Raw genomic sequence first — 144,179 nt, forward strand, 5'->3', positions numbered from 1 at the left:
GCGAGCGCAAGCGACAAGAGGCGAGCGAGTGCGACGAGAGCGAGCGAGCGCGAACGACGAGGAGGGAGCGAGCTATAAGGAAAAAGCTACAAAGAAAAAGCTTGCTCGCTCCTCGTCGCGCGCGATCGCCTCTTGTCGCTTACGTTGCCCCTCGCCGCGCGCGCTTGTCTATCGCCACTCGCTGACTCCGCCTGTATCAAATGTCTACGTGCTTACTGCGGCCGCCCTCCGCTGTCTACGCGCTCGTTGGCTCACATGTTTTAATTAATAATTCGGTAACTATTGCCAATTTGACATTATGGTACATGACTTTTCTTCTCGGCTACATCCAATCTATCTCCAACTTTCGTCTGCATGATCAGCTATCAAACACCCTGTATACAGGATGCTAAGTTTTAAAAATAACAAATATCTTGAAAACTATATGATATCTAGGTTCTTTTTCTTTTAAGTTGTATTTTGAAATAGATACACATATACACATATATGCACACAAAGTGGTCCATTTAAAAAAAAAAATCCATCCAACCGAATATTTTGAATACTGAAACCGACAAACAAACATGTTTCAGACAAAAGTTGCATGGTTTGAAAGGAAACGTAAGACGGTGGCAATGATTTAACCTTGAATAGTCGCTTGAAAGTGATGTAAAGATCACCTTCAATTTCTTAAATGGAACCCAGTATTTTTTTATTGCTTATTCTTGTAGCTTACGTCGAGAATTTTTCAAAACATTATAATAAAGTATTTTTCATTAACAATTCTTTCAGCTAATTTATATTTTGTCAAAATTTTTAACGTGATCCCCTTGCCTCTCACGATTCGGGGTGCTTGATTAACGTAGATTGGACGGTGTGAACCCGTCGCATGGCCCCCACGATTTCCTGATCTAACTTCACTCGACTTCTATTTATGGAAGTATGTAAAAAATGTGGTCTATGTGCATACGCCTACAACTGAGATGGCTAGAGACTAGAGAATGATGAAAAGAATACGAGTAGTTTGCAGGTGTATACTGCGAGTTATCTTACTCAAAACGGTTAATCATTTCGAAAATAAGTTGAAGTTATGTGTTCAAGTCAATGGAGATAATTTCGAACAGTTTCTTCGATAGAGAAGTCTATGAATTTCTGATAGGAGATGCGAGAGGAGTCCTGTCAATGAAGCACCCCGAATTATAAGAGGCAAAGGGACTCACATTAGAAATGCCATGACAAAACATAAAATATCTTAGAAAATTGTTAATGAAAAATTATTTTATTAACCTTTTGAAGCATACATTTTCTCTTTTCAACAGTTTTTCATGAAAATTTGCATATAATGATTTTTGGTGTCGCTGATTTTGAATCCGCTGTCGGAATTTCGAAATTCAAGATAGCGGATTCAATATGGCGGACTAAATTTCAAAAGATTTCCGATTTCCATGAAAATTCATACATAAGGGTTTTTGGGGTTGCTGATTACGGATTCGCTACCGAAATGTCGATATTCAAAATGGCGGATCCAATATGACGGATTAAATTTTAAAAGATTTTCGATTTCCATGAAAAGTTGTACATAGGGGTTTTTGGGGTCGCTGATTACGGATTCGCTGTCGGAATGTCGATATTCAAAATGGCGGATCCAATATGGCGGACCAAATTTTAAAAGATTTTCGATTTCCATGAAAATTCATACATAGAGGTTTTTTGGGTCATTGATTACGGATTCGCTGTCGTCTGTGCATAAAAAGAAGAAGCTTTGTGGCCGCTCAAAACAAAAATAAAGAGTCCAAAGAAATGAAATAAGAAAACAAAAAATTATGAAAGCATTAAAATCAAAAAAATAATAAAGAAACTAAAGGACAACGACAAAAAACAAAACAAATAGCAAAAGGAAAAAAAAGATAACAGAAACTAAAAAACAACAAATGGAGACAGAAACAAAATAAAAAATTAGACCAAAATAAAAATTTTCAAAAATAAAGACTTTTTTTAGATTTCTCATGAGATTTTCGGCATTGGATACTGTTATTTATCGGATTTCATAGTTTGGTAAAACTGCTCCAATTCTAACAGCGGATTGATAACAGCGATCCTAAATTTCTATATATAAATTTTCATGAAAATATAAAATTTTTTAAATTTTTGGTCTGCCATCTTGGATCCGCAAACTTGAATTTCGAAATTCCGACAGCGGATTCATTAGCAGCGGCCCTAAAAATTTCTATATATTAATTTTCACGGAAATCAAACATTTTTTAAATTTTGATCCGCCATAATGGATCCGCCATTATGAATTTCAAAATTCCGTCACCAGATTCACAATCAGCGACCCTAAAAACGCATAAATACAAAGAACCCCGCACAAACCTTATGGAAATTGGGTCCCGGTGAATTTGTCTGAAACTTTGGGAAATGGTAGCTTCCGTCACGCTGATAAAAAGTTATCATTGCACCAAATTGATTTATAGCGTCGTTTAGGCGCTAATGTTGTTTGAAAGTCAGGAATTGTACGGTATTCTATGGGTAGCATGGATAGCATATCAGCTGCATATACATATATACATGTATACATGTGTGTATGCATGTATGTATGTGTGTATGTGTCATATATATGTATAGAGGGTGGGGGGTTATAAGTTTACAACCCGAAGTGTGAAGGTAGATTAGGTTAAGACAAACATAAAAGTCCCATACCGTTTTGCGAGATTCGCAATAATTATCGAGTTATTAATGATAGAAATCTGAGGAATGGGAGCGCGTCGACATAGATGATTGGAGAAGCGTTGCAGCTACTTAGGCCACAGCGCGGCCCACTCGACCCAGCAACTGTTGGCAGCGTGCGGCAAGACGTAGGTCTGGCGAGATAAAACAACGAATAGCGGCGCATTGTCTTTCCCTTCGCCACGCACCGGCAACAGTTGCTGGATCGACTGGGCCGTGCTGCGGCCTAAGTAGCTGCAACGCTTCTCCAATCATCTATGCCGGCGCGCTCCCACTCCTCAGATTTCTGTCATTAATAACTCGATAATTATTGTGAATCTCGCAAAACGGTATGGGACTTTTATGTTTATCTTAACCCAATCTACTTTCACACTTCGGATTGTAAACTTATAACCCCCTACCCTGTATGTGTTCATGTATGTGTGTATGTACGGATGGGTGCTGCATGTGCACTCCATATATACCTTCATTATACATTGGTATTCGCTCTATACACAATATTAGTGGCAAGACATTTAATTTTAAAAATGAATATTTTGAATGAATAGTTAAAATGAATACAAATAAAACCGGCCCTTTTCAGGGCCACAATAAAACCGGCTATTTTCAGAGCTACAATAAAACCGGCTCTTTTCAAAGCCACAAGATGTACAAATTTCGATTGGGCAACCTCCACGTGGTGTACATTGGGTAATGCTAATATCGACGGTGAAACTTCTTAAAAAATATATTATAATTATTGTTCTATTTCTATGAAAACACATACATGCATACATACATATACACAAACATACATACACACACACACACACACACACACACACACACACACACACACACACACACACACACACACACACACACACACACATATACATGTATATATGTATATGCAGCTGATATACTACCCATGCTACCCATAGAATACCGTACAATTCCTGACTTTCAAACAACATTAGCGCCTAAACGACGCTATAAATCAATTTGGTGCAATGATAACTTTTTATCAGCGTGACGGAAGCTACCATTTCCCAAAGTTTCAGACAAATTCACCGGGACCCAATTTCGATAAGATTTATGCGGGGTCCTTTCCATAAAAAACTTTTGAATAGAAAAATGAATCTTCAAAGTTTTAAAAGGTGTTATAGGTGCATATATGTAACACTATGCCGCAAAGGGTTAAAATGTTTTGGAAATCTTTCAATGTAAGCTACAAGAATATGCAGTAAAAAATAGAGGGTTCCATTTAAGAAATTGAAGATGACCTTCACGTCACCTTCAAGCGACTGTTCAAAGTCAAATCATTGCCATCGTCTTACGTACCTCTTAAAACCGCGCAACTTTTGTCTGAAACATTTTTGTCTACCGGCCTCAATTTTCAAAATATTCGGCTAGATAGATTAAAAAATGAGCTACTCTGTATAATTAATTGAGACATCAAGGTAAAATATAGGCCAAATTATTTTTTTAAATAGAATTCTAACTGTTTGAATACCTACGTTTATATCTCTTATTACGACGAATTTATCTATCATGATCTTTCTGTATTATTAAAGCTTGCTGTAAGTATATATGGAATGGATATTAGCGTTGACGATGTAAAAATTGTAAACACTCTTCAAGAAGTAAATACGTAATAGATAGATTAGGCATACGTAAAAAGATGTGGAGATTCGTAGTTTTAAATCAAGTTAGTTATTGATATTAAACACAAGTGTGACTAGTGTAATGATTAGAATAAGTTGTTTCTATTCCTTTTTTTCTATATTCACGTTACAGTGCGCTATACCAACAAAAAATACCGTGACATGTTCTTAACTTATGGTTAATGCTGACAAAATGCCAGAAAAGTAGTACTTTTTCATCATTTGACCTCTAATCATCTTAAATATGTAATTATTAAATTCGTTGTGACAAAAACTATAAACGTAGATATCAAAAGAATTAAAGTTACATTTAAAATAATAATTTGACCTTTCTTTTACTTTGACGTCTCCATGTAAAATCAAATTTTATATCAAAATGTGTCCCCTTCGAAACAATACAACCTAAAAAAAACGGACATGGATATCATTTAGTTTTCGAAATATTTGATCTGTTACGTACCGGTGTAAATCAGACAAACAAATTAATAAAAGAAAATCATCTCAATACGATTGTACTTCATTTGTATATGTTTGTACCACTTTCTGTTTGGTTTGTACCTCGAAAGATAAAAATATAGGACAAGGGGGAAAATAGTTAGCAAATATGAGATACCCAAAAACGGTCAATGTCATCTGAAAGAGCATCGTTTATACCCGTTTGTACCTCCATTTAAATCATTTATATCTCAAAGGAACCGGAAGTACAGGATTCTCAAAATTCGTCCAAGCGATACTTTTGCCAACTTTTTAGGTATCGCAAAACGCCTAGTGTCATTCGAACATCGTTTGTACCTACCTTTAAATCATTTATATTTCAAAGGGACCGGAAATACAAGATCTCTAAAATACGTCTTTAAAAATCCATCCGGTTGCTTTAAAGTATAAACGATTTGAAGGGAGATAAAAACAAATCTTTCGAATGGCGTTGGCCGTTTCGCGATATCTTATACTTACTTGCTAGTTATTTTGTTTCTTCTTCCTATTTTTTATTCTTTGAGATATAAACGACAGAAAGTGATATAAACAAATACAAATGAAGTACAATCGAATCGTATTGCAAATTTTTTTTTGTTAAGTTGCCAAGTTCACATCTGTCTGTTAGATATGCAGTTTACCACTCTGTATAACTCTCTTAAACAACTGTATAACTCTCTTAAACAAATGTTTTAATATATATGTAACTTAACAATCTTAAGTATAAGATCAAACTATGAATACTTTTCTATGTAAAAATAAAAAAATCACTTGAAATCGAATGACTTAGCTGTCACTTTACTTTGCAAGTGGAACTTCGCTTGAAGATATTTAAAGAGCCAAATCTCACTCAAAACAAATAAAAATGTAGTAATAAAACTATTGCGTTACAAAAATAAATATTTAATTGGAATTCAGAGTAAATTTAATTTTAGAGTAAACTTTAATTCGTATGAATAAATGTTCCAACCGATCAAAATAAATTTATAACAGCAGTTTTTTTACATTTATCCTCGAATTTTGACCGACAACTTTCACTGACAATTTAGAGTACAAGAATATATTCTGTACTAGGAATTACCACTAGACCAGTAAGAAGTTATTCGATTTCGAATGAACTCAGCTATCAATCTACTTTTCGAATGGAATTTTGCTCGGAGAAATTTAGAAAACTTTCGTCCGCTTCCTCTCCCTCTCATACGCAAATTTCATGAGCAGATACGCTTTCCAATAAACAGTTATTGTCTCAACAGATATGTACATGTAATTACACAAAATATAATTATTACTTTTGATTATTTCCCTTTAGTTATATCTAATTTTATTTATAATTCTAATATAATTATATCATGTTATTGGAAACTTGAATAAATTCTCGCTGTTTCCCAGTAGATGGTGTTATCTTAGCCTTTTTGTATCGGACAATACTACAGCCAACTTCATCGTGAAGCTCCACCATTAGGCTCGAAGTGACAGTATATGTTATTCCGCCGAAGCGTAAACAACATATTTTTTTCATAGCGTTAAACATGTCGAATTTCGTGCCAAGAAAAAGAGTATTTGCAGGGAATTTTACTGCATTACTTTTTTCAAAAAAAATCTGCAGCTGAAGCACATAGAATTCTTGTGGAGACTTACGGCGACCATGCTCTGTCGGAAACAACATGCAGAGATTGGTTTAGACGCTTTAAAAATAATAATTTTGATGTTGAAGATAAAGAACGCTCTAGCGCACCGAAAAAGTTTGAAGACGAAGAATTGGAAACATTACTCGATGAAGACCCATGTCAGACGCAAAATGAACTTGCAGAATCATTAGGAGTTGATCACACAACAGTTGCCAAACGTTTAAAAGCATTAGGAATGATTCAAAAGGAAATTGGGTGCCGTACGAATTAAAGCCGACAAACATCGAACAGCGTTTTTCCATGTGTGAACAGCTGCTCCAACGGCAGAAAAGGAAAGGTTTTTCTATCGTATCGTGACTGACGATGAAAAATGGATACACTACGATAACCCGAAGTGTAGAAAATCGTGGGGTAAGTCCGACCATGCATCAACATCGACGGCAAAGCCGAATATCCATGGTTCCAAGCTCATGCTCTGTATTTGGTGGGATCAGCTGGGTGTAGTATATTATGAGCTCCTCAAACCCAACGAAACCATCACGGGAGATCGCTATCGACTACAATTGATGCGTTTGAGCCGAGCATTGAAGAAAATACGGCCGCAATACGAGGAGAGACACGACAAAGTAATTTTGCAGCATGACAACGCTCGGCCACATGTTGCAAAACCCGCCAAAACCTACTTGGAAACGCTCAAATGGGAAGTCCTACCCAATCCGCCGTATTCACCGGACATTGCTCCTTTCGATTACCACTTGTTCTGATCGATGACTCATGGCCTAGCTGAGCAGCACTTCCATTCTTATGAAGATGCCAAAAAATGGGTCGATTCGTGGATAACCTCAAAAGATGAGTCGTTCTTTCGACATGATATTCGTATGCTGCCAGAAAGATGGGAGAAAGTAGTGGCTAGCGATGGACAATACTTTCAATGACATATTCTTTACTAATTTTTTTAAATAAAGCATTCATTTTCATGAAAAAACAGCGAGAACTTATTCAAATCCCCAATATTTGTTGAGATATTTGAGGAAAACTTGATAACTTTTTCAATTTTTAACTTACGATATTTAACTTACGATATCTCGCTAACTATTTGTCGGAAGAAACAGTGGTACTAGACTTTCTTGTTTTATTTAGTGTCAAGAATATATTGTTATAATAGCGCCTTGATTTTAATTTGATTAACTTATTGATTTTTGGAAATTTCCAAATCATCAAATTAACAAAAATCAGGGCGCTATTGTAACAATATATTCTTGAAACTAAATAAAACCAGAAAATCTAGTACCACTTTTTTCCGACAAATAGCGAGATATCGTAAGTTAAATATTGAAAAATTTATCAAGTTTTCCTCAAATATCTCAAAAAAATTAGACCAATAAAAAAATGTTTCAGACAAAAGTTATTTAAATTAACTAGTAGAAAAAAACAGTGTAATAAAAAATAAGGATTTTAAAAACCCATTTAAAAAACGCAAGTTGACCTTCAAATAATCTTGAAAATAGAGGTTAAAGTCAAAGTCAAGATCATCATAAGGTAGCTCACTTAAATTCCTACAACTTTTATTCAGATCATTTTCCTTGAAACTTCAGTACTGAAGAGTTACTTAGGGTGGGACATTAAAATGGGACACCCTGTATAATCTCTCTCTCTCTCTCTCTCTCTCTCTCTCTCTCGTTGCAAGAATGTAACTAAAAAATAATAAATCGTTACTTTTTTAGTAACTAATTATAACGAATTATTTTTCACAATTGGTAATTTGTAACTGTAACTAGTTACTTTTTCAACAAAAAAATAAATTTGTAACTGTAACTAAATACTTTTATAAAATAACTTTCTTAACCCAAATTGTCGTTCCGTTTCGTTTTAAACATCTTCAGAAATATTACTTGTCAATGTTATTATTTCCCGGAATGTTACGAGTGATAGATTAAGAATACACTATACGATTTGATTGAAGCATTCACTCTAGCGGTTCTGAATATCTTCACTATCATTTCGAATAAATTTCGACTTTGAATGAAACCTCCCTCCAAGAAATTTCGAGAGGAAGACTTTTATGTTCTACCCTTTATGCGAATCGAAGCGAAGCGTAATATTTTCTCTCACTCATTGTGTCCTTCACGGGATACCCTGCGTAATCTCTGTCGGGATAATCCCTATAAGAGGGGGAGGGGAATATACGATATCCCTCTCCACACTGCGGCACTTCCGGGGACGCATCGCAGCATTCATGTATATTCCCCTGGTGCAACCCCGTTTTATACACCTCTGTAGGAGGAATTACGGCTTCAGGGCGCAGGCGTCGCGTACTTTCAACCCCCACCAACGTTGTTCTCTTTCCCGTTACTTGACGCGGTAGTGGGTGGTTGAGGTCGCGCTTTGGGATGGAAGGCTGGCCGAAGACGAGCCGCTTTTTAGTGAGAAATTAAACACGAGCCGGCGCGGTTCTGTTGTCGTGAACGATCTAAATTAGACACACACACATACACATACACACACACATACATATACAGTGTATATGACCCCACACATATGTACACATTTATACATATATACATTCTTATGCATACGACACGCGCGTGCATTTGTATACAATCTATATTTTTGTACCGGCCATGCGACGATGATTAGATGATTTCTTTTCTATCTCGGAGTGCGTACATGCGGAAATATTATTGTGTATATGCCTTTCTCACACGTATACGGTGTAAAGTCGGTCTAAAGTCCGGCAGAGTCCATCATTACCGATGGGTAGAACGGATATGTCAAAGACGCTCAACGCCTATAGAATGTGAGTAGGCACCGGGGATAATTCCTTGAACTCCTTATGAGCTCTCCTTATAAAGGCGACTTGCATACACATATCCACACATAAGCATTTTTGCATGCGCGTGAGTAACGTAACGGTTCGACATGCTGTGACTCTCCGAACTTAAAACACCGACCGAGTGATATGCTTTGGATATGATTGAACGTGTCCGTTTGTTAGTCGAACGTTCGAAGAGAGACAGACAGTCGACAAACTTTTTTTGATACCATAATATATGAAGAGAATCACGTCAGCGAATTATGACACCAATCATAACGCGCGAGATGACCTTAAAATTCGGCATTTCGCGAAGGGGAAGTGATAAAACAGCGCGATTTTGTGGGATTTCGGTTGTCTCGTACGTTGAGTTGCATTCCGTACTGCAGCATTGGTATCGTCATCTATAGAGTCTGCGAAGGTCATTCATGGTGACCAAGCGAGTTCAATAGAGAAAAAACAGTCGAACGAAATCGAAATAATGAACCTGGTATGACTTGATGGGTTCGTCATCATCGTGAGAATATCGAAGCTAGTGTAGCTATTAGCAAGTTCGATCGATGATACTTCAGATGAAGGACTTCAATGTGGGTTCACAGAAAGGCCAGATTTACTGAGAATTTTATTCATGTATTTATTATGAACGAAACAAAGGCAAAGGATTTGTAAAATGCTATTTTTGGTATATAAGTAGAATACACTCATAGACAGAACAGTTCGGAATATATCCGTTTAGCCCAATGGGAAAATTTGTTTTCTGAGGGAATTAATTCGTTAAGTAAGACAGATGCATTTTACAACTGTACAAACAATCTTTCTTCCCATGACCGTACCTATCTCAGGGCATAATATTTTTTCACGTTTGAAAAAGAAAGTATTTGTCTTAAAGTATCTATCCCAGAACACAAGTTCCTACGCTTTTCTATGCTTCAAGAAGAAAGTACATATCCGAAAATATTTGTTCTAGAATATAATTCCATTCTCATGTCCTGAAAGGAATATTTCGCGATGTCTTTTCCGCGGTTTCTCTCAATAAACGAATAAATAGATGAGAATAAATAAAAATGTACAAACACACATTAAATCAACGAAATACTCGACGAATAGCCTTTCTTGTGTGGATTTCGCAAGAAAGAACCCCATACTGGCCACCATAAATTTCGTGCATTTGCCAATAAGAGCCAATAATAGGAGAAACTACGCTGCTGACGATTTGTAGAAAACAAAATTTATCGTTATAGTGAGATACACGAAATGGACAAAATTAACTGCTTTTATTCGGCTACTTGTCGTCTGTTGATGATACTCAAATTTGAATATTCAATGATATCATCAGTCCGTATCTCTCTGGGTTTTGTGAGATAAACAGCAATCTCGTGCAGGATATTAACTGCAATTACAATTGCAACTGCTGCTAGTGAATCGCAAAATCTCCGTTGTCTCTCTTCGTTGAACTCACGAATATCGATCGGTTCGCATGGCGTCGCGACGTTGCTCACCAGCTATTTTGGCAACGCAGTTGCATGGACATATAGAATTTTCACAAACGTGCTTCGAGTTTCGTTTCTTCGGAAGTTATTATGTTATATGCGAAACCAAACTATTTGTGAGTCGTCATCACATGTGTATGCAAGCACGCGATATTGCCATGGCTCATAATAGCCTTGTTTTCCCTTTTTTCATGCAAACGAGAATTTTGATTAATTTTGCGAAGATTTTGGTAACGACGAAAGTAGAGATTATAAGTAAAGGAGGCTCGACGATTGAGCGAAAAGAGAAAATTCGAAATCAATATGTGGATAGAAAAACAAACTAAGAAATAGCCACAAACAATGATATGAAAAGATAGATTGTAGGTGGATCAGAGATATATTATATTGATTGAGAAAAATCTTTTCTTATAGAATATACATTTAATTTGTTGGCATATTTCTATTTAAGAAAGGCTATTATGTTCATGTCGATATTTGTTTAATGTTTTTAAGAAAAATATCTTTTGAATATTGAAATTATCCGATAGAATTATACATGTAATATTTACTTATTAAAATGCTTCTTATTATTTTTTTTCTATTATTATTATTTATTAGCGTAATGCATCATTATATATTTATTATCAAGATAAAAAGGCTGTTGAGAAAGTTTGGATTCTAATTATATTGCCTCTTTCATCCTATTATAATTATAAAAGAACTCATGTTTGGCTAACATGAATATATTATAAAGCAAAGGTAAGCGTAGTAGAGGAAGTTCTCAAAAAGATAAGAAGTTAACGAAGTAATAACTGTCTGAAAGTAAATGATTATCTTTGTCCATAAAGGCTTTCAGTGTGATTCCCTTGCGACGTATTCTGTGCGAAATTCGTTGCACGCGAATAGTCTTCAGAGTCGCGCTAAAGCTTCGGAACGCGTTGCCGCGAGCTTCATCGCTGTTTCTTTCTTACCTCATATCTATATTTTTTAATTCATGCGATAATCTATCGGATGATTTCTATGGTTAGCATGATTTGTGGATAGAAACCAAGGTGGATCGCTTCATGCTGTTTCATCATCCCTCCCATAAGATTGGAGATGAAACCTCGTTTGCCTGTCTTGAGGAATGGAAAAATCATCGAATGGCGGAAACGTTGGGTTGAGAATCCAAGGATCTTTTGCGTGTCATCGCGAGGTCGCCGAATTTATTTGTTCGTTTGCTCATATAATCAGCCTGGTACCAATCAGCCGCTTCTTGGCCGAGGTCAAGGTTTACGACTGCTTTACAAAAACTTGACCTCGTCCTGAACACCGGAAGCACGTCTGGCACGTTCGCTCGGTACCTGGCAAGCATTCGGTCTTCTTTCCTGAAAGTTTTTTCTCCTACGCAAACAGGATCTCCTAAAACGATCGATCGTATCGAGGCGCATTGTTTCCTGTTGTTCGTCTTTTTGTTCTCTTTGAGGTCTTAACACTGATTGTGTAGTTTCTTCCCAAGGCATCCAAGAGTATATATTCATATCGGTATAACATGAGGTCGATGTAACGAGCGAATTATAGGATATACATAAAGAATGCTTCGAGCGCGTCGACCGCTAATTCTGAAAGCATAAAAGCGGGAAACCGGATATCGCGGTCAGAGGCGTGTCAGTTTCTTGATCGTGAACCGCGAATAGTCTTGCGACAGGCCTCTCTCTTCCCCTCCCTCCCTTCCTCCTTCCCTCCTATTCTTCCTCTCTTATACCCCTGGTCTCTCGCAGCCCCTATCGATTATGCGTCAGCGAAGGACGCGAATCGGCCTTCTTTAGCGTCGAATTTCCGGTCGCGTCATGCTGCATCTGTATAGGACGATTCATGAAAATCAGATCGGAACCGAATGTTCCGCTATCAAGTTAATAATTTTGTTATCATTGACGCAGCGACTGTAATCATAGTGTAATCATAATGTAATCATATAACCAAGTCCCGTCGAACATCGATTCGAACCTTTCCTTGAACTGTTTTTCAGTCGGTAGCGGTTTTTTGATAGTGAGAAGCATCGTGATGTGATTGTGAGACTGACAATAGTGTAATAGTGCTTATAGCATATCTAACTTTTTGTCACCCGAATAATTCTCGACTTGTATTTTCAATTGATCCGTATAAATTTGTTTACTTTGCGGCGATATCGTATGGTTTGCTTATACTTCAGTATTTCATTACTTGATAATTCATTACTAATATAACAGCACATTTACAGAAATATAATGGAATGTACTGTTAATAAATAAAAAGTCGATCTATTTACAATTCACTGGAATGAAATACAACTTCACACCGAGCAAGGAAAGATTAATAACGTGTAATGCTGTTCAATAAGAGACCTAGAGAGCCTTACAATATACTAGAGTGAGTTTTTAAGGAGACAGATCGATTGGATTGTTATTTTATCAATAACAGTAACACCGTTATTTCAACGCTCGAAGTGAAGTGTGTTGCTGACAGACAGCAATTCAAGTAGGTCTTATTGGTCTCCTCGAAGATTCACTATAGCGCATTATAAAGCTCACTGGAGCCGATCAATCATGCCTCTTTGAATCGCCTTGTATGCGTTTGTCGCATCGGAGTGGCGAGTGTACAGCAGTGCGCTGCTGCGCGCCGGCGCCAAAGTATTGAGCCGGTAAATACACCATCTCTAGACACGTAGACAGCTCCAACGCGGCCCTGAAGACATGGGGTAAGTTCTCCTCACTCCGGTTTTCTTCATCTGTCGCTCATTCTGTGCTTCGTCTTTCATTTACGTTGTCGCAGCCCGATTAGGCGCCTTCCCACGCTTGTGTTTATTTCGTGTTCGGCTTGCCCGGAATCTCAGACATAATCGTCGTCACCGTCGTTGTCCTTCAACACTCAGTTCTTCGAGCACTCGGCCGCGAGCGGCAGCCATATCACAAGAGTGATATACTCCTATTTGTCGTGTATTCGAACGCATGAAGCACGTTCGATTAGTAATAGTCCTTTAGAATATTCTCGGAAAGCACTCTTTTTTAGAATTATATTGTGAGATGATGTGATGACGATGAGAAGATGTTCATGACATCGGACGATTAATCACGGAGAACGTACTTCTCCCTCCAATGAAAACTGATTCTCGCGATCTTTGTGACATTGTGTCGCGTTGTACATATTTTTCGCTTTGCGTATGATTTATTTTGTGTATAACTTCTACGGTATAGAATAAAATATGAAATATTTTGGTGCGTCATTTGTATACATATAATATAATATAATATAGAAATATCAAAAGAATATGGAATAGAAAATGTAAACAAAAGATACATCTTGCAAATTTCTTCATAACTTTTTCTTTACCATTTTCTTCGTCATTATTTTCAGTAAAAAGATCGAGAACATAGGCAGGATGACGGCTATGACGCAGGAGGAGATAGTCGCAGGCACCAGAACTGTGGCGCAGGGCCTAGAGGCCTTGCGGGTGGAGCACGGTGGACTCTTGCAGGGTCTGCAGTCTCAAGATGCACCAGCGGCGCGTGACAAAGCCAGTTTGCTGTCGAAAATCATCGAGATGATCGACTTAGGCCTGGGCGAGGCCCAGGTAATGCAAGCACTCGCCAGCCACTTACAGATGGTTGAGGCGGAAAAACAAAAGCTAAGGACCCAAGTGAAGAGGCTGTGCCAGGAAAATGCCTGGTTGCGAGACGAGCTAGCCGGGACCCAGCAGAAGCTACAAGCAAGCGAACAAGCGGTGAGTTCCATTGGCGACGTTTGCCTTCTAAAGATAGCAGTAATGGTCCTTCCTTCCTTTTAATGCGTCTCCAGGTACTTGTGTGTTGTAACTAGTGACGCCAATGAGAGCCAATATTTTTAATTATATCCAAATGTCCAAAAAAAAAATAATTATATCCAAGATGTTACACAAAATTACAGAATAAAAAAAGTATTTTATTTCGGAAAGAAGACCAACCGTTTCCTGTATATTTTGACGAGCTGAAACAAAATCCGTTTCCAAAAATTCGTATCATGTCACATCTATGAGATATACGTGGTAAGAGGATCCAAAATTATAGAATTCATATTGTAAATTAAAATAACGCAGGTTATAAATTCTTATCTACGTAGAATCACAATTATAAACTATAAACCAACCAAACCTAGTTTTTTGAACTCTCAACCCATAAACCTCAAACTCATACATTACAAATTCATATACTCCCTAATTCACATATACCCTTGAAGACAAAATCTCGAAATGATCCGGCTAGTGAAGACAAGATCTGAAATTAATCCAGCCAGTGAAGGCAAAACACTGATATAAACCAACAACCTCACTAACCTTCTGCTTTTTTTTCTTTTTTTTTTAACTTTTTTGTGCGATCGTATTTTTTTACTTCAAATGACCTTCGGATCGTTTTCCTTTTATGTTTCTTGTGTCTCTTTTTCAGTAACCAACAATAATTCGGCATCATATTTTCATCCCATCTACCTCGGTATCTTCTCTCAATTTTCTTCAGGTCTTGGTGAAATCGCTCGCGCTGTTATTCACTATAGTGTCTTAGATTTTCGGGAAAGTAGTCGAGATAAGAACGGAGAAAATGCAATTTTAAAAATTCATAAGATATCCTAATTTATTATAATTCGATAACATGGTTTGGACGATTTCTTTTTTTATAGTTTTATAGTTTATTTGTGTCTTGCCTTCACTGGCCAGATTATTTCGAGATCTTGCTTTCAAGGAACTTGGCTTGGTTGGTTTAGAGTTTATGATTCTATGTAGGTAGAAATTTATAATCTGTTATTTTAATTTTTGTAATGTAAATTATGTGATTTTGGATCCTTTTACAACGTGTATCTCATAAATGTGATGTGATACGAATTTTTGGGAAACGAATTTTATTTCAGTGTATCAAAATATGTAGAAAACCATTGTTCTTCCTTTCGGAACAAAATACCTTTTTTATTCTATGGTTGTATTATTGATAATGTGGTTACATGGACAATGCTGTTTACAGTAATTGTCAATAATATTAGTAACAAATTACATATTGATGTGCCGCACCTTAAACAGATGCGGCACATCAGTAACAGTATTAAAAAAGTTGACTTTGAATAACTCACTGATATACGAGGACAGTCTGAAAAGTTCTCGGCCTGACACATAGATGGCATTAGAAACTGTCAAACTATAATTGTATTGAAAAGTGGCATCCCTGATATAAACCCATGTAAAATTTTATTTCGATCTGTCAAGTCATTCGAGTAGTAGCACCAGTTTAATATTGACGTGTCATTGTCTTTTTTAAAATGGAAAAAATTGAATATCGTGCAGTGATTAAATTCTTTGTTTTGGATGGTTTAACACACCAACAGAAATTCATCCGAAATTCTTAAAAGTGTATAAGGATGCATCACTTTCATTTTCCACTGTGAAAAAATGGGCTGCTCTTTTTAAATCTGGTCGTACAAGCCTCGAAGATGATCCACGCGAAGGTTATCCAAAAACTGCTACAACACCACAAAACATTCAACAAGTCCATGATATGGTGTTAGATGATCGGCGAGTGAAAATGCGTGAAATAGCTGAGGCCATAGGCATCTCAAAAGAACGAATTGGAAATATTTTGCATGAAGAATTACATATGAAAAAGCTTTGTGCAAGATGGGTGCTGCATTTGCTAACAATTGATCAAAAACGCATTCGAATGCGTATTTCTCAAGCGTATTTGGATCGTTTTAAGCAAAATAAAATGGATTTCAAGCGTCGTTTCATAACTGTTGATGAAACTTGAATCCACCACTATACACCAGAGCGAAAAGAACAGTCGAAACAATGGATTGAAGCCGGTGGACGTGTACCAAAGAAGGCAAAGACGGTCCCATCAGCAGGAAAGGTTATGGCAAGTTTTTTGGGATTACAAAGGTGTTGATCGATTATCTTCAGAAAGATAAAACGATTAACTCTGAATATTATTATAATCTTTTGGATCTACTGGATGCAAAAATTCGTGAAAAAAGACCTGCTTTAAAGAAGAAAGGAATCGTTTTGCATCAAGATAATGCACGTGTTCATACAAGTGTTTTGACAATGGCAAAATTCAACGAATTAAAGTACGAATTGCTTGAACATCGAGCATATTCACCAGATTTGGCTCCCTCTGACTATTATCTGTTTCCAAACCTGAAAAAATTTCTGGCTGGGAAGCATTTTACAAATGACGAAGCTATTGCCGTGGATGGATATTTTGCAGACCTTTCGGAATCACACTTTAATAATGGTATTGAATTATTGGAAAAACGTTGGAACAAATGTATTGAAGTTTTAGGAGATTATATTGAAAAATAAAATATATTTCACGGCAAAAAAAATTTTCTTTCATTGTTAGGCCGAGAACTTTTCAGACTGCCTACGTAGATTAAATCTAAAAAGAACGGTTCGTATACACAGCTTTGTTAATGCCTGAACATTTAAAGGAACGTTGCCTATATTTGACGAGTTTTCAATTTCTTTTATCATTTGCAAATACTTAATAAAAAATAGGATAGAAAGTAATTAGAAGTTCGATTTATTTGCGACATTCTATAATTTTTTGAGATTTTTTGTACAATAATATCTTCTACAAATACATCTTTTTTAAAACCTAAGTGGTATAATTTTGGCAACTAATTGTCTATACAATGCGGTTCAAAAATTCCTGGACTAAGGCAATAGAAACTAAAAAAAGAAGACGGATATTTTTTTCAATTGATTTATTCAAAATAGGATCCATTAGATATCCATTAGATATGATATAATACATATGTTAGCACATGTTTCCAAATTCTTCATGGCGTTAGAAAAGTCTTCTGTGGGAATCTCGTTTAGTTAGTCGGTCATGGCTTTTTGAATCTCTTCAATTGTATCAAATCTTGCACCCTTCAGCTGTAACTTTATTTTCGGGAATAGGAAATGGTTGGAGGGAGTCAAATCTAGCGAAAATGGGGAGTAGTTCAATGTTGCGACTTGTTCTTGAGTCAGAAACTGTCGAATTATTATTGCCGAATGTGCATGGTGTTGTCGTGCAAGTGGAAAAAATCACAAGTGCGGTACAGGATGGATAAACACGTCGAATCCACGAAATTGGACGGTCTAATACACCTTTTCGATCTTTTTTGACCATTTTATCGATGGGAGCAATATTGTCATCGATTTGACTTGTTGGGGGCCAACCACTGCCTTCATCGTCCTTCACTGACTTTCTACCCTTACGAAACCGTTTGTGCCATTTAAAAATTGTTGCTCGATTTAATGCTGCATCACCGTAAGCCTTCTGAATCAGTTCCGTAGTTTTTGTAGCCGAAAAATCGATTTTACAGCAAAATTTAATCGCCCCACGTTATTCCTCCTTAACATTCATCTCATTACATTGACACAGAGTAATAACAACAGTTAGTACGAGACATTCTGTCTTAATAACTCCAACTGTACTAACGCCAATTTGCACTCTTGTAAGAAATGGTTTCAACTACGTAGTTCAATCGCGGCTTGGTGAATGGCATTGGTAGGAAAACGGTAAAAAATTCGATCCGGGAACTTCTGGATCGCACTGTGTAAATTATTTCACGGCTTTTCTAAATTGTACCATGTTTCTTTTATCGTATCGATGTAATTAATTTAAAAACTGTGAGGGAATAAAAATAAAATATAAACAATTGATATAAAAATATATGTTTAATTGAAATTATAGTTTGTATAAAAAACTAAAAATCTTTTTTAATTAAAAATATTAAAATTATTAAAATAATTATTAAAATATTTTTAAATAAAATAATTATTAATTTTATTTTATATGAAAATTGATTTTATATTCATAAAATTATTCTTTGGCTATGTAACTAAAAATTGCATAATTTATCTATTACATCCTCCAGATCAAAATCATAGAAACAAAATATTTTTTTCTTTTTTAATTTAATTAAGAAGTATGTTACGTGTTTGTAGTATTTGTAGAATCGTGTCGAGTGAAATCTGCACTCAACTTTACTAATATCCGGTTAATACCCGAATACAAGAAGAAGAAAAAGATTGGAGCTTCACGAGATGTCTGTACCGCTTTGCGGCTTCGCCGGAGCAGAGAGCGAGACATGCCGCGCTCTCGCTTGTGCTTCGCATGTCGCGCTCTCCTGCGTTCTCGCGCGCTACTATCTATCGCAATTCACATGACTATTCGCGCGCATATATATGAATTGTACTCTTACATAATAAAGTAATTAACCATTGAACAAAAATTTATTTTTAATTAAAATAAATAAATATAGGTAACACAAAAGAAAAAGATAAACTTTAGATTTTAAGAACAATAGTCATAGATATAATTTTCCTTGGTAATTCCTAAATTATACCAGTATAATAGGCAATCAATAGGTGGTACAATTTAACCCTTCATTGCGCTACTTTGCACATCTGCAAAGCAGAGTTTGAACTGGATTTTCTCTGCTGTCAGTCAGAGTTTAACATTGCCGATTGCTTTGCTTATTTGAATAGACACGGCTCTAAGCGGGAAAAAAGAATTGGCCACCAGTTTGTGCTAGTTTTGCAGATATGCAAAGTGACAAAGAAAATTATTTTTCAAAAAAATATAAGTGAAATATTTAAAAAAAATTTTTCCTGTATTCCTTGACCAATCCTGCACATGAAAATAATTATTAATGGTCATTTATAAAAAGTGCGGAATGAAGGGTTAAGACACTATTCCTATTTTTCAAATTATGGCAGTAAAGTATACACCGAGTAAGATTATGTCTAAACTATGTCATGCAAATATATTAATTTTAATATATATGCAAATATATTAATTTAAATATATAAAATGATAAGCAGCTAAATTAATACATCTTTTGAAACTTTCTAAATGCTTTATGTAGAAGCGGATATTTACTTTTAAAATAAAAGAAAATCTTTATTTGCATTTTTTAACAAAATACTTTCGTGCATAAACATTCACTTCCTTCTATTAACTTTATGATGATAGATGAACTTCGCATAATATGCAGATGGCGTTAGACTTTTGGATTCTATGAAATATAAAGATAGTATAATTTAGGAAACCGTACAATATCGATGACTTTCTCCTAGAGTTATTAAACGTTTTCGGCCAAATGTTTCCCCATATATAGGGTGAGTCAATTAAAGTGTTACAGACTTATATCTTGGAAATGAATAATTTTAGAGAAAAATGTTTCAGACAAAAGTTGTATGGTGTCAAATGGGACATAAGAAGGTATCATTGATTAGACCTTGATTAGCCATTTGAAGGTTACGTGAAGGTCACCAACAATTTTTCAAATGGAACGCCCTACTTTTTTTGGCATATTCTTATAACGTATTTCGTATAAGGGCTTTCCAAAACACTACAACAAAGTATTTTTTTGTTAAGCACATCCCGAGTTATGAAGCTTCAAATTTACAGTATCGTCGGCATTAGCATTACCCAAGGTGTACCGCGTGGAGGTTGCACGATCGGATTTACACCTCTTGTGTGCGTGCGTGTGTGTGTGTGTGTGTATGTGCGTGTTCGCACGCACACACACGCGCGCGCGCGCGCGCGCGCACACACACACACACACACACACACACACACACACACACACACACACACACAAAAAGAGGTGTAAATCCGACCGTGCAACCTCCACGCGGTACACCTTGGATAATGCTAATGCCGACGATACTGTAAATTTGAAGCTTCATAACTCGGGATGTACTTAACAAAAAAATACTTTGTTGTAGTGTTTTGGAAAGCCCTTATACGAAATACGTTATAAGAATATGCCAAAAAGAGTAGGGCGTTCCATTTGAAAAATTGTTGGTGACCTTCACGTAACCTTCAAATGGCTAATCAAGGTCTAATCAATGATACCTTCTTATGTCTCATTTGACACCATACAACTTTTGTCTGAAACATTTTTCTCTAAAATTATTCATTTCCAAGATATAAGCCTGTAACACTTTAATTGACTCACCCTGTATATCAGGTTGTCTAAAAAGTATTGAATCTTTTACGCACAAGATAGCGTTAGTGTCCCAAATCTCAGGTATATGAGTCGCAGCAGGTTAGGCCTAACGTCATTTGACAGCTGACAGTTGAAGCTAGTAGATGTACAAAAAGTGTTGGAATTCTTATAATCAGACGTAAGGTATTGCGCTGTGAAGACAAAATTTCCGCAAAACTATGCTACATTTTACAATTTTATTTCGATAAAGGCGCAAATGCTGCGCAGGCCCGTGAAGAAATTTGTGCTGTTTATAGGCAAGATACGTTATCAAAAGCAATAGCCAAAAGATGGTTCAGTCGCTTTCGTTCTGGAAATTTCGATGTCCAAGATGCCCCTCGCAGTGGGCAACCAATCAGAAAAAATGGATGATATTCTGGCAAAAATCGAGCAAGACTGGCATGTAAGCAGCCATGACATCGCTAATGACCTAAACATCCATCATTAAACAGTGTTAAACCATTTGGAGAAAGCTGGCTACAAAAAGAAGCTCGATGTTTGGGTGCTACATGATCTGACTCAAAAATATTTACTCGATCGAATTTCTATCTGCGAATCTCTACTGAAACGTAACGAAATCGAGTCATTTCTGAAGCGGTTGATCACGAGTGATAAAAAGTGGATAACCTACGACAACAATGTGCGAAAAAGATCGTGGTCGAAGCGAGGAGAAGCTCCACAGTCTGTGGCAAAGCCTACATTGACGCCCAGGAAGGTTATGCTGTGTGATTGTTGGGATTGGAAGCGCATCGTGCATCACGAGCTGCTGCCGCCAAGCAAAATGATAGACTCAGACCTGTACCGTCGACAATTAGCGCGATTGCACCTAGCAATTCAAAAGAAATGGCCGGAACTGGTCAACAGAAAGGGTGTCGTATACCACGCTGACAACGCTAGACCGCATACATCTTTAACGACCCGTCAGAAATTGAGAGAACTTGGCTGGGAGGTTTTAATGCATCCACCGTATAGCCCGGACCTGGCACCGTCAGACTATCATTTGTTTCAGTCTCTGCAGAACTCCGTGAATGGTGTTAAATTAGTTTCAAAAGAGGCCTGTGAAAACCACGTGTTACAATTTTTTGACCAGAAACCAAAGAAGTTCTATAGAGACGAGATCATGGTGTTGCCGGAAAAATGGAAAGAAGGTCATCGAACGAAATGATGTATATGTGGTTTCATAATGTTATTTTCAATAACAATAAACATATTATCAATTTTGACCTCCAAAGGCTCAATATTTTTTAGACAACCTAATATTATGACTTGATCATCTGAATGTAATTTTTTTTGCTGATTATGCATAACATCAGAACGGACTAAACTTTATTATTTTACGCGACATCAAACATTAATTATAGCTGCTTTGGAGCATTAGTGATGATTCTTCAAGTGATCAGCAATCACGATGAATACGTAGAAATGAATGCGTCTAGACGAAAATGTCTGGAAACTCTCGATCTAATCAATATTCAGGTATTAGTGAAACTATGTTCCTAGACATCTGACTTTTATTTAGTTTTATTTTTATTGTCATTTCATTGTCATGTTCATGTTTATTGTTTATTTTATCATATTATGGAAAAGTTAAGCTTACGGCACATGATGTATGTTTTATTACTGTTTTTACTGATTGGCTCGTTGTGCGCTGCTCTGTGAGTTACGTTGCGTGCTACTAACATTTTATCTATTGGGTATGGGAATAAGTTTTCAGAAAGATATCGGTAGTGGTACTAATTTCGTGTTTGATGGAACGGCTATACCTGTGTTTTGAAAGTGTATTTGTGTGCTTTGAATCACAGTAGTAGACATTCGTTTGAAGCGTAAACATTTTTTTTTTCGCGTCGAAAATGGCATTTATCTCAACGAAGCAGCATTTGCGGGGAATGTTACTCCATTACTATATTCTGAAGAAAAATGTTACTGAAACGCATCGAATACTTATTGATATTTACAGTGATCATGCTCCGTCAAGTACCACGTGTAAAGAGTGGTTTCGGCGTTTTCGAAGTGGTGATTATGACGTGAGCGGCCGAGAACGCGAAAGGGCACCTAAAAAATTCGAAGATGCACAACTGCAAAATTTACTCGAAGAAGATCCGAGTCGAACGCTCGAAGATTTTTCAAATGAGTTAAATGTTGATAAATCTACCGTCGAGAAACGTTTACATGCGTTGAGAATGGTCCAAAAATCAGGAAATTGGGTGCCGCATCAATTGAAAGAGAGAGTCATTGAAAGATGTCTGGTGACGTGCAAGAAGCTGCTTCAAGGATAAAAAAGGAAGGGTTTTCTGCATTGAATTGTCACTGGCGATGAAAAATGGATTTACTACGACAATCCCAAATGACTGAAATCATGGGTGGTGCCAGGTAAACCACGTCCATTAACTCCAAAACGGAATATCCACGGTTCGAAAGTTATGTTATGCATCTGGTGAGATCAGAAGAGCGTTATTTATTATAAGGTTCTAAAACCGTCCGAAACCATCATTGGCGATCGCTACCGACTGCAGTTAATACGTTTGAACCGAGCTTTAAAAGAGAAATGACCGGAATGGGATAATAAGCACAACAAGCTGATTTTGCTACAAGACAACGCTAGGCCCCACGTTGAAAAACCGGTCCAAAAATACTTGGAAGGATTGAATTGGGAAAACTTGCCCCACCCACCGTATTCACCAGATATTGCTCTTTTGGATTTCCACTTATTTCGGTCCATGCAGTCGGCCCTTTCAGAGCGGTTCACTTCTCATAAAGACATCGAAAAATGGCTTAATGAATGGATCGAGTCAAAAGAACCTGATTTTTTTCTTCAAGGAATCCGTTTACTACCTGAAAGATGGGAGAAAGTTGTTGCTTCCAATGGGGCGTACTTTGAATAAAATTATTTTATATTTTTTTTGTTTAAATAAACGACTAATTTATATTTAAAACGGGCGGAAACTTATTTCTATACCTAATACTATTTGTGAATTAAATGGATACATAGAATAGACCGATTAATTCGAATGCAGATTCTCCAGTAATACTGGCATAGTTTTTATTATTGCATGGGAGAATGTGAAACAAAATAAAAATATCAAAAATAAAAATATTTTGTTTGAAAGTTGAGTGCATAGTTTAATTACTTGCATAAGATATCTAAATGTTTTTGAATAATTATGTTACTATCTTTGCTGTTCAAAGAGCAACTAGAATGCTCTGATAAATAATCTAAACACGATTCGTTTTTATTATCCATTTATTATCCATTATTCATATTTATTATTAGGATTCAGAAAGGTCAAAATTGTTACAACAAACAGGAAAACATTATCATTATTCATTAATAGCAGAAATACGACACATCAGAATTTTTTTATTATTTTGATACTTCTAGCAGTTTTAAAAAAGAGTCCATTAACAGGTTGCCGATGAAGAAGCGTTGCCAATAAAAAGCCATTTCATAGGCTGCCAGTTGATAAGTGATGACAATATAAATCCTATTTATCGGCTCTCATTAGATAAAATATTAAGCGTTGTTGGTTTTTGTTTCGCATGTATAATGCATTTAGAGCTAAAATCTTTTCAGCTGTATTATCAGATTGGTAATAAAGTCATGTCGTGTTTTTACAGATAGATGGATTTACTTGTCATTAAACACAATTAATTTAATTTCAAAACTTATAATCCTTTATATTGTTTAATAGCTGACATTTCAAGCTCTCTTTAAAAAAAAAGTGCATTATTTGGTAAAGATTTGTTTGTTTGACATTGAGTTAAAAATTGAAAATCAAAACGAGCATTCCCTCCATATTTTACTTTTTTTATTTTTAAAAATTTTTAAAAAGGAGAAAACACTGTGTAAGCTCTTCACAACTTATGTGCTATATATAGTGAGGAATCCTTAACAGAACGTCAGTGTCAATGTGGGCTTGCTCGTTTTCATTCAGAAGATTTTTCTGTGAAAGATGCACCACCGTCAGGCCGGCCAGTTGAGATTGATGACGACAAAATAAAAGCATTGTTTGAATTCAACCACCATTATACGACACGAAAGATCGCTGAGAAACTAAATTTATCACATACATGATTGAAAACTATTTAAAACAATTTGGATACGTTAACAAACTTGGGTTCCACATGAGCTCAAAGAAATTCATCTCACCAAACGCATCCATATAAGCGATTTTCTCTTGAAACGTCAGCAGAACGATTTATTTTTTAAACGAATGTTAATTGGCGATAAAAAATAGATTGTTTGCGACAATATGGAACGAAAAAGATAATTGAGTAAACAGTGCAGAGCACTTCTAAAGTAGACATTTATTAAAGGAAGATTTTGCTATCTGTTTGATGGGATTACAAGAGTATTATATTTTTTAAACTGCTTAAACGTAATCAAACGATTGATTCAGAATTGTACTGTTGTCAATTGGACAAATTACACGAAGCAATCAAGCAGATGCGACCAGAACTGGTGAATCGTAAAGGTATTGTCTTTGACCATGACAACGTTAGACCACATACATCATTAGTCACCCGCCGCAGAAATTGTTGCAGCTTGGGTGGGATATGTTATTATACTCATCATATCGGCTTGATCTTGCACCAACAAATTATCATTTATTTCATTTCTTGTAAAATTTTTTGAAGGGAAAAAATTTGATTTTGATGAGGCTATCAAATCATATTTAGATCAGTTTTTCACCGATAAGAACTAGAAGTTCTACGAGGCCGGAATCATGAAGATACTAAACAGATAGCAAAAAGTCATTGAATTAAACAACCCAGACAGCACACGGATGTCCATTGGACGTCTGTTATATGTCCATTTTTTTTACAAAAGATGTCCATAGGACGTACGTTTGTCATAACTTCGGACATAGGACGTCCGATGGACGTCCTACAGGTCCGATGTTCAATAAGGACATCCTTGTTACGTCCAATTTATGTCCACGGACGTAAATCGGACATACGGACATAAATTGGACGTGAAAAGTACATCCATTGGATGTCCGGTGCTATCTGGGAATGTATTACAGAATAAAGTTTTTGCTTTGTATGAAAAAATCGCTTTTCACATAGAAGAAAAAACGACATAACTTTCTTGCCAGCTTAATAGATTGTACTTTACCTTTAAAATAAGTCATATCTTTCAAATGAAATAAGTATATAATTTAGCAATAAAGGAATAAATGAAAACTAATAAATGAAAACGAAGTATGCGAAATAACTTTGCAGCAAATTAAAAGAAAAAGAAAATTAACAGATAAGTTAAAGAAATAGCATAAATAAAGTTAACAGATAAGTTAAAAACATGGCATAGATTATTTCTTTATCTGTTAATTTTCTTCTAATTTGAAATGTAAAATATTTGCGAAATATAAAATTAATATTTGAAATATAAAATTATTTTAATTAAAGTAATTTTTTAATTTTGTGATGGAGAAGGAAAAAATATATTGTGATGGCAATAGGGTAAACAAAACAAACGGTAGAAGTGCTAATTGATGCATATAAGGACGAATCCTACTTGTACACGCTGACTCAGCTTAAAATCATGCAAAGAAAATAGCATCTATTTTATAAAACTATATATCCTATCCTTTAAAAACTAGCATGTTAGCATGCATGATAACACACAACATAAAAAATTTCGAGCTTTGTAGCTAGTATGCTAGCTTGCATGTAATTTAACACGAGAAACTGCGTCGTTTGCTGCAGGCTTTAGACGAAGATAGCAATGGAAAAGGAATATAGTTGTTTTTTATATTTTCAAATCTCTCACAAAAAAGCAGTCTGTGTATACAGGATGTCCTATTTAACTTGAGACACCGAAATAATTCGAAAACAAAGAAGAAAAACAAAAAATCGCTGAAACATGTGTCGAACGAATTCCGAGGACGAGTAAAATGGCATGATTCCTTTTTCATTTGGTGGATATCCTTAAGGTAATTTTAAGGTCAACTTTGTTATTTCAAGTGAAAACCTATATTTTTATGACGGAAGCATATTCTACGTAAGAAAACAATTAACTTTTGTCCGAAACATTTTTTTATTTGATCATTACTTTCGAAGATATCGTACGAAGTAATTCCGATTTTTATTCAAAACGAATAACATAAACGTATTACAATAAATGCTCAAAATGATGGCCTTCCATTTCCAAACATTTGTTAATGCGATTAATAAAAGATCGATGCACTGATAATAAAGTCTCTGGACGGATATCGCGACAAGCATTTCGGATTCGCTCTTTCATGTTTTCTGGTGTGGTTGGTCGATCGTGATAAACTTTTTCTTTAAGGTGGCCCCATAAATAAAAATTTAATGGTGTTAAATCAGGCGACCTTGCCAGTTAATTGGATGGACCTCCCCGACTTATCTAGCGACCAAGATATTTCTGATTCATTATTTGGCATGCATAACGCGAGCTGGGCATCCGTCTTGCTGAAACCACATATTTCTTCTATCTGCTAGGCTTATTTCTTCGAGTAGCACGGGTCATTCTACATCCAAGAAGTTTTCATATTTTATTCCATTCAGCGTACCATTGATGAAAGAAGGACCAATTATTTTATCGTCAATGATTCCATACCAAACATTGACAGACCATGGACGTTGATGTTCTACTTCGCGAAGCCATCTCGGATTTTGATCTGACCAATAATGCATATTATGCCGATTAACTTCTCCATTATTGGTAAAAGTAGATTCATCAGAAAATAAAACCGAAATCAAAACATCTCAGCGGTGCGATTGCGCTTCTTTTGTTCAGTATAAACACGAGGTACGGAATACTTGTAAACATGAGATTTTCATATGATCGTGATTTTCTGATGAATTTACTTTTACCAATAATAGAAAAGTTAATCGGCATAATATGCATTATTGGTCAGATCAAAATGTTTGGAAATGGAAGACCATCATTTTATTGTGATACGTTTATTTTATTTGTTTCGAATAAAAATTGGAATTACTTCGTACGATATCTCCGAAAGTAATGATCAAATAACAAAATTTTTCGGACAAGAGTTAATTGTTTTTTTTTTTACGTAGAATATGCTTCTGTCATAAAAAATATAGATTTTCATTTGAAATCACAAAGTTAACCTTAAAATCACCTTGAGGATATCCACCAAATAAAAAAAGGAATCATGCCATTTTACTCGTCCTCAGAATTCGTTCGACACGTGTTTCAGTGATTTTTGTTTTTTTTCTTTGTTTTCGAGTTATTTTGATGTTTCGAGTTAAATGAGATACCCTATATAAGTGTATATGGTGACTATATAACTAAAAAAATCGCAAAATAAATATCATAAAAAATGGTTATTTAAAAAAAAATTTTGTAAAATAATCATAAATAATTTTAAAATGAAAGCCAGGATTGACATTGTTAGTGACGTTATTCTGACGAAAGTCGATAGATATATGAAGATAGACATTTTATATTCCATGTACATAGAACTCGCAAAGCATATTATTATTTATATATTTATAGTTTTTATTTTCAGATGATATTGTGCAATCAGACAACTTTTGATTCATTTATTACATAAGAAATAAAGGCAGTATTTATTTTATTAACTTTTCATTATTTAAGCTATACAATATGGAAGAAGGTCAAATCCCGATATTGTTCATAGTTAATTCTTATTATTTAAGATTATCTTAAGTACAGTTTTAAGATGTCGTAAACTAATCACAACAGAGCCACATAAGCGTCTTAAAAGACATTATTTATGAATATTAGGGCCAGAGCACATCCTTCTTCAGGATAGAAATGAAGAACTCTGATTGGTTGATTCTCTTATGCGTTATATATTAAGCGTTATGCAGAAGTCTGTGCTATGGCCCTTAGTCTCTGACTAGGTACACGCGCGCCGGTCCTGAGCGCTACATAGACAAGAGCGCTTATTCATTAACTTTAACACGTTCTCCTGCAAAAACTACTTGTCGGACGCAATTATGCTAAAAGAAAAAGTTGTTTATTTTAGCATAAAGTATCATGTCTTGTACTCCGAATGCGGGAATTTCGGATCACCCTGTATATTTTGCTTATTGTTAATATCTTTCAGTCATGTACATTGGCTGCGTTCAGCAGAACAAAATGATCAGTGAGCGCTTAGTGATTTTCGCTCCTGATTGGTAAATACTTCTGGATCTATGAAGAATCTAAAAGAATGCTCCAATCACAGACAATAATCACTAAGTGCTCACTGATCACTTTGTTCTACTGAACGCGGCCATTTATAGATGTTAAGATAAAGCTATCATAGTAACAGTTTATCGTTTTGACATATTATTCCCCCTTGTTTTTCTTATGTAATCTATAAATGATAAATTAATAATATATATTATTAAAAAGATTTTATTAACCTAATTGGACGTAACCTAGTAACGCGATGTTAAGAGAATTTCGAGCAGTTAATCAATTATAGTCGACAGGTATTTTTGTTCCATTTCAATGTATATGGTACATCTATTTATACTGCTACGTCACAAATTAATGACAGGTGCTAATTTTTTACGTATAGTTGAAACACGGTGATAATAAATAAACGTGCTAAGATCGATATTAGCTTACACACTTCGCGAGACTGAAAATAATTTGCTTAATATCGATATTACGTCAATGAGATGTGAAATAAACAAGATGTTTTTTCTTGTACAGATGTTGAATGTAAGCGAAGTTTGATAGATATCTTATTGATAACTAAACGATAAATAAACTAAACAAAACTCACGAAGCAGATGTTTTAATGAAATTGATTATGAAAAACGATGTTGTTTGTCGACGTTTGCTGCAATCTTAGAAAAATATTGTATATAAATAAATTAAAAAATGGTTTACGAAAGATATTTATGATTTAGCTATCATTATCAGGTTAGTTTCGTTATGTTAATTAGAAAACAAGATAAATTGTTTGATTTTTTCATAGGTTGTAAATTATTAAATAAGAAAATTTATATTATTATAATTAGTAATATATATAGAAATAATACGCATAAAGAATTATTTTTATTATAACCTTTTAGTTTGCGCGTTTTATATATTATTGGACGAATTAATACATTCTTTGTTCCAGAAATAATCGGAATGGCTCTATTTTAACGAAATTAGTGGCGCCTTCTGTTACTGGAAGATTGAGTTAGGAAGTGTCAACCTTCTTTAATAACCTGTAAAAATTTCATGACATTTCAATCACTAGAAGCCAAGATACGATGCATTTAAGTGAGTAGTTTGACCTCGGTCGAATTGACAATTGTTGCACGATAATGCATCTTCTCATTGTTCGTCAATTGTCACTGATTCTTTAACCAAAAATCAAATGTTATTGCTTCAACATCCCTCGTATTCACTACATTCAATTTGATTTTTGGTCAAAAAATTCAGTGACAATTGACAAACAATGGGAAGGTGCATTATCGTGCAACAATCGCCAATTCGATCAAGGCATCAAACTACTGTCATTTAAATGCATCATATCTTAGCTTCTAGTAAACGAAATGTCATGAAATTTTTACAGGTTATTAAGGAAGGTTGACACTTCCCAACTCAATCTCCCACCAACAGAAGGCGCCATTAATTTCTTTAAAATAGAGCCATTCCAGTTATTTTTGGGATATGTATATTGATACATTTTATCGTAATGTCCCTGTTTCATTTTAAATTTTCGAGAATTTCATGCAACTGTATTTTGTAGGTCGCTCAACTAGAAGAAGAGAAGAGGCATTTAGACTTTATGGCCAGTATGCGACAATACGATCCCGATCCGTCGACAGAGGATGAAAATGCTAAGGATAGGCCGAAAGATGACCCCGTTGTGGACCTTTTTCCTGATGATGATGCGGATGATCGCAATAGTAAATGTATGTAACATTTTGTTTTTTCAAGAAATAACTATGTTACGTGGAAATTGCCAGTGTGTATGGTTTATTGGTGGCTAATAAAATCCTTTTATTGCTCTTTCTATTAATTTGCAGCCATATCTCCGACTCCACCATCACAATTTGCGCAGCAAGTGAACGCTGGTTACGAAATACCGGCGCGACTGCGCACCTTGCATAACCTAGTGATTCAATATGCGAGTCAAGGTCGCTATGAAGTCGCAGTACCGTTGTGCAAGCAAGCGTTGGAGGACTTAGAGAAGACCTCCGGTCATGACCACCCGGACGTGGCTACCATGTTGAACATTCTCGCACTTGTATACCGCGACCAGAACAAGTATAAGGAAGCGGCGAATTTACTGAACGACGCCCTGGCTATTCGCGAGAAGACTTTAGGTGAAAATCACCCCGCTGTGGCGGCGACTCTCAATAATTTGGCAGTGCTGTACGGGAAACGAGGCAAATACAAGGAAGCGGAGCCATTGTGCAAGCGTGCGCTAGAGATACGCGAGAAAGTATTGGGTCGTGATCACCCTGACGTCGCAAAACAGTTGAATAATTTGGCGCTGTTGTGTCAGAACCAGGGCAAATACGAGGAAGTCGAACGCTATTATCAACGTGCACTCGAGATCTACGAGGCCAAGCTGGGTCCAGACGATCCCAACGTCGCCAAGACGAAGAACAACCTAGCCTCGTGTTTCCTCAAGCAAGGCAAATACAAAGACGCCGAGGTGCTATACAAACAGGTGCTCACGCGGGCGCACGAGAGGGAATTCGGTGCTATCGACGGCGACAACAAGCCGATTTGGCAGGTATAAGATTGACTCCTTAGCACCATATCGTAGTTGATTTATGAAATTTTAACGCTGATCGTTAACTCCTTATCATCTCTGTATATATGAAGCGAATATTCAGTTCAAAATTTATTTTTTTTTATTACACAAATATGATATAAAATTTTTCTCAAATTTATAAGTTTTTACTTGCAACTCTATATTAAATTATATTTGTATGATTATTGCCTCTATTTTATTGATGTAACCTTTGCTAATAGAAAGTTGCAACAACATTTAAAGCTGGGAAATTACAATATCTGCCTAGCGCAAAGTATGTTTGCCAAATATGTTGAAATAAACATATACACAGTCTGTCCCAGATCCAATGAGACTGGTCTAAAAAAAAATACAAAGCGTTTATTATTTTTATTTTTATTCTTGTTTACTCAAAATAGTCTCCTTCTGAGTCAATACAGCGCTGGAAACGTTCAACAAATTTTTCGAAACATTTTTTATATCATCGGCTGGAATGGCCTTTAGTATGGCAGTCGAAGTCTTTTGGATGACCGGGATGGTATCGAAACGATTTCCTTTCATCGCCAATTTCAGTTTGGGAAATAGCCAGAAGTCGCACGGAGCCAAATCAGGTGAATACGGTGGATGATCGATAACAATGATGCCTTTTTTGGTCAAGAATTCACGTACCATGATGGCTTTGTGCGATGGTGCATTATCGTGCAACAAAAACCAACTGCCTGGCTCTCGATATTCCGGTCGAACTCGTCGAATTCTGGCCCATAATCATTGTAGAACTCCCAGATAATATCTGGGCAGACACACAGCGGTCGCTTCGAAGAATTTCTTTGACTTTCTCGATGTTTTCTTCATTGCGAGTGGTTTTTGACGGCGGTGCTCGGTCATCGTCTGCAAGATCCTCACGACCGTCACGGAATCGGCCAAACCAACGGAAAACCTGTGCACGGGACATGCATTCATCTCCGTACACATTTTTTAGCGTTTCGGACGTTTCTGCACCACTTTTACCCAATTTAAAAGTTGATTTTTCGACCGACGTACACAAAGTGACTTTACATAAAATGTCAAACCACAGTGAAATATAAACCGAATTCGCTCAAATTTTGAAGTTAAGTAGATGGAGGATAGAACATTCACCTACTGTCATTCACTCATAGATATCGCTGCGCTAAGAACTTTGATGGAACCAGTCTCATCGTATCTGGGACAGACTGTGTATGATCATAAAATAATCATATATGTTTATTTCAACTCTCGTGATCGATCACAAAATGATCATATATGTTTATTTCAACTCTTGTGATCGATTAAACACATTTATTAGGTCGTTAAATATGAAATGTTCGATTTCCTTAAGTACTAAGTCGACAGTCGATATTTCTGACACTTTACTTTTACAGTTCTTGGTTTTTTTGTTATGAAGGTACATCATTATTCAAACGTATGTTTTGCTTTGTGACTATATGAAATCTAAAAGTCCAGAACTTTTTTGTTCACTTAATAAAAAACGTCTGAACCTTTTATATCCTGATGGTACTCAAAAATACCGCTCTATATAAACGCTCATATTTAAATGTAACCACAATTTCTCATAATACTCATAAGAATCTATAAAATGAACCTCCGTGAGTTGCTGAAAGATAAAAGAAGAATGTTTATTTATTTTTTTTTTGTGTATTACATCTTATTCTTTCCAAATGCAGTTGCTAGCTATTTTGAGACAAGTACATATGTATTTCATTTCCTAATATTAGGAATATCATATCGTTAAATATGAAATGTTCGATTTCCTTAAATACGAACAAGGAAAGGTAGGGAACCCGGAAATTCAAAAAATTATGAAACTTTGTGTGGAAATAAAGTATATCATTCGTAATGCAAAATTATTCTATGTTCGTGCGGAAATCCAGTCTGAGGAGGTGAAACCACCCTTCGAAAAGAAACCATTTTCATTTTTAGCATATATCTTTTAAAATATGAGGCATATGTACAAATGGTTTATATGAAAGTTGTAGTGTATTTCATACTCTTTGCAACTATATATTCAAATTTTACAAAATTGAAGGAGAGCGGAAAGCGTTTCAAAAATTTTTCAATTTTTTCACTCAACAATTCAATTTCACTTTTTATAGTTCTTAGTTTTTTTGTTATGAAGATACATCATCATTCTTTGAAACGCATGTTTTGGTTTGTGATTATCTTTCAAGTTGTCTTTATTACAGAAATTTTTGTGTAATCGTGGATAAGTCAAAAACATGTTATTTTCGAATATGAGTTCTGTTGTGGAACCAATATAGCACAGACAACTCGAAGTATCAACGAGTTCGGTAAAGATGTGGCTAATGAATGCATAGTACGTCGATGATTTGTGAAGTTTCGTTCTGGCGATTTTAATCTTGAAAATGAGCCGCATGGGCGACCCGAAACCAAGATGAATAATGATGAGCTGAAAGCTGTAATGGAGATACATCTCAAACTATATGTGAATTAGCAGCAAGGTTTAATGTTACTATTGCAACAATATTGGACCATTTGAATCAAATCGGCAAGGTAAAGAAATGGAATAGATGGATTCCGCATGAATTAAACAAGCGTCAGAAGAAAAGTGGTCTCTTGCCTTTCTTTACTATCACGACATAAAGGCGAACTATTTTTATATCGTATTGTTATGTGTGATGAAAAATGGATTCTTTTCGACAATCGCAAGCGTTCGGCATAATAGTTGGATATAAATGAAGTGCCGAAACACAATCCGAAACCGAATATTCACAAAAGAAAACTAATGGTGTCTGTTTAGTGGTTCAGCGTTGGCATTATATTATCCATTATAGCTTCATGAAACCTGGTCAATCAATTACAGCGGATGTCTACTGTAATCAACTGGACGAAATGATGAGGATACTTGCGATTAAACAGCTAAGATTGGTCCATAGAGACAGGCTAATCCTCTTGCAAGACAACGCTCGACCACATGTCGCACAAACTACGTTACTCAAACTAGTTAGATTTGGAAACTCTCTGTCACCCACCGTATTCACCAGATCTTGTACCAACTGACTACTACTTCTTTTAGGCACTAGATCATTTCTTACAAGAAAAAATATTCAATTTTCAACAAACTGCGAAAAATGCCTTTCGCGATTTTGTCACCTGCTTTTCAGGCTTCTTTACTGCTGGCATAGATAAGCTACTGTTAAGATGGCAGAACTGTGTCAATAGTTTAGGTGTATACTTTGGTTAATTGTACTATTTCTAGTTTGAGATATAATAAATCAAACTTTTGATTCGAAATCGGACATTTCGTACTTAATGACTTAATATATATCGGAAATTTTTCCTTCGTTCGAATAATCAATAAGCAGCTGTAAAATGAATATCATTAAGAATTAAGATAAAATTTATTTAACGCTGCAAATGTTTCGAAATGTTGTATAAACTAATTATAATCTTCTAAGCACTATAAAGTTATTGTAGCATTAAATGGGTTTTATTTTAAATTATGAGAAAAGATAGGATAGAAAGATAAATTATATATTAATATATGTGTGTTGACATTTTTCAGGTTGCCGAGGAGAGAGAGGAAAATAAGCACAGGAATAAAGAGAACACACCATATGGTGAATATGGTGGTTGGCACAAGGCAGCGAAAGTGGATTCGCCGACTGTCACGACTACTTTGAAAAATCTGGGCGCGTTGTATCGTAGGCAGGGCAAATACGAGGCCGCGGAGACTTTGGAAGACTGTGCTATGAGATCACGTAGAGAGGTATTTGTGCGATTATTAATTGTATATTATTAAACGCAGTTATTAATAGCTAATATTCGGCCTACTAACATCACTGACTAATGCGAATTTATATTTCTTCCACGCAGCATGTGCAGCAAGTGAGTAAAACACACTCGACACGAATCTTAGCGAATGCCGCTTGCATTTAATTAAAACGACAAAATTGAATCTCGCTCTCGGAAATTCTTGCACACACGAAATCATAATCTCTAAGTTTATGGACATTGTCCTGTCGTTTCTTATTTCCATGATGTCTCTGTAAACTATGCGAATAAGTTCTATCTGAAAGCTAAATTTCAAAACCTTTACACAATTATGTTCCTCGCTTATTTGTTCGTCTCATATTCTATTATCCTGTAGGCATTGGAGCTGGTGAATAAGGCTCGAGTGGCGCAGTTGTTGGGTGACGAGAAAGGCTCTACAAGACGCGGCTCCCGTTCCAGTTTGGTGAACAGCGAGCATGAACAGAGCCACGATGAGGTGAGTATCTTGATATCCTTATCGTCGTCTATTACTCATTAGTATCTACTTGCACTATTACTTTTACTATTGCTACCACTACCGCTACTGCTACTATTATCACCTCTACCACCACCACTATCATCATCATCATCATCCCGACTACAATCATTATCAATATTATATACTACCATCACTACTATTACTACTGCCACTACTATTACTATTACTACCATTACTACTACTGCCACTATCACTATCATCACCACCATCACCACCGCTGCTGTCGCCGCCATTATCACCTCCACCATTATCACGACTAATTACGTTATCATTACCAAACTATTATCATCACTATTATTACACTACCACTATTACTTACAACTACGATTATTACTACTGCTACTACTACTATTACTGCTATTATCTATCGTGCATGCTTCATATAGACGTGAACGAACACTCGCGAACGAACTAGAAAGAGAGAGAAAGAAAGCCTAAGTCTACTATCTCCTTTTCTTCTTTCTTTTTGTTCTTTTTTCGTTGAACGTTCATCCTGGCCCTCCCCCGAATTCTGACCGAATCCACGTCAACGTCACGCACGAACGCGCACGCACACGTGCAACTCGAACGAACGCCAGACGAACAGCACGCTGCCGTTGGTGCAAAGGGCGCTGCTGCACAATGAGGGACAGTCGGCCGGCGGCCACCACGACAGTGCTAGTCCTAACAAACCCGGTTTCAAAAACAAGATCTTCCAAGCTTTCGGCATACATTCGTCCTCCACGTAGGCGAGGAGACTACACCTTGCTCCGTTTCGCGCGTTTAGCTTTTATTTTATCTGCCACGTACAGTTGTCATTTCCACGACTTTGCACTCGACGTCATCGCATGCCGAGATACCGGTATTTCACCTTTCTTCAAAGTGATTGAAAAAGATACAGAGAGAGAGAGAGAGAGAGAGAGAGAGAGAGAGAGAGAGAGAGAGAGAGAGAGAGAGAGAGAGAGAGAGAGAGAGACAGGGGGGAGAGAGGGGGGAGGGAGGGAGGGAGGGAGGGGGAGAGAGAGAGAGAGAGAGAGAGAGAGAGAGAGAGAGAGAGAGAGAGAGGCAGAGAGGCAGAAAGACAGAGAGAGGGAGAAACTCGAAGAGTATAGACTTTGATTAACGAGTACTTGTCTAATGGAGATATGAATATAACTCTATATAAAATTTATATACCGACCATATAATATAAAGTAAAGATATTGATTGTTACTTTCATAAACGTGAGAATTGTCTTCAAGACTTGTTTCCTTGCTGTAGTCACTTTATATTGATATCAGAAGCGAAAAAAAATATATGCTCAAAATTCTTGTGAAATATGTTGGAATAAAAAGATATATTTACAACACATCTATGGAACAGATTTAAACGAACACTTTCCTTTTGCTCCAATAATTAATGAAAGGTCATAAGATAAAAGTAAGAAAATAAAAATGAAATTATAGTTAATAAATAAGTCACATGTTAATTTTAATTGTATATATTGAACACATGTTAATCTTATTGTTATTTTATTGCTAACTATTAGTCATTTACGGCTAACTTATTGAAACAAAAAGAAAATTTTATGAATTTGTTCAATCAATTACAAGTATTTTCTTATGGACATATTTTTTTCGTTTGAAGCTGTATTGTTTGTGGCTGTGGAATTCTTGATTAGTGATGTCCAAGATAAGAAAATGTATATTTGAAATTTCTGCGTGCCATTTCTAAGGGCAGGTTGTTCCAATTCCTTGATAAGTTAACTGATAGTTAAATCATATGTATGTCTTTGTCTAACATGAAGGAAAAACAAAAACAAACATATGATTTAACTATCAGTTAACTTACCAAGAGGTTGGAACAACCGGCTCTAATCTTCATTACAATCTAAGATGCAACAGAAAATTAAGAGTTTTAAGATTAATCATTGTTACACTGGAATTGTACTTTGAAATTGAATATTGTTATCAATATTTCTTGATTAGATATTAAATAAATAATATTAAACTAATATTTAATTAAATATCAAATGGATTGAACATTAAATTTTGAATATTGAAAGACTTAAGAGTAGATGGTTGTAAATAAGAAAGATTGCACTCTTGTTTTTGCTTAAATGCGGTATCTTGAGGTTTAAAGAGATCTTTTCAAAAATCTTTTCAAAGATCTTTCTATTCTTTGTTATATGAAAGTAAAATTGTTTGCTTGATGAAATTTACTTAGAATTATTAAGGATTTATAAACAATATGAAAAATGAGAAGAAAATGTTAAATTAAATTTCGAATAATATACTAGGTAGATTTTATATTAGATCTTTAAAATGAAAAGATTCAGAGGCAAGGAAAGATGTCACAGTAAAAACTGGAAATTGTCAAGATTATTCCTTATAGAATATAGATAAATTTAATTAAGTATATAGATAAATTTTGTGCGCGCGCATATGTTTGTGATTTAAAGCTATAGATTATGCAGGGTGTTTTAGACCACCCGGGTCACCCGATTTTTTCGTAAACGCGACATTTTAAAGAAAAATGTTTCAGACAAAAGTTGTAGGGCTTCAAAGATTTTTCCATCAATTAATTTGAACAACTTTTGTCTGAAACATTTTTTTATTTGCCTAATGTTTTTGAGATATTTAAGGATAGCTTGGTAACTTTTTTAATATTTAACTTATGATAACTCGCTAACTGTTTGTCGAGATAAAAAATGGTATTAGACTTTTCTATTCTACTTGGTCTCAAGAATATATTGGTACAATAATGCTCTATTTTTTGCTAATTTATCGATCTTTCGAAATTCTAAAATCATCAAATTAACAAAAGTCAGGGCGCTATTGTAACAATATATTCTTGAGACCAAATAGAATAGAAAAGTCTAGTATCATTTTTTTATCCCGACAAACAGTTAGCGAGATATCGTAAGTTATTGAATATTGAAAAAGTTACCAAGTTATCCTTAAATATCTCAAAAAATATTAGGCAAATAAAAAATGTTTCAGACAAAAGTTGTTCAAATTAATTGGTGGAAAAAGATGATATAATAAAAAATTGAAGCTTCTATTTAAGATTTTTATGTTGATCTTGACTGGGCTTTTCAACGTTATCCCAAAGTCAAATTTATAGCATCAGTAAATAGATTATTTGAAGCCCTACAACTTTTGTCTGAAACATTTTTCTCTAAAATGTCGCGTTTACGAAAACATCGGGTGACCTGGGTGGTCTGAAAGACCCTGTATGTTTATTAGATTATAAATGAAATTATATATCATTCACCATAGCAAGATTTTCTTCAAGCGAGAAACATTTCTTTTTTATATAAAACATATGACTAAGAGCAAAACTGAAGAAATTGTTTGGTCAAATTGATTTAACAAGTACTCAAGAATTAAAGTGCATTCTCTTTCTCATTGTTTTACTTCCTCTTTTATAAAAAAATAAATAAATAAAATGTTACTGCTAAATATTAAAAATCTTACAATAGCGCAATACAAGTATCGAAAAAGTATTTACTTCTTGCGTGAACACAAGTATCCGAGTATCATTGTAAAATACCGTTTTCCTGTGAGATCTCTTTGATTATCGATATGTAATAACGCGGGCATTTCGCATTTTATTCGGGAAACTTTATTATTTAATACATACATTATTACACACTGTAAGATTCTACTTGTCGATTTTCAAGCGGCGTTGAAAGGGACAATCGGCGTGAAATCGGTCTTTGATAACATTAGTGTGCGATAAGACTTTCATTTTATTTCTTATTTTATTCCTCAACAATTTTCCGACGAATTGGTACGTTTGATCGCATCATGGAGTAATCACGTTTTATAACTTTATTTATAATATAAAATAATTTCTATTATTAGTTTATTAATAATATAAATTTAATTAAAATTTATACTATATAATAATTTTATTCTTGCTGGGAAAGGTTATTAATTTGCAGTAAGAAACGCTGCAAAAATAAATATAGGAACGTACGAGAAAAGAAAAAAAATCAGATGATACATGTATAAAAGACAAGAAGGGATACATTGAACATTTGTTGTATTAATATGAAAGACTGACATTTCTGGTTGATAGTTTCTTTCAATAGCGACTTTGCTTATCGTCGTTATTCTTCGCAACTTTCGAAATAGCGTAATGAAAAATACAGCCTTATTGATCGCTTCTAGTTGCGACCTGTGATATAATACTGTTTTAACTGTATCTTGATTCAAGAATTGAGATTCAAGATTCGCGGAGGGAGAGAAGAGAGAGAGAGAGAGGGAGAGAGAGAGAGAGAGAGAGAGAGAGAGAGAGAGAGAGAGAGAGAGAGAGAGAGAGAGAATGTATGTATTTATATGTGTTTCATATTTTCGTTATTGTATTGATCGTTTTTTGCTTCTTGTTTTGTTTTACGGAAACGACGGTAAACGACTTAGTTCTCTTGCATTTCGTTTAGTTTGCTTTGGACGACTTGTGGAAAACTCTTGGGATGCTAAAAAACGTTTGAAAGTTTATGAATGTTTACACATTATATATCGGTATATGTATACATCTATGGAATATATATTACAGCAATATTACAGCACTATTTATCTGATGACCTTCATGGCAGTCTACATGTTAATAATTGTAAATGAAACTATAAATAGAATACTATTAGATCAGTTTTGTCGCGAATTTAGGTCGTTCAAAATGAGTTTTACTAATGCAATTTGTGCCGAAATTTTTGTTTGTATTGCGTGCAACATGCATCCAATGCGGAACTATGAAACTTTCTTAAATAGATCTATCTAAGATGAAATAACGATGACTTCATCACGAAATGACGATTTCATGATGAAATAATTTATTTTTCTTCTCATCTTTTCTCTTCCAGATACATTTCAAGTATCTTTACCTCTTCCTTTCTTTTTTTTCATAAAATTTATTAAAACTACGCGCATATATACACACATATATACACTGCTCAAAAGAATTATGGCATAGATAATTTATTGTCGAAAATTGGCCAACTTTGACTGGCGATTATTTCGCGAAAAATTATTGTAGATTAATGATTTTTTTTTTTTTTTCAAAATGAAGCTTGAAGTCTCTACTTTAAAAATATATCTTCATTTTTTGCATGCGATGCATCCATACCTCTGTAACTCCTGACATCTGAAGGCATATTTGGTATACTGAAAATCGCAAAGTTTGACGGAATACACGGACATGGACAATTTTTTTTTCAAGGACGCCGTTTGTATCATCATAAAGTTCAAATCTTCCCCTTCAATTTGAAGAAAAAATGGAATCGCTACAATTTTTTTTCGCAGAGTTACAGCCCTTCAGAAATCATACGGAGCCGTGGAGAACACGGAGAGAGTTTGTTTGCCGATGGTAGGAATGTTGGCTGTGGTTAAAACACGAGCCAGGAGCTAAAAAACATGCGCGCGTGCTTGCATGCGTATGTCAATAAACACTTTTGCCGTTGCTCCACTATGATTTTCAGTCATTTAATCCGCCGGCCGGTACTTGGCCCGAAGGTCAGAAACGATATTTTTGAAGAGCTATAACTTTGCGAAAAAAAATTATAGCGACTCCATTTTTTTTCAAATTGAAGGGGAAGATTTGAACTTTATGATGATACAAACGGCGTCCTTGAAAAAAAAATTGTCCATGTCCGTGTATTCTGTCAAACTTTGCAATTTTCAGTATATCAAACATACCCTCAGATGTCAGGGGTTACAGGAGTAGGGGTGCATCATATGCAAAAAATGAAGATACATTCTTAAAGTAGAGACTTCAAGCTTCATTTTGAAAAAAAATCATTAGTCTACAATAATTTTTCGCGAAGTAATTGCCAGTCAAAGTTGGCCAATTTTCGGCAATAAATTATTTACGCCATAATTCTTTTAAGCAATGTATATGCATATTGATTAGAAGTACTATGTAAGTAGTGAGCAGCTTTGCTTAACTATATTAACGTAATATAGATTCGCAAAGATAATGTTCGGAACTACCACTCGAAAGAAATCGCTCTAAAGAAAAAAATCTGGTAATTATTTTGTACAAAGGACGCAGCTCCAAATTTTGTCTTTGATATATGTTGGCAAAAACATTGCCCTTTGGATACTTTTGAAAAGGTTTTAATTAGCGTTCATTGTTGTAGTTTGAAATTAAATATTTTAAGAAATGTAAGTCTAAATATATAAGATCTACATAATGTATTATTTAAAATTAAATATAACATTTTCTTATTTTTCATACTTTTGAAGTATATAATTTTGTAAGTGGTGCAGAAGGGGGGTGAGTGACTTCATCCGAACATGTATATATATTATTTTATATGCACACATATTCGTTTTTTATAAACTCCTTACGCTATTTATTTTTTAACATATACAGTATCAGAAAACTTTATCGTATTTATCAAATTTTTTGTTCGTAGATTTTCAATAAACAAAAATTTTGAATCCTTGTATCTTTAATAATTTTGAATCCTTAATAATTTTAAGTAAATTTTACCGAATGATTTCACTTTTATATAACTTTTTATATACTTATATATATAAAGAATAATTCTTTTGAAATGATCTCTTTAAATCTCAAGATTCCATATTACACCTATGCAAAAACGTAAGTTCTGATTGGTGCAAAAGAATGCTTTGAAAAGTTATTAACGAAAGAAGTTTTTGTAATTATTCAGTTTAAGGGAGTCAGTTTGAATGATTTGACATATGTTATTGAGATGCTTTTATTAAATAATCTTCAAAAAAGTTGAACTGTCGTTAATTATTTATTGGAAAGTTGTAAGTAAACAATTTGATAAATACGATGTAGTTTTCTGATACTGTATATATTAAAAAATAAAAGTAATGTAAGGAGTTTATGAAAAATGTGTGCATGAATGTATGTGCATGTAAAATAGTGTGTATGTATGCTCAGGTGAAGCCACTCAATCCTTCTGTACCATGTGTACAAATAATTAAATCAAATCAAGCTTATATTACTAACAGTAACTACTTAACAGTAACTACTTAACAATATATATACATGTACAATACATGCAGGGTTCTCAAAAAGTCTTCGAACGATAAAATATCTCGAAAACAATTAGTTTTAGGAAAAAATGTTTCAGGCACAAGTTGTAAGGTTTAAAACCTTATGATCTATTTACTGATCTTATCAGTTTGACCTTGGCTAGCGTCAACAAGGTCAGGGCAAAGTCACCTTGAACTTTTCAAATGAAACGCCCTCCTTTTTTCGGCATATTCTTATAACGTATTTCAAGAGCTTTCCAAAACACTACAACAAAGTATTTTTTTGTTAAGTACATCCCGAGTTATGAAGCTTCAAAGTTACAGTACCGTCGGTATTAGCATTACCCAAGGTGTACCGCGTGGAGGTTGCACGATCGGATTTACACCTCTTGTGTGTGTGTGTGCGTGCGTGCGTGCGTACGTGCGTGCGTGCGTGCGTGCGTACGTGATCTACACACACACACACACACACACATACAAGAGGTGTAAATCCGATCGTGCAACCTCCACGCGGTACACCTTGGGTAATGCTAATGCCGACGGTACTGTAACTTTGAAGCTTCATAACTCGGGATGTGCTTAACAAAAAAATACTTTGTTGTAGTGTTTTGGAAAGCTCTTGAAATACGTTATAAGAATATGCCGAAAAAAGGAGGGCGTTTCATTTGAAAAGTTCAAGGTGACTTTGCCCTGACCTTGTTGACGCTAGCCAAGGTCAAACTGATAAGATCAGTAAATAGATTATTTTAAACCTTACAACTTTTGCCTGAAACATTCTTTCAAAAACTGATTGTTTTCGAGATATTTTATCGTTCGAAGACTTTTTGAAAACCTTGTATACATGTTAACAATACATATACATGTTTTACATATATACATCTATTTTTTATAAACTTTACACTGTCTATTTTTTAATGTATATAATGTCGGAAAATTACATTATATGTATGAAACTTTTTTTATTTATGACTTTTTAATAAATAATCAATAATAGCTAAAATCTTTTGAATATTATAAGAGGAATACCAGAGATTGCCTCCTCCCATTTTGTTAAATTTAATATATTTTAATACTACTTTTCCACTAATAAATAATAAAGTGATTTGATGCAATTCTCAAGCATTTACAAAAACACTACAGTTTAGAGTTTCCCGTGTGCCATATACAGGGTGCACGATTTATCTGAAGACATTGAAATATCTCGAGAACTATGCATTGGATAAAAAAAAGTGGTTAGTGAAAGTTGTTAGTCTCGAAGGGGGACATCCAATGATACCAAACTCGACCTCCCACCCCACCCCCTGGGGGTGGGGGTTGGGGGCAACTTTGAAATCTTAAATGGAAACCCCATTTTTTATTGCAGATGCGGATTCTACGCCACAAAATACGTAAATTTTGTCTGAAACTTTTTTTTGATTCGTTATAGATGGCGCTGTAATCGCAAAAAATTATATTTTCCGCAATTCTCCAGAAATGATCATTGGATTGAGAAATAAAAAATACCTGTTCAATATTTTTAAAGAACATAATAAAAGTTATCCCCCCCCCCATCCTCTCGGGGTAGGGTGGATGGTAACGTTCAAATCTCTAATGGGAACCCGAATCGAAGAGGGAACTGCTCGACGCGCCACTGTGGGTGTATGGCGAACTACGGCTTATTATAAAAGGCAGTGCAATGCTATCTATCACGAATGAAAAAAATTGTTTCAATAAAAATTTCACGTACAATCTAATTCTGCAATGAAAAATGTGGGTCCCCATTTGAAATTTGAACGTTATCACCCACCCTACCCCGAGAGGATGGGGGGGGAATAACTTTTATTATGTTCTTTAAAAATATTGAACAGGTATTTTTTATTTCTCAATCCAATGATCATTTCTGGAGAATTGCGGAAAATATAATTTTTTGCGATTACAGCGCCATCTATCACGAATCAAAAAAAAAGTTTCGGACAAAATTTACGTATTTTGTGGCGTAGAATCCGTATCTGCAATAAAAAATGGCGGTTTCCATTTAAGATTTCAAAGTTGCCCCCAACCCCCACCCCCAGGGGGTGGGGTGGGAGGTCGAGTTTGGTATCATTGGATGTCCCCCTTCGAGACTAACAACTTTCACTAACCACTTTTTTTTATCCAATGCATAGTTCTCGAGATATTTCAATGTCTTCAGATAAATCGTGCACCCTGTATATATACTAAGTTGTAAAAATAGATTTCCAACGAGTAGTAGTTGTCGAGGTGGTAAGGCGATTATTTAGTATGCTAGAACTCTACATGTTATGGGTTTGAGTCTTGCTTTTTTTTAATTTTCTTTTCATCTACAGTAAAGTACAATATTATATAATATATTTTTATTATTGAAAACATAAAAAATAATTTATTTTATTTAGCATTTATTTGTCATGCAACAAATAAATTTTAATTTATTTTCCACTTTTGTCACATTTTTATTTCTGTACATTGTATTTATATCAACGGATTTTAAATACTTTCGTCTATAGAAAGTGTTCTAGTTAATAAGAAGATTTGTTATTATGTTGTTCTGCTGCACATCTAATTACGAATTTGTTTTGTCTGTGAGCCTACTAGATGTTGGAATGTTAAGCCATCAATTACTTTTGAGTAAAACAAGAACTAATACTTGCAATGATTGCAATAGAGAATAGTGTACAGAGCGATTTTTTAAATTGCAAGAGCCTAGTATTAGAAGCATCAGTGAAAAACATAGCAAATAAATGTTATGTAAACAAAATAAATTATTTTTTATTATGTTTTCAATAATAAAATTATATTGTATAATATTGTGCTTTACTATAGATTAAAAAAGAATTAAAAATAGCAAGATTCAAACTCACAACCGCCACAACGCCACAATGTATACAATTCCATTATACCAACCAATTGTTTTATCACTTCGGTCACTGCTGCTTGTTGGAAATCTATCTTTACAACTTGGTACATTTGGCACACGGAAAACTTTAAACTCATTTTTCTTGTAAATGTTTGAAAATTGCATCGAATCACTTCACGATTAATTAGTGGGAGGGTAGTATTGGAATATATATCAAATTTGGCAAAAGGGGGCAAAATGGCAGAGCAATCTCTGATATTTCCCTTGTTAGAGGACCTCAACAATATAGGTCAAAATTGAGATTAAGTTCACTGGGACTGATTAAATTAAATAATTACCAAAACTTCTTTAGTTAATAACTTCTCAAGGCACAATAAATGTAAAAACTTTTTGAAAAATATTCAGATGATATCCTTAATATATTTCAAAGACAAAGGTGATTGGAGCTGGTTTCCTTACAGGGGCATTTAATAAAAATCTAATGAGGAGGTCTGTTAACAGTTGTAAAGATTCTTCATAAATGGGAAGAGAATGGTACATACATACATATGCACACACATACACTTACATTATATGGCTAAAAAGTATCGTTATATATATACATATTTTCTAATATATATTTTGATATTTTTCGCTTTTGATACATGTGCCGCAAGAAGTTTTATTCCTTGAATTTGTAAAGCGATATATATTTTATGTATCCTATAGCAGATATTTACAGTAATTCAAAACGGAATAAGTTATCTTTATTGAGTTTACGACATAATACGCTTTTTCGTGCAGATTCTTCAAATGCAATACGTCTCTCTCTAGTAGTTAGCAAATTATTAAAACTTTACTGCTTGTTATTAGATATTTTAATAATTCCTGGTAATAAATTATCAATTTTCAGTAATTTTTACATAGCAATGTGCGTGCGTGCGTACGTGCGTGTACGTGTGCGAGTGCGTGTGCGTGTGTGTGTGCGTGCGCGCGCATATATACACGTATATTACTGTATATTGATATAATACAATGTAACACATCGTGTTGTGCGTGTACACAATATATATCGCATCGTTTTGTCATTACTGGTTTTAAGTGACTGTCACCAACCTTAGTTAATTTAATTTATAGTTAAGCCGAACTATTAAAATTGTGAACATGGAAACTAAATATTTGCCCTTTTTCGAGAAATTTACTGAATTGGTGTACACTGGTACAATGAATTAAAATATATTTTCTTTCACTCTAATTTATTATACCAATATATTAGTTTAGGAAGCTTTTCGAAAAAGAGCAAACTATAAATACAAATTGTCATTAGAAGTGAGAAGATTATGTTCTCTTCTTACTTCATAACTTGTATTTCTGAAAATAGTTATTATTATATACCGAAATTATTATATACCGAATAATATGGAATGATACAAACAACAAACAAAAAATTGAAGTTAAACATTAAAATATCCATAGGAGTTGGTGAAAGTCATTCTTATGTCCATTTCTAGTAATATCGATTAAACTTTAATTTGAATTTAAGGCTGTTCAGATAAAGACTTGAACTTAGATTAAAGTTTAATTTATGTTAGAAATGGGCATTAATCCTCCACATTTTATATGGCATCAGATGTTTGGATGATGATTTAATGGGTAGTAATAAACACACACACACACACACACACATACACACACACACACACACACGTACACATTTTTATTAATTGTACAGAGAAAGAAAAGAAAATATATGTACTTTTGAATGAAGAAAGGAAAAAGGAGAGGAAAGCCACAGCGTCGGCCGTATCTGTCTCTCGCGAAGATCTCAATGTATTGTAAAAAAAGAAAAAGAGGGAAAGAGAAAAAAGTAAAAAGAAATTAGTGTTTCTACAGTTGAATTTTACACTGCGAAACACCTTATATATGAATTTTAGCTTCGATTGAAAGCGAAAATAATAAGCGAATTTTATATGTTATATAAATACCGACTATCATTTTCAACATTTTCTTAGGTAGAAATAATTTGTATTACGAATTAATGATAATTTTATCTTCGAATAAATTAACGATAGAGAAATATAAAAAGGGAACGAAGGAGGTAGTGCCTTTGAGACTTTATATATAATAGTGAATGATAAATAAATTATTTTCAAGCAGGAACTTCGCAGTTCATATGATCTTTTGAATCCACCTGCGACGTTTCGATGTTATCATAGCCACTTATTACAGCTCGTTCATTACATGCGTATCATTTTAAGGCATTGCGATCTGAAGAGTAATCCGAGTTAACTCCCGCTTGCGTTTCTCTTGCGAGAAGATATCGAGGTCAAATTAATTGCTCGCGTTTGAGATGAAATTTTTTATTTTGTGAAAAACGCACATGACGTTCTTTTGTGATTTATAGACTGCGAATTAAGTTTTTGAGAGAGTAATGCTTTAGGATTGCATTCAAAACGTTCACAATCGAAGGGAAATATGTTTGATCCCGGATCCTGCGTATATTTTCGCAATTAGAATTAATAAGCAGATTCTCTTGTATTGTAATTATAATAGTGTGCGATGTAACATTTACAGAATTACGGAAATTGCTTCATATACGAAGATTTTTGTCGAATTATACATATGTATACATGTACACACATATATACAACATTTATATTCACTCATTCATGTATCTATCATTTATGTATATTATACTATTTGTTCTTTGTAGATAGCATCGATGTAAGAATATTTGGACGGATATATATTATTAATTTAGGCAAAAGGAACAAATGTACAAATTTGTACATTTTTACAATAAGAGGAAAGTTACGATATTTCAGATAATTCGACATGCACATACACATACACACACACACACACACATATGTATTTTGTGTATATATTATAATACATTTATAACTTATAATAAATTGACATAGCAAATTTTTTCAAAAGTTTTCAAAAATTTTTAGCAAAAGATCCTATTTCAATCGGTTGTAAATACTCCAGCACGAACTAGTACAATACTGAATATATTCGAAGAAGCTGTGGAAAAATCTGAAATACCGTAATCCTTCCCTTGTCGCTAATTAGTTTTTCAGATAAATATTAATATTAGTGGCGATCTCACTGATTTTAATGACATATACTGCTATACTTTGACATATGCTGCTAAAGGCATATTTCTAATTAATTTGCAAAAAGTTTTAATCGTCGCTCTTTGTTTATTACAAAGTTATGAATAATTATAATTAGTAACTGACTGCTGTTTGAAACATAAGAATGCATTCATTTTTGCATGAGGTATGAACTTTATATTGAGAAATGGACAATAGATAATAGAAAATTACAATGAACTCTAAATAGGATATCGGATACATATCTGTTATAATATTGAAAAAAGTTATGCTAAAATTCTGCTAAATATTCTATTGTAATTATGTTTCTATTGTAATTATATCGTGAAATATTTGCATATATTTTAATGCCAACAATAACATTTTGCGTATATAAAACAGCATATGTATATATATATGAAGAAGAAACTTCCTCACTAAATTAAATCTAAACCTATATCACTATGCATAATGAAAATCGACTCAGATTAAATTAGATTGGAAAGGTAAACCTGGGACGAGTAGTCCATTCTTTCCCGTCTCATATACAGGATGTCCCAAAAGTAACGAACTACCCTAATAACTCTTCAGTACTGAAGTTTCAAGGAAAATGATCTGAATAAAAGTTGTAGGGATTTAAATGAGCTACCTTATGATGACCTTGACTTTGACCTTGACCTCTATTTTCAAGATCATTTGAAGGTCAACTTGCGTTTTTTAAATGGGAACCCTTATTTTTTATTACACTGTTTTTTTCTACTAGTTAATTTGAACAACTTTTGTTTAAAACATTTTTCTATTTGTCTAACATTTCTTTAGATATTTGAGGAAAACTTGATAACTTTTTCAATATTTAACTTACGATATTTCGCTAACTATTTATCGGAAGAAAAAGTGGTACTAGACTTTTTTGCTTTATTTAGTCTTAAGAATGTATTGTTATAATAGCGCCCAGATTTCTGTTAATTTGATGATTTTGAAATTTCCATAAGTCAGTAAATTAACAAAAGTCAGGGCGCTATTGTAACAATATATTCTTGAGACTAAATAAAGCAAGAAAGTCTAGTACCACTTTTTATTCCGATAAATAGTTAGCGAAATATCGTAAGTTAAATATTGAAAAAGTTATCAAATTTTCCTCAAATATCTAAAAAAATATTAGACAAATTGAAAAATGTTTTAGACAAGAGTTGTTCAAGTTAACTAGTAGAAAAAAAACAGTGTAATAAAAAATAAAGGTTCCCATTTAAAAAACGTAAGTTGACCTTCAAATGACCTTAAAAATAAAAGTCAAGGTCAAAGTCAAAGTCATCATAAGATAGTTCACTTAAATTCCTACAATTTTTATTCTGATGATTTTCCCTTGTAACTTCAATACTGAAGAGTTATATGAGGATGGTCCGTTACTTTTGGGACACCCTGTATATAGAGTGAGGAAAAAAGATGGAAACCCTTAAAAATCTCGAAAGATATAAGTTTTACAGAAAAGTGTTTCAAACAAAAGTTATAAGGCTCAAAACGATGTATTTATTGATCTTATCAATTTGACCTTGAGTGGCGTTGTCAAAGTCAGGTCAAAGTCAACTTATTTTTTTTAAACAGAAACTCAATTTTTTATTGTATCATATTTTTCTACCAATTAATTTGAATAACTTTTGTCTGAAATATTTTTTTACTTACCTAATATGTTTTGAGATATTTAAGGAAAAATTGATGACTTTTTTAATACTTAACTTACGATATTTCGCTAACTATTTGAAGAAAAAATGGCACTAGATTTTTTTACTCTATTTGGTCTTAAGAACATATTGTTACAATAGTTCCCTAACTTTTGTTAACTTATTGACTTATGAAAATTTCAAAATCATCAAATTAACAAAAGTCAGGGTGCTATTGTAACAATATATTCTTGAGACCAAGTAGAATAAAAAAATCCAACATTTTTCCTTTCGACAAATAATTGGCGATATATCGTAAGTTAAATATTGAAAAAGTCCGAGTTTTCCTTAAATATGTAAAAAGATATTAGACAAAAAAAAAAATGTTTCAGACAAAAGTTGTTCAAATTAATTGGTAGAAAAAGATAATATAATAAAAAATGGAGGTTTCTGTGAAAAAAAGATAAGTTGACTTTAATCTGACCTTGGCAAGGCCACTCAAGGTTAAACTGATAAGATCAGTAAATACATCGTTTTGAGCCTTATAACTTTTGTCTGAAACAATTTTTTGTAAAACATCTTTCGAGATTTTTAAGGGTTCCCATCTGTTTTTCTCATCCTGTATGTACTGTTTTACTGACACAAAATATCTAATGTTGATTTTTATTTCTTTATATAAAATTTATAATTCCTGTGGAAATATATGCGTGTGGAAATATATATCATATGTTCCAAACATTAGTTAGTCATTATTTTTAATTATTTATAATTTTATAACGAGCAAAGAACGAAGTTAAGACTTTTTATAAGTTAGTCAAAATCATGTCCTTGATATTGTAATATATATCAAGATTATTGAAATTGGCGAGGTCGCCGCCAATAATAATATTCATCGACCTTATAAAATGCTTCGTTTAAATATTTTTATGTCGATAGTATTTCTTTTTTGTATTGTTTTTTTTTTTCGTTTTGATTTTGGAGTATACTCTAAAGCACGGTATCCATGAGATAACAACGACGATGACTACGACCACGACGACAACGATTATGACAAAGACGAAGACGAAGACGCACCGAGAAAACGCACCTGGAACGACGGACAGTTAATGGACAGATAATGAAGGTTCGAGTGTGCTGCAGGTGCGTACTTTTTTCGTAGAGCTAGAGAACCATGCTCATTGTTTCTCATTCTTCTTTCACTTGTATGTTGCTAAGTGTATATAAAATGCAACGAACTGTAATGAACACATAAAATGTAATTAAAATTACTCTCTCGTTATGAAGTTCACATTCTACACACTGTTTAGTATTTGTTTCTTTTTTTTTTCTTTTCCTTATTAGATATCATGACGAATTTTGTTTTCGCCCTTGTATAACCAATCGTGATCAGCAGCAAAGCTTGTTCATATCTTGACAACTAATCGTTGCTTTTGTTGCGACATTTTAGATTTTACTATTTTTAGATATAATAAATACAAATATAATATTAGGTGTACAACTTTGCTTCCGCCGTTTTCCTATAGATGGCTTTAGCGGTAAGTAGTGGTCGAAATAAATAGATCATAGACGTCATGCAATAAACTTGGGCATCTGTCAACATAACCCCATAGAAACATTAGTCGATTTGTGTCTGCATCATAAAGTTATTCTCGATTGAAAATGTCAGTTTACGGGCCAAATTCTCGTCATTTGCGGGAGGTTTTAATTTTCTGCTTCAATATGAAGAAATCTGCGGCTAAGGCTTATCGAATGTTCTCAAATACTTATGGTGAGGCCGCTATTAGTGAAAGAACGTGTCGTAAGTGGTTTCAACGCTTCAAGAATAGTGATTTTCACCGAAGACCGGCATAGCGGTGGAAGAGAGAAGGTTTTCGAAGATGCAGAATTATGGGCATTACTTAATGAAGACTCGTGTCAAAGTCAAGAAGAATTGGCACGATCATTGGGAGTGACTCAACAAGCAATTTCAAAACGCCTCAAAGACATGGGAATGATTCAGAAGCAAGGAAATTGGGTGCCATACGAGTTGAAACCGAGAGATGTTGAACGGCGTTTGTTTGCTTGTGAACAGTTGTTTGAAAAGCAAAGACGGAAGGAATTTCTGCATCATATTGTGAGTGTGGACGAAAAATGGGTTCATTACGATAACCCCAAGCGCAGAAAATCATAGGCATATTCCGGTCATGCGTCGACGGCCAAACCGAATATTCACGGCTCCAAGATCATGCTCTGTATTTGGTGGGACCAGCTCGGCGTAGTATATTATGAGCTGTTAAAACCGACTGAAACAATCACAGGCGATCGTTATCGGACGCAATTAATGAGTTTGAGCCGAGCATTGAAAGACAAACGGCCGCAATACAACGAGAGACACGATAAAGTGATTTTGCAGCATGACAATGCTCGACCCCATGTTGCGAAAGTGGTCAAGACTTGGAAACATTGAAGTGGGGTCCTACTCCACCCGCCGTATTCTTCAGACGTTGCTCTCTCTGACTATCACTTGTTTTGATCAATGATACACGGCCTGATTGACCAGCACTTCCGGTCTTATGAAGAAATAAGAAATTGGATCGATTCGTGGATCGCTTCAAAAGTTGGCCAGTTTTTTCAACGCGGGATTCATACGCTGCCCGAAAGATGGGAGAAAGTAGTGGCCAGTGATGGACAATACTTTGAATCATAAATATACAACCAGTTTTTTACAATAAAGCCTCGAATTTCGGAAAAAAACTGCCGAAGCAAAGTTGTACACCTAATATAAATACAATATAAATATAATATAGTAATATAATAATAATCTCAATAAACATCAACTAACATTGTATTGTTATAATTTTTTATTTGACAGTTAACTGTTATGTACAACATATGTTATATTGCACTTACATCCTTGAATGGGGAATTATAATATTGATCTAATGTTACTGTTAGGTGGGTATTTGCTATTACCGTTTGTTAGCTAGATAATATAATAATAATAATATTAGTAGTAGCAGTAGTAGTAGTAATAGTGGTAGTAGTAATAGTCTGCTCTCGCGCATAAAGGGTAGGCGATTGCTTATTTTAAGTATTTAGATTATTTATGAAATATAGTTCTTCTGTGAAAACTACGCGAGAGTGGTTCTGTTATGGTCAAGTTCGAAATGCGGTCAGTTCATGAAATATCCGGCCAATTTCACGTTTGGCTGACTGAATTGGCCGATATGCTCGACAAGTATAAATCCATAATCATTTTGAGTGTAGGTCAATCAATCAGTTCTGACTAATTTTAAAACTGGCCTGAAATTACTTACTGATCATCAATTTGAAATACTATAATACAAAGAAATGATAAAACAAATACCGTATCAAATAATATACCTGGAATGGAAATACTGATACGTTTTAACATTACAATATACATTACCAATAAATTTACTTCTTATATACATTTATCGTATATTGTTTCATATACAACAAATATGAACGAACTTTAACACATAATAAACTAAGTGTAAATTATATATAAAATAATCTTGCATATAAAGATTGCAAGAGTATGCAATGCTAATTTTTATTTTTATTATTAACAACTATTTATTTATATGGTACTTTTAGATGTGTAGATACATCTTGCGGAAGAATCTTATTGGATGTTATTGTATTATACTTTAATCTTGCTATAGATTCATTAATTTAGTAAATTAAAAGTTTTTGTAACATTAATCACATCAATGTTTGAAGAAAATATTCGAGTGACGTCATAAATTAATATTATACAATTTTTCATTTTTAATCAATAAAATACAATATAGACATTCTCTACATCAAAATTATATTTTGATAAATAAATAATTACTAAATAACTAAATATATAGAGTTTCCCATTTTAAAGTTTTGATTAAAATATCTCTTTAGGAAAGCATTTAAGAAAGAAATGTTTTAGACAAAAGTTCTTTTGGTTTGAATCGGCATATAAGACAGAAAGATCATTTTGTTTACAGATATCGTCACTTTCGAGATATTCACTCATCATCATTTTTTTAAATTAGAAACTCTAACTTTTAATTATATCATCTTTTTCTACTAATTAATTTGAACAACTTTTGTCTGAAACATGTTTTCTATTTGCCTAATATTTTTGAGATATTTAAAGAAAACTTGGTAATTTTTTCAATATTTAGTTTGCGACATCTCGATAACTATTTGTCGGAAGAAAAAGTAGTATGAAAGAGATATCTCAAATCGGCTCTCGCAGTCTTCTTTAAAATCGTTTGTAGTTGTTCTTTTTTTGGTTTTTGTTTTTATTTTTTTTTTGTTTTCCGTTTTCATTTTTTGAAATTGTGCGGCATGCTTGTAGATTTATATGTGATAATCTTATATTCTAAATTATACATTTATACATGATTGTCTTATATTCTAACGTAAAATAACATATGTATATCTTTTTTTTCTAATATTTCTCGTTCTATTATAAATGATGATGGTTTTTTTGTCGCACTACAAACAACTACAAACGATTTTCAAGAAGACTGCGAAAGCCGATTTGAGATATCTCAAAAATTGACCGAATCGCCTCTTGGACGTTTTTTTTAATTGTTACAACTTTTGAACGGTTCAACTACAAACGAAACGAAAAGCACTACAAACAACTACAAACGATTCTAAAGAAGGCTGCCAAAGCGGATTTGAGATATCTCAAAAATTGACCGAATCGCCTCTTGGGCGTTTTTTTAAATTGTTACAACTTTTGAACGGATCAACTACAAATGAAACGAAAAGCACTACAAACAACTACAAACGATTCTAAAGAAGGCCACGAAAGTCGATTCGAGATATCTCAAAAATTGACCGAATCGCCTCTTGGGCGTTTTTTTAAATTGTTACAACTTTTGAGCGGTTCAACTACAAACGAAACGAAAAGCACTACAAACAACTGCAAACGATTCTAAAGAAGGCTGCTGAAGCGGATTTGAGATATCTCAAAAATTGACCGAATCGCCTCTTGGGCGCTTTTTTAAATTGTTACAACTTTTGAACGAATCAACTACAAACGAAACGAAAAGCACTACAAACAACTACAAACGATTCTAAAGAAGGCCACGAAAGTCGATTTGAGATATCTCAAAAATTGACCGAATCGCCTCTTGGGCGTTTTTTTAAATTGTTACAACTTTTGAGCGGTTCAACTACAAACGAAACGAAAAGCACTACAAACAACTGCAAATGATTCTAAAGAAGGCTGCGGAAGCGGATTTGAGATATCTCAAAAATTGACCGAATCGCCTCTTGGGCGTTTTTTAAATTGTTACAACTTTTGAACGGATCAACTACAAACGAAACGAAAAGCATTACAAACAACTACAAACGATTCTAAAGAAGGCCACGAAAGTCGATTTTAGATATCTCAAAAATTGACCGAATCGCCTCTTGGGCGTTTTTTTAAATTGTTACAACTTTTGAACGGTTCAACTACAAACAAAACGAAAAGCACTACAAACAACTACAAACGATTCTAAAGAAGGCTGCCAAAGCGGATTTGAGATATCTCAAAAATTGACCGAATCGCCTCTTGGGCGTTTTTTAAAATTGTTACAACTTTTGAACGGATCAACTACAAACGAAACGAAAAGCACTACAAACAACTGCAAACGATTCTAAAGAAGGCCACGAAAGCCGATTTGAGATATCTCAAAAATTGACCGAATCGCCTCTTGGACGTTTTTTTTAATTGTTACAACTTTTGAACGATTTAACTACAAACAAAACAAAAAGCACTACAAACAACTACAAATGATTCTAAAGAAGGCTGCGGAAGCGGATTTGAGATATCTCAAAGTCAGGTGGGTGTCATTTTTGTAAATTTTTATATTTTTAGACGGTCGAACTATAATCGAAATTAATGTTACTACAAACAACTACAAACGAAAATCTAACGTTTTTTATGCAGAAAAGTTAATTTTTAAAAAGTCGGGTGTCAAGTTCACACAGGTCGTTATGGTGACTTTTAGAACTGTACTATTGTAGTACTTTTAGTACATAGTAATGTACTTTTAGTACATTAAAATAGAAAGTCACAATAACATCAAAGTGACAAGAAAATGATCTAATCATGATAACAAAGTAAGTCTTTTGTTACTCATTTTGAAGTCATTGTGATTTTTTGTTTAAATGATAATATAGCTTCCCAGGTAGAATAAAAAATCATAATAATATAATTAGGATATAAAAAAGTCATTTTAAGACAAATCAGGATGATGTCATTCGATATAGTTTTCGTGATGGTTTGGTGATGTTTTTTTGATATTGAAATAATATTATGGTGACTTTTAGAACTGTATATTAAAATAGAAAGTCATAATAACATCAAAGTGACGTCAAAATGACAAGAAAATGATCTAATCATGATTACAAAGTGAGTTTTTATAGTCTTTTGTTAGTCATTTTGAAGTTATTGTGATTTTTTGTTTAAATGATAATATAGCTTCCTATACAGCACAGACAATTGCAGCAATATTGCTGCAATGTTGCAACATTGCACATTGCAGTGCAATATTGCAGAGATATTGCAAAAACAATATTTTGCATTATTATATCTCATACAGCACAGAAGATTGCAGTTATTGGGTGAGTGCAAAAGTTCGTGCGGAGTTTCAATAGATGGAGTTATAAGCGTCGTAAAGTGTTGTCATTAATACTTCCATCTACATATTATATAACGTTGGAAAGGTGACGTCTTCAGCTGTTATTAAAAAAAAATCATTTGTTTTCATACAAACTGCTTCGAGAAATATCACTTTAAAAATGAGTATCGATAAGGTGCATTTACGGCATGTTATGCTTTACGAGTTTCGGAAGGGAATAAACGTTGCCGCAGCCGTAAAAAACATTCAGGATGTTTATCAGGATGAAGCACCAGCTAAACGAACTGTGGAAAAATGGTTGGGAAAAGATTATAGAAAACGATGGAGAATATATCATTGATTGAATAAAGATTTTTGTTTGCCTAATCACTGTGTGACTTTTACTCACAAACTCCGCACGAACTTTTGCACTCACCCAATACATTGCAGTAATCTTGCAGGATTACAAATTTCCGAGCAATATTGCAGAGACATTGCTCGAAAATGAAATTGCAATTTTGCACTGCAATATCGCAGAATCATTGCTTGGAAATGGAAATGCAATCTTCCATTCCAAATAGTACAAGATCTGACGTCGCAGAGACATCCTCAGCTCGTTCTCAGGACGTACTCTGATTGGAAACATTGCAAAAACATTTTAATGCTTTGTTGTCTAATTATTATTATAAATAAAACGAGAATACTGAAAATAAGATTTTTCTCGTTGGAGCTACCGATACGTACAACTCGCGACAACTCGAATTTCGTCATCAGTTGCGATTGTGTGCGCACATATTAAATAGGATTTATGGAACTACAAACGTTTTGGAGCGCGAAAAGAATAATTATGATTGTCTATACGGTGCTCCAAAGCATTTTAGACCATGTCTCCATGGAGAAAGAAATATCTATCATCTATGTTATAATTGTTCACTTAACAATGTACTCTTAGGAAAAATAACTTAAAATTTCCAAATTAACTTAAAGTTGCTTATAGTTAACTGTAAATAATTTATAGTTAACTATAAATAATTTTAGGTAACTATAAGTAACTTTGAGTTCCTAGCAAACACAATATTACATGTAACGTGCATGTTAGTTGTAATTTCCTACTGAATAATATAACTGTTATATAACACATGTGTTATATAACAGTTATATTATTGAGTAGGAAATTACAACTAACATGCACGTTACATGTAATATTGTGTTTGCTGGGTTAATTTAAACATCTTAAAGTAATTTTTCCTAAGGATAAAAATAATATAACGCGTGTATTATATAACTATTACATTGTTGAGTGAAAATTTATAAGATTAATATCATGTTATTGTTACTTAGTTTTTAATTAGTGTTTGCTCAGTGCTTATGTGCAATGACGTTGCATTATTGCAAATATATTGCACAGCAACATTGCTGTAATGTTGCACTGCAATCTCTCTGAGGGCGGACATTTCAACGTTGCTGCAATCTTTCTGTAACGTTGCAGCGACCTTACACAACATTGCTGCAATATTGCAATGTCACAATGTAATATTTCTGCAATGTCGCTGCAATCTTGCGATGCTGTGTAGGATCTTCAATGTTGTAGCAACATTTCAAATTACGGTTATTATTAAAAAATTATACAAGATGTCGCTAAATGGAAGAGCACTTTTTCGTTCCTCTCGCTTAGCTCTACGCCCCTATGGAGTTGGTATGTTACAATTATGGGACACTTTGTATATTGTTCTAATTCTCATATTTAATCACCACGATTTAGTTTTACAATGATTTAGTTTCGTATCCTAAACTTAGACGTCTTATTAATTCAAGAATAGTTATCGCATGTCTTTAAGACCTGTATTATTCCAAATAGCAAGGTGACATCTTATTGACGTTCTATTGAGTCAATAAAACGGCGTCTTTTTAAGATATCATTTTATTCTTTGAAATATTGCAGATCTTGGGAACTTTCTGTGACTATTCTTGTTTGATGTCAGAAATGAAAACAATGGTATATCATATTGATCTTTTTTTTTTCATGTATTAGGTGTACAACTTTGCTTCCGCAGTTTTTTTTTCGAAATTCGAGGCTTTATTGTAAAAAACTGTTGTACATTTATGATTCAAAGTATTGTCCATCGCTGGCCACTACTTTCTCCCATCTTTCGGGCAGCGTACGAATCCCGCGTTGAAAAACTGGTCATCTTTTGAAACGATCCACGAATCGATCCAATTTCTTACTTCTTCATAAGACCGGAAGTGCTGGTCAACCAGGCCGTGTGCCATTGATCGAAACAAGTGATAGTCAGAGAGAGCAACGTCTGGAGAATACGGCGGGTGGAGTAGGACCCCACTTCAACGTTTCCAAGTCTTGACCACTTTCGCAACATGGGGTCGAGCATTGTCATGCTGCAAAATCACTTTATCGTGTCTCTCGTTGTATTGCGGCCGTTTGTCTTTCAATGCTCGGCTCAAACTCATTAATTGTGTCCGATAACGATCGCCTGTGATTGTTTCAGTCGGTTTTAACAGCTCATAATACACTACGCCGAGCTGGTCCCACCAAATATAGAGCATAATCTTGGAGCCGTGAATATTCGGTTTGGCCGTCGACGTGGAAGCATGGCCGGAATATGTCTATGATTTTCTGCGCTTGGGGTTATCGTAATGAACCCATTTTTCGTCCTCAGTCACAATGCGATGCAGAAATCCCTTCCGTCTTTGCCTTTCAAGCAACTGTTCACAAGCAAACAAACGCTGTTCAACATCTCTCGGTTCCAACTCGTACGGCACCCAATTTCCTTGCTTCTGAATCATTCCCATGTCTTTGAGGCGTTTTGAAATTGCTTGTTGAGTCACTCCCAATGATCGTGCCAATTCCTCTTGACTTTGACACGAGTCTTCATTAAGTAATGCCTCCAATTCTGCATCTTCGAAAACCTTCTCTCTTCCATCGCTATGCCGGTCTTCGACGTGAAAATCACCGTTCCTGAAGCGTTGAAACCACTCACGACACGTTCTTTCACTAATAGCGGCCTCACCATAAGTATTTGAGAGCATTTGATGAGCCTCAGCCGCAGATTTCTTCATATTGAAGCAGAAAATTAAAACCTCCCGCAAATGACGAGAATTTGGCTCGTAAACTGACATTTTCAATCGAGAATAACTTTATGATGCAGACACAAATCGACTAATGTTTCTATGGGGTTATGTTGACAGATGCCCAAGTTTATTGCACGACGTCTATGATCTATTTATTTCAACCACTACTTACCGCTAAAGCTATCTATAGGAAAACGGCGGAAGCAAAGTTGTACACCTAATACGTTAAAATAAAAGAGATTTCCATAAAACGACATTTATGATTTTACAAATTTGTAAAATGTTTCTGAACACTTTTCTTTTGCTGTATGATAATCATTCACTATAAATAATTAATGAAATTTATACAAAGGTTGAATTGAATATATTATTATACAATATTATATACAACATTATAAACATATTATATACAATATCTCTCATGATTTTTGTTACAGAATTTTTATGGAAAATTATTGATTGTCACAACAAGAGGAAAATGTATTCAGAATATTTTATAAATTTGTTAGATCGATCACAAATATCATCCTCTGGAATGTATCTATATATTAGGTGCGCAACTAAGTTCCCGCTGTTTTTCAAAAGATGGCTTCAGTAGTAAGTGCTGGTCGATTGTGACATAACCAAAACGTCATGAACCAAGCTTAGACATATGGTAATCAAACTGCTTTGACACATTAGTGATTTTGTTTTTGCGTCATATACTTTTGGTTGTGTGAAAATGTCTGATTTTGTGCCAAATAATCGTCATTTGCGAGAAGTGTTGCTTTTCTTCTTTCATTCGAAGAAAACGGCGGCTGAAGCGCATCGAGAACTCCAAAAAGTTTACGGAGATGCTGCTCTAAGTGAAACAACGTGCCGTGATTGGTTCCGTCGCTTCAAAGACGGTGATTTCGATGTTGACGACCGTTCGCGTGAAGGAAGGCCAAAAACCTTCGAAGACGCTGAATTGGAGGCATTGCTCGATGAGGATCCGTGCCAAACGCAAAAAGAGCTTGCTTCAGCATTAGGAGTTACCCGCCAAGCCATTTCCAAGCGATTGTATGCGTTGGGAATGATTCAAAGACAAGGAACTTGGGTTCCTTATGATTTGAAGCCAAGAGACGTTGAGCGTCGTTTTTTCGCCTGTGAACAACTGCTCCAGCGGCAAAAAAGGAAGGGTTTTCTTCATCGCATCATTACAAGTGATGAAAAATGGATTCATTATAGCAACCCAAAGAGAACAAAATCATGGGGACTGCCCGGTCATGCTTCTACATCGTCGGCTCGGCCGAATATTCACGCTGCGAAGGTTTTGCTGTGTATTTGGTGGAACCAGGGCGGTGTTATTTATTATGAGCTGTTGAAACCGAACGAAACCATCATTGAGGAACGGTATCGAACTCAATTGATGCGATTGAGCCGAGCACTGCGCGAAAAGTGGCCACAATACGAGCAGAGGCACGAAAAAGTGATTCTACAGCATGACAACGCTCGGCCTCACGTTGCCAAACCCGTTAAAACCTATTTAGAAACGCTCAAATGGGAAGTCCTACCCCACCCGCCATATTCCCCAGATATTGCGCCGTCCGATTATTACTTGTTCCGTTCAATGGCACATGGTCTGGCTAATCAGCAGTTCCGCTCATATGAAGACATCTCAAAATGGCTTGATTCGTGGATAGCCTCAAAAGACGAACACTTCTACCGTGACTGTATTCGAGCTCTGCCAGAAAGATGGGAAAAAGTTGTCGCTAGCGATGGGCAATATTTTGAATGATTCATTTGTAACCATTTTTTCACAATAAAGTTACATTTTCATCAAAAAAACAGCGAGAACTTAGTTGCGCACCTAATAACAAAAACATTTTTTGGCATACGATCTTTCGCTTCTGCAGTCATTAAATAAAGACTCACAGAGAGTCTCCAGGAGACTCAATATATACAGGGTGTCCCATTTTAAAGGTCCCACTTAAATATTTCAAAAACACTGTGTTAAATCGAAAAATGTTTCAGACAAAAGTTGTTTGGCTTGAACGGAGACATAAGACAGCGATAGCATTTTGTTTGTAGAGGGCGCCACTTTCGAGATATTCACTGATCAATTTTCTTAAACAGAAATCCCAATTTTTTATTATATCACCTTTTTCTATCAACTAATTTGAACAACTTTTGTCTGAAACATTTTTTATTTGTCTAATATTTTTTGAGATATTTAAGGAAAACTGTAACTTTTTCAACATTTAACTTACGATATCTCGCTAACTATTCGTCGAAAGAAGAAATAGTATTAGACTTTTTTATTTTATTTATTATCAAGAACATATTACTATAATAGTGCACTAACTTTTGTTAATTTAATAATTTTTAAATTTCCAAAAGTCGATAAGTTAACAAAAGTTAGGGCACTATTATAGTAATATGTTCTTGATAATAAATAAAATAAAAAAGTCTAATATTTTTTCTTTCGACGAATAGTTAGCGAGATATCGTAAGTTAAATGTTGAAAAAGTTATTAAGTTTTCCTCAAATATCAAAAAATATTAGACAAATAAAAAATGTTTCAGACAAAAGTTGTTCAAATTAGTTGGTAGAAAAAGATGATATAATAAAAGATTGGGATTACTACTTAAGAAAATTGATGATCAGTGAATATCTCGAAAGTGGCACAATCTTAAACAAAATGCTATCGCTGTCTTATGTCCCCCTTCAAGCCAAACAACTTTTGTCTGAAACATTTTTTGAATTAACGCAGTGTTTTTGAGATATTTAAGTAGGTCCTTTAAAATGGGACACCCTGTATATATATATATATATATTAGGAGTACAAATAAGTTTCCGCCGTTTGACAAAAGATGACCTCACCAGAAGGTTATGTTGAAATTGTCAGATGTAAAACGTAATATCGTAAGTTTGGACATCTGGTAACAACATGAAGTATTAGTGACAAACCTTGAAGTATTAGTGACTCCGTATCAGCATCACATAATTTTTTTCGTGCGGAAATGTTAAGTTTTGTACTGAATAAGCGTCATTTGCGGGAACTTTTGATTTACTTCTTTAATTTGAAGAAATCTGCAGCTGAGGTGCATCGATTGCTTGTAGAAGTATATGGTGAGACTGCTTTAAATGAGAGAAGTCGTGAGTGATTTCAAAAGTTTAAAAACGGTGAGTTTGACGTGGAAGACAAAGAACGTAGTGGAAGGCCAAAAGTGTACGAAGAAACGGAATTGGAAGCATTATTGGAGGAAGATTTGTGCCAAACGCAAGAAGAACTTGCACTTACATTAGAAGTGACTCAACAAGCAATTTCACATCGTTTAAAATCGTTGGGAATGACTCAAAAACAAGGAAATTGGGTTCCATATGAACTGAAGCTGAGAGACGTTGAACGCCGATTTTGCACGTGTGAAATGCTGCTTGCCAGGCATAAAAGAAAGGGTTTTTTGCATTGTATAGTCACTGGTGATGAAAAATGGATCCACTACGATAACCCAAAGAAGAGAATATCATGGGGATCACCTAGCCATGCTTCAACATCGACAGCCAAACCGAATATTCACGGAAAAAAACTCATGCTGTGTATTTGGTGGGATCAGCTTGGTGTCGTGTATTATGAGTTGCTCAAACCGAGCGAAACCATTACTGAAGCTCTCTACCAAACACAATTAATGAGATTGAGCCGAGCACTCAAGGAAAAACGCGCCCATTACTACTCCATGATACATATTCTCCTACATGACAACGTTCGGCCACTTGTTGCAAAACCGGTCAAAACTTATTTGGAAACACTTAATTGGGAAGTCCTACCCCACCCGCCGTATTCACCAGACATTGCCCCTTCCGATTATCATTTGTTCCGGTCGATGGCACATGGCCTGTCTAAGCAGCGCTTTACATCATATGAAGATACTAAAAACTAGGTCGATTCGTCGATAGCCTCAAAAGATGAAGAGTTCTTCCGACGTGATATCCGAATGCTGCCAGAAAGATGGGAAAAAGTAGTGGCTAGTGATGGACAATACTTTGAATAAAACTTAATGTACCGTTCTTTCACAATAAATTTCTAATTTTTGATAGAAAACGGCGGAAACTTATTTGTACTCCTATGTCATATATGATATATATACAGGTTGCGTGAAAAGTTCGCGGAATGGTATCTATACAGTCTGTAAAGTAAAAGCGTGTACGGCATAAATGGCAGTTGGCTTCAAATATTGTTCTAGTTTTTTTGTGAGCCGATAGATGAAATCTTTGTCGTGAATGCTTTGTCACAAAAGATTCAGTTGGCTTCGAACTCTAATCTGAGAAACACGTTAACCGCCATGAGTGCCGCATACGCATCGCGCTACGAGTGTGTTCCTTTATTCCCACCCCAAAGGACCAAAAATGTCATATGCAGTGGCTGCTAAATACATGGGAAAGTCAAAATCGTTCGTCGCTAAGTGGATTCAGCAATATAAGGAGATAAAAAATGTCGATGACTTGTCAGAACGTGGCTCGATAGGCAAAGTGACGCCGAATATGGAAAAAAATTGTGAATTTGTTTAAGCGGAACCCGACTTTAACATTGCGACAAGGAGCAGTAAAATTAAAACAGAAGGGTATAGAAGTATCACATACAACTATTCGAACCCATTTCCTTGCGCATAACCTCAAATATCGAAGCACAATGAAGAAACCACTGTTAGGCGAAAAACATGTGACGAATAAACTCGCTTGGGCAAAGGAGAATTTGGACCGAAATTGGAGCAATGTGATCTTTACGGACGAAGCTTCTGTTTGAGGATATACTGCCATCCGACGTTCCTGGTCAACCTTAACCAATAGATTAATACAACGGACTGTTAAACACCCTGTAAAAGTTCATCTTTGGGGCTGCTTTTCGAAACAGGGTTTTGGAGCATTACATCTGTTTACATACAATTTAAATGCTCCGAAAATGCTTAAAATTTATGAGAAGTGTTTGTTACCGACTGCTGAACGATGCTTCATAAAAAAAAACGAGGATTGGATCTTACAGGAAGACAACGACCCAAAACACCAGAGCAAGTTTTGCACCGAGTGGAAAGAGCAGACTGGCATCGTCACATTTGATTGGCCATCGCAGTCGCCAGATGGAAATCCCATTGAAAATGTGTGGGCATATTTCAAGCACAAGCTTCGAGGAAAAAGAGTGTGCACTTTGAAGCAGCTGACACGACAAATTCGTCTCATTTGGAGATCTCTACCGAACGAATACGCAGTCAACTTAGTGGAAAGTATGCCTCGGAGATGCCAGGCAATTATCAATGCTAGTGGTGACTGGATTCATTATTAATGGTATAGCATTTTTTTTCTCATGGAGTACAACAAATCCATGCAAACAAATGTAAGTAAACGGTAGAATTATAAATTGTAGTCGGTTATATAGAATCACTCTTCACATGAACCTAGGTTAGGTTTCATTTCCATCTGTCAATTCTTTCTGTGTTTACAAGCCAATTGAGGTTGACGTGTCAGTATATTTGTTTGCAATGGAAAATTTGAAACAGCATGCAGTGATTGAGTTCTTTGTTAAAAATGGTTTAAAGGCAATGTAAATTCATTCCGAGATAGTAAATGTGTTAGGGGAATCTGCACCTTCAAAAACAATGGTTTGTAAATGGGCACTTGAGTTTCAACGTGGTCGTACAAGCATTGAAAATGATCCACGCAATGGACGTCAAAAAAGTGCATCAACACCAGAAATCATTGAGCAAATACATGTTATTGTTTCTGAAGATCCAAGTGTGACTACACGTGAAATTGCTCATACCATAGGCATTTCAGATGAACGGGTACGGCATATTTTACATAAAGAATTACAAATAAAAAAGGTGTTTGGAAAAGTGGTGCCGCATACGTTAACAATTCAACAAAAGCTCGCTCGAAAGCAAATTTCTCAGCGTCATTTAGATCATTTTAAGAAGAATAAAACCGATTTTGTGCGTCGTTTTATAACTATGGATGAGACTTGGATCTATCACCATGATCCTAAATTGAATCCGGAACGTTTACAGTGGACTGAAGCTGGATGTTCAGCTCCAAAGTAAACAAAGCATGAAAAATCAGCAAAAAAGGTTTTGGCATCAGTTTTTTGGGATGCTAAAGGGATTTTGTTAATTGACTATCTGGAAAAAGATAAAACAATTAACTCTGAATATTATTGTAACCTTGGATCAATTGGACGCAAACATTCGTGAGAAAAGACCTGGTTTGCAGCATAAACAAATCATTTTTCACTAAGACAACGCACCTGCTTACAAAAGTGTTTTGTCATTGTCTAAATTCAATGAATTGAAGTACAAATTGCTTGATCATCCACCGTATTCGCCAGATTTGGCACCCAGCGACTTCTATCTGTTCCGAAACCTGAAACAATTCCTCCGTGGAAAGCATTTTTTGTCGAATGAAGAAGCTATAACAGCCGTAGAGGCATATTTCGCAAACCTTCCAGAAACACACTTCCGTGATGGAATAAAATTATTGGAGAGCCAATGAGCCAAGTGTATTGAAGTTAATGAAGACTATATTGAAGAGTAAAATTATTTTTAGAATTAGGTATTCTTTATTTCAGTTTCGCTTCGCGAACTTTTCACGCAACCTGTATACTAGGTGCGCAACTAAGTTTCTGGGTTTCACACATGGATGGCGCTAACGACACATGTAGTCGACATACATGTCTGAAGTTGTGTTTTTTTATAGCTTGGACATCTGTTAACAATAACCAGTCGTAATACCAACACATATCGCAATGCAAAAATATTTTTTCTAACAACGAAGATGTCGAGTTTTGTGCCAAATAAACAGCATTTGCGGGAAGCTTTGCTTTCCTGCTTTAACTTGAAAAAAAAGTGCAGCTGAAGCACGTCGTTTGCTTGAGGAGGCCTACGGCGAACATGCATCATCGAAAACTACTTGTAAAGGTTGGTTTAAACGCTTCAGAAGTGTCGATTTCGACACTGAGGACAAGGAGCGCTCCGGAAAACTAAAAACAATTGAGAACGCCGATCTGCAAGCGTTATTGGATGAAGATGATACGCAAACACAAGATCAACTTGCGGAAGCATTAAACATGACTCCCCAAGGTATTTCCAAACGTTTACATGCCATGGGAAAAATTCAAAAGGAAGGAAAATGGGTGACGCATGAGTTGACTGAGAGACAGATGGAAAATCGAAGAGCCACTTCCGAAATTTTGTTTTTGCGACATGAAAGAAAGAATTTCCTGCATCGAATTATTACTAGCGATGAGAAGTGGATATATTTCGAGAATCCCAAACGCAAAAAATCGTAGCTCACCTGGCGAAGCATCACCATCGACGGCACGGCCAAATCGCTTCGGAAAGAAGACAATGCTCTACGTTTGGTGGGACCAGAAAGGAATCGTGTACTATGAGCTGCTGAAATTGAGCGAAACTGTCAATGGGCATCGCTATCGACAACAACTGATCAATTTGAACCATGCATTACTCGAAAAACGGCTAGAATGGGACACGAGACATGAACGAGTGATATTGCAGCAAGGCAACGCTCCGTGCCATCGCACTTCCATCGTCCAGGACACCATCAAAACGCTGAAATGGAATCTGCTACCGCACCCGCCGTATTCGCCAAACCTGGCCCCTTCCGATTATCACTTGTTCCGGTCGATGGCGCATGGCTTGGCTGGGCAACACTTGGCCATTTTCGAAGAAGTGCAAAATTGGTTGGATGAATGGTTTCGGTCCAAAGACGCGTCGTTTTATCGTCACGGTATTCATGTATTGCCAGAGAGATGGCAAAAATGTGTAGCTAGCGAGGGACGATACTTTGAATAAACCATTTTTTGCATTTCTCTTGAAATTTTCCATTTTTCATTGATTAAAAAAACCCGGAAACTTAGTTGTGCACCTAGTATATATATATATACAGGGTGAAGAAAAAACCCCGGGACCCCTGAAAATTTCGAAAAATATACACTTCATAAAAAAATGTTTCAGACAAAAGTTGTAGCGTTGAAAAAGATCTATTTACCGATCTTAACAATTTGACCTTGGGTGGCGTCATCAAGGTCAGGACAAAGTCACCTCGAATTTTTTAAATGGAACTCCCAATTTTTTATTGCATATTCTTATAACCCTTCTTCAGACCTTTTCAAAGCACTATGGTTTTATCCAATTTGAATAAGCTGTTCCGAAGTTATCGAGTTTTTTAAAGTAAGATATCTAGCCAACTAAGGCAAGATCGGAGGATGATGCAGCCAACTAAGGCAAGGTCGGAGTGATCGAGCCAATTAAGACAAGATCGGAGTATGATCCAGCCAATTCATAAAAATAATTGCGCGACTAACTTCCAGACGTTGGCTCCTATTGGCTTGTCTTAATTTCGTTGATTGATTTATTTCAGTTATTTATTTATTTGAACTATTCTGCTGTTCGATGTTTATTTCTTCCATTTACTCATTTAATACTCATTACAGTTTAGTGAATCGCAAACTCGACTGAAATTCCTCTATTTTTTTGAAAATTATTAAGAAACAGTTTGAAGCTAGTTGTAAGCTGACTTAATTGCACTTCATTCAGTGCTCATTATTATTCTTCAGCACTGTCTTTAGAATAACTTTGAATTGATCCAAATATTAATTTAGTCGATTAGACTAAATCTTACCACTTCTGCTTGTCAATATGGCAACTCTTTCAGAACGAGAACGCATATCTCCTTTGATGATGAGAGAATGGGATGATCGACTAAGGTCGTATAATGATGTGAGGCGGCTTTTTAATGAAACTTTTCATAATCAGGGTAATACCATTTCAAAATCTACCGTTGAAAGATAAGGCGTTTTCAGGAAACTGGAAGTGTGAAAAATCGTGCAATACCAGGTAAGCCAGTATCAGCAACAAGTGTAGAAAAATCATTAGATGTTCTACAATCCTTTATCGAAAATCCGCATGATTCGACCGTCTGTGCTTAAAATATTGAAAATGAATAAATTTCATCCTTATAAGATCCATCTTGTATAAGAGCTAAATGAAGATGATTTTGATAGGCACATTGAATTTTGTGATTTGATGATGGAAAAAATAGCCAAAGATCCTAACTATCTCTCAAATGTAGTATTTTCAGATGAGGCAACATTTCAGTTAAATGGCCACGTTAATCGACACAATTGTAGAGTTTGGTCAGATACAAATCCTCACTGGATTGAAAAAACACACACGCAGTATTCACAAAAAGTGAATGTTTGGGTAGGCATTTTGAATAATGTTCTTATAGGTCCACTCTTTATTGACGGAAATCTAACAGCGATAAAATATGAGAATATGCTAAGAAACGAAATAGTTCCAGCGATACAAGCAATCATGGATGACAACTTCGAGCATACATGGTTCCAACAAGATGGTACCCCCCCCCACATTACGGAAGGGACGTCCGTAATTATCTGGACACAGTATTTCCTCATCGATGGATAGGTAGAAGAGGACCTATAGAATGGCCTCTTCGATCACCCGATTTATCACCTAACGATTACTTCCTGTGGGGCCATTTAAAAGATAGAGTTTACAAAACGAAACCACAAAATTTGGATGACTTACGAAATCGAATTCTTGATGAAGCTGCTCTCATCCCTGCTGATTACATTCAAAAAGCCGTTTCATCTTTTTACGATAGATTAACTTATTGTCAAACTGTTGATGGCGGACATTTTGAACAATTACTTTAAAGCTTCCCAGTATTGCCTTAGTTGGCCGAACAACTCCCGACCTTGCCTTAGTTGGCCGAATCATCCTACGATCTTGCCTTAGTTGGCCGGATCATCCTCCGATCTTGCCTTAGTTGGCTGGATCATCCTCCGATCTTGCCTTAGTTGGCTGCATCATCCTCCGATGTTGCCTTAGTTGGCTAGATATCTTACTTTAAAAAACTCGATAACTTCGGAACAGCTTATTCAAATTGAATAAAACCATAGTGCTTTGAAAAGGTCTGAAGAAGAGCTATAATAATATGCAATAAAAAATTGGGGGTTCCATTTAAAAAATTCGAGGTGACTTTGTCCTGACCTTGATGACGCCACCCAAGGTCAAATTGTTAAGATCGGTAAATAGATTTTTTTCAACGCTACAACTTTTGTCTGAAACATTTTTTTATGAAGTGTGTATTTTTCGAAATTTTCAGGGGTCCCGGGGTTTTTCCTTCACCCTATATATAAAGCATTATTGCATACAAATTATATTACGAATGTTGCTGCAATGTTACACTGCAATGTGACTGCAATATTTCATTGCAATATTGCTGCAAGCGGACATTTTACCTTTGCTGCAAGATTGCAGCAACATTTCGCATCGTTTCTACAATGTTGCAATCTTGCAAAACAACGTTCCTGCAATGTTGCTGCATCGGTACTGTGCTATATGGGTTATACCTATACATGTACACTGTCCGAAAAACATTTTAGAGATATCATATTTCTAAAATGTTATTGTGTATGTATTTGTATATGTATAGATAAGAAATATAGGGTAAAAATGTGGATGTGAATATTTGGGTGTTATTTTGAGAGTTTTCTTGGGTGTTATTTTGATATTGGGTGATATTTTGAGGGTTTTCGTTAAGCGTTAACCCTCACTTGGCTGTAACCTTCAATTGACGATCCGAAATCACACCTAATTTGAGTGTTTTTTCGGTATATAACACCCAAAATTGGGCGTTTATTCGGTGTATAACAATCAAAGTTGAGCGTTTTTTATCGGTGTTTAATACTCAAAGTTAAGCGTTTTTTGAATGTTAACACCCAAAATTGAGGGTTTTTTTCATAAGGGCTAATATACATATATGTTGTATGAACAATTTTTGTACGAAAATCTACAGTTTACGTTACACATAAGATTCCTGAGGATAATAATGTCATGGATATTCCCAATAAACACAGTTACATTGTCGTAATGTAACGAAATGTAACACATAATATAACGTGTACATTACAAGCAATATACATGTTAGTTGTAATTTCCCACTCATAGAAAGTTGCAGTTATATAACAGAAATATCACATGTTACTAAATTGTTATATAGCTATTACATAACTGTAATATTATTATGCAAAATATTTATTTCCAATTTTCTCGCGTCTTGCATCCGTTCGCGATTCCAAGCGGTCACCCTCTTCATGTGCTGACCATGCTAGGCTTTGCTTAACCTGACAATCGAGTGGCATGCAGTTATCCCAATGACTCCAATGATGTTCTTGTGACTTGTGCTTATATAATGTGTTCTTATACTATTCACAGAGCATTATAACCTTTCATGTGAAAAATTAAAACAACGTAACAACATTCGATATGCGACGAATATCAATATAGATTATGTTTCAAAATAATGGAGTATTATAATAGTTAACCCACAAAAGAAATAGTTTGAAACAAATTCAAGGAAGTCTAAATAAAAGTTTTAATTACTAAATCTAAAAAAACTTTTGAAAAATATTATCTCAAATCCTATTTTTTATCAACATGGTTTTCTTCAATGAAATAGTTTTTTTTTTCTAAAAATAATATTGTAAAAATATATTTTAATGAAACAACTCAAAATCGAACAAGTAAGAATATTAAACCTAAAGAAATTTTTCTCAATGTGAGTTTTGGATAATATATAAGCGTTCTTAAACGTTTAAATAGTATATGGTAAGTGCGGATATCTCCACGAAAATAGGAACGTTGTGTCCACATGAAATTCATGTGGATTCCATTCCGTGAATGCAACGAATGCGTTCCATGTAGATTCGATGTACTTTTTTGTGGGAATATACATATCAGTATGCATATAAACGTGCATTATAAACGTCAATATAAATAGGCAATTTGGTCTGCTTAAGCACGATGAAGGCATTAAAAATACATAAAAACATAGAACTACAAAATAAAGCATCTACAAAAAAGCGGAACCGAATTTCTGATTGATTAGCTTTCCACCATTTCTTTTATTTGTTACTGTTCCGCTTTGCTATTTCTTTCTCTATCGGAATGCACCCTTATTCGTAATAAAAAGCATTTGTAGCTTTTAATGGATTGCATGACATTTATTGCTGTATTATATAACGTCAATGTAATATGAACATAATTACTGTTATATAACGTGTTACATTACTGTTATATTATTATTATAATGTTATCTCTAGCTTATAACAAAACAGTATAACAGATATATAACACAATTATATTACAACTATGAAACCAAATTATGTAACCTCAATATAACTAGAGTATAACATATGTTATATTACATGTTATTCCTATGTTATATAACAGTTATATTCTGTGTTTGCTGGGTTATTAGAATATTGCGATAAACGAAATTCCAAGATTTGGTCACAATGTCATCATCTTTCTTATATTTGTTTATTGTATTGTTAACACAACTGTAACGATATAGTCAAGCGATATAAATATTTCAGAAACTAAAGTGATTATTTTAAAGTGTTTATAATGCAGCATATATATACTTTTGCCATTTTTATATCATTTTTGTGTCATTTATTGTCAGTGACGTTTAAGTGACAAATAAAGTCATACTGACATCATTATGATATCATTATGACTTCTATGTTCTACCTGGGTATAGATTGGAACTATGGAAAGTTTAGTCAATTAGCGAAATGGTCGTTTTTAGACTTTGTCAGTAACATGTACAGTATAGTATAAATATCTATAACATGGTAAAAAAGCAAGTAATTGAACAGTTTCGGATCCGCAAGATTTTCAATATTAGGATTTATTATTGGATTAGTCATGGAGACGGAACATTTTTGTTGAACATTTTCTCTTACAGTCGGTTATGACATATTCATTTGTCCTGTTTGCTTGAGCTGTTGCAACAGCTTTAAGCTGTTTCATAATTTTTCCGCAAATATATTATATATAACAATAAGTAATTTTAAATAATAGTGTGGTGAATTATAACAGGATAGTACGGCAATTGTAAAGAGTAACGATGAAAAGTTAAGATATATATAATATTATACAAGAGATTTGTTACAACATACAACATACAACAAAACTCGTGTGCGCATAGAATAGGTCAAAATGAGCAGAGATGTCTCGTATCATATTTTCTGAACAACCATGTAAAATTTTGCGTAACATTAATATCAGGTGCTACGTCAAACAATTGTTTACGCACCGTTCGCATCTTCTGATGCCTTTCGCTATGATCTAATAAAAGAATATCGCGCGATCAGTCATTTCCAGGACAGCGATTGCACCTCGCTAATTTTTTTTTACTAATATAACTAATAAAAAAAAAACTCAAAACATTATATTGCTATTTAAAAGGAGACTTTTTTAATCAATATAACCAGTTCTACTTGTACTTCGCCGTTTAACCATTTTGCGCGGGACATTTTGTATACATACAGTATACTATATAGGGTTTGTCAAAAGTGTGGAAACCCTTAAATAATTTTTGTAAGAATGAAAATATCAAGAAACGGTAAAACACGTATTTTGATTTTTCAAAAAAGCTACCCTATGACATGGATACCGATCATTCCCCACCTCCTGGTACGCGGGGGTAAAAGGGGAGTTGAAAATTTTTAATTGGACTAAGGGTCGAGTGGGGGCTCATTTGAAAGGTCTTTTCATAACAAACACACCCTTAAAATTTTAAGTCGCTACGACCCCCCCATTAAAAATGGCGACCGTTCAAATTTCGAAATTTCATGCACTTAGTGTTATCAGGATCAACCGGTTACTTAAAATCAGTTGTTCTCACTGCTACTTAAAATCAGTTGTTCTCACGGCTACTTAAAATCAGTTGTTCTCACGGCTACTTAAAATCAGTTGTTCTCACGACTACTTAAAATCAGTTCTCACAGAGACAGATTAAAAATTAAACGTTTTAAAAATGGCTGGCGAATTGTCGGAACATGAAAGAATCATTATCCTCATGATGCGTGGATGGGGTGATAACGAGCGTTCGTACGCTGCTGTCGCTCAATTATTTAATGAGACGTATCCGAATCATCGAATTAATAAGTCCTCTGTCTTAAAAACAATGGAACGTTTCAGAGGAACTGGTAGCGTAAACAATCATCCTAAATCAGGGAGACCTGCCATTAATGAAGAAAAACAACTTGATGTTCTGCAGACATTTATTGAAGGTCTCAATTCTACTATTAACAGAGCCGCTCAAACTCACGATATTGCTCCCAAGTCCGTTTGGAGAATTTTAAAGAAAAACAAGTTCCATCCATATAAATTACAATATGTTCAAGAATTGCAAGACGGAGATGTGGAGCGTCGTATAGGTTTCTGTGAAAGAATGATGGCACTAATAGATGTCCGGCCCATGTTCCCTTATCAAATTGTTTTTACAGATGGGGCAACTTTCTTGTTAACGGGAGAAGTTAATAATCAAAATTTTCGTATCTGGTCAGATGAGAATCCGAATTGGGTGCGGGAAACTCACACACACCCACAAAAAATAAATGTATGGTGTGGAATAATAGATGACTACTTAATAGGACCGTTTTTTTTTTTTTTTTTTTTTTTTTTTTTTTTTTTTTTTTAGAAAATCTGAACGCTCAAAGGTATGACAGATTACTTGTAGATCAAATAATTCCAGCCATACGAAATATTTTTCCAAATAATTTCGAAGAAATATGGTTTCATCATGATGGAGCTCTTGCTCATTTTGGTTTAGGGCCACGTCAAATTTTAAATGAGACTTTTCTATTACGATGGATGGGAAGAAGGAACAGAAATGAGGGAGGAGAGGATTGGCCACCTCGGTCACCAGACCTAACTCCTCTTGATTATTATCTATGAGGACACCTGAAGAGTAAGGTTTACAAAACAAAACCTGAAAGCATTCAAGAATTGATACAGCGAATAAGGGATGAAATAGATTTGATACCTTTTGAGACGAATCGTAGAGCCTCTGCATTCTATCAAAAATTGGCATATTGTCAGGAAGTAAATGGCAGCCACTTTCAGCATTTACTTTAATCCACCGAGTAAAATTTATTTTAAAACACGGAGTAAAAGATTTTGAATCATTAAGGAGAGATGACAGTTTTCAATCGTCTGTTTTGCAACCTATCACGACTATACATACAACACATTCACACTTGTTTAGCCATACGTACGCACACACATACGCACGCGCGCGCGCGCGCGCGCGCACACACACACACACACACACACACACACACGCACACACACACACACACACACACACACACAAGGGATCAGATTCATGCCACTTCCACGGAGTTAATCCTGGATAACACTAAGTGCATGAAATTTCAAAATTTGAACGGCCTCCATTTTTAATGGGGGGGTCGTAGCGACTTAAAATTTTAAGGGTTTGTTTGTTATGAAAAGACCTTTCAAATGAGCCCCTACTCGACCCTTAGTCCAATTTAAAATTTTCAACCCCCTTTTACCCCCACGTACCAGGGGGAATGATCGGTATCCATGTCATAGGGTAGCTTTTTTGAAAAATCAAAATAAGTGTTTTACCGTTTTTTGATATTTTCATTTTTACAAAAATTATTTAAGGGTTTCCACACTTTTGAGAAACCTTGTATGTATCAATATAGTAATTTTATTTTGAGTTTAATACATATACACATAGTATAATAAATATATTAGTAATTATGACTTGACAATCGATAATAGAAATTATCAAACACGACTAGATTAATTATAAATTCAGCATTAAATTGAAGATGTTGAAGATTCGTCATTATACGGGATTGCTTGTTATAACGATGATTAATCGTACATTGTAATCCTTGATTTTTGTGTGTTCCCCGCGATAATGATAATGAACGAAAATACCAATTAGCTTAGACTTATCTTTAATACATACTTTCAGCAATTTTAAATTCTCTCTCGTGTGCTCGAGCGGAGCATAAATATCTTGTGCAGTCATAAATATCTTGTGCTATCATAAATGTCTTGTGTCTTCAAACATGATAGAAACACGTTTCGAAGAGATTATATTTATATAGTTTATTTAAGGAAAACAAATATATATATACCAGGTCTGTAAATATGAAACCGGAATTTGCCTATAGATGGCCTTAGCTGTCAATGTAGTTACCGTCAAACCGTGTCATTGGCGCAATTTCCATTTGTTGACATCTCACAAAGATTTTCAACTCACAACAATACAAGTTTCATACAACAGCATAATTTGTAATAGCGTTGAACATGTCGAATTTTGTGCCTGGAAGCTACGATTTGCGGACAGCATTAATTTTTTGTTACTATTTGAAGAAAACTGCTGCAGAATTGCATCGAATGCTTGTCGAAGCTTACGGTGAGCATGCTCTTGGTAAATCACAGTGCTTTGTGTGATTTAAAAAATTCAAATGTGGCGATTTTGACGTGAGAAACGAAGAACGTGGAAGACCACCGAAAAAGTTTGAAGACAGCGAATTGCAAGCGAATTGTTGGATGAGGATGACGCTCAAACGCAACAACTCGCGGATCAATTAAATGTGACACGAGAAGCCGTCTCCATACATTTGAAAGCCATGGGAAAGATTCAGAAGATGGGAAAATGGGTTTCACATGAACTAAATGAAAGACAGCAGGAAAACCGAAAAACCACTTGCGAAATGCTGCTCGCCAGGTACAAAAGAAAGTCATTTCTCCATCGAATTGTGACTGGCGATGAAAAGTGTATATATTTTGAGAATTCTAAGCGTAAACGATCATGGGTAACTCCAGGCGAACCGTCGGCATCGACTGCAAGGCCAAATCGCTATGGACGGAAGACAATGCTCTGTGTTTGGTAAGATCAGAAGGGTGTGATCTATTATGAGCTGCTATAACCATTAATACTGAACGCTACCGACAACAAATGTTCGATTTGAATCAAGCTTTGCGTGAAAAACGACCAGAATATCAAAAAAGGCAACACAAAGTGATTTTGCTTCATGATAATGCACCATCACACAGCAAAACTGGTTAAGGAAACGATTGAGACGTTTAGTTGGGAAATACTTTCGCATGCGGCTTACTCACCAGACTTGGGTCCGTCCGATTACTACTTATTTGCATCGATGGGACACGCACTTGCTGAGCAGCGCTTCACTTCTTACGAAAATATACGAAAATGGCTCGATGACTGGTTTGCCTCAAAAGAACAACAGTTTTTTTGGCGTGGCATCCACAAATTGTCAGACAGGTGGGAAATATGTATAGCTAGCGATGGGCAGTACTTCAAATAAAATATTTTTTATCATTTTCATACAATAAACGTGTATTTTCTATACAAAAATTCCGGTTTCATATTTACATATCTGGTATATGTATTTTTTTTTCAAATAAATGATATAAGTCTCTTAAGCATATCCCGGTATAAATTTGTTTGATGAATACATAAAGATAAATTTATCTTAAGATAGATACAAACTCTCCTAAATAATAAATCAGTCTTAGATCTGAAATGGCAGTTAATCTTTTCAGAAGGGAATTGAAGGCACGAAGTTCTCCATATCTCCATTGGGACAGTCTGGTGTTGAAGAGCCATTTTCGTTTTGTTGCAGGAGTGGAAATACGCTTTCCGCGCAAAGTAAGGCGCATATTCGTCGAGGAAAATCTTCACTTGACCAGCAGACTGTAATCTGGAGTGGATGAGAAGAACAAAATAAAGAGAGGGGAGGGAAGACTATGCGGTGTTTTCCGTAATATTGACCGATATTCATCGCTTGCGTCGTTCGAATAGTGTTCAATGTACATAGCACATTCCAGTCGCTTCTGATAAACAAACTAACGTACTCTAGAACGCGAGCCTCCACCGTTGTTTTTAGTTTCTCACTACTTTGTCTGTTGTAATTCTTCAATCGCGCGATGTGAAATTTGTCTGCTTTGGGGAACAAGAATTTGTGAAGAAAAGAGTATGTGTGCACGCGGATTCGAAAGATATTCGTATAATCTATCAATAAAAAAATTCGCGAGTCTCGCTTCATAAATCATTTTGCGATGTATGTTCACTCATTCACATTGTTGATACATTCATCGACCAACACCATCACATCTCATCGGTCCGCAAATACACACGGTGCGCTCTCTAATTTTAAATGTATGTACGCCGAAACGATCGATGATCCACGCTCACGCTCGCGTTCGTGCCATCCACTTGCGTTAACAGCTTCCCTCTTCTAGTACCAACATACGTGGAATATCCGTTCGGTCCGAGATGTTATTTATTTAAGTCACATGAAGAATTTATTTATCGGTCGGCTAGAAACTGTGAGCGAGGCGATTATTCGATTTAGTTAACATGACTTACAAGTTCTAAGCACCAAAAGGAACAAGAACATAACTTACGTATTAGTGTACTATATGCTAGGTTTTTATCGTTCTACTTTAAGGCCAATATCGTCATTTCTTTTTTTTCTTTCGTAATAATGATTAAATTTTAATTGAAAATCATGGTCGAGACGAAAGCGATTGTATTCCGACATTCTCCGATGTCCTCGAGCATTTACAGTGCCTGAGAGCTTCAAGGCCTAGATTCTTTTTTGATTATGCATTGTACTTTGTGATTAAAGTGTACGTCGAGCCTCAACGGGTAGCATGGGCTTCGCTACAACCCATGGGACCTCTCAGATCTCATGTGGCACTGAGCGTTTCACGATGTGAGCATGTCACGACGTGAGAAACGTTGTTGTAATGATTACGATATAATTACTAATAAAATGTGAGGACAAATCGCATTTATCCATTTCAATGTAACAATATTTTGACAAATTTCTTTTTGAAACAAATTTACGCACAAGCCTCGAAAGCTTGACGAAGCTTCGTGGTATTTGCTAAGATCTTTTTTTAATGGAGCTATAAATTTATTGTGAAGATGTTAGAAAACATTGATGAGTTCGAAGCGCATCTTATTTACGCTACTGCATGATGCTCCATTTCTTTTTCTTTTATTTGTTTTGTTATTTTTTATTGTTTCGATATTTATGATTCTGAAAAGGTGGAATAATATATATATATCGAGAAATATATATTATATATACACACATAAATTATATATAACGCGATTGATATATATTTACGACCTATATATAGTATATATAGTATATGTTATACTACCAAAAGGATTTAATTTATATTGAAGTATATGCATCATATTTTTTTTCCTTTTTAATAGCACCATTACAAGACATGATTATTCATAGGAAATGTAGCAGCTATTAGACACTGTGTTATTGTTTAAATAAATAAAAATATCTTTTAATCTTGAGTCATGTTGAGTGTATATCTAATTTACTTAAATACAAAGAGATAAATAAACAGAACAGAAAGAATTTATATTAAATTTTTAGAATGTGAATACGATTCGCTATTACATTTAATTGAATTAAAAACTTAAATATATTTGTAGTTTACGGTTCAACGGCATATCATCCTCTCTACAGAGATAATCGATTTAATCTAAGCAGAAATTACATTATTCACACTGAATATCACCACATCTCTGCGTAATGTTCCTTATTACTGCATTAAAGCAGCGAGGAGTACTTTTATTCTATCATGAAAACGTAGTCTAGAATTGTGAAATATTATGTGGGCGCGGAATAATACGACACGATTCGACAAAGCACAAGATCAAAGAAGCAAATTACTTCTGCTTATTCTATAAACTAGATTTCTTTTCCTCTTTTCCTTCTCTCCTTATGGATACGTGTATAGTTAGGCACACACAGTGTCATACTCTTTTCTTCTTTATATTCTCTTTTTTATTCAATCTAAACTAAAGCATAGCATTTTGGATAAAACATCATAAGAACACGAATGTCCGTGAAGGAAGGAAAGAAAAAGTAAGAGAAAAGAAGAAAAAGAATAGGAAATCTTACGACGAATCTCCGCGCCTTATAAGGAAATCGTCGGAATTGTTCTTTACTGATTTTAATAGGCTTTGGATATGTTGTAGAGTGTTAAAAAATATTATACCCATTATACCATATTTTTTTAGCGACATCTTATTGCGACGTTTAGGTTGAAATAACCCTCCAAAAAAAAAGACTATTTCATTTTTTGTAATTATTTCCTAAATTACGAGGTATATGAAAAATGTTTCATACAAAAATTGTAGAATAATTTATACTCTTTAAAACGGACTGCTCCAATTAAAAAAACAAATGCAAAATTTTTGATAACCGTCTCCTCTCTGTTACCTTTGCAAATTTTTGAGTTTTTAGAGTTAGAAAGAGTTTATAAAAAAGTTAAAAATTGATGAGCATTGGATGTCCCAAAATTGTAACACACCATGGTGTGTTATAATTTTGGGACACCCCAATGTATAACTACTCGCATAGCGCCGCGCTTATATAGCATGATGTTATAATGTCGTTTTTCCAACAATTTAATCGTGATCACCTTTCAGTATTATATATGAATGAATTTGGTATTCAATGCTCTTCAATTTTTAACATCTTTACAAACTCTTCCTTACAAAAACTTAAAAATTTGCAAAGGTAACAGAGAGGAGGCGGCTATCAAAAATTTTGCATTTGTTTTTTTAGTTGGAGCAGTCCGTCTTAAAGAGTATAAATTATTCTAAAACTTTTGTATGAAACATTTTTCATATACCTCGTAGTTTAGGAAATAATTATAAGAAATGAAATAGTCTATTTTTTTTAGGGGTTGTTTCTACCTAAACGTCGCAATAAGATATGTCGCTAAAAAAAATATGGGTCTAATATTTTTTAACACTCTACAACATATCCAAAGCCCATCAAAATCGGTGAAAGACAATTCCGACGATTTCCTTTTTGTCATTATTACACGTATATATTATTGAACTGAAGATTTTTCTAACTCGACGATGCTTTTATATTTGAGAATGCCGAGACAACAATATAATTCGAGATGTTGAAAAGTAGTATTATTGAATGGATACATAGGTTTATGATAGGTTTGTACTACGCGATGTTGCATAAATAATAATGAAACAGCTTGTTCGAAGAGTAGCTCTCAGGTGCAAATATTGTTGTTTAATAACATATATAAATTTTGATTTTGAATAAACATATTTCCATTTATGTGACTTTTTCTTTTCCACTTCGCTTTACGTTAAAATCTGCTCTGAATATTCTTTAACAATAATTGGTCATATTACTAAGTACATGTAATTTTCAAATAAAAAGATATTAAGTGTCCCGGTTAGTTGTAAGCGATTTTTTGGAAAAAAAGACACGTTTCATTTAGGTAGACGTTAAAGAGCAATGAATATGAAGAGCCGATTTTGACCCATCGCACAATGGGCCAAAACTAGTCAAAAACTGGACAAAAATTAAGACTTCGTGTAAATGTGATTGCTGTGAAACTTTAAAAATGTATAAGATTAATCAATCAAGGCATATTGTTAATCGCAATGTCACTTTTGAGAGGTAATGAAATGTACGAATATTTGGATCTCCATATACGAGGGTGGTCCGATAAGTACTTAGCCTACAAAAGAAAAACGAAAATTTTGGAAAGGTGGCGATTTATTTCTCAACATAGTCTCCTTTTAGCTCGATACACTTAACCCAGCGATGCTCCAACTTCTTTAACCCGTCTGAAAAATACGTTTTCTCGAGGTCTGCAAAGTAGGCCTCCGTGGCGGCGATGACCTCCTCATTCGACTCAAATTTCTGCCCGGCGAGTGACTTTTTCAAGTTTGGAAACAAAAAGAAGTCGCACGGGGCCAAATCTGGAGAATACGGTGGATGGGGCAGCAGTTCGTAGCCCAATTCGACCAATTTGACCGTGGCGAGGGCGGAGGTGTGAGCCGGTGCGTTGTCATGATGGAAGAGCACTTTTTTCTTCGCCAAATGGGGCCGTTTTCTCTGCAATTCGGCGTCGAATCGGCCCAATAATTCGGCATAGTACAGCCCTGTGACCGTTTTGCCCTTCTCCAGGTAGTCGATGTAGATCACACCTTGTGAATCCCAGAAAACGGTGGCCATCACCTTTCCGGCCGATAGGACAGTCTTCGCCTTCTTCGGAGCACGTTCGCTGGGTGAAGTCCACTGTTTCGACTGTTCCTTGGTCTCTGGTGTGTACCAGTGGATCCATGTTTCGTCAACGGTCACGAAACGACGCAGAAACTCCTTCGGATTGCGCTTAAACAGCGTCAAACACTGCTCTGAAGTGGTCTCACGGTTGCGCTTGTTGTCGGGAGTGAGCAAACGCGGCACCCATCGCGCCGACAGCTTTCTCATGCCCAAAATTTCATGCAGGATATGACCCACACGGTCCTTTGAGATGCCTACTGTCTCAGCTATCTCGCGCACCTTCAATCGGCGGTCTGCCAATACGAGATCGTGGATTTTTGTCATGTTATCCTCCGTGGTAGCCGTTTTCGAGGCACCTGAGCGTGGCTCATCAAAAACCGACGTGCGACCACGTTGAAACTCGTTAAACCAATTTTTGACGGTCGCCATCAAAGGAGAAGAGTCACCGTACACAGCATCCAAGCGCTCTTTGATTTCGCTGCGCGATTTCCCTTCCAAAAACAAGAATCGAATCACCGACCGATATTGCTCTTTTTCCATTTTTATAAAATCCGCGGACACGCCCGCTTCCACACGCGGTCAAGACAAAACTACGAGTCCGATTCTGCTGAAATTTCGACAGTAGCCGTCTACGAGAATGTACTACACGATAGTAAATTTCTCTTGCAATAGTGGCGCCATCGGGCTGAGGCTAAGTACTTATCGGACCGCCCTCGTATATTACAGGTAAGATAATTTTATATTGTAAAAAACAATATTATTCTATAGAAAAAAGAAACAGTGATATAGATTACAATAATTATAGAATAAAACAATATTAAAATAATTTTATATTTATTATATTTTATTTATATGTTACATGGTTTTCTTTACACACACACACACATATTCAATTCGATATTATGCTAAAACAATAGTAAGTTACTGTGCTAAAACAATATTTCAGAATGGGGCATTGGAAAACAGATACTTTTTGATATAATTGTATTATGTTCCGCATTCTTTTCAGGGAAGGATAATAATACAATTGTTCTTTTAACATCATCTAAGCATCACCTATGTAACGGTCCAAGAGTGCTAATTATATATATGTAATAAAAAACTTGAGGAAAATGGATACGAAAACAGATTAGATTTTTCTTCAAATTTTCTGCCAATCAAATAATCTCTTTCAGTACATTTTATAATATTTTTAATCTTAAGCACTTCATTGGCTTTTGTAAGGCAATATGCATCAGCAGACTGTACATGAAAAAATGTATTTAACATTCGAACTTATATTGCTGTCTTTGACAGTTTAAAGTTGGCCCTGTATTATGATGCTTTTCAAATAATAATTCATTTTTTGCAGCAGAGAAATGGTGAAGCATGGCTTCTTTTTTCATCACACGACAAACTATTTTGTCGTGTTTTCGGACTCGCGAAATTCGCAACTCATTCGTGTAACGTTGAAGCATCAACAGCCAAATATGTGTGGACATCTTGTCAGCGGTTTAACGAGATGCCGAAATGAAAGTAGTAGAAAATACGACAATTATTCGTAAAAATAATATAATTGTTGTTGAAGAAGTGTCTTCCCTGGTGCATGCAAATAGTTTTTCATACATCCCAAAATACTCTCAAATTTAAAAGCACTAAATTCTTCTAGATGTCCATGTAATAGACAATCCGCAGCAAGATGTATTAAATGATGGATGTTATATACGACAAAAGTTTGTCCATAAATTTTGGAACTGTGTTCTACAAACAACCGAAGTAATTTGTCAACATCAACGATATAATTTTTAAATAATACAGGGTCAATTAAAATTCGAACAGCACTGGCAAATAAAAGAAAAATTTTATATACTTCTCGATTCATAAATTTAAAATTAAGAACCATCATATCAGGTGTAGTAAAAAGAAATCCATTATTTTTGCATGAAATTGAAGGCTTTAATTACCATAGTTAGAATGATCCGATTTAGGACAAATATGCGCCGTTTTATTCGATAACTTGTTGCCATTTTGAAGGTAATTTCATTATGCCTCTCTCATAGAAGCCCTCGTCCCTATTGGCAAAAAATTGAGACAGTCGATTTTCACAAGCCTCTCTTGAAGCGAATTTTTCACCAGCAAAATTGTTCCCCATGGACAGGAACAGATGGTAATCACTTGGTGCCAGGTCCGGACTATAAGGTGGATGCATAAGAACCTCCCAACCAAGCTCCCGGAGCTTCTGGCGAGTCACTATCGATGTGTGTGGCCTGGCGTTGTCCTGATGGAACACAGTTCCTCTCCTATTGGTCAAAGCTGGCCGCTTCTGGGCGATTGCTTCCTTCAGACGGTCCAATTGTTGACAGTACAGTTCCGAGTTAAGAGTTTTGCCGTAGAGGAGCAGCTCATAGTAGATAATTCCCTGCCAATCCCACCAAACACACAGCAAAACCTTCCTGGCCGTCAATCCTGGCTTGGCCACCGTTTCCGCCGGCTCACCGCGATTCGACCACGACCGTTTTCGCTTGACGTTGTCGTAAGTGATCCACTTTTCATCACCAGTGACCAACCGCTTCAGAAATGGGTCGATTTTGTTGCGATTCAGCAGCGATTCGCAGATGGAAATTCGGTCCATGAGGTTTTTTTTCGTTAACTCGTGTGGCACCACCCATACATCGAGCTTCTTTTTGTATCCAGCCTTATTCAAATGGTTCCAAACGGTTTTTTGTGCAATCTTTAGCTCTTGGGCAATCGAAACAGTGCTTACATGACGGTCGGACTCGACAATGTCCATGATTTTATCGATATTTTCAACAATTGGTCTTCCAGTGCGTGGTGCATCTTTGACATCGAAATTACCGGAACGGAATCGACGAAACCAAAATTGCGCGTGATTGGCTGTTACAGTATCAGGACCATAAACACTATTCACATTTTCAGCCACCTGGCTTGCGTTTTCGCCTTTATCGAAGAAAAACTGTAAAATATAGCGTATTTTCTCTTTGCTAGTGTCCATCTTTGACGCGCGCTCAAACAAAACTGAGTCAACTAATCACAAAACTGTCAGAAAAGTTTTTTTAGTACGAAATCTCGTACGCCATCTTTCTAACGCCATCTAGTGGGACCCGATCGGACTTATACAACGCGAGATACAGATAACTAAAGCCATCTATTGGAAAAATAATGGATTTCTTTTTACTACACCCGATATAATAAAAGCTTTCTAAATTCCGTACCTTTGAAATATTTCCTATCGCTCAATCTACGCGGCCTTCTAGCAAAATCCTATGAAAAGAAAGATCGTAGATAAAGAGAAAAATTATCTATTTATAAAATAACATCGCGAGGCAATTATATTTACTACTTTTACCACAATATATTGGGTTGGCAAATAAGTTTGTTCGGTTTTTTAGAGTAGAATAAAACAATTTTATTCTATACAAGATAAATTTTAATCAATTATATATTAGGCATCTTTATGGATAACCTCTAGCCATTTTTCCACCAACTTCATTATACCGCGTTCATAAAACGTCAGAGGCTTATCGGCGAAAAACCAATCCAGGTGGTTTTTAACGGCCTCTTCATCCTTGAAGGTTTTCTCGTTCATAGAGTTCTGCAGCGACCGGAATAAATGATAATCGGAAGGGGCAAGATCCGGTGAATACGGAGGATGAGACGAAACATCCCAGCCAAGCTGAAGCAATTTGTTCCAAGTTGTCAATGACATATGAGGTTTGGCGTTGTCGTGGTGGAAGACGACACCCTTGCGATTTGTCAATTCTGGACGTTTTGTGCGGATTGCTTGGTTCAATTTCGTCAATTGCGAACAGTATACAGTTGAATCAATCGTTTTGCCTGACTTACCGAACTGTTACCCAGTTCGTAATAGATGACACCCTTGAAATCCCATCATACGGAGAGCATTATTTTCTTCGGATGCAAACCCGCCTTCGAGGCTATTTTCGGTGGCTCGCTACTGTGCTCCCATGATTTTTTACGCGTTACATTATCATAGACAACCCATTTTTCGTCACTTGTCACCATTCGTTTCAAAAATGGATCGTTTTCTTGGCGTTTCCGTAGCGAATCACAGATGGATATGCATGCGGTCAAGTTAGCCTCGGTTAGTTGATGCGGCACCCAAACATTAAGCCGAGAAACGTATCCCAGCTGGCGCAAATGCTTTTTTACGCTTGTGTGGGATATATTCAATGTCGTAGCAATCTCTCGTACCGATTGGGATGGATGTACTTCGACTATAGCCTTAATGTCATTTGAATTAATCTCGATCGGGCGACCGGAGCGGGTCGCATCATTGACATCGAAATCTTCAGAACGGAAATTGGCATACCACTTTTGGCATACGCGTTCTGTTAAGGCATCATCTCCATACACACGGCATATCTTTTTATGAGCATCCGCAGCTCGTTTATCTTTTTTAAAATAATAGAGGAAAATGCACGATAAATGTGACGATAATGCACGTTATTTATTTCCATGTTCACAGCTATGCACACATAATACTAATGTTAGCCAAACCAAACACAGCACAACATAAACAGTGAAACATAACCTTTCAAATGTGTATTCGATTTCATAGTTCATGGTTCAATAGATGGCTCCAGGCGGAACAATTCCGCTCCTATGCCAGTCATCGTTTCAAGCCGAAAACGTGTGAAAAATTATATGTAACGAGGCACACCCGCGCCTCGTTACTACCGACCCGACCGACCATCCGTCGGGCCGAAGAACGGCGCTTTGTGCCACCCGAAACAACCGCAATATCGCGCACCGCCGTCATCACGCGCCGCCGCTATCGCACGCTGCTGCGATCACGCGCCGTCGCTAGCGCGCGCGGCCGCTATCACGCGCCAATTGGCGCGCCGCTCGATCGCCGCCGTATTAATTGTAGAGAATACGACTATAAAATGGCGGCAATCGAGCTTCTCAGGACCAGACCGATCCGTACCGGCATTCGATCTAGACGCTTTATGCCGAAGGAGAGAATATCCGGACTGTTTCGCTCTGCCTTCCGCTCTCCGACTACCCGACCGGCGACTAAGGAAACGGAATTGTGCGTCCGCAGTCTCGATCGAGCGTGCTCGATACTTAGCCGTCTCCCGTCTTCATGGGCTCGTGCGTGCGTGTGCTCAGTTGAGCGTGCTCGGCCGTCTTTAGCCTTTACCCGCCGCCCTGAGTCAGGGGTTCGTCCGTCGGCAAACTCCGCTGAGCGTCCTCAGCCTCTGTGCGATCCGTCTAGCGACCAAGGACCTGGGACGGTGCGTCCGTCGTCTCCGCTGAGTGTCTGCAGCACTTGGTCGCTTTCCTCCGCGAACGTAGGGAAAAGAAAAGGTGCGTGCGCCTTCTTTGTCGAGAGTCCTCGGCCCCGACGGACGAGATCCTTGCGCGTCTTTCGCGACCCGCGTGCGAGCGTTCGACCGGGAATCGAAATCTCCGGTCCGGCGACCATCTTTGCGTGAGCGATTGCAAGTCGAGCATTGGGCGATAATTGTCCGAGACATCCAGCGTCGCGAAGCGAGACTGATCACCACGCCGTTACCGTCGTCGCCGTCTACACGCGTCACGCAATAGGCCCCGCCCACCGCGCGGCCTATCCTTCCGTACGCTGGCGTGTACCGCATACCGCACCGCACCGTACCGTACCAACGCGCCTAACGAACGCAACCCGCGACAACGCCTTCGGGACCGAGCTCTTGTACAGAAGTCAATATAGAATAAAGCTAAGTTATTTATATTATTACTATCAAACGTCTCGTTGCTTTCTTCCTCACCGAACCCGGACTTCAACGAGCCTTATCCGCGCGTAGCGACGACCGAACCGCGTAGTTCGGCCGTTACATTTGGCGCTCGAACAAAGGACTTTGCGAGGAGAAAAGTGGCAAAAACAATTACGGGCCCGATCGCGATGGCGTGGGTATATAAGCTGTCGAAGCAGGAACTGACCGAGCAGCTGTCCCGTTACGACTTGCACACCGACGGGACATACGAAGAATTGCGAAGGCGGCTCAGTTCGTGCGAAGGCATCCGGAGTTGTTCGCGGACGATAACGGGGCGGCAAACCCCGTATCGAAGACTGATGAAGACGCGACGAGACACCCGAGCTGTCCATACTACCCGGGGGGCCCGAACTTCCGTTAGCAAAAGCGATGAATCAAATTCGAAAATGGGGCTGCTTCTTCGACGGACGAAATCTTCACAAATTTTTAGAGCAGGTCGAAGAGTTAAGCGAAGTTTACGGTTACGCGGGAGAATACTTACTCCGAGGTTTGCCAGAGATGCTACGGGGCGAGGCCCTCGCGTGATATGCCATCTCAGTCGGCATACGTGGGCAACATGGGAAGATTTTCGAAGGGAATTTCGTGCGGAATATCTACCACGAAAAGTGTTAGCGCAACTCCGCCGCGAAGCGCGGAGCCGCGTACAGAAGGAAGGGGAACCATTTCGTGCGTTCTCCAACGAGGTATTAACGCTCATGCGGCGCACGGACGGAACCCCGAGGTGCAGCTCGAGCTGCTATATGAGACCCAGAATATAAAAGGGGCATTCGCATTGGCGAGAATAGGGGACCTCCACGCATGGGCTGCGGAACATGAGGATATCGAGCGACAGATACGCGACCGCCGGCGAAACAACGCAACAGACCGACCTCCTCGACCGTCACGCGTTGCACCGACCACTGTCAGCACGTACAACAAAGAAGAATGCTGCTGGTGGTGCAAACAGCGGGGGCACACCCGGGCGGACTGTAAACGCCCCCCGAAGAAATTCTGCTCTCAATGCGGAAAAGACGGGGTGCTGACTCGGGAGTGCCACCCGCTGCCGGGAAACGACCGAAAGGCCGAGACTTGCCACCCAGAGTCTTGGCCCTGAGCAAACAACGCGTAAGATTCACACCGCGCCCCTACATAACCATACGACTCAACGGACATGACGTCGACGCGCTCCTCGACTCTGGATCGGAGGCCTCGTTTATACATCCCGACATTGTCCAACAGTCGGGGGCCCCGATCCGGAAATCGAAGCGACCAGAATCAACACGACTGGCCGACGGGATTGATACAGACTGTCGGACAATGACGGTACGCATACAGACAGAGGACAGAGACGTTAGACACGGCCTACGAGTCCTGCCGAATCTCGGCAGCCCGATGTTGATTGGAGTGGACTTGTGGGCCAAACTATAGATGACACTACCACCACCACCGGACAACGCGACAATGACTGAACCGACTACTTGTACGATTGAGGACGGACTGACTCCGCAGATCCCAGACGAGACCACGCGACTACGACAGTTTCTGGAACAGGAATTCCACCTCTTCGAGAAGGTGCAAGGACCGACGAACCGGGCATACCACCACATACGATTGATCGACCCGCGCCCTATTAAACAATGGTATCGGCCTCGAAATCCCGCTATGTAGCGCGTGATCGACGAGGAGGTCGAAAAAATGCTGCAGGAACACGTGATCGAACCCTCTCACAGCGCCTGGAGCTCGCCGGTGGTCGTGGTGCGGAAAAAAGGCGGATCACGAAGGTTTTGTGTAGATTTCCGCAAACTGAATAGTGTCTCGGAGCCCGACGTCTATCCGTTACTGCAAGTTGCCGTCACTCTCGACAAACTCCGAGGGGCGTAATACTTGTCAACGCTAGACCTGCGGAGCGGGTATTGGCAGGTTCCCCTGTCGGCCGCGAGTCGCCCCTTGATCGCGTTTGCCGTACCTGGACGAGGGTTAATGCAGTTTCGGGTAATGCCCTTCGGTCTGCACTCCGCGCCCGCTACCTTCCAACGACTGCTGGATAGCGTACTCGGCCCTGAGCTTGAGCCTCATGTACTCGTCTATCTAGACGATATTATTATCGTAAGCCGGACGTTCGAGGGACACATTGCGCGACTCACGGAGGTCTTCCGACGGCTCCGGGAAGCACGACTACGACTCAACGCGGAGAAGTGCCGCTTCTGTGTGAGCCGCCTGCGGTACCTGGGGCACATCGTGGACCGAGATGGCATTCGTACCGACCCGGGAAAGTGCAATTTCGGAATGGCCGGTGCCCACGACCGTACGGAACCCGAATAGAATTTAATCGGCACGTGCCCCAAGTTTGTAAAGGCCCTAGCCAGGCGTGCCCCAAGATAGGCTTGCCATCGTTGGGCCTAGATAGAGCGTAGAAAGGCAAATTTTGAATGGAGTTTCGTGGATTGGCTCTGGCTAGGCACTTACGAGGATACTCCTAACAAGGCCTACCATACTTGGGCCTAGATAGAGCGTAGAAAGGCAAACTTTGACTGGAGTTTCGTGGATAGGCTCTGGCTAGGCACTTACGAGGATACTCCTAACGAGGCCTGCCATACTTAAGCCTAGATAGAGCGTAGAAAGGCAAACTTTGAAGGGAATTTCGTGAATAGACTCTGACTAGGCATTTACAGGGATGCTCCTAACAAGGCCTGCCATCATTGCGCCTAAGTAGAAGGTAGAAAACTAATTCTGAATGGAATTTCGTGAATAGGCTATGGCTAGGAACTTACTAGGATGCCTCTAACAAGACTTGCCATCGTTGAGTCTAGATAGGAGCTAAACAGGTAAATTCGGAATGAAATTTCGTGAATAGACTCTATGCATAGTAGATGTCCGTAACAAGATTTGTGCTCATAGAGTTTATATGAAATATGAAGTTTAATGTTACACATTTCAATAAAAATATAATATAAATAGATAAATAAGCAGGAGGAAAAAATAGAAAGGATTTGCACAAAATTCATATTAAATTAAGACTTATATTTTTATAAACAGGCTCTTGAAATGTACAACATTGAGATATAAAGCAAATAAGAGCTAGATACTGATGTTGAAGTAAATATTTAAAAACATGTTGGGAAAATAATGTGTTTGATAATACAAACGCACGTGTCGGATATTTCCCGAGCTTTACAATGTATGCGGTGAATCAACCTTCCACCAATCCTGATTTTCAATTTTTTATAATAATTTAATTAACCTCTCTTATTATTCCTATGATGCTAAGAAATTTTGAATCTATTCTACAGTTGCGAAAAATATTGCCTCGGTCAGGACTTTAAAATGGAATCAAAATTTCTTAGTATCATAGGGAAATAAGGAGATAAATTACTATAAAAAATTGGGAATCAGAATCAGTTTGACGTGGGAGATTGATTCATTGCGTCATAAAGGTAGGGAAATATCCGACGCATGTGTTTATACTATCAAACATATTACCCTCCTAACACTTAAATATTCGTCTCAACATCAGCATTTGCCCTTATTTGCCTTGAATATCTTAATGTAGTCATAAATTAAGAATGTATTTTATTTACATTATTCTGTGTGAAGTAACGGCATAATACAAATTTTTTTTTCTTCATATGGCTGATCTTGTATATATAAATATACTAATTTACATTTTACGTGTGTTATTGGTGTATTAATTTCTTTAGTGGGATTTTCATCTTTAATTCTCCATATATTTATACGTTCTAAATGATTTTGTTTTGGCGCAGGTCGAATTCCGGCAAGCTGCGGCATGTGCTTGGCTCCTGATTAGTCATCGCAGCTGTTTGCCGGAGCTCATCAGATACATGGAATCTTAGCAATTATAAATAGCATTAGATTCACGCCAAGAAAGCGTACAAAAGTCGATCGCATGACTGACAATGAGTCGGAGCGAGAAAAAGCGAAAAGGAGAGCATGAGCTTGCTGTCTCGCTCAGCGCATGGAAGATCGCCAAGCGCGCGAAAGATCTTTGAATGCAACTGTTTCATAGTACTGGGGCTCGATTCCTAACGACGTGCGAGTGAGATGCGTATGCGAAAATGTACAGTTCACGTAACATATAATATAGATTTTCGCATGCGCATCTCATTCGCACGCCGTCAGGAATCGAGCCTCTGCTAGACTTTCTTTCATGCGCATGTGCGCGAGAGTTTCCTGCGGACTGGCAATAGTGACCAGGGGGTTCAAACTCCCCGTATTTTTTGGCTCCGGAAGTTCAGTTCAGTGGTCGGTGCTCCAGGCGGCAGCACAGTCGATCCCTCTCTTTTCCTCTCTCTTCCCCTTGCCTATAAGTTGATTTTGACTTGTTTTGCCTTGACCGTTAATGGTTAAACAATTCAATACAGCATAGTGCAATTAACGCTAAACGCAAATTTTTCAGTGCTATTAGTGTTTATGTAGTGAATATTCTGTAATATATCAGGTGTAGTAAAAAGAAATCCATTATTTTTCCAATAGATGGCTTTAGTTATCTGTATCTCGCGTTATATAAGTCCGATCGGGTCCCACTAGATGGCGTTAGAAAGATGAGATTTCGTACTAAAAAAACTTTTCTGACAGTTTTGTGATTAGTTGACTCAGTTTTGTTTGAGCGCGCGTCAAAGATGGACACTAGCAAAGAGAAAATACGCTATATTTTACAGTTTTTCTTCGATAAAGGCGAAAACGCAAGCCAGGTGGCTGAAAATGTGAATAGTGTTTATGGTCCTGATACTGTAACAGCCAATCACGCGCAATTTTGGTTTCGTCGATTCCGTTCCGGTAATTTCGATGTCAAAGATGCACCACGCACTGGAAGGCCAATTGTTGAAAATATCGATAAAATCATGGACATTGTCGAGTCCGACCGTCATGTAAGCACTGTTTCGATTGCCCAAGAGCTAAAGATTGCACAAAAAACCGTTTGGAACCATTTGAATAAGGCTGGATACAAAAAGAAGCTCGATGTATGGGTGGTGCCACACGAGTTAACGAAAAAAAACCTCATGGACCGAATTTCCATCTGCGAATCGCTGCTGAATCGCAACAAAATCGACCCATTTCTGAAGCGGTTGGTCACTGGTGATGAAAAGTGGATCACTTACGACAACGTCAAGCGAAAACGGTCGTGGTCGAATCGCGGTGAGCCGGCGGAAACGGTGGCCAAGCCAGGATTGACGGCCAGGAAGGTTCTGCTGTGTGTTTGGTGGGATTGGCAGGGAATTATCTACTATGAGCTGCTCCTCTACGGCAAAACTCTTAACTCGGAACTGTACTGTCAACAATTGGACCGTCTGAAGGAAGCAATCGCCCAGAAGCGGCCAGCTTTGACCAATAGGAGAGGAATTGTGTTCCATCAGGACAACGCCAGGCCACACACATCGATAGTGACTCGCCAGAAGCTCCGGGAGCTTGGTTGGGAGGTTCTTATGCATCCACCTTATAGTCCGGACCTGGCAGCAAGTGATTACCATCTGTTCCTGTCCATGGGGAACATTTTGCTGGTGAAAAATTCGCTTTAAGAGAGGCTTATGAAAATCGACTGTCTCAATTTTTTGCCAATAGGGTCGAGGGCTTCTATGAGAGAGGCATAATGAAATTACCTTCAAAATGGCAACAAGTTATCGAACAAAACGGCGCATATTTGACCTAAATCGGATAATTCTAACTATGGTAATTAAAGCCTTCAATTTCATGCAAAAGTAATGGATTTCTTTTTACTACACCTAATATTATAACGTGGTATTTTTTCATTTTTAGTTGTATAGTAAATTATAGTATTTAAGTGTATAAGTGATTTATAGTGTTTAAGTATTTAATTGATAGTGTTTAAGTGATTTATAGTGTTTAATTATTATAGTGTTTAATTATTATTAGTGAATAATAGTGATTGCATTACATATATATAGTTATTACAATATTTTATGTATCCTTATGATATTAGATAATATATTATATATTATTAGTTCATATATTATTTATTATATTAGATATTATTGGGTGAGTGCAAAAGTTCGTGCGGAGTTTCAATAGATGGAGTTATAAGCGTCGTAAAGTGTTGTCATTAATACTTCCATCTACATATTATATAACGTTGGAAAGGTGACGTCTTCAGCTGTTATTAAAAAAAAATCATTTATTTTCATACAAACTGCTTCGAGAAATATCACTTTAAAAATGAGTATCGATAAGGTGCATTTACGGCATGTTATGCTTTACGAGTTTCGGAAGGGAATAAACGTTGCCGCAGCCGTAAAAAACATTCAGGATGTTTATCAGGATGAAGCACCAGCTAAACGAACTGTGGAAAAATGGTTTGCTAAATTTCGGCGCGGAGAATTTAACCTTGAAGACGAGCCACGCTCTGGTCGACCTTCTGACATTGATGACGATGTTTTGCGTACTTTAGTGCTCAATAATCCGCGAATTTCAACAGAAGAAGTTGCTACTACTCACTAAACGTTGACCGATCAACCGCTTTTCGGCGTTTAAAAAAGATGGGATTCGATTTGAAGCTCGATATATGGGTGCCATTTGCTGACCGAGAAGAACAAAATCAAGCGAATTTCTGCAGCCGTTTCTTTACTCGGGCGGCTCAATAACGAGTCGTTTTTGGATCGACTAGTGACGGGCGATGAGAAATGGGTCCTCTACAACAATGTTCAGCGCAAACGGACATGGAAACAATCAGGTGAGCATGGTGACGCAATGCCAAAGGCCAGTTTGCACCCGATGAAGGTGATGCTCTCTGTTTGGTGGGATTGCAAGGGCATAATCTATTTCGAGCTTCTCCCCGCTGGCGAAACGATTGATTCGGACAAGTACTGTCGCCAATTAACCAATCTGAATCGAGAAATAAAAGAGAAACGTCCGATTTTGTCAAATCGCAAGGGAGTCGTCTTTCATCACGACAACGCCAGACCACACGTTTTGAAAAAGACGCTGCGCAAACTGAAGAGCCTGAAATGGGATGTCTTAACGCATCCACCGTATTCTCCTGATATCGCACCATCTGACTATCACTTGTTCCGGTCATTGCAAAATTATTTAAATGGAAAAAACTTTGACTCTTTGGAGGCCTTAAAAAACGGCGTCTCTTCGTTCTTCGAATCTAAACCGCGCAGTTTTTATGATCGAGACATCCGTATGCTGCCAGAACGTTGGGAAAAGATTATAGAAAACGATGGAGAATATATCATTGATTGAATAAAGATTTTTGTTTGCCTAATCACTGTGTGACTTTTACTCACAAACTCCGCACGAACTTTTGCACTCACCCAATATAATATATATTAGATTTCAATTTATTATATAATTTATTATAGCTATTAGTTATAGTTATAGTTATAGTTATAGTTATAGTTATAATACAATTAAAATTTTAGCTACATTTATAGAAACATGGTGCATAAATGTTGTGTGCCCAATTGCACATCAAATAAAAATATTCCAAGGCACCAATTTCCAAAAGATGTGCAACGAACAGAAATATGGCTTGCAGCAATAAAAAGAACAGACTTGATTGGTAAGTGTATATATATATTTCTATATGCTTGTTTATTTTGTTCTTTCTTCCTCTTTCTCTCTCTCTCTCTCTCTCTCTCTCTCTCTCTCTCTCTCTCTCTCTCTCCCTCTCCCTCTCTCTCTCTCTCTCTCTCTCGCTTTCCTTTTCTTTATATATATACAAGGGCAGTTTGAAAAGTTCTTGGCCTAACAATAAAAGAAAATTGTTTTTGCCGTGAAATATTTTATTTTTCAATATAATCTCCTGAAACTTCAATACATTTATTCCAACGTTTTTCCAATAATTCAATACCATTAAAGTGTGATTCCGGAAGGTCCTTTTCGCTCTGCTGTATCCAAATTCGCTAGTAGTGGATCCTAGTTTCATCAACAGTTATGAAACAACGCTTGATATCCATTTTATTTTGCTTAAAATGATCCAAACACGCTTGAGAAATACGCATTCGAATGCGTTTTTGGTCAATTGTTAGCAAATGCGGCATCTATCTTGCACAAAGCTTTTTCAACTGGTGCTGCTACTCGAATGACTTGACAAATCGAATAAAATTTTACATGGGTTTATATCAGGGATGCCATTTTCCAATACAACTATAGTTTGACAGTTTCTAATGCCATGTATATGTCAGGTCGAGAACTTTTGAGACTATGTTTACGTATATACCCCTGTAGCATTCAAGATCATTATGTCACAATGAAGTCACATTATAATGACGTGTGAATGTTCGCATTATTACAGGCATGATATCACTATTACATCACTGTTATTCAACTGGGAATTTCACCTCATAGTAATGTCACTGACATCATGTCTGTGATAATGCGGACATTCACATAATATAATATGTTAATATGACTTCGTTGTGACATAAATGCTTGTGATATAATGACCTTAAATGCTACGCGGGTATATTTTATTAATTTTGAAATTTATTTGATATATGTTTCTGCATTTATATATATATATATATGTGTAAATAAATGCGTATGTTTTAAATATAGTCTCTTTTTTATGTGTTACAGGTGTACAAAGGGAAATATTAGATAAGTTAAGAATTTGCACTATTCATTTTTCAAATGATAGTATTTATAATTATACTCAAAGACGAATTTTAAAAAGTAACGCTATTCCATCATTATATTTACCGAGTGAAATAAATGACGATATTGAAGAACCTAGAATTATAATTAATTATGATGCGTTTGTGCATAAATTATGTGCTTTGCATCACATTTTTTAATCACACCGGATTTTTTTATGTTTATATCCGACAGTTCGTAGTCTGTTTAAAGTGGGACGGGAAAATGTTATGTAAAGCATTTTTATATGTGAATTACATTATATATATATATATATAATTTATAATTTAGCAATACATGTAACACGATTCAACATTATATTACTATTTTTACTATTTTTTTTCAAATAGTTTACTTATTACATTTACCTGTTATATATATTTTGTTATATTTTAATTTTTGTGCAACAAAAAACTAATAAAAATAATATGTAATTATGTTCTATCTTAATGTAATTAAATGTACAAATGTATACATTGATAAATATCTTTATGTGCATTGTAATATATTTTAATAATATAATATTAATGTATATATATTATAATCCTCCCAATAATATTGTTTGCACAAATTAATAACAAAGTAATAAGTTTCTGAGCGATGTTATTAAGTTTAACTGTTATTTACTATACTTAAGATTACAAATGAAAACTATTTTAAATTTGTGAAACATTTTTTACGTAGTTTTAAGTAACGTAAATAACATTTAAACTTTACAATATCGCTCAGGAACTTATAAATTTAATTTTAATATCTATAAGTACCCTAATAACAACATTTTAGCAGACTGACGGCAGACTGACGGCAGATTGAATTAGAGGTTTACAGCAGATTGGTGCCAACTGTTTATCCATTGTGCCCACATTCTGACGGCAGAGTCTGGCAACATTATTTGATAGCAGACTGATGCCAGAAACAAAGCAGATCTGACGTACATAGTCTAGTGATAGATTGGCGGCAAAAACGTATCAGATCCTGACGTACGCAGTCTGGCGGCAGATTGACGGCAGAAATACAACAGATTCTGCAATGCGCAGTTTGGTACCAGAATGACGGCAGAAACGTAACAGATCCTGACGTACGCAGTCTGGCGGCAGATTGACGGTAGAAATACAGCAGAATCTGCAATGCGCAGTCTGGCACCAGAATGACGGCAGAAACGTAACAGATCCTGCCGTTCACAGCCTGACAGCAGACTGGTTACATTACTACAACAGATTACATTAATACAACAGATTCTGCCATATTCATTTTTACAATCCTCCCCTTTTCCCATTCAGTCATGCACATTACGTGAAGGTAATTATTATAAAACAACACAATATACGAACGTAAGTGTTTTCATTTATCACACAAGACAAAACGAGACAGCCAATCAGATTCACAATGGTGTTTATCGTAAATGGCGGAACACGAAGGCGACGATGTTTCTTCTCATAGCCTCAGGAAGCGGCGACACACGATGACTTTGAGACGATGTTGGAGCAACTAATAACAGGGTTTACTGATAATAGGGAACGGTGAAGTGGCAATCTGCTGCGATATCTGTAAATTGAAATTATATTACAGTTGCATCTTTCTAACTACAGTTATGTATAATATATGTTTAAGTAAATACATGAATTGAAAGTTACATTGTATTAATGTTACAATTTCCCACAGTAAATACAATACACGTGTCGTATTCATAGTGACATAGCAAATTGTAGCATCGATACATTGTGATTCTTAATAATTGCTGGGATGAGATGGGAAAATCAGAGAAATCTGGATAAAAATATTTACCTATGTTTCTTGCGTTTTTCGGTAATGGATTCGTCGATCCTCGGTGACATCTGTGATGACCTAAACATGTAAAATGTCCGGGAGACACCATAAATTCGACACAGAGTACCAATTATCTGTGCCCAGAAGTCGAAATTATTTGCCCGTTTCAACCGATTTTTAAGAGCTACCTATTTCTCTTGTCTCTCCGTTCGTCCAAAGGTCCCTACAAGTGACGGTCACGCCGCCTAGGTATAAGCTGTCATGTATCATTTGTAGGAATCTTCGGAAAGAGAAGAGAAGAGAAGTAGGCGTAGCCTTAAAAAATCGGTTAAATCGGGCAAGTAATGCGGGAAGCACACACTTTTGCGTAATGCATAACGCATAAGGAAATGAACAATCAGAATCTTTTATTTTAAGCGTGGCAATAGAAATGAAAGACTCTGATTACTATAAAACAATAAATAAATAAGATAAAATAAATAAATAAGAAATAATAAAAATAAATATATATACATATAGTTTAATAAATATACATGCTAACAAAGAATTACATTTATTACAGAGAGACCACATCTGCTACCTAACCAGAAGTATCAAATGAATGCTGGTAGCAAATTTAGTTGCAATGCGTTCGACAGAGCGCATACAAACGAACAACGTGTACGTGTGCTCTAAACTATAGCGCTTGGTGCTATAGTTCGTGATGAATAGAACACACGTACACAGTTATTCGCTCATGTGCGCTCGGCTGCACGCACTGTAGCTATATGCTACCAGTGTCCTGAATTTGGCACTTCTGGGCCTAGCCAGGCAATCCAATACAGTACCTAGTTAAGTGTTACAAAATAGGGCTAGTTAGGCGTGCCAAGATAGAGCCTAGTTAAACGTGCCAAGATAGAGCCTAGTTAGATGTGCCAAGATAGGGCCTAGTTAGGCGTACCAAGATAGAGTCTAGTTAGGCGTGCTACGATAGAGCCTAGTCAGATTTACTGATTTGGCAGTGCGATGTGGAAGCGTTACATTCTGTGCAGAGCCTAGATGAGCTTGCCTTTACAGTGCCTAGATAGAAGTGGGGAAAATCTGTCTAGGCTCTTTTCAGCCCCGTTTTTAATTTCTACCCGAGAAGGGGCGACAATTCCTCGGGCTTGCGTCGTGGTACCGACGATTCATCCCGGGCTTCTCTGCGCTAGCCGCCCCACTCACCAGGCTCACGCAGAAGGACGCGAGGTGGAAGTGGGACGCGGACGAGGACGCCGCAATGGCTGCGCTGAAGGAACGGCTGACCACAGCGCCAGTGCTCGCGTGCCCGGATTTCCGGGAGCCCTTCCAACTGCAGACGGACGCGAGCACGGAGGGGCTGGGAGCCGTCCTCACGCAGCGGCTGGACGGATCCGAACGCGTAATTACATACGCGAGCCGGACACTAAATCGTGCCGAGAAAAATTACAGCGCGACCGAGTTGGAGTGCCTCGCCGATCTGGGGGATAAGGCGAATGCGCGACTACCTGGAGGGCTATCGTTTCACGGTGGTCATGGATCACCAAGCCCTTCGGTGGCTGCGCAGCTTGGAAGCCCCCATCGGGCGACTAGCCCGCTGGGCCTTCGAATTGCAGCAATATGAATTCGAGGTGCAATACCGGCGAGGCGCTCTTAATACGGTCGCCGACGCGTTATCGCGACGACCCGAGGTGAGCGCCATAATCGCGGAAAACGGTTGCCCCTGGTACCGCCGCATGAAAGCACGAGTAACCGCGGACCCCGCCGCCTGGCCAGATTACGTCATCCAGCAAGACCAGCTCCTCCGCCATGTCCTGCATGAGCTGGATTTCCGCGAAGTACCAGCGGAGGAGCAGTGGAAGGTGTGCGTACCTCGGGAACAACGTGCCGGAGTTCTTCGCCAGCTCCACGAACCCGCCGCCGGCCACTTGGGGAAGCGCAGACGATCGCTCGCGTGGCCCGCCGGTATTATTGGCCCGGCATGTTCCGGGACGTGGCCCGACATGTCCGGGCCAGCGAGACATACCTCGCTTACAAGGCGACATAGATCAAACCCAGCCTTCTGCACGCCACCGCGGTAAAGGGACCGTGGGAACAGGCCACCGTAGACCTGATGGGCCCTTTGCCGCGGTCGACCGGCGGCCATGCGTGGGTTATCACCATGCAAGATCGCTTCTCTAAGTGGCTAGAAATGCGACCGCTCCGAAGGGTGACGACGGGGGCGGTGGAATGGGCGATCACCGAGGGCATTATCCACCGACACGGCTGCCCTCAAACAATAGTTTCCAATAACGGGAAACAATTCCATTCCGCGCAATTCGCGAAATTTTGCAGGGCCTTCGGCATCCGTCACTGCACCACACCTGTCTACGCGCCGCATTGTAATCCGGTGGAGCAGACAAATCGCGTAGTCAAAACAATGAACGCGCAATTTGTAGGGAAGAACCACCGCAAGTGGGACACCCAACTAACCGCGCTACAATTTGCGTACAACTCTGCCGTACAGGACTCAACAGGCTACAGCCCGGCCTTTTTACTCAACGGGCGGGAGTTGAGTCTCTGGACAGAGACCCGCACCGCCGCACAGTGGGACAAATGGGTCCTTTTGTGGACAAAAGTCGCTAGACGGCGTAATTCTTAACCGATTTCAATGCTTTTTTTTTTAATTTACTCGCAATGAATTGCTCTACAATCATATCGAGCCCGTTTTTTAAGTTAGGCCCTCAATTCAAAATAGCGGATGCGCAAATTTGTCAAATGTATAAAACCTATAAAATATCGAATATTTTTAGATCGGACAAAGTTTATACGGGATTTTAAGGTCTCCGAGATACATATGTAAGATCGAAATTCACAGTTTTTGCCAGTAGAGAGGATCTGCAGTGGCCCGATATATTTTATACCTGCCTGGTATCCTCACATTATCAATGTATTCTACTAATGAGTTTGCGTATATATATTGCATATACAGGGTGTGCCAAAAGAAGCGGGACGGTCGAATATTTCGCGAAATTTACATCGGATCGAAAAATTGAAAAACACGTGTTCAATATTTTTCAAAAATCTATCGAACGACACCAAATACGACCCCCCACCCCCACCCCCTGGGGGTGGGGCGAGGGGCAACTTTGAAATCTTAAATGGGAACCCCCATTTTTTATTGCAGATTTGGATTCCTCATGAAAAAATAAGTTACTTTTATTCGGGACATTTTTTTCGAATTGTTGATGGCGCTGTAATCGCAGAAAAACAAATACAGATCAGAAGTCTGCAAACGGTCAAATTTGTCGGGACATACGCTTCGGAACACAAAATTAGTATTTTTGAAAAGGCTATCTAATGATGCTACAGTAGACCGATAGATGGCGCTCTAATTGCAAAAACAATTCTTTCTCGCAAGTGAAAGTATTTCTACAGCTAATATGAGGTTAACGTCTTTCGTTGATTTTGTATCTGACTTTATTAAAAAACTACGTTTAGCATAATCCAGGAACAACGACGTGGACGTAGTAGTTTTTTGTTCCCTTCGGGGTGCTTGTTTTTAGTGAGTCCCCTTGCCTCTCACTTATCGGGGTGCTTGTTTTTAGTGAGTCCCCTTGCCTCTCGCTTATCGGGGTGCTTGTTTTTAGTGAGTCCCCTATAAAATACACTAGGTAATAAAACATTCGAAGAATTATAAATTGACGAACCTCACTTTATTAACGATAAACTGTATTCTTGTAGTAGCTTTCGGCTTCTCTACCAGCCATTATTCAATAAGCAAATTAAAAATAAACCTGTCGAAAACTAATCTATTGAAGTAGAAATGAAAATGTTTGTGATTCCATACTCGTGTTACGTCCTAGAGGAGGAACGCAACCCTTTCGTTCGCGAGTAAGGCGAACCTCGTTCGTACACGCGTGTCAGTGAACGGGTCAGGGACCCGACGGGTCCCTTTACTCGGGCACCGACGTACGACGAGTGGTCCGTTTTTCGGTCAGGGACGCGAATCCCTTTACCGGGGATAGGACCATGAGTTGACTGTTGGAAGGGTATATGTGATTTTGAAATCAATTGGAAAAAGAATGAAATATAAACAGATTTATTAAAATAACAAAATGAATTACGGCGCGGTTCAATACAGTTGAGGAATGACTGTGTATGTGTATGTGTGTATGTATGAGAAGTGAAAGAAGGAGGAAATAATAAAAAAAGGTAGGAATATGAGTAAAGAATTAGTCGGGTGAGGGGGAGCGTGAGTGGTCGGGTGAATTTAAGGGAGTGGATAGTTCGGAAAACGTGGTGGAGGGTTATCCCTATGTTGTTATAATGACCCACTAAAACGGATTTCAATAATATGGGGAATTAATAAGATGGTGGTAGAAAAGGTAGAAGCAAAAAAAAACAGAACTTACTGCTGACTCCTGTTATCCTGAAGGTGAGCAAAAATAAAATTGATGTTTGGTAGCTCCTGCTCGATAGGTCACGTTGTGCTCGTCCACTCCCTTCCAATTGTCCGATTATGGCACAATAGCAGTGATTCAAACTTTTTATTTTTTTTTTAGTCCCAAAAATAAATAAATAAAACAGAGGACGTAAAAGAATATGTAGTACCGAAACAAAACCGAAGACGAATTTGAGTCTAAGGACGTGTTTTTACAAGTCTGATTTTTGAAACTAGAATCTATGTGAATCTGTTCTTTCTGTCTCTCAGAATAGAAGTAACGGTAGAAGTTGAAGTAGAAGTGCCCGCGGAGGCGGATTACCGCGGTTTTTATAGTAATAATCGGAGGCAGAAGCTATCAGGGTGGGTAGAGAGATGGCCTTTGAGGAAGGGGTGGATTGGTCTTAGTGGGAAAAAGTCTCAGCCATTAGCAAAGTTAAAAGACATCGTGGGAGGAGACAGTTAGTTTTTGGAGATATGAATATGGAAGGGCTAAAGGGTGGAGCGTGAGTGTCTCATAGTTTTAGGTGGATATATGATTGGCTGAATGAGTTAGGCGCGACAAGCGTAGAGGTGGTGGGTTCTTGAGATAGAGAAATGTATACAAGTGGACGGCTGGAAAAATCAAAATGCCGTAAATCAAAGGCTGGGATCAGATTTTACGACTATCAGTGAAGTAGGCTTTGTTGGTTGACTGATTGGGCACATATGGTTTTGGATTGGGAAGATGTGAGTTTCAAGTTTTAGAGCAGGGATGCTCTGAGTTGCTTTGTTTCACTGAAGGTTTATTAGCGCGGAGTTTCAAGTTTTTATAACTGGGACGACGGACATACTTGGCGAACACTACCCAGGTATAGGTTTTTACAACAGGGCATTGTTTCCTGTTATGGAATTTTCCCGAATCGCTTTTCATTTGGCGCGACGGCTGTTCGCCAGATGGGTCTGTTTCCTAATTTATATTTATATATGTATATATTCCTATTATAGTTATATTAGGAGAATATAAATCTGCGAGAGGAAAGAATTTTTACTAATTAAATCTACAGGACGTAACACTCGTGTAAACAATATTCAGCAAGATAAGAGTTCTTTTCTTTATTAATAAATACGTAAACAAAAAGTGGACTATTTTTGTTGTAATTTTTTTTGCTTCATCCATTTGGTAGGTACTTTTTAAATGACACATTAGTTCAACTGTTTAAGTTGATTCAAGCAGATGAACCTTCATCTATAAAGAAAAATTTTACTTGAAAATGTGTTTTTTCTTTCAAAGTGGCTCATCTTAATGAACAAGAAAGAATGTCATTACTAACGATGGTAGGCTGGGATGATAGGAAAAGGTCATACTCGGAAGCAAGAGATATTTTCAATGATACTTTTCGAATTGGAATGGATCCTATCTCCAAATTGATTGTGGAGAGAACGGTTAGAAGATTTGAAGCTACAGGCTCTATGAAAGATCGAGCTAAATTAGGAAGACCAAAGTCAGCAACAAACGAAGAAAAAGCGTTGAATGTTTTATTATCATTTACGGAAAATCCTCACAGTAGTCTTCGTAGAACTGCCCAAGCTCAAGAAATTGGTACATCTTCAGTCCGCAGGATTTTGAAAAGTAATAAATTGCATCCTTACAAAATGACACTTGTTCATGAGATAAATGAAGATGATCCCGACCGACGTTTAGAATTTTGTGAGGACATGATACTTAGAATAGATCAAGATCCAGACTTTCTTTACAACATTGTATTCTCAGATGAAGCAACATTTCAATTGAATGGTACTTGTAATCGGCATAATTGCAGGTATTGGGCAGACGAGAATCCACATTGGATGCGAGAGAGCAAAACCCAATACCCACAGAAATTAAACGTTTGGGCTGGAATAATAAATAATCATTTGATTGGGCCATTCTTTATCGATGGTAATCTTACTGCTCAAAGGTATGAAAACATGCTTCGAAATGAAATAATTCCAACAATAAGGGAGATTGCTGGCGATAACTTGGAGCAGGTTTGGTTTCAGCAAGATGGTGCTGCACCTCATTACGGACGGAACGTTCGTAATTATTTAGATGAACATTTTCCTGATCGTTGGATTGGACGAAGAGGTCCGATCGAATGGCCTGCCAGGTCACCAGATTTAACTCCACTTGATTTTTTCTTGTGGGGTTATTTAAAAAATCGGGTTTACGAAACGAAACCTCAAAATTTAGATGAACTGCGTCAAAGAATAATTGATGTAGCTGCCCAAATACCTGCAGAATACTTAAAAAATTCCATCGAAGCTGTTTACCATCGATTAGCTTACTGCCAGGAAGTAAACGGTGCACAATTTGAGCATTTACTACAGTAAAGTTATTGGCGGCAATCATGAGAGGCAAGGGGACTCTCTAAAAACAAGCACCCCGATAAGCGAGAGGCAAGGGGACTCACTAAAAACAAGCACCCCGAAGGGAACAAAAAATTACTACGTCCACGTCGTTGTTCCTGGGTTATGCTAAACGTAGTTTTTTAATAAAGTCAGATACAAAATCAACGAAAGACGTTAACCTCATATTAGCTGTAGAAATACTTTCACTTGCGAGAAAGAATTGTTTTTGCAATTAGAGCGCCATCTATCGGTCTACTGTAGCATCATTAGATAGCCTTTTCAAAAATACTAATTTTGTGTTCCGAAGCGTATGTCCCGACAAATTTGACCGTTTGCAGACTTCTGATCTGTATTTGTTTTTCTGCGATTACAGCGCCATCTATCAACAATTCGAAAAAAATGTCCCGAATAAAAGTAACTTATTTTTTCATGAGGAATCCAAATCTGCAATAAAAAATGGGGGTTCCCATTTAAGATTTCAAAGTTGCCCCCCGCCCCACCCCCAGGGGGTGGGGGTGGGGGGTCGTATTTGGTGTCGTTCGATAGATTTTTGAAAAATATTGAACACGTGTTTTTCAATTTTTCGATCCGATGTAAATTTCGCGAAATATTCGACCGTCCCGCTTCTTTTGGCACACCCTGTATATATGTAATATATATATATATATGTAACATATATTGCTGGATTATTTATGAATTCCATAGTTCAACGTAAAATCCTAATATAGGTGACAGCATATCAAGTCAGTACTCAGATGAAAATAACAGATTAAAGTCAATCGTGTGAACTGGCTGTATTAATGACGGTAATACTTATCTCCTTTTATTCTAATGATTTCGTCATGTGCTAAAATGTTTAGTATATTTTTGTCTTTTTTGTAATTAAATAATATTTTGCAATATTATTTTTTCTAACTTATATTATTTTTCATATTTTTCGTATTTTGTTGTGGTTTTGATATTTTACTATGTTTTTCTGTTTAAACACTTTGTATACCAGGTATGTAAATATGAAACCGGAATTTTTGTATAGAAAATACACGTTTATTGTATGAAAATGATAAAAAATATTTTATTTGAAGTATTGCCCATTGCTAGCTATACAGGGTGTTATAAAAGTCCGGGAAGCGCAGAATAACTCGAAAAATATGAGTCCTAGAAAAAATGCGAAGTACTGGGTTTTTATGCTTTTTCCCTGGCTATCTGACGGTGATCTTGGATTTGACCTTGACAATGACCTTGAAGGTTATTTCAAGGTCTGGTCAATTTTTTTAAATGGGACTCCATACTTTTGACCCCAGAAATGAAAAGAGCGGAAAATTCTACGTTCGGGTATGACCTTGAACACTGCCAAATTTGACCTCTGAAGGTCACATAAAGGTCTAAGCTTGTTTTAGGCTGAAAACGCGAATATCTTCGAAAATGCACCTGCTAGGGAGCAATGCTGCGCGTAAGAATAAGAATGTAGAGGTCAACGAGGGAACCGAATCCGACGTCGGATTTTGCAAATTCAAGATGGCCGATTCAAGATAGCGGCCGATATTTAAGAATAACAAAAATTGGATCTCGTTTAAGGAGTTTTTGAAGTCATTTCTAAAATCGAATCCGACGTTGGATTTTACAAATTCAACATGACCGATCCAAAATGGCGCCCGATATTGATGAATTACCAACAATCGGAGTGTGACCTCGTACTTAACGTAAAATCTCACTCTTCACATTATGGGGGGAGGGTAAAAGTGTGTTTCCAGCCTAAAAAAATTAATTGACCTTGATATGACTGACACATAACCTTAAGAACAAGGTCAAGGTTGAAAACGTCATATCCGAACGTAAAATTTTTCAATCTTGACACTTTTAGGTCAAAAGTATGGATTCTCAGTCCTAAAAAATCCGGTTTGACCTTAATAATAATCTTAACTCATGACCTTGAGAATAAGGGCAAGGTCGCGGCTGAATGTCCCTCGTTGACCTCTACATTCTTATTCTTATGCGTAACATTGCTCCCTAGCAGGTGCATTTTCGAAGATATTTGCGTTTTCAGCCTAAAATAAGCTTAGACCTTTATGTGACCTTCAGAGGTACCCGAACGTAAAATTTTCCGCTTTTTTCATTTCTGGGGTCAAAAGTATGGGATCCCATTTAAAAAAATTGATCTGACCTTGAAATGGCCTTCAAGGTCATTGTCAAGGTCAAATCCAAGATCACCGTCTGATAGCCAGGAAAAAATCATAAAAACTCAGAACTTCGCATTTTTTCTAGGACTCATATTTATCGAGTTATTCTGCTCTTGCCGGACTTTTATAACACCCTGTACATATTTCCCACCTGTCTGACAATTTGTGGATGCCACGTCAAAAAAAACTGTTGTTCTTTTGAGGCAAACCAGTCATCGAGCCATTTTCGTACATTTTCGTAAAAAGTGAAGCGTTGCTCAGCAAGTGCGTGTCCCACCGATGCAAATAAGTAATAATCGAATAGAGCCAAGTCTGGTGAGTAAGCCGCATGCGAAAGTATTTCCCAACTAAACGCCTCAATCGTTTCCTTGATCAGTTTGGTTGTGTGTGATGGTGCATTATCATGAAGCAAAACCACTTTGTGTTGCCTTCTTTGATATTCTGGTCGTTTTTCACGCAAAGCTTGATTCAAATCGATCATTTGTTGTCTGTAGCGCTCAGTGTTAACGGTAGGTTTTAGTAGCTCATAATAGATCACACCTCTCTGATCCCACCAAACACAGAACATTGTCTTCCGTTGTGACTGCTCCTAGCGCTTAGGAAGCGGGCAAAAATTCCTGACGACCTGTCAGTCACCCTCCGCCTCTTCACAAAATTTTACTCAATCAAAGTTGTTGGGCGCCAGGCACGATTCTCGTGCCCACCAACACGAACGGTATTGGTAGCGACAGCGAGACGACTCGATCGCCTACGAGTCCGACAGCTCTGGTTATTACAGTCGGAGTTGGGAGTGGATCTTTCGTATTAGGATTCCCGGGAAAAGGGTTAATGCTCGGCAAAGACCAAGAAAAGGCTTTTCGATTTAAAATAGTGATGTATTGAGTAGTTTTGGCGGGATTGACAATCAATTGAAAAAAACAACCCCAAATGTTACATCAATGCCGACAATGACCGCGTAACTCCCGACGGAAGTTACCGCCGGTGGTCCCCCCTCTGCTTTCGCACGGGCAACTGCCCGTACATAAGTAATTTCCCCCTCCTTTCGGGGGTTACCACTCCCCAGTGCCGCTGGCCCCGGTTTGGCTGCATCCACTCTCCGGACGGCCTCCACCTGTTTCTCCTTCTCCTTGTTCCTATTTCTCTTCTTTTTCCTCTTCTAGGATTTAGACTCCGGGATCCCCGATGCCCGCCTCGCATTCCCTCTGCCCCCGTTCTTCGCCGGATCGGCAGTCACCTTTCCGACCAAGAGGAGTGCCGGGTCGAGGACCGAGGCCCGCAATGTCGATCCCGGGGTTTTTTTCTCCACACTTCTTTCTCCCATTACTGCCGCTCTCGCAACCAAAAACCTCCGGAGCTCTCGTGAGAGTTGACTGTGCCTCTCGCTCTCCTTATCCAGGTCTTCCCGCGCATCCGTCAGTAGAAAGATCTGCTGCGTCAGCATTTTATATTCCGCCCTTCCTTGCAGATTAAGATCCCTTATAGCCAGGGAATCATCCAATTCCCTGCGTGCCCCTTGTACCTCGAGTCTGCAGATCGCTACAGGGGCGGTGGCCTCCTTCCTCCTAAATAGGTCCATCCTATCGTCGTAGACCTTCCCCTCCTCTCTCCTTTCCTCCTCTGTACCAGACGATTCGAGGATCGGGTCTCTAACGGCCCGTCTCTTCTTTATCAGCCGACTTTTCTTCCTCATGGGCTGAGCCGGTATAGCCGACTCTGCCGAGGAGCAGCCGCTCGCCATTGCTTAATCGCAAGCCCTTCCCTTTGCTGAGGATGGCGGAGCTGCAGTGAGGGCTGGATCAGCCGCAGCCGATTTAGCCGCGCCTTGCTCCTTCAAGAGCCTCATGTTCTCAGGCCTCAACACCCTGAGCTCGTCCCTCAGCCCCTCTATTTCCCGCTTCACCTCCGTCGTGGCTCCTCCCTCCCCGTCTTGCGCCACCATTCTCGCAAGGAGGGTCGCCAGAACCGCCTCGGGGGTGGCCACGGCGCAGTTGAGTAGCGCCACGAAGGTCCCCTTCAAAGTACGAGACCTCCGCGCCACAAGCCTCACCGCGCCAAACGCCCGACCAGCCTCCGAGGCTAGTTCCGCCGATCCAGCCTCCCTCAGCAAGGCCCTCGTTGCAGTCCTTGAATATCTCCTAGACAGGGCGCTTGTCCCTCAACAATGCCCCTGCCGAGGAGGTCCTCCGCCTCCCTCTCCAGAATATCTTCCGCCTCCACTTTCTTCCGGAAGATATCCGCCTCCTTCTGGCGGAGTCCTACACTTTTGTAAGTTGTTAGTGGCCTACCCCTTCTTTCTTTCTTGACCAACTCAGATACTGGGACGAGTTTCGGTCTTGTCTGTACGGACACGACCGAGCTTCCACTCGTCTGTTCCCTGCGCCTTTTCCCCAGGGTTGCCATGCTGCTGGTCTCGTCCCCGTCCATCTTGGTCTTGCAGGTGAAAATGCTGCCAGTGGTTACCCCCTCGCCATTCCTGTGGGTAGATACAAATTTCCCACTCCTAGGGTCTCACGCCCACTCTATCTCTCCCTCTCTCCTCACGCAAATTCTCGAACCCTGGGAGAGGATTACGTCCTCCAGGACCTTAGGTTTCCCGGCAGCCCTGGTCCCTATCGCGTCCGCGCTTGCGATACTTCCCCCCTTTGCACATATGCCCCTTCTCTTGCTAGAGAGGGGCCTGGCTGTCCGGTCCCCAACGTTTTGACCGGAGCTCCTGGTCCCGCTTCCCGGGCTTCCTCAGCTCCCCCGTTGGGTGGCCGCTCCTCTTAACACCGGGAGCTCACCTCGCCACCCTCCCGGTACAGAGGGCGTTTCCCGTCAGATGGGGGTACGGGTCCCCCGTTGCGTGGCCGCCCTTCCTCCACCCGAGGGCTCACGGAGCTAGTCCCCCGGCGGAGACTGCTCTTCCGACCGTTAATAGTCGGGGTCTCTTTTCCTCCGATGAGTGGCCACCTGTTCTTCTTTGGCCAAAAATGTAGAACACTTCACGATTTTGCGTGTCATCCTTGCGCAAGGGCCATGCTAATCTTCTTGGTATCGTTCCGATTTTGGTATATGTACTGCCGAAGCAAGTACAGCCCCACCCGGGCTCCCACTCCCCCCTCTATCCTTCCCTAACCGACGCTTTAATGGGGAGGCAGGTGGGTGTTACGCGCACCCGTCATCCCCCTTCCGCTGCGCGTCCGAATCGGGCCCGAGGCGGCCTCTGTCGAACCGGTGGCCTGTCCTCCTCCTCGGCCGGCGCTCCCTCGGGCCCGCTGCCCAAACCTGGTGAGCGCCTGCCTCCCCGCCGCTGCCTGCGGCGGTCTCCGGGGCGACGTTCCCATTCGGCGACCTCCTTCCGCGACAGCACGCTGCGGCAGGAGGCCGTTTCTCCCCATACCTCCTCGCTCCCGCACATGACCCCTTTTTTTTTGTTCACGCAGGGGAAATCCATCATAGATACCCCCGCCCCCTTGGGGCGGGGCGGGGGTTATGTCGGACTCTTACCGACTAAAACCCCTGCGGGATGTCTACCTGTCGGACCGTGAGGAGGGGAGTTAGGGGAACTGCTCCCGCATTCCCTCCCCAACCCCCCGGCCCCGGGCGAGACATTATCTGACCATAGATATATAGTCTGGGCCCTCCACCTCCCCAAACCAAAACAGGTGTCGGCCCGCCGCCCTGGGGAGAGGAACATTCCTCTCCCCAAAAGATGGGCCCTCGGTCGACTAGACGTGGGCAGGTTCAGGGCTGCTGTCCTTGTGGCCACCTGGCACATAGAGCCAGGTGAGTGGGACCCCGGCCCCTTGGAAGGGGCCGGGGAGATAACGGGGATAATGGCGTCGGCATGCGACGCCGCGATGCCCCGTTCTCATCCCCGTCGGCGCCGAGCCGCGTATTGGTGGTCAGAGGAAATAGCGAGACTTTGCAGTGACTCTGGCCGCGCCAGAAGGGCGTATACGCGGGCCCGGCGACAAGACGGGGATGCCACAAGGGCAAAAGAGGACTACCTTGCCGCCAGGGTAGTCCTCAAGAGAGCCATTAAAAAGGCCAAGCGGGAAGCCTGAGAGCAATTGGTGAGCTCCCTGGATGACGATCCGTGGGGGCGCCCATACAAAAGGACGATGGGGAAGATCCGTCCTTGGGCGCCCCCGTAAACGAAGACGTTGGACCCCCAGGCCCTCGATGGGCTCCTGGACGCCCTCTTTCCGAGAACGGAAGGGGGCCCTCCCGTGATCCCTTCTCCAGAAATGGGGGAGGGAGACTGGAACGAGGGCCTGGAGGTCACTCCAGAGGAGCTCGCCAGGGCCCGGAGGAAGCTCGGCGGTAAGGGCAAAGCCCCTGGCCCCGATGCGATTCCGGGCCGCGCTTAGGCTCTCGCGTTGGCAGAAGGGGACCTGTCCACAGCCACATGCAGGGTCATGACAGGATGCCTCAGGGAGGGAGTTTTCCCCCCAGAGTGGAGGAGGGTTAAATTGGCCCTCCTCCCGAAGGAGGGCAAGGAGCCCGGTAGTGCGTCAGCCTACAGGCCGATCTGCGGCCGATCTGTGATGCGCCTCCTTTCGAGGAGGCTTCACGCCTCTTTTTCCAACCTCCTAAGGTTCTCCTCTTTCCTCTTCTGTTGCGCCTTTTCCCTCTTCTCCTTCAAACCTACCTCCTCACGAGTTGTGGCAGGTCTCCCCCTCTTCTTATCGGCTGGAATCAATTCCGGGACTGGTCCTTCCACTAACTTCACCGCTGATGTAGACCCGCCGCTTGTAGAGACTTTTGCCCTCTTCGTCCCCACGGTTTTGTTGTCAGCTGTCCTTGTTTCGGTGCCGCTCACCTTGGCGGCCCCTGGTGGCTGCAGCAACGCTTTTCCCCCTGCAATCCAGGCCTGGGACTTAAATCCCTGCGAGAGGAGGACGTCGGTGACGACGACTGGCCCCGCGATCCTCGTCCCCGACGCCGCCTCTCTCTTCCCAGTCCCTGCGTCCTTCCCCAGGTCGGCCCCAAGTGCCCCCTTACTGTTGTTGGGGGCAGACTCCCTCTGCGTCCTCTTTGAGCAAAGGGGGCCGGGCTTGCTGGCCCCTGGTATCGGAGTCCCCTGGCCCACGGGTACCCCGGACCCCATGGACATGCCTGTCCCACGTTGGGTAGCCGCTCTTGTAACCCTTCGCGAAGAGCTCACCCTACCTGTCCTCCGGTGAGGACGGTAATCCCGACTATTGTCGCCCGTAGTCGTTGAGGGGGATGGACTACCCTCTGTTGATGGCCCTCCCCCTGGGGAGATGGCACCCGCCGGCAGATCTCTGCCCATCCTATTCTCTCCTCTCTCTTCCTCTAGAAAATCACCAGCCGAAGCAGGTGGTGAGCCCTGAGGCGGGTTGCTACACCCACCTTTTCGGGGCTTTGAGTCCGAAGACTCGGAGAAATTTGGTTTTTTAATTTGTGGAGATCTCATTTTCGTCCCACGAGTTCGGCGGGAAGTGGGCATCGATCCCGAGTAGAGCCCCCGCATTACCCGGGGTAAGGCTAGCTTGTCCCTTGGGTCCGCCAGGTGCCCAAGGTGAGGAACCACTCGCGACAGGTCACGCACCTGCCATTCATCCCCTAAGCGTGGTATGCCTCAACCGTAGGATTACGTGGTCTTTTATAGAGGACCCGCTTCGCCGTCCGGCCAATTAAGGCAAGACCACCGGCCCCAGAGACATGACCTAGGGTTATGGTATGATAGGCTTGGGTCTGCCGGGGTTGCGTGAATCCCCTGTACCAGAGTGCCGAAACACCCTGGCCCCTCTCAATTGTGTCAGGTTATACGTCCTGACAAGAACGGGTTTGCAGTCAGGGCTTTCCTTACCCTAGAACGGTTGCCTTCACCCGGCTAACGAGCCCGCTCTACCCGCGCTGTAAGATCCTTTGGGCCCAACGAATGAGACCCTCCAGACCCTGGTTAAAACCTGGAGGCAGCTGTCCATCCAGGAGTATTATGGACGCTCTTAGTTTGGCCCCTCTGTACAAACCACTCCGGCATGGTAGAACCTGCCAAGGGCTGAAACCCCCGGCGTTCTGTACATCATAGGGACATGCAAGCTCCCCCACCACGGTAAGGTGGCGTCCACGGTGGAGAAAAAAGGAGACACTTTTTTGGTCCCCTCTCCCACCCGATGACCAGTAACCTGGCACAATTGACGGCGATCCCTTCCGAGAGGGCCCCAGTGCACGACGGCATTTGTCTGACGGATCAGGTCGCACGCCACCTGCGTGTTCCCCGTTGCCGACTATCCCCAGCCGTCAAACACCAAGGTACTCCCTCCGGGATGGACCACCGCCGATTGTGTGTCCCAGGCTTTCCGGACACCAGGTGTTGTACCATTGATCGCATGATGGATGGTGGGTGGTGGACCTCATCCATCCTGCACACAACCCTGGCACTGTAAATGTCGTGCCTTTAGGCACGTGTCAGCCGAACTGCTTCCGAATGCGGTATCGTGTGTCCGTATACACCCTTTACAGGATATACACCCTTTACGGTTGAGGCGCAGGGACGACCAGCTGCGGGAGTCTTCCAGTCCTGCAGTAGTGCATACGTGAGGCCTCATCACCGTCACCGATGCCATGCTACCACTCCCGTCAGGATTGACCAACCAGGCACCAGTCCGCCGGGTCAGCGGTCCGGCGCCCGCCCGGTCGTCCCTTGGGGCAGTCCGCCGCGGCATCGATTCCAACGGTGGCATGCCTCCACGACCCATACACCCGTAACAGCCGGCCGGCTCCATTTCCATGAGGGTGAGACTAGGACACCGATGAGTGCATCCCCCAAGTTTCCTCAAGGAATGCCCAGGCACCCAGAAAAACCCTCCTTCAGAGGCGACCTAAGCTGGTTCATTCGACATACATATCCTCTCTGGCGCTGAGACGGGGACGGCCCCATCCATCACCGCCTCAGCCCCACTCCTTCGAGGACCTGTACCGTCGGCAGCCACCTCTGGACTCCTCACCCCCACACACACACATATTCCTTCTGGATGACAAAGCCATCCTACACCCAAGAGGAGCCCTTCCTGTTCCCCGAGAGTACTCCTGTTCCCACCACCGAGCGAACCCCCCGGCCCCCAGGAGCATTGGCCTAACGGATCAGGGGGTGCACGACAGTGCTCGCTCCCCGTTGCCGACTATCCGCCGTCCCCAGAGACCAGAAGGCCCAACTCGACGACGAGACCAGGACCCACGGGGTCCGCAACGCACTCCGCCAGGTGTTGCCGTTCAGCAGCACTCGTGTAGAGGAATTAGACCACACGAGTTCTGCCTTGTGGACTTCATACAATCGGCTGCCTCACTAGGATGACGAGGCCGACACCCCGGGTTTGTTCTTTGAGGTTCTTCCTTCCTGCTCGGTGGACTGGGAAACCAGTCTCACGAGTCCGAGCACCCGACCGGTTTGTTCACGAAGTTGCCTCTCCGGTTTGGTCGCCCCGAGGCTTGGCGAGTCCCAAACACCGCCCCGGAACTAACGAGTCCAAATACCCAACCGGTTTTTATTGGAGTTTTCCTCTCCGGTTTGGTTTCCATGCTGCTAACGAGCCCAGACTCCCGGGTTTTTACTTTAGGTTTTCCTTCCCCTCGTTTGGTGTCTGTTGAACAGACTAACAGGCCCAATCGCCCGGGTTTATTATTCGGGGTTCTTCCTCCCCTAGTATCGGCTGCCAGACTCACGAGCCCGAACGCCCGGTTGTTGTCAGATTTGCTCTCTGTCGCAATCGCCCGAAGGCTGACGAGCCCGTACGCCCGGGTTTTTACATTGGGTTTCCTTCCCCTGGTTCGGCTGGCTGGCACCACCAGCCTAACGAGCCCGATCACCCGGATTTAGCATTGGGGTTCTTCCTCCCCTAATAATAGATTACTTGCCCATGAAGTCAAGCTCTCGAGCTTTCGCCCGGGTTTAATATCGGAGTTTCCGATCTCCGGAATAGGTTGCACAAGGCTAACGAGCCCACTAGCCCGGGTTTTTACAGTGGGTGTCCTTCCCCTCGTCGGGTTGTTTGGCAACCTCCCAAACTAACGAGTCCGGTACCCTGGTTTTTATGGGTTTTCTGTCCCTCGGTTTATACATTGGGTTTTCCTCCCCCTTGTTCAGGTGTCTTGGAAAAATAGACTCACGGGCCCGTTCGCCCGGGTTTATTAGTCAGGGTTCTTCCTTCCCTCTAGTTCAGGTGCCTGGACTGCCAGACTCACGAGCCTGAACGCCCGGTTTGGTTCAGAGTTTTCTCTCCGTTTCGGATGTCTGGACCGCCAGACTCACAAGCCCGAACGCCCGGTTTGTGCGAAGTTTTCTCTCCGGTGCAATGCCGTTAGGCTAACGAGCTGCACGCCCGGGTTTATTAGTCAGTGTTCTTCCTTCCCTCTAATTCAGATGCCAGGACTGCCAGCCTCACGACCCTGAACGCCCGGTTTGCTTCAGAGTTTTCTCTCCGTTTCGCATGTCTGGACTGCCCGACTCGCGAGCCCGAACGCCCGGCTTGTATAAAGTTTTCTCTCCGGTGCAGATGCCTTCAGGCTAACGAGTTGCACACCCGGGTTTGATATTGGGGTTCGTCCTCCCCTAATAATAGCTTGCCCACGAAGTCAAGCCTTCGAGCCCTCGCACGGGTTTGATAACGGAGTTGTCTCTGGAATAGGTTGCACAAGGCTAGCGAGTCCACTAACTCGGGTTTTTACAGTGGGTTTTCTTTCCCTTCGTCGGATTGTCTGGCAACCTTCCAGACTAATGAGCCCGATACCCGGGTTTGGTATTGGGGTTCTTCCTCCCCTACACATAGGTTGCTTGCCCACGAAGTCAAGCTCTCGAGCCCTCGCCCAGGTTTGATAACGGAGTTTCCAATCTCCGGAATAGGTTGCTCAAGGCTGACGAGCCCACTAGCCCCGTGTTTTGCAATAGGTTTTCCTTCCCCTCGTCGGGTTGTCTGACAACCTCCCAGACTAACGAGTCCGATACCCGGGTTTTTATAATGAGTTTTCCGTCCCCTCGTTGGGTGCCTGGAAAATAGGCTAACGGGCCCTCATCGCCATGGGTTTTTATGTGTGTCCTTCCCCTGTTTAGTTGCCTCCCAAAGGCGAGGCTAACGAGCCCAAACGCCCGCGCTGCAGGGTCCTTCGTGCCGCTCGAGAGCATCCCTCCAGTCCCTTAGTGCTTCAAGAGGCAGCTGCCCATCTCAAAACATGTATTGGTCGTTCTTAGTAGCCACTCTCCTCGGTTCAACCTCGAACTTGGAATCCTCAGATTCCAAGTCGAGTCCATCCCCTTGGATCATTGTGGCCATCAAGCTTCTGCACCACGACAAGGTGGCGACCATCCGCAGAAGCCCGCACATGACCCTTGCCATGCGCGGGAGCGACAGCTCGTCATTCCCGCACCCCACTGCCCGGGCCAGGAAAACCGCGCTCCCTGTCTCATGCTGGGCATTTGGCCAGGGTGTGATGTACGGTGTCATCCGGCTCCGGGCAGTGGTGACGCCCTCACCACCACTGCCCTCAGCGCCTGGCGCATCAGGTTTCTATCTTGGGCAGTGGCCAATAATTGGGGCGCCCATATCGGCGCCCCATAGAGGGCAATCGAGAGAACCACTCCAACATACAAGCGGCGAACGTGCCAACCCGAACCAGCCAGGTCTGCATAATTCTGACAAGCACCAGACCTGCATTTTTGACCCCGGAGAGCCAGGACCCTAAAATGGGCCCTGAAATCCCATCGGCTGTCCAACGTCAGGCTCAGATACTTTATCTTGGGCCCGACGCGGACGCGGACTCCATCCACCAGAGCCTGGGTCTTCGGTGGCGCCCCGCGGCTGCCGTCATGGAAGTAGAGGGCCTCCGTCTTTTGAGGCGCCACCTTTAGACCTAGTCTACTTATGGTACCCACCACCGTAGCTAAGGCCACCTCCGCGTTGAGGCGGGCCTCCCACTCTAGGGTTACCACTAGGGTGTCATCTGCATAGCAGATGACGTGGCAGCCATGGGGGAGCGGCGTTCGCAAGACTCCGTCGAACGCAAGGTCCCATAGCAGGGGGCCCAGTACGGACATCTGCGGGACACCGCGTTCCATTCTCCGCCGACCCTGGATCCCGCCCTCAACCGGATAGGCGAGGTCCCTGCCTTCAAAGTAGGCCGCCAGGATGCGCCAGAGATAGGCAGGCACTCGATGGTACTCGAGCGCCCGCCCGAGCTCCGGCCAGGGCAGGGTGTTGAAGGCATCAAGAGACACGGTAGTGCCTCTTATACGCGAAACTGCGAGTTGAAACGAGGTGAGATATTCATATCTCAGGAATGGCTGAACCGATCGACGTTTTTTTAGTCCCAATCGATTCAGCCTTAAAAATAGGAAGAAAAGTGTTTTTATGCTTTTTGTGTACGTTGTCTCTACGTGGAGATATTTTAAGATTACAGTCTGAATCACAGAAATTACGATTCAGTAAGAAAATAAGAAAGAAATGCTAGACCGCCGAGGAGAGGGGATTTGTGCTCCTCGTTTTTCCGACACCAGAGGCGTTACGAGCGCGCTGAAGAAGTAAAGAGTAGCGAGTGAGCAAGCGATAGGGAATAAGAGAGAGAAGAATATTGCTAGAACAGGTGAAATAAATAAATATTGCTAATTTATTTATATTATATATATTATACAGTACGTGAATTCGAGTCGAACACGAGCAACGTGATCGCAACGTTGGTAGTTTACGTCGAGCAATAAGCGACAACGAAGGTTTGACAATCGCGCATTTCGGTTTTGAAGCTTCCTAACCTCAAAGATATCACAATGCTGCGCTCACATTTTCGACTGAAAGTTGATTTGTCCAAGTTTTTTCACGATGTGCATCGGATCTGCTAAATTTTTATTGATTGATCACTAAGATATTTGGCATAAGAGAACCATTTCATTTGTTGTTGAACGATACCGAATATCTGCCACCGATGGAGGATGTTCACATTCTCATCAAAAACGAGACGATCAAGTAAGTATAATTTTTCTTAATATAAAGTTTTAACTTAACTTTTGATATATTTTTAGTTCAAATAGGTTTTATGCGTTTATTCATTAATATTATTTGTATGTAATTAACTTATAATCTTATTCTTATAGAGTAATTCCTGGATCTGGCATACAGAACGAAGTTTTAAATGCATTAATTACTGTATATCAGACTAATGATTACAAAAATTTCGCTAAGGCTAAAGCATGTAACAATATTTCACACGATAAGGTTGTCGAAACAACAGATGTTATGACTGAGGAAATAGGAATAAATGCGAGTAATGGATTGGATATATCTGACAATCCTTTGAATGATACAGATTCAGCTTTGATATGTTATTATATTTTATTTATATTACTCTAAAACAAATTGAATCTTTATAATATAATTAATGAATTATATTTATTTTTAGATAATAATACAAGAAATGTTATGTTTACTACTGCAATGGATTATACAGAAGCAGATGCAGATTCAAAGGTTACGGATTAAAATAATATAAATGAAAGTTGTAATACATTCAAATTACAAAAAACTAATTATATGAAAGAATATTAAGAATAAATAAAAGATAAGAAAAAATATATTTCAATAAGGTCGTCGGCCCCTTCTTCCTCTTCATGCGCTATATCTGAGCAATTTTCCAATTGCTTGTGTAACAGATAATATGGTTTGTATCTGCGATATCTGCCACCGATGGAGGATATTCACATTTTCACCGAAAACAAGACGATAAAGTAAGTATAATTTTTTTAAATATAAAGTTTTATACTTAACTTTTAATATATTTTTAGTTGAAATAGGTTTTATGCGTTTATTCATTAATATTATTTGTATGTAATTAACATACACTCTTATTCTTATAGAGTAATTCCTGGATCTGGCATACAGAATGAAGTTTTAAATGCATTAGTTACTGTATATCAGATACTAATAATTACAAAAATTTCTCTAAGGCTAAAGCATGTTACAATATTTCACACGATAAGGTTGTCGAAACAACAGATATTATGACTGAGAAAATAGGAATAAATGCAAGTAATGGATTGGATATATCTGATACTTTGAATGATACAGATTCAGCTTTGATGTTAGTATATTTTATTTATATTACACTAAAACAAATTGAATCTTTATAATATAATTAATGAATTGTATTTATTTTTAGATAATAATATAACAAATGTAATGTTTACTACTGCAATTGATTATACAGAAGCAGATGCAGATTCAAAGGTTACGGATTATAATATTCACTTACATATTATATATTATTATTATTGGGTATGGGAATAAGTTTAATCGTTTTTTATGTAGACAAAAAACATAGTTTGAATATGAAAATATGAAATGATTTTATTTAAAATATTTTCCATCTGAAGCGACGACCTTCGCCCATCTTTCGGGCAATAAACGGATTCCTCGAGTGAAGAATTCTATTTCTTTCGAGGCGATGCAGTCATCGACCTATTTTTGTATGCTGTCATATGAGGTGAAGCGCTCTCCAGTAAGTGCCGACTGCATCGACCGGAACAAATGATAGTCTGAAGGGGCAATGTCTGGTGAATACGACGGGTGGGGTAGGACCTCCCATTTCACCCCTTCTAGATATGTCCGGACGGGTTGACCAACATGTGGCCTAGCGTTGTCGTGCTGCAAAATCAGCTTCTCATCTATCGCGCCATTCCGGCCGTTTTTCTTGAACAGCTTGTTTCAAACGCATTAGTTGAAGTCGGTAACGTTGGGAATTGATAGTTTCGGACGGTTTCAGCAGCTCATAGTAGACTACACTCCGCATATCCCACCAGATACAGAGCATGACCTTTGATCCGTGAATATTGCGCTTTGGCGTTGATGGACCTGGTTCACCTGGCTTCACCCATGCTAGTTTGCGTTTAGGATTGTCGTAGTGAATCTATTTTTCATCGCCAGTGATGATCCAATGCAAAAAACTCTTTCCTTCTTGTCGTTGAAGCAACATTTCGCATGTGACCAAGCGCCTTTCAATGTCCCTTTCCTTCAACTCGTGTGGTACCCAATTTCCTGCCTTTCCCAGTGCATGTAGGCGTTTTCCAACGGTGGATCGATCAACATCCAATGCTGCAGACAATTCTTCAAGTGTCTGACATGGATCAATATCAAGCAATTTTTCAAGTTCCTCATTTTGGAACTTTTTTGGGGCACCATCGCGTTCTTTGTCGTTGACATCGAAATCACCACTTTTGAAGCGTTGGAACCAATATCTGCAAGTTGGCTCCGATGGAGCATGGTCGCCGTAAACATCCACAAGCAAACAGCACGTTTCCGCAACACTTTTCTTCAAAAGATAGTAGTGGAGAAGAACTTCCCGCAAATGCTGTTTTTTTGGAACAAATTCCGACATTTTCGATGCGATATGCATACTTGCTGTTTACATTCCAACAAAAGTCTTATACTGCGTTTAACAGCTTACATATACACCTTTTAAATCCATGTATCGAAAGGTTAGAAAAGATGCAAGCGATACTATTAATGCCATCTATGGGGAAACGATTAAAACTTATTCCCATACCCAATATATAGTATTTACTGTTTCTTGCAGACTTTGAAATTTGTCGATGACTATACACCTCAGATATCCAATTTTATTACAGGCGAACTATTAAGTTCCTGTATAAGATAATAAATATTGGAAACGTGTTAATATATTATACGCGTACAAATTATTATACATACAGGGTGATTCAGACCATTCGTACAGCCCTTTTATTTCGGAAATAGAACATTTTAGAGATAAATATTTCAGATAAAAGTTGTAGGGCTTCAAAGGATCTATTTACTGACGTTATGAATTTAATCTTGGTCTTAAATGTATATCCCAAATTTTTATCGTCTTTTTCTAGCAATTAATTTGAACAACTTTTGTATGAAACATTTTTTAATTTTATTTAAAGAAAATTTAATAACTTTTTCAATATTTAACTCACGATATCTCGCTAAATATTTGTCAGAAGAAAAAGTGGTACTAAAGTTTTCTGCTCTATTTAGTCTCAAGAATATATTTTTACAATAGCGCTTGACTTTTGTGAATTTGCTGATTTTTTGAAATTTCAAAATCATCAAATTAACCAAATTCATGGCGCTGTAGGAACAATATATTCTTGAGACTAAATAGAGCAAAAAAATGCAGTAATATTTTGTCTTCTGACAAATAATTAGCGGAATATCGTGAGTTAAATATTGAAAAAGTTATTCAGTTTCCCTTAAATGTCACAAAATATTAGTTGAACAAAATAACGTTTCAGACAAAAGTTGTTTAAATTAATTGATAGGAAAAGACGATGTAATAAAAAATTCGGGTATCCATTTATAAGATTTTCATGTCGATCTTGACTGGACTTTTCAAGGTTATCCCAAGGTTAAATTCATAGCATCAGTAAATAGATCCTTTGAAGCCTTACAACTTTTGTCTGAAATATTTTTCTTTAAAATGTTCTATTTTCGAAATAAAAGGGCTGTACGAGTGGTCTGAATCACCCTGTACATATAATATTATAAAACTTACCTTTTTAAACAAAAAGGTAAAAATTGGCGTCAAGTACAAGCGCTATGTGTACATAACATAAGTTTTTACAAGTAAAACTTATAACTATAATAAAACTCTGCAACACTATTCTACTGAACAATAAAAGTGATATATTAGACAATAGCGCCAACTGAGAAACCTAATATATATTGCCATACATTTTTACAAGTAACATTTATTATATAAAACTTACATTTTTAAACAAAAAGGTAAAAAAAAGGCGCCAAGTACAAGCGCTACGTGTACATAACATAAGTTTTTACAAGTATAAAACTCTACAACACTATTCTACTGTACAAAAGAAGTGATATATTAGACAGTAGCGCCAACTGAGAAACTTAATATATATTGGCACAAATTTTTATAAGTAAAATTTACTTACATGTAAAATTTACTGTCCCAACAACTAAAGTATCAGTAGTAGAACAGTTATGGTATGTAGATATATAATATATATCTATTATATTATACAAAAGAAGTGATATATTAAAACAGTACCGCCAACTGAGAAATCGTATATTTAATATTTTTAGAAATCTCAAATTCAAATTATTTCCTTTTTTTAAGATAAATGTTATGTACATAACATAAGTTTTTACAAGTAAAAATGAAATCGTGTTATAAAAATTTAACACGTTTATTAATAGTGTCCAATATTTAAAAAATATATCTTTTTAAAGGTTATTATTATTTGTACATAACATAAGTTTTACAAGTAAAAATGATGTGTTATAAAAATTTAACACGTTTATTAATAGTGTCCAATATTTTTTAAAAAATATATTTTTTTAAAGGTTATTATTATTCAAGAAAATTCAAGAAAAACTAACTACAAAAGATGTCAATAACATAAATTTTTACAAAATTTATCATTATTTATTAGAACACTGAGTTATACGATACTATTTACTGGGTTGTCACGGTTATTATTATTTTTAACAGTAACAGCAAGTAACGCGCGTTAACTTATTAATTTTATATTAAATTAAAAAAGAAACAAAAAATTTAATCCAAACATACAAGGAATTGAAAAAAAATTATGAAGATTCACCAAAAATAAAAAAATCCTTGGCGCGCCCGGGTTATATTAACAATTTTAATGTCAGCTACAGAAGCATGAGTTCCAATGCAACTTAATAACCCGGGCGCGCCAAGGGTTTTTTATTTTTGGTGAATCATCATAATTTTTTTTCAATTCCTTGTATGTTTGGATTAAATTTTTCATTTTTTTTATTTAATATAAAGTTAATAAGTCAACGCGCGCTACTTGCTGTTATTGTTAAAAATAATAATAACCGTGACAACCTAGTAAATAGTATAACTCAGTGTTCTAATAAATAATGATAAATTTTGTAGAAATTTATGTTATTGACATCTTTTGTAGTTAGTTTTTCTTGAATTTTCTTGAATAATAATAACCTTTAAAAAGATATATTTTTTAAAAAATATTGGACACTATTAATAAACGTGTTAAATTTTTATAACACGATTTCATTTTTACTTGTAAAAACTTATGTTATGTACATAATATGTATCTTAAAAAAAGGAAATAATTTGAATTTGAGATTTCTAAAAATATTAAATATACGATTTCTCAGTTGGCGGTACTGTTTTAATATATCACTTCTTTTGTATAATATAATAGATATATATTATATATCTACATACCATATAACTGTACTACTACTGATACTTTAGTTGTTGGGACAGTAAATTTTACATGTAAGTAAATTTTACTTGTAAAAATTTGTGCCAATATATATTAAGTTTCTCAGTTGGCGCTACTGTCTAATATATCACTTCTTTTGTACAGTAGAATAGTGTTGTAGAGTTTTATACTTGTAAAAACTTATGTTATGTACATGTAGTGCTTGTACTTGGCGCCTTTTTTTTACCTTTTTGTTTAAAAATGTAAGTTTTATATAATAAATGTTACTTGTAAAAATGTATGGCAATATATATTAGGTTTCTCAGTTGGCGCTATTGTCTAATATATCACTTTTATTGTTCAGTAGAATAGTGTTGCAGAGTTTTATTATAGTTATAAGTTTTACTTGTAAAAACTTATGTTATGTACACATAGCGCTTGTACTTGGCGCCAATTTTTACCTTTTTGTTTAAAAAGGTAAGTTTTATAATATTATATGTACAGGGTGATTCAGACCACTCGTACAGCCCTTTTATTTCGAAAATAGAACATTTTAAAGAAAAATATTTCAGATAAAAGTTGTAAGGCTTCAAAGGATCTATTTACTGATGCTATGAATTTAACCTTGGGATAACCTTGAAAAGTCCAGTCAAGATCGACATGAAAATCTTATAAATGGATACCCGAATTTTTTATTACATCGTCTTTTCCTATCAATTAATTTAAACAACTTTTGTCTGAAACGTTATTTTGTTCAACTAATATTTTGTGACATTTAAGGGAAACTGAATAACTTTTTCAATATTTAACTCACGATATTTCGCTAATTATTTGGCAGAAGAAATTCGTTATATCCAGGGATACCGCCAACAACACTCTGTCCTCTTCCTCCACGACGGCATGGATCAGGTCCCAGACGTGCTGGATAGCATCCAGCGTTGATCGTCCGGGCCTGAACCCATATTGCCTGTCGTAGAGGTCCGGCCCCTTTGAGGACAAATGCCGGACGAGGCGGTCCGCGACGATGCGCTCCAGCATCTTGACCGCCTCGTCCAGCAGGTAAATCGGCCTGTACGCCGGCGGTCCATCGGGAGTCTAGCCTTCTGAAGGAGGACCAGCTTGGCCCTCCTCCACTCTGGAGGGAAAACCCCTTCCCCAAGGCACTTGTTAAAGACATCCCACGTGGCCGCGGCCATGCTGCCTTCGCCGAGGGCGAGAGCCTAGGCGTGACCAGAAATACCGTCGGAACCAGGGGCTATGCCCTTGGTCCCTAGCTTTTTCCTGGCCCTGGTGAGCTCGTTTGGATCAACCTCCAGGTCCTCGCTCCAATCCCCTCCCTCTGCCGCGGGGATCCGTGCGGTCCCCTCTCCACCCTCGGGAAGAGGGTGTCGAGGTGCCCCTCAAGGACCTGGGGGTCCATTGACTCCGTTGGTGGGAGCGTCCACGGACGGATCTTGCCGACCGTCCGCTTGTACGGGCCCCCCCACGGGTTTTCATCCAGAGGGCCTCTCTCGCTGAGAGATGGCCCTCTTTTCCCCCGCGGCATCCCCGTCGTTCTCCCGGGCACTGGTGTACCTCCGTCTGGCCCGAATACAGGCCCGACGGAGGTCGGCGATAGCCTCGCACCACTAGTAAGTAGCCCGGCGACGACGCGGGTGGGACCGGGGCATCGCGACGTCGCAGGCCTACGTCACGATATCCGTGAACTTCGTAGCCCTCTCCTGGGAGCTAGCGTCCCACTCACCTGGCCCCTCTCCAAGGTGCCAGATGGCCGCGAGGACAGCCGCCCAGGACATGTCCGCGTCGAGTTAACTGAGGGCCCACCCCGGGGGGAGCCCGCTTCCCCCCCTTGGATAGCAGTCCAGCACCTGCAGAGGAACTTGGCGACCGAGGGCCCAAACTATGTATCTGTGATCAGACAAGTTCTCGCCCTCGGTCACTACTGCCCACTCCCGGAAAATTCGGGCGGCCGAAGGGGAAGCCCAGGTCAAATCAATGATCGACTCCCCCCTCAGCAGCACACAGGTGTTGGTCGACCCCCTGTTCATCAACAGAAGGCCGAGTCCCGTCGCCCAGCTGATCACGGCGTCGCCCCTCCGGGGATCCCCCTGCTGGGGATGACAATCCCACACCTTAGAATGGGCGTTGAAATCCCCAGCCACGACGACGCGTCGGGGGTGGCACTATCACACTACGTTCCCGACCTCGTCTAGGATCCCCATAACGTTGGGCAACTCGCCAAGACCGGCCTCATTTTTGCGGTAAGGGAGATACACCCCTAGCGGGCCCGAAGTGGCATCGGACGAGGAGAGGCCGTTGGCCCACACGGGCCGGCGGCTCCCTCGGCCACCTCGGGCCAGGCTCCGCCACTCCGGCCAACCGGCGGGGTTACCCGCCGGGGACTGCACCTCTCCCACTAATTCCCCGAGAGGGGGTGCGGTACAAGAAGGCGAGGGGCTCTTGGAATAGAGCCCTGGGGCCAGGGGGTTGGGGAGGGAATGCGGGAGCAGTTCCCCTAACTCCCTTCCTCACGGTCTGACAGGTAGACATCCTGAAGGGGTTTTAGTCGGTAAGAGTCCGACATAACCCCCGGCCCTCCCCAAGGGGGCGGGGGTATCCATGATGGATTTCCCCTGCGTCAACAAAAAAAAAGAGGGAGATACACCCCTACCACAGTAATGGACCCCCAATCAACCGCCGTACGAGGTCCTCTTGTTCTTGCATTTGTAAGAAGGGGACCCCGTGTCGGGATGCGCCACCATGGCCACCAAGCCGTTCCGGCTCCCAATCCAGTTAGGACTGGACGCTCGGATCCAGAACGGCTCGGTGACCAACCCCATCCCCCAGTTCCTTTAGTCCATGGGCTAACAGATCCTGGGCTTGTCGGCTGCGGTCGATGTTGGCCTGCAGCACTCGGAGAAGGGGCGTGAAAGCTAAGCTTCCGGCTCCTCCTCCGGGCTGTCCACTATTGGGAGAGTCAGGAGGCGCTTCCCCCGGCTCCCCTTCAACTAGGGCTGTTGGGGGTAGGCTCTCCGGCTCCATCCTCCTCTCCTTATCCGCCTCCAGTGGTCCATTTCCATCCCCGGTTTCCGGATCCACTGGTTTGATATCGCCCTCCCTGGTCGCTCCTCTCTTCCTAGCGGCCCTTTGCTGGAGCGGCTTAATCAGTTCCTGGTCCCTTAGGTCCAGGGTTTGGGCTTCCCCCACCATAGATCCTCCATGGGGATGGAAGTGGGACCCGTCTCACCTCCCCCTGTTCCGGTACCGTGTCCCTCGTTGGGGGGGAGACCGGCTTGGTCTCCCCCTTCCTCTGTCGGGGATTCTTTTAGGTAGTGGAGGGGGCTCCAGCTCCCACCGCTGTTTTCCCATCCCCGCCGGTTCTCCTTTCCCCCTCCCTCCTAATCCTCGGGGGTTTACAGGCCGGCCCACCAACTTTATGGTCGGCCGGCCCGTCCCTATCCGCACATACCGTGCACCTAGCTGAGACCGCCTCGTACTCTTTAGCGCGGTGATCGGGGTTACCGCAGCGATAACAAATATCGCTGCGATCGACGGTGCTTTTGCACCGCTCGCGCACATGGCAGCGCTCCAGGCACCTGTAACACAGCGATGCGCGAGCGGGCAGCACCCCCACCCCCACCCAGCCAACCTGGACCCGCTCTTCAGTGGCGACCTTAGCGGCCGCCGCCTGCGTACACCGCACCACGGCTGTTGCCATCCCTCGCTGGAATACCTGGAGCCCGCCCACAGATACTTCTGCAGGCGAGCACCCCCCAACGAGGAATACAGCCTCCGTCACCTCTTGGGCCCCGATAGTTAGGTCCAGGCCGGTGAGTCGCAGGGATACGGTCCTCACCGGCCCCTGGACCGGTGGTAGTCGGGGCCCTTCTCAGCCGCCAGCTTGCGGAGCTCCTCTGCAAGCCGGTCGGCTGATGCCCCAGCGTTGTGGCCAGGCACCTCCACAAGCAAGACCCCCGTGAGAGCCCGACGGACCCTAAGGGATCTCGGTATCCCCAGTTCCGCCGACCTGATGCGGCGCCTGGCCTCCGCAATAAATTGTGCGTATTCGCCGTCGGGGCACGTGAGGGTAACGGCGGCTGACCTCGGCGGCCTCAGCTTTTGCGTCTGTCCCCTCTTCTTCCCCGAAGCGGACTGGGGAGGAGTGTTGGCGGGAGGACGAGGGCCTTTCCTCTCTTTCCTCTTCATTTTCGCCCACTCTTTGCGGCTCCTCACCGTAGTCCACTCTTCCTTGTACTCCTGTTCCTTGCTAGGCTGGGGCCTATCGGTGGGCCTCCTCGTGGACCCCTCCGTCCGCTCCTCCTTCCTTATGCGGGCAGCCATATCCGTATAAGATATGATCCCCTCCAGGTGGGGGCCTAATCCCCGCTTCACCGGGTCCAGTGCGGTCTCCGTCCCTCGGATGGCTGCCGCCTGCCTCTTCCTCCCTTGTTGCTTTTTCCTCCGAGCAATCCTCTGTTGCGACTTGGTCTTCGGGGTCCTGAGTACCTGCTTTCCGGCCTCCTTCTCCCCCCACTCCCGGCCGGGTTGGCTGATACGTTGCCCACCATGAAAGGGGCGGGGTCGGCAGCCCCCACTCACACTACTGGCTCCAAGACCACGTCCCTTGACCTACCCTGCATAACCTCTTCTCTTACTGACGTCAACCGCTCCATTTCCTGTGTCATGCGCCTGTACCCCTCGCTCTCTGGGTCGTGGAGCGCCCTTGCATCCACGTACGACTCCAGCCTCGTCGTTAAGCGATCGTATGACGCCTTACTTTCCGGAGCCATGCCACTGATCAGTAGGGAGTCTCCGAGCTCCTTCCTTTGCCCCCATATAGCTGGCCTAAAGGCAGCCGGCTTCCGCTCGATTGCCACCGGAGCAGTGGCCTCCCCCTTCTTGAACAAGTGCAGGTTATCATTATATAACCTGTACTCACCCATTTTTACCTCCCTGTCGTCCGTGGAGCTGGAATCCTCCTGGATGGGGGGTTTCATCACCCTCCTTTTAACCCGTCTCGTGCTTTTACGGGTAGATGATCCAATTCCCTCCCGTTCCGATGCCGAGGATCCACTGCCCGTCAGTGCCTCGGCGTATGTCCTTCCTCTGTTCTTGGTTCGAGGATCAAGGGTGGATACAGCTTCATTAGCGGCTAGCTTGGCCACGCTTAGCTCCTCCTCGAGCTCCATATTCCGCACCTTTAACCCCTTCAGTTCTTTCCTCAGCGCCGACATTTCCTTCCACATCTCGGAGGAATCGTCCTCCTCCCCGTCGAACGCCGCGACCCTTGCAATGAGGGTCGACAGAACCGCCTCGGAGGTAGCCACGGCATGTTTCAGCAGTGCCTAACAGGTCCCTTTCAGCGTATTGGACTCATGAGACACAAGTCGGACCGCACCGAGTGTACGGCCAACCTCCGAGGCCAGTTCTGCCGTCCCAGACTCCTCCAACAAAGCCTTCGTAGCAGGGTCTTTGAAGACCTCCTCAGCAGGGCGTTTGTCCCTCAATGTACGGAACATGCCCCTGATAAGGAGGTCCTCCACTTCTCCCTGCAAATCTCTGTTTGCCACCACACTTCCTTATCGCTTACTTTCCCTTTTTTGACGGAGGCCCATTCCAGCACTGGTGGTGGCCTTTCTCCTCCTGGGGTCCTTCTCCTGGATCAAACCACGAGCGAGCTCCTCTACCTTCTCTCTCTCTCGACAAGGTAGAGCCCCCACTCGTCTCCTTCTTCCTCTTACCCAACCCGAAACCGGTTACACCCCCCACACCGGCACCAGCCACACTAGTGGTGGCTTCGCCAGCTGTCACCAGGCTGGTGGTCGACAGGTTTTTATTTATTGTACCTGTGGTATTTACGGGATTCGCAGAGGCGAATTTCCCGGTTTTCTGGTCACATGGGCCTAAACCTGAACCTGGTGTTCGGGGACAGGATCACGTCCGAGGTGACTACCGGTTTTCCTGTGGTCGTTGTCCCCTTCGCATTCGCGTCCGCGGCACCCCCCTTTCACCCGCGTGCCCCTTATTTTATTACAAAGGGGGCCTGGTCGAATCGCGCCCTGCGTTTTGGCGTCGGGTCCTGATGCCGCTCCCCTGGCCTCCGATTCTCCCTCGGTGGATGGCAGCCCTTCTTCTGCGCGAGGGCTCATCACGCCATCCTCCCGGTGGAGGGGCGCTTCCCGTCTGATGACGGGGGATCACGTCTCTCGTCGCGTGGCCGCCTCTCTTCTTCCCCGCTGAGGCTCACGTGGCGAGGCTCCCGGTGGAGGCCGCCCTTCCGGCTGGTGTTGGCGCTCCCACGTTGGATGGCCGCCTGCTCTTCTCCCCATCGCGTAGGCTCATCATGTCAACTACCCGGTGGGAGCGACCTTCTCGGTCGCGTGCGGCCGGGGTTGGAAATCAATCACGGTCCGCCTTATCAGAGTCAGGAGAGGGGGAAGTCATCTCTCCCCGCTCTTGCTCCGGTAAGGAGCAGGGTGATAAACACCCTGGGTGTTCGGCCCGTCATCATTTGACGACATGGTAAGGATCGGGACCATGCCCCCACCAAGACGCTCCGCGGTAGTCCGTTCCGCCTTGGAGCCCGCGGTGCACACCAAAGTTAGCCCATCGTCGGATAACGACGTGGGGGGAGGGGGAATGGGACGACATCTCCACCAACACGCCGGCCCCTAGTACCGAGACCTAGGGAATCAATAGCTTTTGTAGTCATATTTGAAATCCATGTGGGTTTCGGATTGTTACGAGCCCGACCCACTGGGGTTTGAATTCGGGGTTTTCCTTCCCCTAGACCGGCTGCCTTCACCAGGCTAACGAGCCCGCTCTTCCCGCGCTGTAGGGAACTTTGGACCACACAAGTGCAACCCTCCAGTCCCTGAGTATAACCTGGAGGCAGCTGCCCATCCTGGAGTATTATGGACGCTCATAGTAAAGTCCCTCCGCACAGGCCACCCCAGCATGAAAGAACCTGCCAGGGGCCGAAACCCCCGCCCTGTAATTCACTGTGGCCCGTAAGCTCCCCCACCACGACAAGGTGGTGTCCACGGGGGAGGGCTGGCTTCCCCCTTTTTTGGTAACGCAGGGGAAATCCATCATAGATACCCCCGACCCGTTGGGGGGTCGGTTATGTCAGACTCTTACTGACTAAAACCACTGCGGGATGTCTACCATTCGGACCGTGGTGGGGGAAGTCAGGAGAACTGCACCCGCATTCCCTCCCCGACACCCAGGCCTCAGGGCTCTCCGGGAGCCCCTCGCCTCGAGTACCGCGCCCTGTCCCACTCAGGAAGTCCAGGGCGCGGTCCCCCGACTGGTTTCCCGGCCGGGTTGGCCTCCTGGTGTTTAATTTATGGGAAGGGGACATCCACCCTTTCCCCGCACCATCCATTACTCCCCCTCTAGCAGGAGGGAAGGGGAGTGGAACCCAGCTCCACCCCGGTTTCCACTCCTCCCTCTACCCTACCCTAACCGACGCTCTAGGGTGGAGGCGGGTGGGTGTCACGCGCACCCGTCATCCCCCTCCCCCCGCGCGTCCGAAGTCGGGACCGTGGCGGCCGGGGAGACGGCCTCCGCCGAACCGGTGGCTTGTCTTCCTCCTCGGCCGGCGTCCTCTCGGGCCCGCTGCCCAAACCTGGGGAGCGCCGCACTCTCCGCTGCTGCCTGCGGCGGTCTCCGGGGCGACGCTCCCACTTGGCGGCCTCCTTCCGCGACAGCACGCTGTGGCAGAAGGAAGCCGCTTCTCCTCATACCTCCTCGCTCCCGTACATGGCCCTTGCCATGCGCGGAAGCGACAGCTCGTCATTCCCGCACTGCCCGGGCCAGGAAACCGCGCTCCCTATCCCATACTAGGCATTCGGCCAAGGTGTGATGCACGGTGTCATCCGGCTCCGGGCGGTGGTGGCACCCGGTGGTGGGCTCATTCTTTATCCGGTGCAGGTAATGACCGAAATAGCCATGTCCGGTCATCACCTGTACTATATGAAATGTTAGTCCGCACCCCCTCCTGCCTGCGATTTCTTCCAGGAAGGGGCAGACAGCCGTCGTCGTTAGCTGCCCGAACTCCCGCGGGGCGGACATCGCGTCCACCTACCGCTCCAGAGTACGAGCAGCCACCCGGGACCTCAGGATCGCCAGTATCCTGGCTGTTAATCCCCCCCTCGCGGAGCTCCCTGACTCTCCAGTAGAGGACACTACGTTCCTGCGCAAGGAGCTCCATGGGGGGGGAGCCGACCAGGATCGTCATCGCCATATACGAGACGGAGCGAAACCCCCGAAGGTGTGTGTGGTCCCCTTTCGGGGACCCGCCAGACCCCCTCTCGGTGAGGAACCGAGGTTGACCCTACCCCACCTGCACCCCAGGGGGTAGATCTTCCTTTCCCTGGGCTCCCTTCACCGCTGCATATGCTATCAGCGGTAGGGGTCGCACCCCGGGTCAGGGCTATTCTCCCCTGGCGCGGGAGGAGTGTTCCCTAAGTGTCGGCCCACCCCACCCGCTCCTGCCTAGCCCATGAGTCTCGGTGGCGGGGCCTTCCGGCGGCCACTGCCCCACCAGCAGATCCCATGGTCCTGGGATGAGGGGGTTTGTGGAGAGAGCTCACCGCTCTATCCTCCTCACTCCTCCCATCCCGCCTCCGCCAGGAGGGAAGCCGGAGCCTCAATCTCCATTGTGAGCTCCGCCTCGGAGACCCCCTCCGACCTATCCGCCGGAAGTAGGTCCAGCATTCGTGGAGCGGCCATCGCTTCTACCTTAACCGGCCCTGCCTGATCTGTAGGTGGTAAAGGCCTGATCACCCCAGCCTCCACATCCCCCTTCTCTGCCTCTTTGGCCTTGTGGGCCACTGTGGGGACCAAAGTCCCTGTTATAACTTTTTTGGCAGCGCCGTCGACGGGCCGATGCTATGCGGGTACAGCGCCCATAGTCGAAGCCCTCGTCCACCTACCCGGAGCCTATTTCCCCATAGGCTTCCCCTTTCCCAGTCACATGGGCGGGGCGTGAGAGATGGAGAGGGAGCAGCGGTTGAAGAGGAGCTTCGGCTCGTTCCCCCTCTCCATTCCTCAGGGAAGACAACGGCGCGCCATCAGGACTCGGGACCTCGATCGCAGTTACGCGACACCGGGACCCTGAGACAAGTCCCTTCGGAGCGCCACCCGGGGAGGTTTTAGCCGGTAGAAGTCTGGCATAACCCCTCTTTCTTCCCTGAGGGTGAGGGGTATCCATGATGGATTTCCTCCTTTTTTTTTCTTTTTTTTTCACGCAGGGCAAATCCATCATGGATACCCCCGCCCCCTTGGGGAGGGGCGGTGGTTATGTCGGACTCTTACCGACTAAAACCCCTGCGGAATGTCTACCTGTCGGACCGTGAGAAGGAGAGTTAGGGGAAGTGATCCCGCATTCCCTTCCCCACCCCCCGGCCCCAGGGCTCTAATCCAAGAGCCCCTCGCCTTCTTGTACCACACTCCCCTAACCCTCTCGGGGAATTAGTGGGAGAGGTGCGGTCCCCGGAGGGTATCCCCACTGGTTGGCCTTCTGGTGTTACCTTAGAGGAAGGGGACATCCACCCTTCCTCCTTATCCCCCCCTTTCCTTAAGGGAGAGGGGGAGGATTTTGGGGAGGTGGGCCCGACCCCAATCGGGTCCCCACCTCTCCCTTTCCCATGTCCGATCATTCAGAGAAGAATCGCGAGGTGTCCTCCCTGCTCTCCTCTGAATGACGGAGCCTGGCCCGAGGTGGCCGAGGGAGGCGCCGACCCGTGTAGGCCGGCGCCCTCTCCTCGTCCGTTGCCACCTCGGGCCCGCTTCCGACTCCCCCTCCCCCGGGGGAGCGCCGCCGAGTGGAGGCGCCGGCCCCGCCGTCCTCTCCGACGGCGTTTCCCAGGCTGGCGCCTCCACTCGGCTGCCTCCTGGGAGATTACCTCCCCGCAGAAGGAGGTCGCCGCGTCCCACGCTCTCTCGCTCCCGCACATGGCTCGTACCAGGTGCGGGAGCGAAAGCTCACCGCCTTGGCAGTCCACCGCCCCGAGTAGGACCCGGTGCTGCTCCTCCCATGCTGCGCAGTCGGCTAGGGTGTTCAGCGCCGTGTCCTCTTGCTCGGGGCAGTGGTGGCACCAAGCGGTGGGCTCCTTTATCCGGTGCAGGTATCTCCCGAAGCATCCGTGCCCGGTCAATACCTGCATCAGGTGGAAGGACATTCCACGCCCCCTCCCGTCTATCATTTCTGACAGACAGGGGCGGACAGCCTCGGCCGTTGACAGCCGAGACCGGACCCTCGGGAGTCGGCTAACAAGCCTTCCCACCGCTCCCGGGTCCGGTCTCTGGCCTGGTTCATCAGGCCCTTCAGGCCCCTGGCCGTCAGCCCTTCCCCCTCGCGGAGCTCCTTCACTCGCCAGTAGAGGAGTCCCTCCTGGACCTAGCCCCCCACTCATCCCACCCCCCCTCCGCCAGAAGAGAATTGGCAATCTTCATCTCTCTCGAGTGCTGCTCCTCTAAGGTCCATGGGCCCCTCGGCCCTGGATTCCAGAACGGGTGGAGGGGCCGTCCCTCTATCTTCGTCTGGACCTACCTCTTTGGCGGGCGCAGGTTGTTCCCCCTTCTCCCCACCCCTTTCTTTCCTGGTGCACCCAGCTCGCTATTTTCATGAGCGGTGGCATCGGGGAGCCGGGATCCCCTGGACTTCGCATCGACGGGCTTGTTCCCGGCCTCCCCATGCACCGCTCTAATTCCAGGTCGCTTTTTCCGGCGACGCCGTGGCTTCCCCCCTCCTGCGGTGGCGTTCACCCTATTTGGGACCGCACCACACGCTTTCCCCCCATTCTATGGTGGTGACTCCTACCTGCCACCTCGCACGGGACGCACCGCGGCTGCGCAGTGCAATCCCGTGCGAGATGGCCCATCCCCCCACACCTAAAACATTCACCCCCTCGCTTTTCAGCTCGGCAGGTGAATGCCAGGTGCCCAAAGTTGAGGCACCTGAAACATTGTGTGGGGCGGTCCCCTATAAGTCGAACTTGGGTCTTAGCCCAGCCGACTTTCAGCCTTTTGGCCGCTACTAATTTGCGGGCTGCCTCCGTCGGGCATCGGACCCACACCGCGTTCATCCCGCCGGAAGATCTCCAGATCTTACCGATTTGGAGATCCTTCGGCGGGCATCCCCCCACGTCCCGTATCGCGTCCGCAACATCCTGCGGGATGGCCGAATCGTCCAGGCCGACGATTCGGAGCTCCGTCCTCCTCGCCGGCCTGGCGACCTTGGCCACCCCACAGAGTGCATCCTCAAGGTCCCTCGCGAAGCGGTCGGCCTTTTGCCGGCCGTCCCCGCCAGGGATCTCGAGGATGACCCCCCCGTTTCGCGCGCGTTTTATCTTGAAGCCCCCGGGGGCTAATCTTATCTCCGATAGGTCCACCTATTCGCGCGCTAGCCCCATTACCTTTTCAATGGACTCCCCCGGCAATGCAGTCGCCGTGACCGCCGGGTTGCGCGGGGAAGTCCTGATAACTGGGGGCTTGGGAGGAGGGGGTCCCTCTTTTGGGGCCCTTTTCTCCCCCGCCTTCCTTCCCTTAGTAGTCCTTGGTGCCGCCTTAGCGGCTTCCTCTACTTTCTTGGTTGGAGGCGCTTCCTTCCTAGCTGTGTCCCCTCCCTTCCCCTTCTTAATAGGGGGCTTAGCCCCTATCCCCTTGTCCCTGGAGTCCCCGGACCGACCAGACGAGCCAGGGGTCCTTGCTGCCCGCAGCTGCCGCTGCTGGAGAAGCAAGCTTCTCCAGCAGCCGCCCCATGCGGGCGATTTCTGACTTGAGGTCACAAATTTGGACCTCCATGGCCGCAAGTCTTCCATCAGGCCCCCCCTGGTTCGCCATTGTTTGGCATTGCACCAATGCCTCCTCGATGTCGTCGAGGTAGTGGTGCGTAGTGCCGTTGAGGGTAGCAAAGGCTTTCCCGGTGTACACTCCGCCGGACCTCTTGCCTGGTTCCACCCTCAACTCCCTGAGGTAATAAACCCCCTCAATTGCCTCCTCCAGTGCATTTGGTGTAGGCATAAAAGGCCTATGCACCCTCGGTATCCCCCATTGTGGATGTTTCTCCACCTCCCTCGGTGGAGGAAGAACATCCATTGGCGTGGGGATTTTCTCCCCGCTCCTGGGTCCACTTTTCCTTCCCCCTTTGTTTCTAGAGGGGGCTTCTTCCTCTTCCTGTGAAGGAAAGGGTTCCCCTGGGAAGGCCTTCCTCCACAGCTGTGTGGGGGTTGGCATTGCCCACGCCCCACCCGATGCCCCTTCACGCTGACGTTCGCGTTCGAGGTCCATTCCCTCCGTATGAGGAGCATCAATGCTCCTCAACTTTAGGAAGTGGACCTCTTTGTCCGTCCACAAGTTTTTGGCGGACTCTTCCGTAAACCCCTTCCTTTTCTTCACCGCCTTTGGACCGGCTGAGTCCGAGGACGAGTTTACACGACTCGTGCTCGGTCTCCTCATCCTCCAGCGCCTCCCTACGGGCGGTAACCACTTCCGGTGGCGCGCCCGCCTGGCACGTGCCACCCGGCTGCATGATGACGACGGTGGGGTGCCGGGACAATAACCCCCCCCCGCCGTTCCCCAGCTCCGAGTACTGGGGATCCATTCTCCTTGTATGACATTACTCCATAAATGCAGGGGTTTTACGTGCCCCTGCAACACGGGTGCAATTTCGGGGTTTTCCTTCCCCTAGACCAGTTGCCTGCCAAGACTAACGAGCCCGCTCTGCCCGCGCTGTAGGGTCCTTTGGGCATCACGAAAGAGACCCTCCAGACCCTGGATAAAATCTGGCGACAGCTGCCCATCCAGGAGTATTATGGACGCTCTTAGTCTGGCCCCTCTGTACAGACCTCTCCGGCATGGTAGAACCTGCCAGGGGCCGAAGCCCCCCTTTTTTTTTTTTTTTTTTTTTGACGAGGAGGAAATCCATCATGGATACCATGACCCTCGGGGAAGGGCCAGGGTTATGCCGGACTCCTACTGGCTAAAACCTCCCCGGGTGGCGCTGCGAAGGGACTTGGGTCGGGGCCCCGGTGCCGCGTAACTGCTAATCGGGGCCCCGAGTCCAGGTTTGCACCTTCTGTCCCTGAGGGGCGGGGCGGGGGAGGGGGGAAGCCGACCCGAGGGTCCGCTTCGACCACCGCTCCCCCAGGGGAAAGGGGAAGCCGGCCCGAGGGCCCGCTTCGACCGCCGTTTCCCTTTCCCACCCCTCACGCCTCGTCTCTTCGGCCGGGAAGGCAGAAGCCGGCCGAGGCCCGCTTCACCACCGTTCCCGACCAAACGAGGCGCCGCCAGTACACGTTGTGTGGCTGACTGACCCACCGTATCAGCCAGCCACCCTACGTTGGGAGGGTTAGTTGAGGCACCGGGAGTCCCCGCCCGGTGCCCCACCCTCCCGCCCGGCGGTTGCGGGGAGATATACTCCCCTAGCCGCCGGGCTCTCCCCACCTCCGCGGAGGAATGGGGCGGGGGGTCCTAATGACCCCCCTCCCGCAAGCCGATTTACTTATCGGACCTGCTATTGAGGGAGGGAGAGGCGTTTATTCCGATGGTTCGTTACCATCGATAGGGGCCGAAGCCCCCGCCGGAACAGCTCTGTACTTCATCGGGACACGCAAGCTCCCCCACCACGACAAGGTGGCGTCCACGGGGGAGTGATGGATTTCCTCCTTCTTTTTCTTTTTTTTTCAGGCAGGGGAAATCCATCATGGATACCCCTGCCCCCTTGGGGAGGGGCGGGGGTTAGGTCGGACTCTTATCGACTAAAACCCCTTCAGGATGTCTACCTGTCGGACTGTGAGGAGGGGAGTTAGGCGAACTGCTACTGCATTCCCTCCCCAACCCCCTGACCCCAGGGCTCTATTCCAAGAGCCCCTCGCCTTCTTGTACCGCACCCCCTAACCCTCTCGGGAAATTAGTGGGAGAAGTGCGGTCCCCGGAGGGTATCCCTGCCGGTTGGCCTTCTGGTGTCACCTTAGAGGAAGGGGACATCCACCCTTCCTCCTTACCCCCCCTTTCCTTAAGGAAGCAGGGGGAGGATTTTGGGGAGGTGGGCCCGATCCCAAACGGGTTCCCCACTTCCGCCTTTACCCCTGTCCAATCATTAGGTGGAGGGGCGGGAGGTGTCCTCCCCGCTCCCCTACTCCGAATGACGGAGCCTGGCCCGAGGTGGCCGAGGGAGGCGCCGACCCGTGTAGGCCGCGTCCTCTCGTCGTCCGTTGCCACCTCGGGTCCGCTTCCGACTCCCCCTCCCCCGGGGGAGCGCCGGCCCCGGCGTCCTCTCCGACGGTGCTTGCCAGGCTGGCGCCTCTACTCGGCGGCCTCCTTCTGAGAGATTACCTCCCCGCAGAAGGAGGTCGCCGCGTCCCACGCTCTCTCGCTCCCGCACATAGCTCGCACCAGGTGCGGGAGAGCTCCCCGCCTTGGCAGTCCACCGCCCCGAGCAGGACCCGGCGCTGCTCCTCCCATTCTGTGCAGGCGGCTAGGGTTTACAGCGCCGTGTCCTCTTGCTTGGGGCAGTGGTGGCACCGAGCGGTGGGCTCCTTCCTTATCCGGTGCGGGTATCTCCCGAAGCATCCGTGCCTGGTCAATACCTACACCAGGTGGGAGGACATTCCACGCCCCCTCCTGTCTGTCATTTCCGACAGACAGAGACGGACAACCTCGGCCGTTGCGAGACCGGACCCACGGGGATCGACTAACAAGCCTTCCCACCGCTCCCGGGTCCGGTCTCTGGCCTGGGTCATCAGGCCCTTCAGGCACTTGGCTATCAGCTCTCCCCCCTCGCAGAGCTCCTTCACTCGCCAGTAGAGAATCCTTCTTTCCTCGGCGAGCAGCTCCACAGAGGGGGAGCCGGCCAGGTCGCCGCCATGTACGACACGGTGCGGAACTCCCGAATCGCCCTGATCATTAGGGGCCTGAGGGCCTGCCTCAGCTGCCTCTTGGCCACCGCAGTGGCCAGCAGCTGAGGAGCCCATATAGGTACCCCGTACAGGGCGATCGAGAGAACCGCACCGACGTACAGGCGGCGAGCCTGCCATACTGGGCCCCTCTGGGCGCGCATCAGCCTGGACACGGCCAGGCCGGCTTTGCTCACCCTGGGGGCCAGCAGCCTGAAGTGTGGGCCGAATGACCACCGGCTGTCCAACGTCAGGCCGAGATACTTCATCGTCGGCTCGACGCGGACGTGGACGGCATCGACTTGGACCTGGGACTCCGGCGGCGCACCTCGGCTGCCGTCGTGAAAATACATGGCTTCAGTCTTGAGGGGCGCCACTTTGAGACCCAGGTCTCCGATGGTTCCCACCACCGATGCCACTGCCACCTCCGCGCGGAAGAGGGCCTCCCCCCAGTTCTCCCGTTCGGCCACAACTAGCGTGTCGTCTGCGTAGCAGACGAGGTGGCAGCCGTCGGGGAGCGGAGTGCGAAGAACCCGGTCGAAGCCGATGTCCCACAGCAGGGGGCCGAGCACCGACCCCTGTGGGACACCGCGCTCCATAGTGCGCCAGCCTTGAACCCCGCCTTCTTTGCCGAAGGCGAGGTCTCTATCCCCGAAGTAGGTGGACATTATCCGCCGGAGATAGACGGGCACCTCGAAGTGCTCGAGGGCCCATCCTATCTTCGGCCAGGGCAGGGTGTTGAAGGCATTTGATATGTCTAACGACACAGCCAGCAACACCCTGCCCCTTATCTCCACGACCGCCCGGGTCAGGTCCCGGACCCACTGGATCGCATCTAGTGTGGATCGTCCGGGCCTGAACCCGTATTGGCGGTTATGGAGGTCCAGCCCACTCGAGGACATGTGCTGGACGGTCGGCAATGATGCGCTTCAGCATCTTGCCCGCCTCGTCCAGCAGGATGGATTTCCTCCTCGTCACAAAAAAAAGGTTAATAAAGACATTAATTAAAATTAATAGAAAAAGAGTGAAAACAAATAAAGAAAAATTAATAACTGTTATAAATGAAATTAATTAAGGTTAATAAAGGTTAATAAGGGTTAATAAAAGTTAATAGAGGTTAATAGAAATATTCCCCCCCTCCCTCACACGAAGGGGGCTAAGCCCCCCCTTTCACGGAGGAGAGAGCGGGTCCCAACCCAACGTCATGTGTATATGCGGGGGTAGGGAATTTGTATTCCCTCCCCTGCACTGTTAAATACATATGGGGGACCTGCTCTCACGAAAGGGTAGTGGGAATGGGAGTTACCGGAGGGATCTCCCATTTCAAGGCGATGCAGGGCGGGATGGGTGGGATTCAAACCCCCCCGCTCTGCCCAAGAGAAAGAGTTCCCGAGGGAGTGAGACGGGCCTACATCAAGGACCGTCTCCATAAATTCCTCGGGGAGGGGGATGAGGTGTCCGGGCGGGGGCCCGGCCCTCATTTCGACCCCTTTGGGTGGGAGGTGGCGTGCCGGTGGGGTGGTTCCCCAACGCGCCACAGTTAATTAGATGAAGGGGCACCACGTAAGATGGGGCACCGTGGCAGAGTGCGTCCCCCCCACATGCCCACGCAGACGGGGGGCGCGCTCTTAAAGGTCAGGGTTAGGAAACCAGTGGAGGTTTAGTGGGTAAACCCCCCGGACGATTAGTACCGGGGGGGAGTCCCACATAACCCGTCACTCCCCCCGGGGTGGCGGGTATGCGTAACGCATTACTCCACTTAAAAAAAAAAAAGTTAATAGAAATCCCTCTCTGGGTGTCGCCTTGTCGTGGCGAGGGGGCTTGACGGTCGGGGATCCTTCCCCGGGTCATCTGGACTTTGGTCGCTCGGATGTTCCGGTGAGGGTGACCCGGCTGGACTAAGTACACCCATAGATGATGGATGGCCCGATGAGCTGTGGGGCTGTCCACTTAGCTGGAGATCTCGATCTCCGGTGAAGAGGACTCCCTAGCGAGGGCCATCCATCATAGGACGCTCTCGGAGGGAACAACATCCGTCGGCGGGCGGAGGTGGGATGGGAGCCTGTCCCCTGGGTTCAGGGGCGGGCTCTGTGGGGGGTGTGGAGGTCCCTCTCTTGGGGCCAAGTCCGTGTTGTAAAGTGAGTCCTCCGAAAGAAGTGAAGTGAAACCGTAGTGCGGACGCTCGGGGAGCGCTAGAGGGTACAGTGGTTAAAACAGGGGTTATGGAGATCTCCTGGCTGCGGTATAGTACACGGGCCCGGGCCGGCTCAACCAGCCTGACCTAGCTGCCCGACCATGTCGCGAAAATCCCGATGATGTAGTGCCGATTGGTGATCGGATGGGAACATGCAGCATCTAACAGGAGGCACCGCCGGGGCCACTGGCAATCTCTGGGCAGCTGCAGGCTTCGGTGGAACGACACTTCGGAAGGTGGACTCGCACCCGGCACGGGCGACTTTTTCTCTCCCGCTTTCTTCTTCCGTTTCATACTACCCTTCTTCTGTTCTTTCTTCTTTTTTCTCTTCTTTTATTCTTTCTCTTTCTCTCCCCTACATACACACATACACACACATACACGTACACATACACACGTGCGCACGATGGACGGCCCGATGAGCTGGGGTGGCCACTCTGCTAGAGATCTTGGTATCTGGCGGAGGGGACACCCCAGTGAGGGCTATTCATCGTGCGCATCCCACCACACACACACGCGCACGAACATACACATGTACACACACACGCACATACATGCACGCACACATACAGGTACACATACACATACACACTCACACATACACACACACATACAGAGTCACTCTGACTCTGACGTACCTGAAGACGAGCTTAGGGAGAGAAGGACAAAATGGAGAAAGTAACTAAAGGAAAAACTGGTGAGAAAATCTCCTCACTTTTGGGCCTTCCCAGCCCATTACCTTCCCAGGGGTCTAATAGAGACCCTATTGCACCGGGAAGATTTTTAGGCGCCGGCTCGCAGGACCCTGAGGGGTCCCTAGCACGCGAGACTGTGCACAGGGGGGAAGGGGTAGACACCGGCCCGCAGGATCCTACGGGGACCCTAGCACGCGAGGCCGAGTGTATGGGGGGGAGACCTGGACCTGTCTCCTCTAAGAGGAGAAGGTCCCGGGTCAGAAAGGAGGAAGATGAGGGGGAGACAGCGGAGGAAGACGACCACCAGTCTTTGCGCTCACGTTGCTCCTCCGTGAGTATGTACCAAGACGCCTGGATGCTCGAAGACCTGGAGGATAATGGGCCGAGGGAGAAGGAGGAGGGAGATGACGAGGCAGATACCATCATTGTCGCGGACTCCCCGCAAGAGATGACAATGTCGACGATAGAGCGACGGCCTCGTGGTAGACCACCCACCACTGGCGAGTACATAGGTGTGGGAAAAGACTGGGAGAAGAAGAGGCTGATGAAAGCCAGAATGAAGGAGGCGGAAAGACGGAGTAAGGAGAGAGAGGGAATGGAGGACAACAATCGTTTTGAAACCTTCTTTGATGGGAGCAAAGGCCCCAACAGCTCCTCCTCTTCCTCTAAAGCGGGCTCAGAAAGGGAGAAGAGATCCCTAGATAGGGAATCCAAGATGGACCCGACGAGGAGAAGTACTCAGGACTTGGTTGAGGACGTCAACAGGTCGATGGACAGTGTTCTGGGGTGTTGCCAAGAAATCGGGCAATTTGAAGGGAGGGTTTATTAGAACCCTCAAGGACGCGGCGACGATGACGGTGGAAGACGTGGAGGAGCTGCAGCGCCGCGTGGAAGTAAAGGGCGACCTGGCTGGGCTCCTGATTGAGAACGCGAAGTCGTCAGAATGCGGACCTCCAACGAGAGGTCGTGGAGCTGAGGGAGATGGTGGAAGCCCTCAAAGAAACGGTGGAGGTCCTGAGGAACGGTATGACCACTTCTACACCACGACATATGTCGCCGGTGAGGATGGAACAACGGGACCCGACCGTCACATGCGCCGATGTGACGACGGAGGTGAGGATGGAGGTGGAGAGGATCCAGGAGGGTCTCCGCCTCCCGTCAGCGGAGAGGAAAAGGAGGAGGGAAACGGACGATTCGGGGGAGCAGCCGTTCGCTGTCCCGAGGAACCCCCCACCAAAGAAGAGAGCTGGCGGGAGGGGGAAAGGGAGTGCACTCATAGCTCCAAATGTGAGCGAACTCATCGCTCCAGCTGCGAGTGTCCCTTCCCTCATGGATCTGGCCAAAGAGAATAGGGAGAAAAAGGGAGCAACGGTTAGTGCACTCGACATTTGGGGAAGAATCGAGGTGTTCATCGATGGAAAGCTCGAGGCAATCCGGAAGGAGCTCAAACCCCAGCAAGGGAAGACCCTGGGCCCCAAAGTTGTAAGGGTGGAGAACATAGCTCCACCTGGATCAAAGAGGGGGGTAGTTAACACTTCCCTCCTAAAGCAGAAGGCAGAGGAGGCACAGGTGGCGATGAAGCCGCCTGTGGCTCCAAAGAGAAAAAGAAAGAAAGATAAGGGAGGGGACGCCAAGGCCACGATGGAGGAGCCTCTGAAGAATCCCCTCCCCAACGCCAAAGAAGCCAAGAAGCCTCCGTCAGCCCCCTGCGGAAGGGGGGAACGTGGGTGGAGGTAGTGGGACGGAGGGCAAGAAGGGAGGTAGCCAGAAAAGCCCCCCCGGCTCCCCCTCCCAAAGTCAGTAAGGCCAAGAGGAGGACGGCCCAAAAGGGGACAATTAGCGGAGCAGTAGACCCGCCTCCCCCGTGCCCCGCCGGCGTCAAAGATTACGCTGACAGTGCCGGCGGGATGCGAGTGGACACTGGAGCGGGCCATGACGAAACTCAGGGCCGAGATTGATCTCTTGGCCTTGGGGATAAGCGGCCTCCGCCCCAAAAGGGCGGTAACCGGGGCTCTCATCTTAGAGGTCCCTGGGGAAGGAGGGGCTGAGAGGGCCCAAAAACTGGTCCCTCTCATGGAGGCCGCATTAGCGGGATCAGGTGTGAGGGTCGCCAGGCCCGTGAGGCGCGCGGAGTTGCGCGTCACGGGTCTGGTGGAAGCCACCACCAAGGAGGAGGTGATAGAGACCCTGGCGAGGGCCGGGGGGTGCCCGGGGGGGGGAAATACGAGTCGGGGAAATCCGGCGCCCCCCACTGGGCTCTCCACGGCCTGGGCCCAGGTCCCATTGGCGGCGGCGAGGAGGATCGCTGCCGTCTCGGAGGAGGGAGCTGTGTGTGGGGTGGGTGATAGTGCGAGCCGACATGCTCGCCACCCGCCCCCTACAGTGTTACCGCTGCCTGGAGATCGGGCATCCCAGGCAGCGGTGCCAAAGCGCGGTGGACCGGAGCGACCGCTGTTATCGCTGCGGTCAGCCCGGCCACCGCGCGGTTACGTGCACGGCCTCCCCAAAATGTCCGCTGTGTGTGGACTTGGGGAGGCCGGCAAACCATCGGTTAGGGGCGCAGAGCTGCGCCCCAGCGCCGAGAAAGAGAAGGGCGGGTGGGCCCAAGGATGGGGCCCAGCCAAAGAAACCCCCCGCCAAAGCCAGAAGCTCTGGCGGGGGAAAAGAGGTCCCGACGGGGATCCATTCAAGCGGAGAAGGGGGGGAGGCCCCCATAAACCCAAGGCTCAATGATGGCGGCATTGACCGCCACCGCTGAGCTAAAGATAGTGCAGGTCAACCTCAACCACTGCGCGGGGGAGCGCGAACTGCTACTGCATTCCCTCCCCAACCCCCTGACCCCAGGGCTCTATTCCAAGAGCCCCTCGCCTTCTTGTACCGCACCCCCTAACCCTCTCGGGAAATTAGTGGGAGAAAGTGCGGTCCCGGAGGGTATCCCTGCGCGTTGGCCTTCTGGTGTCACCTTAGAGGAAGGGACATCCACCCTTCCTCCTTACCCCCCCTTTCCTTAAGGAAGCAGGGGGAGGATTTTGGGGAGGTGGGCCCGATCCCAAACGGGTCCCACTTCCGCCTTTTACCCCTG

The 144,179-nt window shown here is 41.2% G+C and overlaps 2 protein-coding genes, 1 long non-coding RNA gene and 1 other non-coding gene across 14 annotated transcripts; 3 read left to right on the forward strand and 1 right to left on the reverse strand.

Moving 5' to 3' along the window:
* Positions 1-8,868: 8,868 nt before the first annotated feature.
* On the forward strand, positions 8,869-91,788 carry Klc (kinesin light chain). 11 transcript variants are annotated; one of them, XM_025301274.1, is made up of 9 exons: positions 8,870-9,251; positions 14,111-14,477; positions 30,448-30,613; positions 30,728-31,443; positions 35,006-35,209; positions 35,317-35,328; positions 35,591-35,710; positions 51,285-51,452; positions 77,544-78,725. In XM_025301274.1, the coding sequence occupies exons 1-8, from the start codon at positions 9,208-9,210 to the stop codon at positions 51,417-51,419; spliced, it is 1,764 nt and encodes a 587-aa protein (XP_025157059.1). In that variant the 5' UTR covers positions 8,870-9,207; the 3' UTR covers positions 51,420-51,452; positions 77,544-78,725. The 11 variants fall into 11 exon arrangements, with proteins under 11 accessions (XP_025157072.1, XP_025157054.1, XP_025157059.1 ...); XM_025301279.1 differs by having other exon boundaries at positions 51,294-51,452; XM_025301283.1 differs by having other exon boundaries at positions 51,306-51,452.
* Positions 91,789-95,109: 3,321 nt separating this feature from the next.
* Positions 95,110-96,681, forward strand: LOC112589133 (THAP domain-containing protein 1-like). The gene is made up of 2 exons (XM_025301261.1): positions 95,110-95,297; positions 96,317-96,681. Exons 1-2 carry the CDS (start codon positions 95,174-95,176, stop codon positions 96,532-96,534), a joined length of 342 nt encoding a protein of 113 aa, XP_025157046.1. The 5' UTR covers positions 95,110-95,173; the 3' UTR covers positions 96,535-96,681.
* A 397-nt stretch (positions 96,682-97,078) lies between these two features.
* LOC112589132 (uncharacterized) lies at positions 97,079-97,862 on the forward strand. Its single transcript, XR_003113307.1, has 2 exons — positions 97,079-97,572; positions 97,731-97,862. It is a non-coding gene; the product is annotated as an uncharacterized LOC112589132 (long non-coding RNA).
* A 12,213-nt stretch (positions 97,863-110,075) lies between these two features.
* Positions 110,076-110,182, reverse strand: LOC112589146 (U6 spliceosomal RNA). The gene has a single exon (XR_003113321.1). It is a non-coding gene; the product is annotated as a U6 spliceosomal RNA (small nuclear RNA).
* Positions 110,183-144,179: the final 33,997 nt, after the last annotated feature.

The sequence above is a fragment of the Harpegnathos saltator genome, unplaced genomic scaffold, assembly GCF_003227715.2.
Source record: "Harpegnathos saltator strain DR-91 unplaced genomic scaffold, Hsal_v8.6 scaffold112, whole genome shotgun sequence".
NCBI lineage: Eukaryota > Metazoa > Arthropoda > Insecta > Hymenoptera > Formicidae > Harpegnathos > Harpegnathos saltator.

Excerpts from the sequence above, each read along its gene's own strand:
- Klc (XM_025301266.1), top strand. The coding sequence starts at position 9,208 with ATGGGTAGAACGGATATGTCAAAGACGCTCAACGCCTATAGAAT. Across the intron at positions 9,252-14,110 it reads ACGCTCAACGCCTATAGAAT|TAAAAAGATCGAGAACATAG; the intron begins GTGAGTAGGCAC and ends CATTATTTTCAG. Across the intron at positions 31,444-35,005 it reads ACAACAAGCCGATTTGGCAG|GTTGCCGAGGAGAGAGAGGA; the intron begins GTATAAGATTGA and ends GACATTTTTCAG.
- LOC112589133 (XM_025301261.1), top strand. The coding sequence starts at position 95,174 with ATGGTGCATAAATGTTGTGTGCCCAATTGCACATCAAATAAAAATATT. Across the intron at positions 95,298-96,316 it reads AAAAAGAACAGACTTGATTG|GTGTACAAAGGGAAATATTA; the intron begins GTAAGTGTATAT and ends TATGTGTTACAG.